This window comes from Microtus pennsylvanicus, chromosome 5 (assembly GCF_037038515.1).
Source record: "Microtus pennsylvanicus isolate mMicPen1 chromosome 5, mMicPen1.hap1, whole genome shotgun sequence".
Taxonomy (NCBI): Eukaryota; Metazoa; Chordata; class Mammalia; order Rodentia; family Cricetidae; genus Microtus; species Microtus pennsylvanicus.
The window spans coordinates 89422926-89560457 of record NC_134583.1 but is presented as its reverse complement, the minus strand read 5'-3'; the positions used below and the strand labels follow the sequence as shown (position 1 = coordinate 89560457).

At 52.1% G+C, this 137532-nt stretch overlaps 7 protein-coding genes across 28 annotated transcripts in view; all 7 read right to left on the bottom strand.

Annotated features, from left to right (window-relative positions):
- Rasgrp2 (RAS guanyl releasing protein 2) overlaps nucleotides 1-7159 on the bottom strand; it is a 17086-nt gene extending 9927 nt beyond the window's left edge. Inside the window, exons 1-8 of one of the 4 annotated variants that reach the window (XM_075973269.1) lie at nucleotides 7047-7159; nucleotides 5101-5238; nucleotides 4400-4502; nucleotides 3912-3974; nucleotides 3431-3562; nucleotides 2494-2644; nucleotides 2128-2301; nucleotides 1911-2027 (exon numbers count right to left, since the gene is read on the bottom strand). In XM_075973269.1, the coding sequence (XP_075829384.1) occupies nucleotides 1911-2027; nucleotides 2128-2301; nucleotides 2494-2644; nucleotides 3431-3562; nucleotides 3912-3974; nucleotides 4400-4502; nucleotides 5101-5173 (813 nt within the window). In that variant the 5' untranslated portion in view covers nucleotides 5174-5238; nucleotides 7047-7159. Of the gene's footprint in view, nucleotides 1-1910; nucleotides 2028-2127; nucleotides 2302-2493; nucleotides 2645-2846; nucleotides 2926-3430; nucleotides 3563-3911; nucleotides 3975-4399; nucleotides 4503-5100; nucleotides 5239-5583; nucleotides 5603-6343; nucleotides 6635-7046 lie in introns of those variants that run through there. The other 3 variants (XM_075973271.1, XM_075973272.1, XM_075973273.1) reach the window with 3 other exon arrangements.
- A 1405-nt stretch (nucleotides 7160-8564) lies between these two features.
- Nucleotides 8565-23521, bottom strand: Pygm (glycogen phosphorylase, muscle associated). Of its 2 annotated transcripts, none has more exons than XM_075973267.1 (20): nucleotides 23040-23521; nucleotides 21954-22055; nucleotides 21792-21870; nucleotides 21609-21712; nucleotides 21239-21370; nucleotides 18561-18672; nucleotides 18386-18468; nucleotides 17845-17988; nucleotides 17545-17637; nucleotides 17217-17363; nucleotides 16910-17073; nucleotides 16404-16518; nucleotides 15819-15920; nucleotides 15399-15546; nucleotides 13785-13843; nucleotides 13539-13680; nucleotides 12433-12640; nucleotides 9308-9442; nucleotides 9101-9167; nucleotides 8565-8971 (listed from the first exon to the last, which is right to left on the bottom strand). In XM_075973267.1, exons 1-20 carry the CDS (start codon nucleotides 23280-23282, stop codon nucleotides 8822-8824), a joined length of 2529 nt encoding a protein of 842 aa, XP_075829382.1. In that variant the 5' UTR covers nucleotides 23283-23521; the 3' UTR covers nucleotides 8565-8821. The 2 variants fall into 2 exon arrangements, with proteins under 2 accessions (XP_075829382.1, XP_075829383.1); XM_075973268.1 differs by lacking the exon at nucleotides 23040-23521 and adding an exon at nucleotides 22376-22442.
- Nucleotides 23522-31129: 7608 nt separating this feature from the next.
- Nucleotides 31130-44794, bottom strand: Sf1 (splicing factor 1). 16 transcript variants are annotated; one of them, XM_075973250.1, is made up of 13 exons: nucleotides 44377-44794; nucleotides 42717-42845; nucleotides 39712-39787; nucleotides 36709-36861; nucleotides 36417-36506; nucleotides 36059-36242; nucleotides 35854-35969; nucleotides 35646-35753; nucleotides 34563-34743; nucleotides 34043-34316; nucleotides 33697-33756; nucleotides 33408-33587; nucleotides 31130-32647 (listed from the first exon to the last, which is right to left on the bottom strand). In XM_075973250.1, the coding sequence occupies exons 1-13, from the start codon at nucleotides 44405-44407 to the stop codon at nucleotides 32310-32312; spliced, it is 1920 nt and encodes a 639-aa protein (XP_075829365.1). In that variant the 5' UTR covers nucleotides 44408-44794; the 3' UTR covers nucleotides 31130-32309. The 16 variants fall into 16 exon arrangements, with proteins under 16 accessions (XP_075829365.1, XP_075829373.1, XP_075829374.1 ...); XM_075973258.1 differs by having other exon boundaries at nucleotides 31130-31998; XM_075973259.1 differs by having other exon boundaries at nucleotides 31130-31998; nucleotides 34043-34295; nucleotides 44377-44571.
- A 5117-nt stretch (nucleotides 44795-49911) lies between these two features.
- On the bottom strand, nucleotides 49912-64761 carry Map4k2 (mitogen-activated protein kinase kinase kinase kinase 2). The gene is made up of 32 exons (XM_075973248.1): nucleotides 64586-64761; nucleotides 64407-64464; nucleotides 64090-64180; nucleotides 63946-64010; nucleotides 63618-63673; nucleotides 63282-63329; nucleotides 63159-63201; nucleotides 62754-62826; nucleotides 62544-62675; nucleotides 62407-62469; nucleotides 62073-62154; nucleotides 61875-61982; nucleotides 61425-61503; nucleotides 61266-61324; nucleotides 60664-60707; nucleotides 60544-60582; nucleotides 60416-60449; nucleotides 60189-60297; nucleotides 60022-60110; nucleotides 59907-59948; nucleotides 59740-59824; nucleotides 59579-59658; nucleotides 59441-59501; nucleotides 59237-59354; nucleotides 55433-55491; nucleotides 55255-55358; nucleotides 55001-55178; nucleotides 53412-53480; nucleotides 52739-52825; nucleotides 52429-52499; nucleotides 52279-52334; nucleotides 49912-52158 (listed from the first exon to the last, which is right to left on the bottom strand). The coding sequence occupies exons 1-32, from the start codon at nucleotides 64679-64681 to the stop codon at nucleotides 52071-52073; spliced, it is 2466 nt and encodes an 821-aa protein (XP_075829363.1). The 5' UTR covers nucleotides 64682-64761; the 3' UTR covers nucleotides 49912-52070.
- Nucleotides 64762-65050: 289 nt separating this feature from the next.
- On the bottom strand, nucleotides 65051-70955 carry Men1 (menin 1). 2 transcript variants are annotated; one of them, XM_075973246.1, is made up of 10 exons: nucleotides 70857-70955; nucleotides 70023-70483; nucleotides 68944-69152; nucleotides 68641-68769; nucleotides 68381-68421; nucleotides 68211-68298; nucleotides 67479-67615; nucleotides 66971-67106; nucleotides 66457-66621; nucleotides 65051-66267 (listed from the first exon to the last, which is right to left on the bottom strand). In XM_075973246.1, coding segments are annotated over exons 1-10 (1851 nt in total). In that variant the 5' UTR covers nucleotides 70859-70955; the 3' UTR covers nucleotides 65051-65784. The 2 variants fall into 2 exon arrangements, with proteins under 2 accessions (XP_075829361.1, XP_075829362.1); XM_075973247.1 differs by having other exon boundaries at nucleotides 70845-70927.
- Nucleotides 70956-77077: 6122 nt separating this feature from the next.
- Cdc42bpg (CDC42 binding protein kinase gamma) lies at nucleotides 77078-98180 on the bottom strand. 2 transcript variants are annotated; one of them, XM_075973244.1, is made up of 37 exons: nucleotides 97902-98180; nucleotides 95519-95610; nucleotides 95353-95436; nucleotides 94906-95001; nucleotides 94458-94606; nucleotides 94013-94106; nucleotides 93693-93893; nucleotides 93343-93591; nucleotides 92872-92951; nucleotides 90430-90527; nucleotides 90251-90331; nucleotides 89949-90055; nucleotides 89680-89859; nucleotides 89355-89447; nucleotides 89113-89234; nucleotides 88953-89028; nucleotides 88620-88726; nucleotides 88429-88543; nucleotides 87976-88124; nucleotides 87812-87900; nucleotides 87469-87521; nucleotides 87281-87379; nucleotides 87136-87195; nucleotides 86780-86885; nucleotides 86402-86535; nucleotides 86181-86320; nucleotides 86005-86086; nucleotides 85136-85352; nucleotides 83144-83206; nucleotides 82452-83051; nucleotides 81485-81582; nucleotides 81327-81411; nucleotides 81087-81207; nucleotides 80881-80986; nucleotides 80558-80675; nucleotides 80354-80442; nucleotides 77078-78213 (listed from the first exon to the last, which is right to left on the bottom strand). In XM_075973244.1, the coding sequence occupies exons 1-37, from the start codon at nucleotides 98059-98061 to the stop codon at nucleotides 78157-78159; spliced, it is 4650 nt and encodes a 1549-aa protein (XP_075829359.1). In that variant the 5' UTR covers nucleotides 98062-98180; the 3' UTR covers nucleotides 77078-78156. The 2 variants fall into 2 exon arrangements, with proteins under 2 accessions (XP_075829359.1, XP_075829360.1); XM_075973245.1 differs by having other exon boundaries at nucleotides 87281-87376.
- A 6365-nt stretch (nucleotides 98181-104545) lies between these two features.
- Nucleotides 104546-127559, bottom strand: Ehd1 (EH domain containing 1). Its single transcript, XM_075973243.1, has 5 exons — nucleotides 126986-127559; nucleotides 123006-123103; nucleotides 109396-109808; nucleotides 106922-107086; nucleotides 104546-106560 (listed from the first exon to the last, which is right to left on the bottom strand). The coding sequence occupies exons 1-5, from the start codon at nucleotides 127387-127389 to the stop codon at nucleotides 106036-106038; spliced, it is 1605 nt and encodes a 534-aa protein (XP_075829358.1). The 5' UTR covers nucleotides 127390-127559; the 3' UTR covers nucleotides 104546-106035.
- Nucleotides 127560-137532: the final 9973 nt, after the last annotated feature.

Genomic DNA, 137532 nt, shown 5'->3' with positions numbered 1-137532 from the left:
GATCTTGCGGGTTCAAGGCCAGTCTGGTTTAGGGATTTCTAGGACAACAAGGACTATACAGTGAAGCCTTGAATCAAAAAAAGAGAGAAAGAGAGAGGGGGGGATAAAAAGAAGAGACAGAAGAAAAGAGAGAAAAGAGGCTGGCAAGATGGCTGAGTGGGTAAAGGCTTGGCACCGAGGACCTGGGTTTAGTCTCCAAGACCTGTGTGGTAAAGGGAGAAAACAGACTGCTGCCACTTGCCCTATGAGCTCCAATTAAGAGCTGTGGCGTGGACACATGTACACACCCACGTATGAGCACACATGCACTGAATGAATTCATCTATAAAAAGAAAACCCTCAACCATACAGCCAATACTAAATTAGGACAGGCTTACAATGACAGGGGACAACGAAAATGAGCAATCGCCCCACACAACAGCATGGAAAGCCTCTCCCATCCAGGTGGAATAAAAGGGTGCAACAAAATGGGATGCACACACACTAAAGCTAGGAAGCAAAGGAAAGCCCTCATCACGGACCTCATCACGGAGGCCCCGTCCCTGACCCGATACTTGGGCAGGGGTCACTGTATCATCCTTTAAGGGGAAGCAATGTTTTCTGGGCTCTTGTTTGTTTAGACTTGGTGCTCGGTCAGAGTCCAGGGTCTTCAAGTGCACACTACCCCTCAGCACACTCCAGCCAACAGTCTTCATTTCTTTATTTTTTAAGATTTATTGCCGGGCGGTGGTGGCACACGCCTTTAATCCCAGCACTTGCGAGGCAGAGGCAGTTGGATCTCTGAGTTCAAGGCTACCCTGGTCTACAGAGTAAGTTCCCCAGTATAGCCAGGGACACACAGAGAAACTCTGCCTTGGAAAAAAGATTTATTTTATTCTATGCATGTGGGCTGTTCTGCATCATGTGCATAGCTGGGCCAGCGAGTGGGTGCTAGGTATTGAACCCGGGTCCTCTGTAAAAGCAAGCACTTTTAACCATGATCTATCTCTCCAGACCCCAGTGTTCTACTTTTTAAACTATAGAGTGATTTTTGCTCTTTTGTAATTTCTGTTTTTTCTGAGACAGGGTCTCATGAGGTGGCCACTGGGGAGATGGCCCCTCGGTAAAGCACGAGGACCCAAGTGTGGATCCCTGGCACCCAGATACAAGTCAGGCTATAACCAAAGCCCTCAGTGGTGGAGAAAAACAGACCATTGGAGCTCACTGGCCAGTTGGTCTAGCCAGCTGGTGAGTTCTGGGTCCAGAAAAAGATTCTATCTCAAGAAAAAATGGGGCTGGAGAAGCGGCTCAGAGGTTAAGGGCACTTGCTGAGCTTCCAGAAAGCCAGAGTTCTGTTTCCAGTACCCAGGTCAGGCAGCTCACACCTGCCTACAACTCCAGCTCTAAAGGATCCACCTGGTCTCCATGGGCACATGAACATACATGACATGCACACACACCCATCAATAAAATAAACTAATAAGAATTTTAAAAAGATAAAATGGAGAGAGGAAGCGACTAAATGTCAACCTTTGTTCTCCTGCATGCACTTGTGCACACGCATACGCGATACATACTCATACATACACACATTAAAAAAAGAAATTAGTGGTGGCGCACGCCTTTAATCCCAGCACTCGGGAGGCAGAGGCAGGCGGATCTCTGTGAGTTCGAGACCAGCCTGGTCTACAGAGCTAGTTCCAGGACAGGCTCCAAAGCCACAGAGAAACCCTGTCTCGAAAAACCAAAAAAAAAAAAAAAAAAAAAAAAGAAATTAGCCTTGGGACCAAGCAGACCTGGGGGCCCGCCACTGACGCTTGTACAGCTTAGAGCTCCCATTTCCTCCTCCAAGCCTCAGTTTCCCCCACTGTAGACAACAGTCGTGCCCAGGCTACAACCCTGGAAGCATAGGCCCCTCCTGAACCAGGTACCTTGATGGTCTCAGGGCTGACGTGGCTGTGGGTCTCCTTGAGGCGTGAGATGGAGCTGTGGCTCAGGCCTCCAACAACAGCCATCAGTGTGTTGAAGTTCTGCAGCTGCAGCAGCTTCTGAGAGGCAAATAGGGAGGGGGAGGCACCGGCGTCACTGGAGAGAAGGGGAAGGGTTTGATGACCACAGGGAGGCTGGGCACATGGGAAAAGTGGGCACCTCTGCCACATGCACGAAGTGTGTGATGACCAGCGCCCGCTGCGTGGCTGTGGGCTTGCTGAGGATCATGAGCTGGACCCACTGTGAGACACTGTTGAAGAGGGAGATGAACCGCTCCAGGACGGGATTGTCTACGGTGCAGCCGTGGGTCACAAAGCTGTGATAGTCCTGGAACTGGGGGCAGGTGGACTTGGCCTGAGTGCCCTGCTGACCTCTCCCATGGCTCTCAGCCTGGCTCACCCTCCCACTGTCATTGATGAAACCACCCAACCATGCTCGAGAGCCAGCCTATTCCCAAGTCTTGGCCCTTTCTGGAACTCCCTTCTCAACCCGCGTGGCACCCAACCACAAGCCTTCAGGCCACACCAGGATTTTGCAGAAGGAGCGATACTCCAAGTAGGTGAGATGCTCTGCCAGCTCCATTGGCTCCAAGTGATCAAACAACAGGGACATCTTGCGCTTTTTCTGTTCCACAGGGTTCCGCTGAGTCACCTGCCGCTTCCACTTGTAGGTGGGGCTGGGGGAGCAGGGGTAGTGAGCCCTGTGCCAGAGATGTCCCCTGCCCCCTATGACCCCACATATACTCAAACATGCCACTCAAACTGAGCTGGGACCTAAACAACAGGGGCCACCATCCTAAGCATTACCATCCCCAAATCCCAGCAATTCCTCCACACATCCCCTTAACCATGCACTCAACACACGGATGGACAACGTACTCTGTGCCAGGCGCTGTGCTAGGCGCTGGGGTACAGAGATGAGCAAGACACGGTTCCTGCCCTCGAGGAGCTCACAATCTACCGGGGGAGACAGACACAGAAACATGCCATCACCAAACAGTGGGACACATGTTCCCAGGGCTCTGGGCAGGAGTCTGCACAAAGCATCTCGGGAAAACACAGGAAAGAATGGCAAATTCTGCCCTGGAAGAGTAGCGTCTATGCCCTCACCAGGCAGGAGCGTCACACTCGTGCTGAGTCTGGTGAGAATGGAGGAGACAGGGCAATAAGAGCGAGTACCGTGGAGAGGAAGGATGCAGGACACAGACAATGGCGAGTGGACCCAAAGAGCCGCAGTATGAAGTGTGTGGGATGCAGGGAAGGCCATGGGAGACAGGACAGGAACGTCAGGCTGGCCTGATGCCACGAAGGGCCTTAATAGCTGGAGGTGTGTTGAAGGTGACAGGGAGCCATGGGGGGTTAAAGCAAGAGTGAACATGACCCTCACTCATTCAGTTGAACAGACATTTATTAAGCACGTATGGTGGAGGCTGCTTAGTGCCCCGAGCTTCCCCCCCACGCACACGTTCTCGATGTCGATGAGGCTGCTGTGCCTTCGGTTCCCTTCTTGGTCTAACAGAGCCTTCAGCTCTTTGATCTGCTCAGCCAGCTCTGGGTTCAAGTCAAACTCTGCTGGGAATGCTGAGATCCAGTACCTGGTGGAGGGGCAGGCAGAGTCAAGTCACCTAGGGCAGCCCCCCTTCCTTCACCATCCCCAGGGGGGCAAGAGAAGGAACTATGAGGATTGTATCGACCCCCAAAGAGCGAGGTAAAGAGTCTCAAAGTATGTTCTATTGGAACACCCGCCCACCCACCCCCATCCTCCAGCGCTTTCCTTCTCATCCCCAACTTCACACACCAGCAGAAAATAGCAAGGCCAGCAGCACCTCTGGACAGCGTCCCCCGGCAAACCCCCATGGTCTATCCCCTGGATGCTGTCCACTCCCGCAGCCCACCTGAAGCTTGAGAAAGGCAGTAAGAGGAGGGGCCAGGGCCCAGACTCACCTGACTAGGTGACACGTTTTCACCTGTAGAGAATTAGAGCTGTCTGTCCGGGATTGCTGATAGGTAAGGGAGAGTTAAGGACAACAGCACGGAACCTAAGGCTAGGAACCAAGCAGACAGCGGGACCTGAGTATCCTGGGTGTGGGGCTCTAGGCAAAGCCTGGGTTCCAAGAGGATTCAGGGAGAGGGGATGAACACTGTAGGAGCAGCCACTTGATGGAGGTAGAGGGCTGGACTCCACCATAGGCAGAGAGGAGGACTTAGCCTTAAAGAAGGGTGAGAGGGGGTCCCTGGACAGAGCAGGGGCAGATCCAAGACCTTAGGGGAAAGTGAGGGCAAGGCCTACTCACAAAAGAGACCAAGACCTCAGCTAGGTACAAGGTAAAGCCCTAGGAGACTAGACAGCCTCCACTAAGGCCCTGAGCAAGCTAAGCAGGATGGGCTCGTGAACCGACAACCCACGCCTCAGCCATTCCCGCCAAGGATATAAGTGGAGCAGTTTGGCAGCCAGCTGAGAGGAAGGTATGTACCAGGGGTGCATCATGAGAAACATGCGCACTAGCTGCGGATCTCGCACCTTTCCAGAGTCATCTGCTCCAAAAGTCAAAGAGAAGGTGGCTGACCCTTGGTCGGGAGACTCAGCTGGCTAAGCCTAGTCTGGTGTCAGGTCCCTGGGTCTGCACTCCTGACCCCGCCCACCTACTGCTTTTCCCAGCACGCCAGAGCCTGGAGGTCGAAGTTGAGAAAGAAGTTTGGGTGGGCAAGGGGTACTACAGGATCCAGGAGCTGGAGGAGGGGAGCTTGGAGCAAGCCCATAGTCCGGAGGGGAACCAGCTGGGGCGGAAGGAGCCTTGGTTCCCCGGGGTCAAGAATCCAGAGGTCATTTCCTGAGTGCTGGGGGAAGGGGCACCCCTTCACCAGATAAACCAACCCCCATCTACCGGAAACAGTTCCCAGGCTAGAGATAGAGTTCCTCCGGATCCCCCAGGGAAACAGATAATGCCCCTCCCGGGTCAGAGTTGGGACTCCCCAGCCCCCCAATTCCCTGCCGTATGAATATTTATTTGGGCACCTCTCTGCAAAGAAGAGGGGCTTTCGTTAAGTGGACTGCAGGATGGGAGGGAGCCTGGGTAGGTCCTGGCCAGGGGTCTGCTTCAGGGTGTGCCCCTTCGTGCTGCAGGCAACTCACCAAAGGCTTCGATGCAGCCTCGGAGCAGCTCCTCTACCGTGCAACCCTTGTCCAAGTCCAGAGTGCTCGCCATGGCCGCCGGTGCCGGTGGGCTGGACCCAAGCTACGCTCCCACGAGGCTCGAACCCTACTCTTGTCCTGGAAGAAGCAGAGTGGGAGTTAGCGGAGGCACCGGGGGAGCGTCCGGGCGCAAAGGAACGGGCGGAGCAGGCACGCCCCCTGCTGGGCAGGGGCGGAGTTGTCTACTGCTGCCACTCCCGGGGTTAAACGGTCCTGCCCCGGGATGGTGCAACCCGCTAGTTGGGAAATGGACTAGCCGAGAGGCTTCCGGCCCACCCGCAGAGTCGCGGGAAGGTAGAAGGACTCTACTAGAATAAGGGACGAGCTAGGACCCCAGGGGTCAGATGCTGCCCCAAGCCTCCTAGCGGGCCCTCCTCTCCTAGTGCTTGCACCCCACAGGCACCTGCAGCACCCCACAGGCACCTGCAGCACCCCGCAGCTTGGTTCTGTGCTCCTCCCGCTTCCCCTCCCTTAACAGCCTCCCTTCCCCCGCAGGGTTATTTTGGGAACCCAGTGCCTGAGGGGACCTCGGAGGAATTTCTCCCTAGGATGGGAGGAGGGAGGAGAGAACCCAGGCGTCCTGCCCACATCGCCCCCTCCTAGGCTCCCCGCGAGTGGGAGGCGGGGCCGTAGCATCCCCCAGGGGCCTGCCCTTGGGGAGGAGGACCGGAGTGGAGAAGAACATTCTTGGGGCGGGGGTGAGGGTAGCCCACTGCGGTTGGGAGGTGTCAGTGGGAAGCCAGAGCCTGGGAACCGCGGGCTCCTAAGCCACATGGACGAAGGTCCCAGGGGTGCCGGCTCAGCCCCTCCAGAATTGTCATGTATCTCCCCAGCCTGGGCTCCTGACCTCCCACCCACCCTGCTGCATAGTTAAATTGTGCATGAGAGCACCAAGTAGAGTGCCCAGAAGGGGCCGCTAGCGCCATGGGGGTGCCATGGCCTGCATGACACCATTAAGTAACCCCGGTCACCAGCGAGGACTATTAGCACCCATACAGGGAGGGACAAACACCCATTCTCTAGACAAGTTATCTGCCGGACGCCGTAACTTACATGACCTACATTAAAAGCAAGAGGGCCCATCTCATACACACCAGTCATTGACACTCACTCCTGTCCTGTCACACACAATGGCACCCACACCCCATGTACACCTGCAATGAAAAGCGTCAACCACACATACCCAGGTCCGTTACTCCAGAATCCAAACCGCATGCAGTTCTTCTCCCAGACCTTCTGTTCACTTGAACCAGCCCAGCCTCTGATCCCTAGGCCACAGTAGCTGTGACATCTGCACACGTGCGCACACACGCAAAACTGTGCATCTCCACCCATGCACACTCCCACACACATGCACATACCCCCGTGGTTGCGCACACACCCATTCCGCCGCCCCTCCCCCTTCTACCATGCTCCAGGACACGCAGCCTCAGCGGCTGGTGTTCCTCACACTCTTGGACCATGCCAGAGCTTTGCCCAAAGGAAAGGGGACCTCGCCCTACACACACAAACTCCCCCCACATTAGGCAGTCCTTCCGAGGAGTTCTCGGAGCCATTCCCTCGTGACTCTGTTGCTTCCTAGCCGGGTGACCTTGAGAATCATTTGGCCTCTCTGAACCTCAATTTTCCCATCTGTCAAATGGGGACTTGCAGGGGAGGGCCTGGTAGAGACGTAGCAGGCTAGCACCGGTGTGCCACGGACTTCCCCCTCCCGCCAGTGGCTCTAAGTGCTTTAGCCCCTCAGTAAGCTCTGTCCTACCTAGGACCCGGCCCGCAGATTCTCCACCCACCCGCAGTCCCCGCCGGCCTGCCTCTAGAGGATCCCAAGGGACCGCGCCCTCTGTGTCCCACGCCTCGCCCGCGCGCGCGCGTGCTCGCTCACTCACTCTTGGGACCCGCAGCGCGGAGCCCGCACCCTGCCCGGCCCGCGCCACCTCCGTGCGCTCCCGCCCGCCGGCCTCGCTGCGGCTGCGGCTCCAGCCCGCTCTCCGCGCCACGGCCCAGCGCCCCGCCGCCCCGCCCCCTCCCCGCCCCTGCGCCCCGCGCCGCGCCTTCTCCACTGGGGACTCCCCCTCTCGGCCCGCGTGCGTTGGGCCTTGCAGCAGCTTAACCCCTCCCCTGCCACCCCAGAGCGCGTAGCTGCGGGCGGGGGGCTGCGCCACTGGTGGAGTGGGGGCATCGTGCGGCAGCCCTCCCCCACCACGACACCCCCAGGCTCTGCGCCCCGCCTGGGTGTCGCACGGAGGAAGCCGGGAGGGGCAGGAAGCGGACTGCGGTGGGGAAGGGGCGCCCCGCCCAGCCCCCCGGGCCGGGTTCCTGTTTTCGAGACAAACCGTTCCCACGGGGTTCACCCTGCCCGGGCCCGGGCGTCTTCCTGCGGGCGGCCGAGGCCCAGGCCTGGTGGAGGTCGCGGGCGTGGGGTTGCGGGTCTTTGCGATGGCCTGGGGGAGGGGCTAGGACAATATACGAGGTTTTTTGGTAGAGTGGAGCCTCATGGGGCGAGGACTGAATGAACACGCGGTTTCCTAGGGACCCAGCTCGATGTCCAGAGGTGGGGCGAGGGGCACCCCACTGGGCCAGAGGGAAAGGGGCATCTGCAAACTGGGTAGGTGTTCTGCAGCTTCGGAACTGGAGACCTGGATGCATGGGTCCAGGAGAGGAGAAACTTGGGAGGGGCAGCCACAAGCAGTTGGGGTCCCTCACAAGCTGGCCTAAGGGATAGGTAACAGTTTCCGGCCGTTTAGACTCACTGTGAAACCCGGGGCCCCAAAACCCCTTCCGAGGATTGCCCCTCCCTGCCTTGGGCGAGAGAGGCAGGACCTTTTTTACACTTCAGTCCTCGTAACGTGAGGCTCAGAACGGGCCTTTATAGATCTGTTTCTCCAGAACCGGGAATATGCCACCGCCCCCGCCTGAAAACTGCGAATGCCCTAAGCCCTAACACTCCCCTGATTTTGGATTTATCATAGCCACCTGCTAAGAGACCCTAAAACGCCGCAGTGGGGCGGAGCTAGGGGCGGAGCCAAGAAGGTGCCGAGCTCCTCAGGACCCTCCCTTAACAGCCTGGATGCTCCTTGTCCCAGAGGCTCCAGCCCAAATCCCGACTCCCTGACCCGGTGGGCCCCACCCAGGCAGACGCCCCGCCCCCGACCAACTAAGCTGGCCGCTGACCTAGTATGGACACAGCGCTGGGAAGAGAGGCGGGGAGCGCAACACCGGAAAAGGGACTGTGTCCCAGGCACCGCCTATGGGCTGCCCCTCTCTCCCCTCCAGAAGATGCACCTGCCTCGGTGGGGGGGGGGGGGGGGAGGATAAAGGGGGAATAGGGAGATGGTTGCGCAGCAGCTGTTAAGCTCTCCAAGAGCTAAAAATAATATTTGTACCAGAGAAGAGAGTAAGGAAGCTCAGGGACAGTCGATTTATTGGGGAGTGGGTGCACTTGGTCAGACCCCATTCATAAATAGGAGGGGTAGGGAGTTGAGGGAAAAGAGGGCAGTGTCCTTAATCACACTGGGCATCGGGACCTAGAGACTGGTAAAAGGGCTCCAAAAAGGGAAGGGCAGAGTAGTAATTCCAGGGCCCACCCTCTGGATGAAAAGTGGGCCTGATCCCAGGAATCGCAGACAGACTCAAGGGCAGATGTGGGGTCTGGTGTGGAAGATCAGATCTTCTCATCCGGGGCTGGCAGGCGCTGGCGAGAAGGTTCCACACCCCAGATCTCCCGGGCATACTGGGCAATGGTGCGGTCACTGGAAAACTTGCCAGAGGTGGCTATGTTCCTAATCACCATTCGTGTCCACTCTCTTGGGTTCTGAAGACAGGAAGGGAATCTCTAGGTTCACTCTGCTGATGGGCTGCCCCCATTCTCTTTCATCCAAGCCAGAATCAAACAAAGCCCTACCAGGCCCTGGCCCCCAGCCCCTGGTCCCCGGCCCCTCACCTTGTACAACTCACTGACTTTGTCCTGGCATTTAATGTATTCCTCATAATCTGCAAAGACTTTAAACCTGGAGGAGAATGGAGAGACCAGAGCTCTGTGAGGTTAAGGGCCAAGTCCTTTCTGCAGCAACTGGAGTGAATGAAGCTGCAACCCTGGGCAACCTCCCCACCCACACGAGCCTCCATGCAGCCTGGCCAGCCAGCTCACCGGTCATGGTGCATGAGCATGTTGACAATGTCCTTGAACAGGTCGGGCTGTTTAGGGGAGAAGAAGCCGCTGCTCAACTGTTCGATGATCTGCCGGAGCTCAGGAATTCGGTCGTAGTACTCCTGGGCATTGTACCTGCCAAAGCACACTTGTGGTCAGCTCCCGCCAAAGGGTGCCCAGCTTCCCAGAGAAAACCTGGGAAGGCCTGAGGCTCAGGCCTCCGCAGCTGCCACACACACTGCGCTCAGTTTTCTTCTCCCACTTTGTAGATGAAGACACTCAGGCCCAAAGGAGTCAGAAAAGACAAATCTGGGGCTGGAGAAATGGCTCAGTGCACCTGTGTACACATAAACACACACCTATAATTTTATTTTATTATTTTTTTGTTTTTGTTTTTCGAGACAGGGTTTCTCTGTAGCTTTGGAGACTGTCCTGGAACTCCCTTGGTAGACCAGGCTGGCCTCGAACTCACAGAGATCCGTCTGTCTCTGCCTCCCAAGTGCTGGGATTACAGGCGTGCGCCACAACTGCCCGGCCTAATTTTAGAAAAGGAAAAAAGAGAGAGGGAGTAGTCTTGGAGCCAGGCAAGGACAGTTCTTCCTAGTGGCAGAATGCTTACCACCTGGCATGTGAGAGGCCCTGGGTTCCATCCCCAGCCCACCTCTGATAGGTGTGGTCCTTAATGGTCAGGAGTGAAACTCAATCAGGCCAAGCTCACTGCAGGCTCTTGACAGCTTTCTCACTTTCAAGGGAAACATCCATCCACCCTGTCTTAAAGCCGCCACGATGGCGGCCTTCCCTCCCTCCCTGGCTCGCTTTCCCCTTATGAACAACAATAGAGTTCCACAGTGATCTCAGGTCCTGGCATTGCCCTGCTTTGAGACTCTCCATGCCTGTGCACAGCCTCCACGCTGCCCCTCTACCCCGTCCTCTGCAGTCAGAATTTTTCTGAAGTCTGAAGTCTGGTCTTGAACATCCCAGACCTCGTTCAATGCATCTTAGGGCCAAGAAAACAAGATCTGGAATTTCTTTCTTTCTTTGGCAGGGTGTCACCATATAATCCTGTCTGGCCTAGAACTCGCTATGTAGACCACAATGGCTTCAAACTCAAGATTTGCCTGCCTTTACCTCCAGTGTGGGGATTAAAGGTGTGTGCCACCATACTCCACTCCAAGTCAGAAATTTCTAGGAAAACGCCCTTTCAGCAGCAAATGCCAGCTCTCTGGAGCTGCTGCTGGAAGTGTAAACTGTGCCAACCTTCCAGGATTTGAAAATCTGTGGCAGAGGTTTAGGAACTCTCACTTTTTTCTTTCTTTCTTTTTTTGGTTTTTCAAGCCAGGGTTTTCAAAGAGAGGAACTCTGTAGACCAGGCCAGCCTCTGCCTCCTGATTGCTGGGATTAAAGGCATGCGCCACCACCGCCCAGCTCTTTAGTTGTTGTTTCTGTATGTTGGGAGTGGTGAGCATGCCTCACCACACATGTGGAGGTCAGAGGGTCATCACCTTTTCGCTTGTGTCTGAAACAGGGTCTCTTTGGTACTGTGTAAGACAGTTAGCTGGATCACCAGCTTCTGAGTCTTTCTCCACCTCCCTTTTCCTTCAGGCTTGTTGGGATTACATATGCTTGTGCTACTCCTTTTACATGGGCTCACCAGACCTACAGCACAAGCACTTTTACCTACCGGGCCATCTGCCTAGCTCAAGAACTTAGTTTTTATTCCCGAGTGTTTACCTTCTAATACGTATCCCCAAATCAACCCCCTCCCCCACAAAGAACAGTTTGTTTTGCAACTACATCCAACAGTGGACTAGGCAGTCATCATAGCCTAACAATTTTTTTTTTGAGATAGGGTCTCACTATATAGTCCTGGATGCTTCAGATCTTATTGTGTAAACCAGGCTGGCCTTGAACTCAACAGAGACCTTCCTGCCTCTGCCTCCCAAATGTTGGAATTAATGCAAGAGCCACAAAGTTTGGCTTTCCTAATAATTCTTGAGGGAATACCAAACATCTGGGTACTGATGGAAAAGGTTGCTCACTGCACTAACATTTACAGCAACAGCAACAGGTCAATTTTAATGTCCTGGGGTTTGGAACTGGTTCTAATATAGCTTGGCTGGGGAGCTGGAGAGATGGCTCAGCCTTTAAAAGTTGCTCTTCCAGAGGACCTGGGTTCAATTCCCAACACCCACATGGCAGCTCACAACCATCTGCAACTCCAATTCTAGGGCACCCAGTGCTCTCTTCTGGATTCTATAGGTACAAGTAGACATGCCATGCAAAGACATACATGCAAGCAGAACATCTATACGCATAAAATATTAAAAATACATATATACATACATATAAATGATAAAACTCTATCTTAGCTAGGGGCATGCCTGTAGTAATCAAGCACTTAAAAGACAGAGACAGGGGGCTGGAGAGATGGCTCAGTGGTTAAGAGCACTGACTGATCTTCCAGAGGTCCTGAGTTCAATTCCCAGCAACCACATGGTGGCTCACAACCATCTGTAACGAGATCTGGTGCCCTCTTCTGACCTGCAGGCATACAAGGAGGCTGAACACTGTGTACACAAAAAATAAACAAATCTTTAAAAAAAAAAAAAGTTTTTTTTGAGCCCGGAATTCCAAAAGCAGATTGAACCTCAAAGTGAGACTCCATTTTAACAATAAATAATTAATTAAAACATTTATGATGCAATGGCAAGCTGGGTAAGCACTGGGGAGGCAGAGGCAGATCTCCGTAAGTTCTGTGAGTTCAAGGCCAGCCTGCTCTACAATTGGAGTTTCAGAACAGCCAGGGTTGTTACACAGAGAAATCCTGCCTTGAAAGATGTAATACCAAGAAAATGTTTTCTTTGAAGGATCAATATAAGCCTATGTCTCTCTCTGCCATGGTGTCCAGACAGAAAGCCAATGATGTAATTTTCTTCTAATTTCAGAACTACATAATTTCTGCTTTCTTTTCCTCCCGTCCTGCTACTTCCTTTTTTAACCTTGTTGGCCACAAACTCCCTCTTTAGTTTTCCAGAATCCCAGCAGGCATCTGTAGTTAAGATGTTGCACAGGCTGGCCAGCCTCTCCCTGCATGCCTCTTGACTCTGGTACTCCAGACCCCATACCCTCTCTGGTCCAGCCTTTCCACGTCCTCCACCCGCATGCCAAAGATGAAGAAGTTCTCCTCCCCGGCCTCCTCTGCCATCTCCACGTTGGCACCGTCCATGGTGCCAATGGTCAGAGCCCCGTTGAGCATGAACTTCATGTTGCCAGTGCCCGAGGCCTCTGTGCCCGCGGTGGAGATCTGCTCTGAGAGGTCGGCAGCAGGAATGACTGCAGAGTGGTGGGAGGAACACAAGGTCAGTCCCAGGGACAGCCCTGCCAGGCTGAATCTGGACAGATTCAGGCACCTCTCTACCCCAACCCACTGTCTTCTGTTGATTCCAGCCTGACCCCTATCCCTCCACTGTTTTGTGGCTCTTTTGACAGTGTTTCACATACAGCCCTGGCTAACCTGGAACCCACAATGTGAGACAGGCTGCACTTAAACTCACCGTGTGATCTTTCTCTGCTATACTTTTTGGGGTTTTAGTTTCTTTGTACATGTATGGTGTATATGTGCATGTGTGTACGTGTGCGTGTATAAGGCCAGAGGTGGATGCCTAGAGTTTTCCTCAATCATTTTCCATTGATAATTTTTTTAATATGTGTTGGCCTGGATTCTTTTTTTTAATATTTATTTATTTATTATGTATACAATATTCTGTCTGTGTGTGTGTCTGCAGGCCAGAAGAGGGCACCAGACCTCATTACAGATGGTTGTGAGCCACCATGTGGTTGCCGGGAATTGAACTAAGGACCTTTGGAAGAGCAGGCAATGCTCTTAACCACTGAGCCATCTCTCCAGCCCCCCATTGATATTTTTTAAATAATTCTTATTTTATGTTATGCGGATGGGCATTTTGCCAGCATGTATTTGTACCACATGCATGCAGTGCCTGTAGAGGCCAGAAGAGGGCATCAGATCCCCTAGGACTGGAATTACAAAAGGTTGTAAGCTATCATATGGGTGATGGAAATTGAACCTAGATCATCTTGAAAAGTAGCCAGTGCTCTTAACCACTGAGCCATTTCTCCAGCCTGCCAATTTCTTTACCGTGACCAGGAAAAGATGGCTAATGGCGCTTCTGGGACTGAGCTCATCCCAGCTCCCGTGCACCTTGGCACCCACCTTTCTCTGCCAGTGAAACTCGGTAGTTCTCCAGGAAGATCACTCGGAGGCGGTCTCCCACTGCAGGGTCGTGGTTGACCACATCCCCAATGGCAGTGATGAGCTTGATGATCATCTTGGCCATGTGGTACCCAGGTGCAGCCTGTGGGGAAGTCTTGGGTCAGCACTTTGGCCCTCCCACACCTTGATCTTGTGACTGTCCAGGCACGTGTTCAAGACCCAGCCAGTCTGCCCTAGGTCTCTCACCTTGCCTCCAATCATCACAGTCCTTGGCACCATGAACCTGTTGGGCTCCCTCTTGATGCCTGTGGAAAAGAGAGGCATCAGGGGCACTTACCAATACAGGCAGCCAGGGCCAGGACACAGACAGACAGTGCTGGCCTGGGCTGGTCACTTGGCTCTGTGTCTGTCAGGTCTCTCTGTCTCTGAACCTCAATTTGTTCTGTGATGCGTGGTGCGATAGTTAATGCTGTCAACTTGAGAAAAATTTAGAATCACCTGGGGGGAGGGGGAAGCAGGCCTCTTGCCACATTGGTGAGGGACTGTCTGGATCACATTAATGGAGGTGGGAAATCCCGCCCATTGTGGGCGGCACTTTTCCCTAAGTAGGGGACTCTATTCTGTATGAGAGTGGAGAACAAGAGCAGCAAGATGGGTTAGCAGGTAAAGGCACTTGCCCCCAAGTCTGATGACCTGAGTTCAATCCCTGCAATGTACAAGGTGAAAGGAGAGAACTAACTTCTGCAAGTTGTCCTCCACAGACACGCTGCATCATGGCGTGCACACATACACATAACATACAATAAATAAATAAACATAAAATTATTTTTTTGGCTTTTTGACACAGGGTTTCTCTGTGTAGCTTTGGAACCGGTCCTGGAACTTGCTCTGTAGACCAGGCTGGCCTCAAACTCACAGAGATCCACCTACTTCTGCCTCCCGAGTGCTGGAATTAAAGGCGTGCGCCGCCACCACCACCGCCCAGCTGTAAAATACAGTTTATAGAAGAATGGAGGCTCTGGCATGATGGTGCATGCCTGCAGCACTAGCACTCAGAAGGCAGAGAAGTCAGATCTCTGTTAGCTCAAGGACAGCCTGGTCTACACAGGAAACTCCAGGTAAGCTGGGGCTACATAGAGAGACCCTGTCTCAGAGAGAGAGAGAGCCACTGGCTCACATACATTAACCCACTGTTCTCACTCTCTACTCCTGACTGTGGATGCAATGTGACTACCTGCTTCAAACCTTGACTTCCCCACAATGATAGACTATCACCTCAAATATTGAGCAAAATAACCCTCTTTTCCCCTTAATTGCTTTTGTCAGGTAATCTTTATTTTTTTAAGATTTATTTATTTATTGTATATTGGGGTTTTGCTTGCATGTATGTGTGTATGAGGGTATCAGACCCCCTGGAACTGGAGTTACAGACCGTTGTGAACTACCATGTGGGTGCTAGGAACGAGCCTGGATCCTTTGGAAGAACAGCCAGTGCAGCCAGGAGGTGGTGGCGCACACCTTTAATCTCAGCATTTGGGAGGTAGAGGCAGGTGGATCTCTATGAGTATGAGGCCAGCCTGGTCTACAGAGCCAGTTCTGGGACAGGCTCCAAAGCTACAGAGAAACCCTGTCTCTAAAAACCAAACAAACAAATAAAAAGCCAGTGCTCTTGGCTGATGAGTCATCTCTCCAGCCCCTTGTCAGGGAATCTTATGACAACAGCAGGAACCTAAGATGTGAGGATAACACCACACCCTAAGGATAGTCACCAGACCCCAGGAGACACTGATCTTGCCATTGATGGTACAAGGGGAGATGCCCAGAGTTGGGGACTCAGTTGGTGGGGTCCCAGCCACTCACGGTTATACAGGGTAATGACGTGAAGGCAATTGAGAAGCTGGCGCTTATATTCATGAATCCTTTTCACCTGGACATCGAAGAGGGAGTTGGGATTGATGTGGACTTTGTATTCTCTCTCGAGGTATGCAGAGAACTTCAACTTGTTTTCCTGAAGATTGAGGAGACAGAGGGCTCACCAACAGGGCTTCAGTTTCAAAAACCACTCTGGAGTCCCATTGTATTGTACTCAGGCCCAGGAAAGCAGATGACAAGAAGCTCGCCCGTTACTGCTTCCCTCAACCCCTGCACCAAGGCAGACACTGTTGATGTATGCAGCATTCTCTCAATCTCACTGCTGGGAGAGATGAGCTCTCACTGCCTCTCCTGTCCTCCCCAGATGCCAGCCCCAGTGCAGGAGTCCCAGGCTGCTGTCCTCCCCACCTGTTTCACTTTGGCGACATCACGGATAAAGGATTCATCATCCACATAGGAGAGCAGTTTGCGCAGCTGGTCCAGGTCTGAGATGTACTCCTCACCAATGCGCTGTGGGAACACAGTTTCAGCTAAGACCACCCCATCCTGGCCTCGCTGCTCCAGGCTAGCTAGACCCTTCCACCTTGACCTTCTCTTCCCACAGCCTCCTAGCCAGAGCACTGTGGATACATCCGTCTTCCTCCTACACTAACAATGAGCCCTCTTACGACTGCTTCATCTAACCCCAGCCGGCCTCCTGACCTCTGACCTTTCTTCCTGTGGGCATGACCTCTAGCCACCCACCAGACGTCTGCCCCTTCACAGTCTCACTTCAGATGTGACAGCATTAAACTGTGAAGTCCAGCAGGTTCGTTAGCCATAGGGCAAGCTTGTTCAAGTAAGAAAGCAGTGCCACTTCCTCCAAGGGGACACCAGTCTTGGGAACACAGTACAGGACTGTGGCCCTCAGCTGGGGCCTTTCTACATGGAGCTACCCAATACTGTCTCATAGTGACCTGCATTGATCTGATCAGCCATAGAGTGACCTCTCACCTCAGCAATGACCTCCGCCAGCCCAGGGTTACACAGAACCAGCCAGCGCCGAGGGGTGATGCCATTGGTCTTATTCTGGAACTTGTGAGGCTCCAGCTCATAAAAGTCCTTGAAGCTGCAGGTTGGGGTTGAGTGAGGGTCACCATTCACCTCTGCAGAGCCCTCCCACCTGGTCCTCTACTCTATTTTTTTTCCTGAAAAGGCTTGGATGCAGATGCAGACCTGGGGCAGGTAGGGGTACTGTGTGTAAGAGGGGGTCATCTAGAACAGGATTGTACTGGAAAGGGACTAGTGTGTTCTAAGGATGGGTCACCCTTGAGGTAGGTGAGCCGGCTCAGCATTAGGGATGCTTGCTGCTAAACTTGCCCTGAGTGACAGAGTGGAAGGCAGAACTGATGCCCTCAGGGGTGGGCTCAGCCCAGAAGACCCTGGTTGGTGCCATGAGGAGGGGCGGGATCCACATGCAAAGGCAGAGTGGTATGGGCGGGGCTTGTGGAGCGGCTCACATGGTTTTCTTGAGGATCTCCGAATGGATGCGAGCCACACCGTTGACTGCGTGCGAGCCAGCAATGCACAGGTGTGCCATGTTGATGCGCTTCACTGAGCCCTCCTCCACGAGTGACATGCGCCGCAGCCTGTCTACGTCCCCAGGGAATGCGGCCGCCACCCGCTGCGCCCCCCAAAAAAGTCCAGAGCTAAGACCAGGCTCCGGACCCAGAAACCTTAGTCTCCAATCCCCTTCTGCCCACAGACTCAGCCCACAGGCCTCCTGACTTCAAGGCTGGGGGCCCACTCCCACACCGCCCAGCTCACGTTAAGGAAGCGCTGGTTGATCTCATAAATGATCTGCAGGTGCCGGGGCAGCAGCGTCTCCATGAGGTGCACTGGCCAGCGCTCCAGGGCTTCCGGCAGCACTGTGTGGTTGGTGTAGGCACAGGTCTTCACTGTCACATCCCAGGCCTGGTATACAAGGCAAGAAGTCGGCTGTGCAGCCGGTGGCCCTGCCAGGGCCCAGCTGGGTTTCAACCAGCCCTCTGGTTCACAGTCCTTGCTCAGCCCCCTGCTGTCCTTCCACTTCACACTGGGAAGGAGACCCTGGAGGCCAAGTGACTCCTGTAAGGGTAAAGCAACTGAAACCTACCTTGTCCCAGTCCAGCCGTTCCACGTCCACCAGAATCCTCATCAGCTCAGGGATCGCCAAAGAGGGGTGGGTATCATTGAGTTGGATGGCCACCTGTGCGTGAGGAGGGGGTGGGAAGTCAGGATGGATTCCAGACCAAGCACTATTGTGAGTGCTCCTTGCGCCTTCAGAGCCCCTAAAAGGCCAAATGTAGTTCTGCATACACTTCCAGCCTCCACTCCTCTATAGAGTAAGGCTGGAAGGAGGAGGCCATGGGACTTGAGATAGGGAGACAGGAGTCTCTTCAGGCCAGCATGCTACCTTATCGGGGAAGGCATCGAAGTTTGTGCGCACAGGATCACGGCTGCCGAACTTGGAGGACTTGAAGCGCCGGATGATGTCCTGGAGGGTGGCAGCCACCACGAAGTACTCCTGCTTCAGCCGAAGCTCCTTCCCTTCGAAGAACTAAGGGAGGTACAAGGCAGAGTGCAGTTGGGGGTGGCAGAGTGTGGGGCCCAAAGTTGCTGTGGGTGTGACCAGGTGAGCCCCTATCACACTACGTCCCAGTGCCCTAAATTGCCCCCACCTTCTGAACCCAGGACTTTTTGCCCCACCAACTAACTGTAGCAGATGGTGTTAGAAAGACATAGATGAATCCGGTGAGACTCCCCAGGGAAATGGCTCCCAGGAAATGTCATACCCCAACCCCCCCTCCCCCGCCTCAGGATTTAAAGGACCTAATAGGACGCACAGGGACAGCAATACAGTGAGCCTAGAACAGTGGCAAAGGTCCCCGCCCCCAGCTCCTCTGTCCCTCTCCAAGGACTTGGGCTTCCAGCCTCCAGGTTGAAGGGCAACGCACGTTATCATTGGGGTACAAGACACGTGAGATGTTCTCAGCCAGGTTTCGGTCCAGTACAGCCTGGATGTAGCCGCCAACGTTGACTAAGGGACAAATTGGATTTGGGTGAGGGTGGGGCTGGGCATGAGCCAGGCAGGGCTAACCAGGGCTGCCAGCTACCAGCAGAGGGACTTACAGTCTTTGAGGTTGAAGTCATTAGGTGCCTTGGCCGACCAGAGACGCATGGTGTTGACAACGTTGTTTCGATAGCCAGGCACAGGTGTGTCATAGGGCATAGCCAACACTACCTACAGGAGGCAGCTGAGTCAGAAACTGAACAGGCTGCTGGGGTCCAGCCCTAAGCAGTGCCTGAGTCTGGTTTGTGGGGCCTCACGACCAAGAGCTGAAGCTCAAGTCAAGAACTCTGCCAGTGCCCAAGGCAGACTGTAGTTCCAGCACAGAGCTTACTAGCCGGGTTACCGGGAGCAAGCTATGGATCCTCTGAGCCTCAGCTACAGAAAGAAGAGAAGTACAAGTCAGGGCTGGAGAGATGGCTCAGTGCTTTAAGAGCACTGGCTGCTCTTCCAGAGGACCTGGGTTCAATTCCCAGCATCCACATGGCAGCTCACAGCTGTCTGTAATCTGTTTGAGGGAATTCAATACCCTTAAAAGGACATACATGTAGGCAAAACACCAATGCTCATTAAAAAATAAAGAAAAAAATATATAAAAGAGCCAGGTGGTGGTGGCACTTGCTTTTAAGTCCAGCACTCAGGCCGGGCGGTGGTGGCACACTCCTTTAATCCCAGCACTTGGGAGGCAGAGGAAGGCGGATCTCTGTGAGTTCGAGACCAGCCTGGTCTACAAGAGCTAGTTCCAGGACAGGCTCCAAAACCACAGAGAAACCCTGTCTCCAAAAACCAAAAGAAAAAAAGAAAAAAAAAGTCCAGCACTCAGGAGGCAAAAGCAGGCAGATCTCTTGTGAGTTCGAGGCCAGCCTGGTCTACAGAGTTGAGTTCCAGGACAGCCAGGGCTACACAGAGAAACCCTATCTTGAAAAATAAAAAATAAAAAGAGAGAAAAAGAGAGGGAGAGAAGATATGTCTGCTAGTGCAGGCCTGGAATCCCAGCCACTGGAGAGGCTGAGGCTGGAGGATCACCAGTCCAACGCCTGCCTAGGCTACAGGGTGAGTTCAAGGACAATCTGGGCAACTTAGTGAGTCCCTGTGTCAAGTAAAAAAAGAGGGCTGAGGATATAGCACTTGTCAAGCAGGTACAAGGACTGTACACCCCACAGCACTGCAGATAAGTAACTAAGACCTCTCCTACATCCCCACTGCACAGCACAAAACCTGCCTCCCTAGACTGTCATGAGGATTATGGGAAGGAAGACAGTGACAAGCACTGAACCCAAAGTGGGTCTCTGCTCTACAACCTGGCCCCACCTAGTGAGAGCACACTGGACTCAGAAGAAAGTTTGGGGAACCTGGGTTCAAGATGAACTACACAGGGGTCAGTTCTATCCAGAGGTCTTTTTTAAAAATATTTATTTATTATGTATACAATATTCTGTCTGTGTATATACCTGCAGGTCAGAAAAGGGCACCAGACCTCATTACAGATGGTTGTGAGCCACCATGTGGTTGCTGGGAATTGAACTCAGGACCTTTAGGAAGAGTAGGCAATGCCCTTAACTGCTGAGCCATCTCTCCAGCCCCTATCCAGAGGTCTTATATCTAGCTTACCACAGGACTACTTAGCAGTAACCAATGCCAGACAGCCCTACCTCCCAAAATCTTTTGTTTATTTTTGTTTTATCAAGACAGGGTTTCTCTGTAGTTTTTGAGCCTGTCCTGGAACTCACTGACTGGTCTTGAACTCACAGAGATCCGCCTGCCTCCTCCCCAGAGTGCTGGGATTAAAGGCATGCACCACCACTGCCTAGGACAAACCTAACCTATAAGCACCAATTTACTACAAAGAACTACCTGCTACCACAATAACAGGGGCACCAAAGGACTGCCTATATGGAGCTTTTGGGGCTTCACCTTCCCTCCCTGACACCCTTGATGGGGTAGAATGGAATATAGGCCCAAGCCCCACTGCCCAACCCTACAGACACTAAATTGAAAACCAAAGGAAGGCACGTCTACAAACTTCCATTCAGAGCTGAATGGGCCAGGCTGTCAGGACACCTGTGTGTGCAGCAGCAGCCCTGACTGGCCCAGGCCTAAATAGAAGAGCAATAAACACCATTTTTGAAGGTCTAGAGGGAGGAGTCACAGGACAGAGTTTGGGATACCCAACAGGTTTTTGGATCCATTCAACTTGCTACCTGGGTTTGAACATACCAGTTCCACTCAAGGGACCTCATTTTCTTCTTCTTCTTTTTTTTTTTTTTTTTCCGAGACAGGGTTTCTCTGTGGTTTTGGAGCCTGTCCTGGAACTAGCCCTTGTAGACCAGGCTGGTCTCGAACTCACAGAGATCCACCTGCTTCTCAAGTGCTGGGATTAAAGGCGTGCGCCACCACCACCTGGCAAGGGGCCTCATTTTCTCTCCTGCCTCAAATGTACAGTCTTCAATGGCTGTGCTAAGGCTTGTGTTGGGGAGAGGAGATGGCCAGGACAGAGTGCTGGTGGAGCAGAGACAGTTCCCTCCTCCTTGCAGGGTTGACACTTTGCCTGGCCTCCCCAATAACCCCGACTAGCACCTCCCAGCTCTGGCTGTGTGGCCTCCAGTAAATCTCTGGACCTCTCTGAACCTTAGTGCCCTCCTTTGTAAGGTGAGAGTGGGCTCAAGAGCCTTCTGCTTGTTTCCTGCACCCTATTTTCTCTAGGAGTCCCCCCAGAACCTGTACCCATCTTTATCTTCACCTGTGTGTCCACCCACTTGGCACCCTGGCTGGTGTGCTCCACGCGGCCATAGAAATGCACAGGAAGTGTGAACTCAGGACGGGCCTTCTCCCAGGGGTTGCCATAGCGAAGCCAGTCGTCGGCCTCTTCCATCTGGAGGGTCAAGGGGAACATTAGAAGGCACGAGCTCCAGGGACTCACGTTCTGTGAGCCGGTGAGCCATCCAGCAGCACAGAGTATGTCCCTGTTCCAGGGGTCACCAGCTGGCTCTGAGGCAAGGGGCAAGGATGTTTGTCTGGGGAGCTGGGATAGGTTCAGAGCCTATCCAGAGACAGATGACCAAGTGAGGGACCTCTCTGAGCACCACAGAGTTGGGGTCGGGGATGCTCACCTGCCAGCCCCCACAGATCTTCTGATTAAAAATCCCAAATTCATAGCGGATCCCGTAGCCATAGGCAGCTAGTCCCAGCGTAGCCATGGAGTCCAAGAAGCAGGCTATGGGTATCAGGGAAGTGAGTATCAGGCATCCAACACTAGGGACTCCTCCACCCCACCCCACAAGCCATGTACTCACCTGCCAGGCGGCCGAGGCCCCCATTACCCAACCCTGCATCCTCCTCGATCTCCTCCAGCTCCTCCATGTCCAAGCCCAACTGAGATAAGGGGTGGTAGTGGAGTGGTCAGGCCCAAGGGCCAGCATGGGAGCCCCGCCCCCAACCTTAAATGCTTCCCCCACCTGGTAAGTAGCCTCATCACAGGCGTTCTCCAAGGCCAGGTTCACCATAGTGTTCTGTAGTGTCCGTCCCATGTAGAATTCCAAAGACAGGTAGTAGATCCTCTACCCAGAGACCGAGAAGAGGGATCAGAGCCACCCACTGACATCCAGCCAGGCACAGCTGCATCTGGACCTCTAACCCTCCTGTCTTACTTGCCAGGCCCCAGCATGTCCCTATCTCAGACACCAATTCTTTTCTCCCTGCTCAGAGGAGCCACTTCAGACTTTGGGGTCCAATAGGTAAGAAAGGCATTGGTCCCTACATTCCTTCGAAATGCCTTTCCGTCTGGCTTTGTTCAGTTTCCCCTTCTAGAGAATAAGGTTGGCCTATCTCTGGGATTAAGGTGTTTATGAGAAGTAGGGACACCTTCTGAGATACATACCCCTCCTAATATAGCCCATCAGGAAGTCAGGACATTGAGAAGCACCTCTGAGTGCTCCCCCAGAAGGCATTGCCAAGGCCCAGAGGAAAAAGTCATTTTCAAGGTCACACGGTGACTCAGGGCTGAACCTGCCCTGTACTGCGGTTCCCCTCAAGCCTCAGTCTGGAGATGAACAGAAGCATGGGAATGCCGAGAGCACCCAGTCTGCCCATTTCCTGGGTCCCTCCCTGGCCCTCCCCCACCCCTGCTGTGGAGTTAGGTTCCTGACATTTACCAGTGACCCTACCAGACACTTGATACCTGCTGCCCCAGCTGCCCTAGCCTTGCCCTGCCTGTGGCACAAGCAGACTGTGCCATGCACACATTTGATGACATGTCTTTCCATGCCAGGTCCAAACTGGGCCACAGGGGGATACATTTCCTGCCCACCAGCAGCCCCTCCAACCTCGTCTGGCACACGGGTAAGCAGCCCGCCTACCCTGAGCACCCCTGGGTCTCCCTCCTCAGTATTCTTTCTGTCCAGGACCCCTAGATCCTCCAACCCCAGGCTCCTATAACAGCAATTTATTTTGCTGTAGAAAATTTGGGCCTCAGGAAGGGCCAGCTCCCTGGCAGGCCTCACTCCCAGCCCATCTCCCACCCAAGGTGTCCCCTCCTGTAGCACCTTGGGGTCCTTTTCGTAGTAGTGCTGTTGTGTGCGGATCCAACGTCCCACGAGGTGGTCCCGCACGGTGTGGGCCAGTGCAAAATAGTAATCTCTTGGCGTGGCCACATTGCGGTCCTTGACCAGGGTGAAATGCAGGTGGCGGTTGAAGTTCTTTTTCAGCTCAGACACATTCTCCACACCGGCCAGGCCGCGAACACTGATTTGCTTCCTCTTATCCTGGTCTGAAAGAGGCCTGGACATGGCTGCGGATAGGCAAGCTGAACTGAACAGACTGAGAGTCTGGTTGCCTCCAGCCAGGGAGTGGAGCTGCTCAGCTGTGAGGGGATTTAAGGCCTGGCTCAAGGCAGTGCGACACGCCTCCCCCGGCCGTGGGAGGGTCTTGGCCTTGGAGCTCAGAGAGCTATTTTGGGGGCAAGTGGAGAGGAGAGAGGAGGGGAGGGAGGGGCATGTTCACAGCTGACCCACTTCTCCCAGGGTTCCTTAGGCCTTCTGGCCCCTGGCTTTTGGAAGACTGGAGACAGGATACTTCAGAAAGAGCTGGGATACTCTGGGAGGCCAGAAGCGTACCTAAAACATTCTGGTTGAGACTTTGTCTAAGACATTATCCAACCTAGGCTCTTTGCTGAGCTATAGATGAACGGTGGGACTGGATTGTGGACCCTCCTTAAAGAAGCAAAGGGATTGTCACAAGTGCAGGACACATTCTCTTTTCCTCAGAGCAGCAGGGCTTGCTTGTGACATTTGTCTAGAGTGCAGCTACTTCTACGGATGAAGTGCCTGTCAAGCTGGTCATAGCCATTCCTCACCTGGCTGGGACACAGTCCATTGCTGCACGCAGATGGGGAAGTGATATGTACACTAGCAAGAGGAACCAGGAGCTGGCAATGAGTGTGCCCTAAACAGAGAGCTGCTGCTAGTTCAAAGAGGCTCGCAGCTGTGAAATGGGAGACCAAGTGTCAGAGGACACTGGCTCACTTCCCAGCACCCACATGGCAGTTCACAACTGTCTTTAACTCCACGATCTGACACCCTCACACAGGCATCTGTGCAGTCAAAACACCAATGCAAGTAGAACAAAAATAAGTAAATTTTAGCCAGACAGTGGTGGCGCATGCCTTTAATCCCAGCACTCGCGAGACAGAGGCAGGTGGATCTCTGTGAGTTCGAGGCCAGCCAGGTCTACAAGTTCCAGGACAGCCAAGATCGTTACACAGAGAAACCCTGTCTCAAAAAATTACATAAACAAAAATAAATAATTCTTTTTAATAAAGAAAATGGAGGCCAAGACCCTGGGTTGCAGAAGTGTCGTGGAGGAAGATGGGTGCCTGAGGTAGAAGGCCACTGCTGTCACCCCACCCCCACCAAAGCATAGCGGCTCTGAGCTCCCTCCTGTTGCTGTCTCTCAAGGAGCTCTTAAGTGACCTTTTCCAGAGAGATAGTCGGGTTACACGACAGCTCTGCATGCAGCCCAAAGCAGGGGCTACTGGGAACTATAGTCCTGTGGGTCTGCGATACTAGTTCATGACAGCACCAGGTGTCAGCAGTCTGGAGTCAGTCACGGTAGGACCCAGAAGTTCAAACCTTTTCCTGTTTTTTATTTTTCTATTATTTATTTTAAGGCAGGGTCTCACTCTGTATCCCTGACCATCCTGTAACTTGCTATGTAAACCATATTAGCCTCAAACTCAGAGATCACCTGCCTTTGCCTCCAGAATGCTTGGGGTTAAAGGCGTGCATCACCACACCTAGCCAGGAGTTCAAGTCTTGCTTGGGCTACAAATAAGTGTTCAGGCCAGCCCGGGCAACTCACTGAGATGCAATCTCAAACTAATACAGAGGGCTGAGATCTGGCTCAGGATCAGAGAACTTGCCTAGGCCCTGCACTCAGTTCCGAGCACCACAAAACCCAACAAACCCTGGACAACAGGACTGAGGTCTCCCCATGACCCACTGCAGGCAAGATGGTGGCTGGAGGCTTTTCCTCCTGTTCCCACCAGGCTATACAGTGGGAAGGGACTGTGTGTGCTAGATCCTAGTTTTGTGACTTCCAAGAGCCTGTTCTGTCCCTTTTCTCCACTTCACCGGTAGAGCCTAGTCCTCAGGCTCTCCCTTTGAGACTTCGGTGGCATTTGCAGCTCACACACTATCTTGCTGTTGTGTGAATCTTGGACTCCTTTATCAAATGCATACATAGTCTTGAACAAAATTCCCCCCTCAGCTGGGTGGTGGTGGCGCATGCCTTTAATCACAGCACTTGTGATGCAGAGGCAGGTGTATCTCTGTGAGTTCAAGACCAGCCTGGTCTACAGAGTGAGTTCTAGGATAGGCTCCAAAGCAACACAGAGAAATCCTGTTTTGAAAAACCAAAAGCAAACAAATTCCTGACTCATCAGCTGTTACCTCCTAACTTAGGTGAGGAGGGTCGGTAAGGACAGCCATTTTCAAGTCGAGCTTCTTTGAAGGAACAGAACCTAGGCCCTCAGGCTATTTCCAAAGCTAGCTGTGCCTCCAGGGTAGCAAGCTGACAGGGAAGAACTGGGTGTTCTACTCTGAGGGCAGAGTTGGATAGCTACAGGTACTACTGCACTGGGTTCTGGGATAGCCATACCGTTTCTGAGAACTTTCTGACTTCCAGCAGGCAGGGTTCTGGAGTGCCCAAACAGCTCAGTGTGTGGCCTAACCTACACGTCTTCAGGATAAGCTGTTTCTGCCCCTATCATGGGCATAATGCCCTGCTTCTATTTCCTGGAGCCAGGTTATCAAATACAGAAGCCAAGAAAACACAGGTGCTTACACAGATGGAGTGGGAATATAGCTCTAACACCTTTTTTTCCAGTGCCAGGCAAGTACTCCACCATGGAGCTACCCCCCACCCTACTTTCATTTTTAGGTTTTGGGTTTTTTTATTATCTTTTCTCTGTAGCTTTGGAGCCTGTCCTGAAACTCGCTCTGTAGACCAGGCTGGCTTGAACTCAGAGACCCGCCTGTCTCTGCCTCCCAAGTGCTGGGATTAAAGGCAAAGGCATCAGCATCACCACCTGGTCATTTTTAGTTTTTAAAAATTGTACTTACCATTGTGAGTGTGGGGCTCACATGGTGCACATAAGAAGGGCAAAGGACAATTTTGGAAGTTGATTCTCTCCTACCTCGGGTTCCAAGACCAAACTCGGATCGTCAGGTTTGTGCTTCTACCCAGTGAGTCCCATTTCAGACGCTCACACTTTTCAGATGTGTATTCCCATGATTTTCATGCATGTGTATAATGTATTTTGACCAGATTCACTCCCCGTACTTCGCTCTTTCTTCCTTTATTGATATTTTGTCTGTGTGTGCGTGTGTTTGGACCCTTGAGTTAACAGCTGTGAGCTTACTAGTGGCTATGCCACTACAGAAAATTTCTCTTCCTCCCCCCGCAACCATTCAACTACCCAGAGATCATCAGGGAGAATAGGGCCTTGCGAATCTTTTCCCTTTCCATGACAGGATGGCAAGACCAGTCTTATGCAGGTAATCACAGCTGCTGGGAGCTCAAGGTTGCCACACCCATGTCATACCCTGAAATGGCACCCCACAACACCCCACTCATTCCCCCGGCTCCTATATTCTGTCCCCTCTTCTGCCATGTTCTCTAAGTCTTGGGGTAATATGAATATAACATTTATAACATTTATGACTAAGCACTCATGCCACTTATCCTCAGCATTCTGACCAGTTAGGAATATCTGCAGTTAGCACTGTGCCCCCTCCCTCCCATGCAAAACGAAGCTATGGGCTAGAGATGGTCAGCAATTAGAGAGCACTGGAAGCTCTTCCTGAGGACTCAAGAGTTGGTCCCCAAACCCTTGTTAGGCAGCTAACCACCTGTACTCCAGCTCCAGAGGATCCAATGCCCTCTTCTGCCATCCCTGTTGTATGTACAATAGTACACTGGCTGGGCATGGTGGCTCACATCTTTAATCCTAGGACTCAAGGGCATGCAGACCTCTGTGAATTAAAGTTGACCTCTAACCTACAGCCACAATTACTTCGAAGTTAGTTTGATGAGACCATCCAGAGCAGTTCACAAAATGATAGCAGTCGCTTCCCCAGTAGGGCCTATAGCCTCCCTAACCATTAACATTTAATTCAGGTTCAATACCACATGTGAATTTCTTCCTGTGGAGGTCTCAAATTTCAAAGTGGTTAATTACCTCCAAGAGACTTGTTCCTATTGCACGAGTCCACAGCTGGGTAAAACTGATGACAATACTGTCCCGTCAGTCTGCATAGTACCTTCCAGCACTACAGGGCTGGCCTCCACACCCACTTCTAGCTTTTGATCTGTCTTCTAGCTTTTGTAACAAGTGGTCCATTGACACATCTTGCCGTCTTGTTCTGGCGAGCAAACAGCAGGTGTGTCAATTTGTACAATTTGTCCCTGATTTTTGTGTGTGCATCCTAGAGGTGACACAGGGTCTCACTGAAACTGGAGCTAGGATAGTGATCGGCATTCCATTCACCCTCCTGTCCCACAGCTAAATTATGGGTGCATGTGCCAATTTCACATGGGTTCCTAGAAAATGAAGTCAGGTCCCTGTGCTTGCATAGCAAGTGCTCTTTACTACTGAACCAAAAAACAATGGTGGCTCTGGTTCATCAGTGGTTCTTAGACAGATTTCACTAGGTAATAATTCGGACTGACCTGCAACTATACACCCCAAGCTGGCTTTGAGCTAAGGGATCCATTTGCCTCTACCTCCCAAGTGTTGGGATCAAAGCACACACCAGACTTGGTCATCAACTTTTAGTTTGAGACAGGATCTCATGAAGCCTAGGATAGCCTTCAACTCTAACAATTGCTTCTCATCTTCCTCTTTCTCCTAAGTGCTACAATTGTAGGCACGTGCCACCATAACATCCAGGTTTAAGTCTTCCACACCACTTTCATTTCTTTTTCTTTTTTGGTTTTTGGAGACAGGGTTTCTCTGTGGCTTTGGAGCCTGTCCTGGAACTAGCTCTTGTAGACCAGGCTGGTCTCGAACTCACAGAGATCCGCCTGCCTCTGCCTCCCGAGTGCTGGGATTAAAGGCGTGCGCCACCACCGCCCGGCCACCACTTTCATTTTTCTAGGGGTAGGGAAAGGGGATGATAAAACACAGGACCCCGGGCATTTTGGGCAAAACAAAAAGGCACTTTTATACTATTTTCAGTGTGTATAGATGTTTATTGTTAGTGTGGGTGCATGTTGAGAACGGAGAAGTCCCAGCACCCACCTCAGAAGGCAGTCTACCCCCTTTGAAACACACCCTCTCACTGGCCTTAGGCTAGAGCAGCTGGCCAGTGAGCTGTAAGAATCCACCATCTCCCATCTTCCAGCACCGTCACCACACCTGGATTTATTAAGATTTTTTTGAGACAGGGTTTCTGTGTAGCTTTAGAGCCTGTCCTGGAACTTGATCCGTAGACCAGGCTGGCCTTGAACTCAGTTCTCTGTGTCTCTGAAGACAGGGATTAAAGGTGTGTGCCACCACCCAGCAATTTATCAGTTCTTGAAATTCTCATATTTTCATCTTATATCCATGCTCACTCACCCAGTTTTGTGGCTCTTTTCTTTTATAAAAACATACTGTGCCCAGTCTACAAAGCAAGTTACAGGGCAGTCACGACTGTTACACAGAGAAACTCTGGTTTTTGTTGTTTTTCGAGACAGGGTTTCTCTGTAGCTTTGGAGCCTGTCCTGGAGAGAAACCCCAAACCTAAAATCCCCCCCCCCCCCGGAAATAACCTACTGTGGTAGTTTGAAATGTAATTGGCCCCCATAATCTCACAGCGAGTGTCCTTATTGATTGGAGAAAGTGTCGCTATGGGGCTTTGAGGTTTCCTAAGCCCAGTGTCCCAGTTCACTTCCTGTAACTCTCAGCACCATGACTGCTGCCATGCTCTCCACCATAATGGACGGAACCTCTGAGCTGTAAGAGTCACCCCAAATAAACGTGTTCCTCTTAAGAGTTGCCAGTCATGGTGTCTCCTAAGGCACCATAGACAATTTATTCAACCCATATACACTTGGTGGGTCTCATTATGTAGCCCTGGCTGGCCTAAAACTCTAAGATGGCCTCCAATTCAAAGACCTTCCTAACAGCCTTCAAAACGCTAGAATTAAAGGGTCTACCTGGCACCTTCACATAGGTTCTGAGAATCAAGCAGGCCCGTAACAGTTGGCAGCATTTGAGCAAGGCACATCACCATTTCTTGATTTCCAGCCTACGTTTCCACTATTCCACCCCCTGGAAGGTTACAGGGGCCAGAGTTCAGCTTCCTTGGCAGAGTCACCCTCAACAGCCATAGCTTGTTATCCATACTACCAACTCACACCTTAATTGTGGCCAACATTCTGGGGCCATAGAAACCTTTGTGTTTTCTCCAAGTCTACTCATAGTTTTGCTGCAAATCACCTCAGCCATCAAGCATAGCCCAGCTGACCTGTTCTGTGGCACAGGTCCTCGGGCCTGAGTCTTCCTCTGCTACCAAGCCAGCCCCTACCCTCACACTCCCTTTCTAACCCAACCCACAGCACAGCACACAGCAACAGCTGTGAAGACAGTCCAACACACTTGCAGACCACACCGTATTATATGGCCAAAAAGTTGAACAGCCCTGCCAAATCTAAAGGCCATGCATGCTTGCCAGACTTCCTCCACGGTCTTTCTGGGATCACCATGGTAGGGCTCCCTCCTTTAATCCTACATCCCATATTTTCAGCATAAGACCTGCAATCTTAAACAGACCTTTTTGTCTCTTTACCTTTTCTGTCTCACCCTTACTCAGGGTCATGGGTAGTTTAATTCCCAGAACCCTGAGAACACATCTACCCCCGACTAACTTGAAGTTGTTTATGCTGGACTAAGTTTCTAACTAGAAACCTGGCCTCCCTCTCTGTACCAATGTTTTATTTCTGCAAAGCACTTGTCTCAGGAATAAAAAGAGACTTCATGTTGAGCTTTTCTGTTACTTCCTAGCCCAACACCAAGATGGCAGAGGTACTGTCTGCCATCATTAGAAACTGGCGTGAGATTTTCCTAAGATGCCATAGACCAAGTGGGTGTTTCCCACCTCCTAAATACTGTCCGCACGGGTAAGTGCTCTCTGAAACTGTAACAAAGGCTGGCAGTAGGGCGAGAAAGGGGAGCCACAGAAGCATACTAACCTCCCCTGGGGGAAGGGGTGGGGAGACGAGAGGATAGCTGAGCCGTGGTTAAGTCATTTATTGATTTTATTTCTAAAACCCACATAGCGCCACTTTTCTGCTTCCAGAGCTTCAAAGAGCTAATTAACCGCCCAACGAGCCCACCAGGGAAACCAAGATTGTGAGGGAAGCAATGAGGTGAAGCCAAGGTCGAAGGGGGTGGCAAGGCCCTGCCCCCACCATGTAAGGTTAAGGACAAAGGGAAAAACCTTTAGTTTAGGGCTGGTTAGGGAACTTCTAAGGGTGGGATGTAACACCTGAGGCGGGATACTGGACAGACCAGCAAGAAAGCTCTGTCCAGTAATAGCTGCAGGAGCTGCCCAAAGACCTGGTTCTCACAAAGGCAGGAAGGGGGAAATTTTTGGGTACCATCTAAATATTATCTACTACCCAAAATAGAACAGACTGCAGAAGACCCTACGCAGAGGTGCCCACTTTGCACAAGGGCATTGCATTTCACCCCCAGCACTCCCCCCAAAGCCTGCAGCACTGGCAGGCTGAGAGTCACCAGCAGGGAAAGAAAAAGGCAACTTGGCGGTTTTAATTTTAGCAGCTCTGTGCCTGACAAGCAGGATTAGTTGGTCTGACCTTTAGTGTTGATGACTCCCCAGGCCCAGGTCCTTAAGTCAGATGGCAGCCAGTAGACACAAATCTTAACTAGAGCTCAAATATGGAGGTTAGAGCCCCAAGAAAAGGCCTTCAAAATGACAGATCACTGAGATATGAAGTGAGCCTGGTTTTCAGTTACATCAAGGAGAAACAGGGTAGGGGGTTGCAGCCATGTGTTAAAACAGGTAGGTAAGGGAAACTTTGGTATCGTTGGTAGGGAAAAGGAAGTTTAGAAAGAAAAGAAACAGACCCGGAAAACCACACTGCTCTTTTATTCAATGGAACATTCCCCCCTTTAAGTGCAGTGTTGAATCAAACACCAAAAAAAAACAAAAAAAAGCCCAGAGAAATTTCTGTAGATAAACCAGTGAAAAGAACGCGCATTACACATTATTGTCAACATAATCACTCCATGAAGAGGGAAGGAGCAAAGAAGCTGAACGAAGAACAAGGGGCACAAGCCCCAGACACTGCAAAACATCTGGACATCTGGGGTCAAAATAAAACATAACAGGAAGCTTTCCAGGAAGAAGAGAAGCAAATGGCATCTGAGGCAGTTTAGGTGATCAGGAGCATGGAAGACTCCAGACTGGCAGGCAGGTCTATAGTGGCTTGGGCTGTCCCACTTACTGCTGGCAGGAGTACAGGAAGATATGAATCCCAGGGCTGGATTAACCCTATCTAGCAACATCTAAATTCTCAAGATGCTTTAAAAGGTGGCAAAGATAAACCACACAGGACCCGCCTTCACAACCAAACTTGACATTAATGGCCAAAGTCTGTGCCTAACCATTTGCTCCTCTCTCCTTGGGGAGAGAGGAATGGAGACAAGGGAAAGGATTCTATCTGCAGCAGAAGACCGGGGAGAGCATCTCCTTGGACGGAGTCTGAAGAAAGGAAAAGATAAGGAAATAACAAAGGAAAAAGATAAAAATTAATAAAAATATCACGATATGGAGCCAGCGTGTTCCGATTCCGTCCACAAAAATAACTCAGGCTGCTTTGCCGAACCATCCTGTCCACCAAGGGCGCTGCTGAGGCTGTCTGCCTGGAAGGGTCACCAATGGGCGCGGAAAGTCCTCACTCTCATGGCTCGGGCCATCGCTGCCGCGGGGAGGGATCCTGGCGGCCCGGTTTGGGGAGAGGCAAAGGGAGTTGGGTGAGGAGAGAAGAAGACAAAGAAGACACTCGATGCTACAGGGCGCCAGGAGAGCCCAAGCTGGCGCCCTTACTACCACCTGCCCATTCCCAAGCGAGTCCACAGTCACTTGGCCCAGCCCAGTGCGTGCACACACACACATGCGTGCACACACAATCACATGCGTGCATCCCAATGTCTGGCTCCATATGGTGAGGTTCGGCGTGTGTTTAAACGAGACCAACTCTCTATGTATATAATATATATTTTCTTAAAAAAAAAAAAAACAACAAGTCTAGTTCTGTGGTGGAGGCGGTGGGGGAGCTGGAGGCATCCCGAAGGGCGGCATGCCCGCCACCCCCATGCCCATCATGGTGACAAAGTTAGAAGGGTCCATGGGAGGCGGAGGAGGAGGGGGTGGGGCATACATCATGCCGGCGGAACCAGGTGGCGGAGGCGGCGGAGGGGGAGGGGCCCCGGGCGGCAGAGGCGGCTGGACCCCGGGGGGCAGGGGCACCATAGTGGGGTTGCCTTGCATCTGAGGGGCTCCTGGAGAAGCTGCGGCAGCCGCCTGCTGCTGTTGCCATGGCGGGATGGACCCTGTGCCAGCGCTCGTGGTGGTAGTCGTCGTATCTGGGGTAGTAAAGAAGCCCAAGGTCACACGCGCTGGGGGTACACCGCGGCTCTCTGCGGCTGCTGCCTTGGGACGGGGGTCGAGGGGCGCCTGCTCCTTCCTTGGCATGCGGTACGGTGGTGGGGGGCGGGCGGGCAGGGCTGTCCTGGTGATGGGAGTGGAGGGGTGGGCAGGACTACCCTGGGGTCAGCCTCATGGTCTCTGGGCTTCACAAAGTAAGCCCTTTGTCACCAATGCCCCTGGAGGGGCTAAGGGGAAAGTACCAGACACAAGAACCGGCTTTGACGTCCCTCCGCCCAGCCGCCGCCACCACCGAACGGCACATTCAGCCTCAAACCCACAGCTGCTCTCTCCCCACTGACCCCTTCCCTTCCTTATCTCTGCAGTCTCTCAGGCCCAATCACAACCCCCTCCAGAACATGCATGCACCATCCCACTCTTGATTCCGTGCACAAGGCACAGCCAAACCAGCAGCTCATTCAGCAGCTTAGCCTGGACTTCTGGTGCTCTGTCTACAATGGGAGGCTCCCCTCCAGACCTCCCAAGTCTCTCCCAAACACAACCACACCAAACATCAGCTCTCCTCCCCAAGACATTCCTTTGGGCCAGACAGCCTGGCTTTCAACCCCACTGCCCTTGCTGAGACCAAAGTCTCCTCACCCAAGGTGTCTCCAGCCCATGTGAGATATGAGGTTCTCTTTCATCTCAGCCCCAGCCCACATCCCACCCACCCCCACAAGCCCAAAATATTCCACTCACTTTGCTGCCATGGCAAGGGGGTGCTGGAAGCCATACTGCTGCTGGGCGGAGGGGGTGGCGGAGGCTGCTGCTGCTGCTGCTGCCATGGAGGAAGAGGACCAGAGGGAGGAGGCGGGGGCTGCCCACTGGGAGGTGGCGGAGGCGGCGGCATCATGCCCATAGGCGGTGGCGGCATCATACCTGCAGGCAAACAAAGAATTAGAATTAGGCTTTTGAGAATGGGAGACCCAGGCTAGTGCTCCCACTAGCTCCCACGGCCCTAGACAGAAATTCCAAGAGAGTATATTACCTTTTCCTTGATGCAGGCGATAGACCCCAGAGCCCACAGGCGTACTTCCCAGGTACTGATCTTGATGGAAGGAAAGAGCAGGGACTTAGCAGGACATTTGAACTGGTCAGGCGAGACATCCCCAATAGCTTTCTCAGTCATACAGCTGTCTGAGTCATTAACCTCCCAAAAGTTCAGCCGTAACAGCAGGTGGACCTCCCCACACAGAAGGTACTCCTTAAGTCTAGGTCTCAGCAAGATTCAGACCACTGGCTAGCCATTCAGTACTGCTTAAAGCTCAGAATCACTTGGTATGAACCTATCCACTCCCACAAACCCCAAGGTTTCTGGTCTGACACTTACTTACCCATTGGAGGAGGGCCATGATGCCCAGGTGGGTGGGGGCCCTGGTTCATTGGTGGGGGTGGTGGCTGCATCCAAGGTGGTGGTGGTCCATTTGGGTTGTGCTGCATGGGATGTCCACCATGCCCACCTGTCAGGCTGGGTAATGGGTGTGGGAAACTGTGGGGGCCACCTCCAGGCCCACCAGGACCACCTCCATGCATGCCATGATAGGGCCGATTCTCTGAAGGGCCAGAATTCATCCAGGGTGGGCGACTCTGCGTTGTAGACATGAGAGACTACATGAGAGCATTTCCTGCTAATGTCCGTGCCTGCTCCCCCTGGTGGCAACATTGTTCTTCTGACTATGTCAGAAGACCAGAACAAGAGGACAGGCAGGCTCCTTCCACAATGGCCAGACATCCCAGAAGAACAATGTTGCCAGCTATATCCACCTCTAAGTTTTATCTTAGCCACACATAGCTCCTGGTCTCTCTATAGAAGAGAATGGGGGAGCTAGACCAAAGAATTGTCCCAGGGCTCACCGGTGGTGGTGGGTTGCTGGCAGGAGCAGCAGGTCTTGGTGCACTGGCCAAGGGTGTGGTGGCAGGTCCAGACGTAGAGCCCACAGATGCAGGGACAGGAGCTTCCCCTAGCTCAGCCATAAGGGACAAGTATTCTTTATCCATCCGTGCTTTATCCTGAGCTGACTGAGGGTCACCAGGCCTAAAGTAGGATTGGAAACACAAAGAAAGGAGAAAATATAGAAAGCTCTAATTCAGTTAAGTGAAACCCTCCCCCCCTTTCTAGCCCTTTAATGGAAATGGTTCTCCAACATCCATTCTGTTATCACTGCCAGCCATAGTAGAGGCCCTGGGTTAGAACTGACCCACCACCATACCAGACCTTCACCCCTCATGCTTTATCAAACCCTACTTCGGGTTCAATTCCCAGCAACCACGTGACAGCTTTCAACTGCCCACCACTTCAGATCTAGGGATCTAAAACCCTCTTCTAATATCTGCAGGCACTAAGGCACACACAGTATAGACATAGATGCAGGAGAAAAACTCAAATCAAAAAAGACAAAAAAATTCTACTTCCATCTTAAGAGAAGGGAATTTATGCAAGATATAGAGAAACTACATGTACGCCTCCCCTAAAAAGGATCATATGGAAATGAAACCCCTTAAGGTATTTTTTTGGAGGGGAGGCAGGATTATTCGCTTTTCAAAACCAAGTTTTTCTGTGTTCTTTGGAACCTATCCTGGAACTCGCTTTGTAGACCAGGCTCACAGAGATCCACCTGCTTCTGCCTCCCTAGTGCTGGGATTAAACTCATGTGCCACCGATGCCCAGCTAAAACCCCTTAAGTCTTAACAAATCTTAAGCAGCGAATGTGAATATTCACCCAATGGAAACATTTATAGCCAGAGTGTAAGTTTCTAGACAACAGTAGGCTCTACACATTTCTAGTCCTCAAGTTTAAAACACACACCACCCAACCACACCCACAGGAAGGATGCCGCTCTAGTACACAAGATGAACCACAAGCCAGTAGCGGAAGGAGGATCCTGAAGACCAGTGGGCTGCAAGGGAGCCAACTTCCAAAAGCAGCCAGGCCTCACCTCTGAAATTTGCAATCGGATGCAATGTGGCCAGCCCCTCCACACTTGGTACACACGGTAGTATTGGTAATGCTGCGTGTCTCTGAGCTCTGCCAGGGTCTTAAGATCCTGTTGAGGTAGAGAAATCAATTCAAAGACCTATAGAAACCACCTTTCCACTTCAAAATGTTCTTTAGGTTCCTTGCAGTCTTCTCAACATTACACTGACCTGTTATCATCTTCCCGTAGAGTGCCATTCAAACGAGCCAACTCCCGAAGCTGCATCTTCCGTAGATCATTCTGGTCCTCTGGGGTCTCAATACCCTGCTTCAGGATGTTTCTGATCTATTAAGACACACCAACAGCTGTCAATAGTGCCTAGGGCCATCACCTAGGTTTCTAGCAAGAAGTTTCCTTCTGGGCTCACCACACACCTGTTCTACTGCCTTTTTGACATTCTCCATTGTATTGGCAGTGACTAGAGCATGAAGAGGTTCATCCTCTCCTGGCAACATTTGACCATCTTTGCGCCCAACTTTCCCCTCTTTCACAGATCCTTTCCCCCGTATCATGATCTTGGCATTGCATTCCTTCTCAATGTTCTTCAGAGTGTTCCCTCTATCAAAAGGCAGAAAAGATTAGGGTGTGTATATATATATATATATATATTTATATTCAATGCAAATTCTTATTTCAGAGTAAAAACACTGAGCTAAATAGTCATTGGTGAGGAACTGCAAAACACATAGCACCAAGACCCCTCTACCAAGGACTACTGAGAATTCTACTCACCTAGGCCCAATTAAGAGACCCACAAAATTGATTTCTGGATACTCATCTTGGGGGATCATTACTTTATCACTCACACGTGTTGCTGGAGGCCTAAAGGAAGAAAAGACCATCAGCATCTCTATTTCTAGGAGATAGTACACATAACCAAAGCTCTTCTACAATCAAGTATATACCACATGAGAATTAAGGACAATTTGGGCCAAAAAGTGAGTAATAAACCAGAATTGTCCAAGCAGGTCACATATGATCTGAATGTGCCCTTGTCCCAAACTACCTGACTCTGCTTGCTTACTTGTAATCTGCAGGTGGTTTAAAGTCCGGGTTGAGAGCAACCATCTCTGTGATAAGTGTGTGTCGCTCCTCTTCAAGCTTTTTGCGGGTACGGAACTCTCGAGTATTAAGCCGCTTCCCCTCACTGTTGTAGATTGGCTCAGGGGAAGGGGACCTGCGGGAGACAGAGCCCCATTACTGCTTGGTCCCTCACTCCCTTTGCTCCCATATGGACTATTTACAAGTCTCCCCCCAGCCCCTCTGCCTCTCAGATCCTAACAAAACTCTTCGGAGGAACCGACCATAACGTGTGCTATTCAAGATCGTGTGGAATGGGGAGTTAAAAATCTGACTTAACATCAAGCAATGTGGGGTATATGTGAGAAAGGGAAAAAGTCTTTAACTTCTAAAAGTGGCTGAGGAAGGGTCCAGTAAAGAGAAACCTTTGGACCGCAAGTGGCAAGAACAGTATCATCCTCTGGAGGCTTCTTGCCAAATGATGCTTTCATTTAAAAAAAATTATAATAACCCAACTTGATAAACCACAGAAACCCGAGTTTAGGTGAACTGTGTCTATTAGAAAGAGCACCTGTACCCCTGCCACACAGTGAACACAAACTTGTTCACCCAAAGCAGCTGGGACTCAAGCTACTATAGCTACTTGGCCCCCACAATGGAGAGAAATGGTGCAAGGAAGGCTTCGTCTCTGCTTTTCCTTCAATGGCCTGGCTGGCTGTTCGATGTGGGGAGTCTGGGTAGAGAAAACCGTTAAATTGCTAATGCAGCTTCTCCAAGAGGCTGCAAATGCAGATTTAGTCAAACACTTGTCTAGGGTCTGAACCTGCCAACAGCAAGGGGGAACTACAATTCTCCGCCAGAGTTTACAAGTCCAGAAAGCAGAAATTTCTCTCATTTTTAAGGAGTAAAATGCTGACGCTACAAGCAAAAAAATAAAAATAAAAAAATATATATAATAATGATAAAGTGGTCACTTTACCACAGCTAGATTTTGCGGTAACAAAAAAAGAGAAGTTATACTCCTAGAATTCTGAGTTAAGATTACAAAAAGGACCATAGCTTGATACTCTGTATGTAAATTTAGTAGTAGCTGCAAGAAGGGAAGAGACCATGTGGATCAGGTTATTTTAAAAAACATCCTGAAAAGTAGTCCCGACTCCTATACCCTTGGTTTAGTTGAGAGAATTGTGCCTAGTTGGAGAGCAAGAACTGAACTCGGCTGCTCCCACTGTCTTCAGCCTAAAGGGAACCATGTCATACCAGGTTACACACACGATGGAATAAAAGGTCAGGTTTGTTCGTGGCTAATGACGGCTAAATGACACCTCCGTTTCTAGCAACTGTATGAACTGTTAGCACAATCCAATCATAGTGAACACAAGCAAACATCCCCAACTCATTAGACTGTCATCTTACACATTTAAGTCTACAACAGGCTTTAAAACATTTTAATTGTGCGAGTTAAGCAACATCAAAATAGCAGAAAGTGGCTTAATTTTGAAATACACCTTCTTAAGAAATCATCTTAGTAAGGTAAGAAACTCATGTATTTCCCTCCAACCTGGGCTTAAAAGCAAAAGCAATCAGGCATTATCGCCTCTTTCAAATTTGAACATATACAAGGAGAAAAAACCCTGCTCTGGTTTTACTCATTGCTAGCATGCCCACCCCATTGCTCTCTATAATTGAATGTTTCTGGCTAAATACCAAATTGTACCAGAACCAAATCGGCCTTTTAAAGGCTTCATAACTCCATACCCATTTAACCTCTTCCCAAACTGTGGAAGTGAAAAGCAAAAGCTAGCAATCTAGAGGTTAGACTGGTCGGACTTCTTCACCTAGAAGAGGCATCAGAGACATCAACTGCACTCTAATCCCAGTTCTCCAGGAAGCAAACAAGGTTTGTTAAAAACTCAACCTTTGGAGGAATTGCCTGGTAACCTGTAGACATACCATTAAAGGGGAAAAGGCCAAAAAGGCACTAAACAGTTGTGGTCTATAACCTACAATGTAAATCTCAAAAAAAATTAAAAAATAAAAATCTTCAAATCAAAAAAGAAATATAAAACATAACTTTCCAATCAAAATCTGTATGTGAAAAAACAACAAACTTGATAAATAAAAGGTCAATATGGAGAAGTCATTAAGTTCATTTGTTTCATGGCAAGGGGCAGCAGAACTGTGTAACTTCTAAAGCCATTACCAGAATAACAAAAGCCAGAAACACATTCCAAGCAAATCTTTTCAACTATACTACATGCACTAAGATTTCAATGGAAGCTTATTGTCAATTAAATGACCAGACTTTAGCTGTTCGAAGATCAGCCAATAAAATACCACTTAGAAAGTTCCTCTCTCACATGAACTTTTAACTTTTCAGAGACGAGAGAAACTGTAAACTGAAATGATATGACCACAGCTGTTTGAGGCCCACGTTCCCTTTAAAAAAGAAAAAGTAATTTAGGGGTTGGTTGTTTGCCTTTCCCTCCCAAAACCCGCAGGCAATGGCCAAGCCTGAAAATTAACTGGCAATGAAGGAAGTTGGTTAGAAATCTCCTGATTTTAAAACAATCCCAAAACCACAAGCAGGTAAGACTTCAACAAGCTTGGCCTGCTCAAATTCAGTGATAGTTAAAAATACTCTCATATCCCTGCACAATTACCATGAGAAAAACTGCCCCCTGTGCTTTCAGCCAAAGCAGCCAGTGAACGGCAGGTTAATGGCTACCCCCCACTGTCCCTAGGGGTGGGTAAATTTTCAGGTTAAAATCTACATGCTTATCAATTAGAAACCAGTTATTCATTTCCTTTAACTCATTCTCTCATTAAATTCCAACTTTTCTAACTGTTGACTGAACATACACATTCTGCTAAATAAACCCTGGTCAGAATACCAGTCGTCTTAACTAGGATTTTATTGAACTGACACAATATGTTGCCACCAGTAAAAACATATTGAGAAAAAGGTAAAAGCGTTACTGTCAGCTGGTTAAAACTGTTTCCCAACCTGTCCTCAGGGTTAGGGGGGATGCCCAGGTCTCCTGTGCGCAGTTTACGAGTCAGGTCTTCTATCTGTAGTTGCACTGGAAGAAACCAGGTTAGGAAAGAAAAAAAAAGGATGGAAAAAAGACAATGTTACCAAAAAACATCTCAAATCTCAATAACAAGCATGAAGAACTCGGAGACTTTGAAAGGGTTGACTGATCAGTGACACACTGAGGCAAAAACCCCCAACCACCTAGCAGCAGGAGTCCATTTACATCTACAGTTAATTTTCACTTCAAAATGGTTATCACTTAGGAAGCAAACAGTTTGTTGGAAGAGGGGTTAGCAGTTAAGACTGTTCACTACAGCTTACAATTGCAATTATCAGGAGGTAGTCACCTCTTCCCTTCCCCATCAACACTTGCTTATTACAATTGGCACCCTGAACCAACACCATTTAAGATCACCAGTACCTGGTACCCACCAAACTCAGGGCAAGACTTAAGTTTCTATTTCTTCAATAAATTTTAAACACAACCCAAAATTACTCAATTAACATGGGATAATAAAATAATAGCAGTTGAGCAAAGACCATTTTCATTAAGACCAGGTTTAAATTCTTTAGGCAAGACATTTAATAATTCAACATCTTACAAATTTGTACATACACTTTCTATACAACCAGACCTGTACTAAGACCTGTAACTTTCACTCAAATATTGAACAAACCATATACCTTTCTTTTTATAAACCAGTGGGTCTAAGTAAGGTTCTGTAAGCTTATTTCTTACTTTGCTTTCAGCTTTTTTGTTTTGTTTGAGACAGGATCTCTGTGTATCCCTGGCTGTCCTGTAACTTGATCTGTAGACCAGGCTAGCCTGGAACTCTGGAGACCCATCTGCCTCTAGACTGCTGGGATTAAAGGTGTGCACCACCACTGCAAGGCTTGTTTTTGTTTTTTTGAAGCAAGGTCTCAAAGGTCATTGGATATCTTGGAACTCACTAGGTAGACCAGGTTGGTTGGTCTAGAACTCAGAGATTATCTGCCCCTGCCTCCCCAGTGATTGGATAAAAGGTATGCACTACTACACCTGTCCATGAGTTTATTTTCAGACCGCTTACTGATGTGGCAGGGGTGTTAAAAGATGGAAAGTGAAGGTAAAGAAGAATGCACGTGGCCCTAAAGTTTGAAATGACAAGAGATGAGGGTTTCACTAAAAGCTTCCAGTAACTCAGGGGAAATGTAACACAGCAGTAGTATAGCAGACCTAGAGCAGCTTCTTCAATATGGTGCAAACTACCTCTCCTATATCTTTATCACGCGCCAGGTTTCTAAGCAGGTTGGAAGGGCATGGCTTACTTATAATGCATAATTAATGCACACCTAAGTACAGATTTTTTGGGGGGTGGGGGGCTAGAGACAGGGTTTCTCTGTGTAGCTTTGGAGCCTGCCCTGGAACTTGCTTTGAAGACCAGGTTGGCCTCAACCTCAGAGATCCGCCTGCCTCTTCCTCCCAAGAGATGGGATTAAAGGCGTCTGCCACCACCACCCACTTTTCAAAACAGGATTTCTCTTTGTAGTTTTGGCTATCCTGGAACTCTCTGCATCCTGAGTGCTGGGATAATTGTAATTGTGCCTGGCTGATAACTGTTAACGTATGTCTCACAGGGTTATACACAACATCTCCACCCTAAACACATGGATTGTTAATTTAACAGTGAGAGGATACTGAGGCCATCTGGACAAAATGTATGCCATGGGACACAGTTGCTATCCAAGCTCCTTTACTCCAACAAGTCCTAGCTTTACAGTCAGACATTAAACTCAAGAACTTCAGATAAAAGTAATTACCATAGGGCAGCCTCTTAATTGTGGGATCTAACTTGAATATCCAGAACTACATAAACCAGAAAAGCTGTTATCTCTCATAAAGCCAAGAACCTATACTAGCCTCTTCTGTTTACCTTGATATAAGATGTAAACAGTCTTTAAGGGCTTAGTGCATTAACTAGGCCCCCAGAGGAAGAGAAAGAGTTGTAAAGTATTAAGTGTTTCTCAGATTCTGTGTTCTTGGGCTATGACACCACTAGGGGGCATTTTACAAGGTTGGAAGGTCCAACACTGGTCTAATGACACCTAAGGGTTGGGTAAACAGCAACAGTGAGAAAAGTAGTGTTAGTAAGTATTGTGAGAAGCAGACAACTCCAACGCCTCAAAACTCTCAGCCATCTAAAAACCAGGAAATGAAGACCTCCAGATTTAGACCACATCGGCCTTGGAGCTGTGCATGTGAAGACCACTAGGTTTCTGCCCAAAGAGGATGTTTATTTGGTTAGTTGAAAATGTTTTATCAAATGCACTTTGAGACAACTGGACAGAAACACACAACTTGTATTAATGACCTTGGTTTCTGAGGAATTTTGAGGTTCAATTTCAACTCAACTGTGGACAGTAACTTAATTTTTTGAAATCCTGCCACCACCTCATTTCAAATCAAACAGTAAACCCTTCCCAGCAGAGTCCTTTAGTGGTAAACTACAAGAGCCTTCATTTTTAAGAAAGCTCTTTAAAAGATCAAACAAGAAAAGATGCTGAAAATGGGTGAACTGTAAATACTTTCAGAGCCACTTTTTGTTTGAACTGTTTTGTAAACCTATAAAAAAAGCAAAATCACATTTTAGGGAAAGGGAACCATATTATGGTGAAAGGCCATACTACAAACCAGGCACCTGATTTACAATACCTGCAGTGTTCTCCACTGGGGCCTGTCCAGAGGCAGACAGCATGCACCTCATCAATGAGCAAGAGCAGCTGAGAAGTGGGCTGCTTAGTAAGGACTATGTGCTGCTGAGAAGCTACAGATGCAGGACTGGTCAAGCAAACCACAGTTTATGCCAAAGCTATAAAAGCACACCTAATCACACCACCTTGTCCCAAGACTAAAATCTCAGACTTTCAACAGATTCGTCACTCAGAATAAGCAGTAACAACCTGAAGATGCACCTGGATGCAGAACGTGTATTTACCTATGTAAGCTCTTTCTTGTTCCCGTGTCAGTCCGGGGGGAATAACTGTGGGCATTCCTGGAATCACTGTCTTCTGTTCCATTGTGTCTTGGTTCCAACGGCTCCTCTTCCTCTTCTTACTTGGGAAGTCTAAAGACAGACAAGAGTCCATCAGGCAGAAATATGAACCATGAGTGACCACCAACAGGGAATACATGATTATTAAGACTGAAATAGAAATCCACCTAAAATTTAAAAGGATAAAACTCTCACAGATCAGAGAAGAAAATTAACAGCTGTTAAAAGGTATCTGGTCCTGGCGGGAAAGTTAAGAACACTTCACGTTTACATTCATTTTTCCTGGATAAACTTGCTAGAGAACATAAATAAATATAAGGACCAAACTTTCTCTTGTGGTGTTGGGAACACCCAGGTCGCTGCTAATGCTAGACTGAAGCACACCCATTCTTTTTCTCTTTTTCTTCTGCTTGGTTTGAGACAGGGTCTCTCTACATAATCCTGGCTACCTTGGAACAATGTGGACCAGGCTGGCCTCAACCTAATTGCCTTCTGTCTCCCACATGCTGGGATTAAAGGCAAGGGCCACTTCATCCTTGCTTCCAACTTTGGTAGGAACCTAGACTGCAAGAGCTAAACAGATGCACATCATCAATTCTGGAAAATCCAGACTATGGAGCAGCAGGAGACTAACTGAAAGAGGTCACAACCAAAGCTCTGGCTCCGTATCACTAAGGGAAACGTCCCATCTGAAGGACTATTCTCACACGTGGGACGTCAACACTCACTTTTCCTGACCAGTGGACACTTGTCATCAGAGCGATCACGTACATTCTTCCCTACATTTACCACAGGTTTTCTACTTCTCAGGATTACAAGCCAGGGGAAAAGCTTTTAAAAACAGCATGGGGAAAGCTGGTCACTGTGAGAACCTTCTAGAAAACCAAAGGAGATAAACAGCCTTGAAAAGAAAAGTACCCAAGCATCACTAGAAGCCTTCCAAACGGGCCTTACTGCAAACAAGGAGATACTCTTATCACGGGACTGGTCCCCCTTTCAGGTTCCTAAAATCGTAAAGGGGGCCAACCACCCTCACATCGTTACGTGCACCTTTCTACACTCTCCTGTCCACACCAGCTCAGGGGGCAACAGGTGGCCTCGTCATGCCCTCACAATTGCGCCACAAAGCCTGAACGCCTCATTGCGTCTGCGCAAAGGACGCTCCCTCCCGCCCTTCTTCCTCTCACGGCGCGCGTGCGCACTCGAAGCCTCTCGAACCAGGCCGCGCGTTCCCGGGGCGCGTCCGCCCGGACCTGCCGTGCACGCGCGCGCGTCCTTGCCGCCTAAAACCGCGATCGCGTGCCCCTCCGCCGGCCGGTCCGGTCCGCCTCTCGCGCTCTCTCGACCCGATTCACCTCCGCCGCCCGGGCCCGGCTGCTGGTCCTGGCGCGGAGGCGACACTCGCTGGAAAAGCGGCCGCGCGGGGGCGGGTGCTGTGGCGGGTTCAAGGCTGGGGGCGGCAGCGGCGCCGCTAAGGAAAAGGCCGCCATCAGGGCCCCCAACAGCGATCCACCGGCGGCGGTGGCCCGAGCGCCAGCAGGCTCGGCTCGAAACCGCCTTTGGGCCCAGGAAGCGGGGGAAAGGCCTGGCAGGCCCAGCTTACCCAGCGGCGTGGCGTTCGCTCCGGTCGCCATGGCGCCCCAGGGGACCGGCACCAGCGGTTTCTCGTCCTCGGCGGCGGCTTCTCCTTCGCGAACCTTCCGGGGGGGAGGGGACCCGACTACGCTGCCGAGGAGCGCGGGGAGCCAGTCCTCTCACGCGGCGGGCGGCTGCGGCGCCAGACGCACAAAGAGGGAGGAGAGAGGATGCGGCGGGGGCGGGCTGGTGGCGGCGGGACCGAAGTCTGGATTGGGCCGGCCGGAGGTGAGCTCGGAGTCAGCGGCCTCCGATTGGTGGAGCGCTAGTCCTTTCCGATACGTGTCGGGATTGGCCGAACCGTTAGGCCAGGCGACGAAATGGCGGCGGGGCCGGGTGAGCTGGGAGGTGTCGCAGCGCGCACTTCATTTGTTCCTGCGCGGACTGAGCTCCCAGGCCGGAGAGGCGGGGGTTGAGACGGGACAAAGTCTATGACGTAGGGCGAACGACTCGCTCATTGGCTGAAGGTGATGGAGTCAAGCGCCTCGGCGTCGTAAAGCCACCGGATTGGCTGAAACGTCTCCCCTCCCCCAGGGACGAGATGCTCGGGAATCGGAAAAGCCCGGAGGAGAAGCCCGAGCGAAGAGCAGGGACAGGAGATGCGCATGCGTAGTGAGGCCCAGAGGCCTCAAGCCGTTCGCTGGCGGGGCCGGAGCGGAAGCCCTAAGTGACGTTGGTCATTGTGCCAGAGGTAACCCAGGAACCGTGGGGAAGGGGCGGGCTCGAGTGAACGAACCGGATGCGTCGACGGCGCAGGTAGAGAAGCGCTTCCTGTTTTCTTCAAAAAAATTAAAGTGTTAGGGAATAGCTCTAAGTAGGGCTGTGGGGTGTTATGTTTTGTTTTTTTAAGATTTCATTTTATGCAGGGCAGTGATGGCGCACACTTTTAATCCCACCACTAGGGAGGCAGAGGCTGGCGGATCTCTGTGAGTTCGAGATCAGCCTGGTCTACAGAGTGAGTTCCAGGGCTGCATAGAGAAACCCTGTCTCGGGAAAAAAAAAAAAATCAAGATTTGAAGTGATGGAATAGCATATAACATCAGATGAAAGACAACAAGGCGGGCGGTGGTGGCTCACGCCTTTAATCTCAGCACTCAGTCAGGCGGATCTCCATGAGTTAGAGGTCTACATGAGCCTGGTCTACAGAATGAGTTCCAGGACAGGCTCCAAAGCTTCACAGAGAAATCTTGTCTCGAAAAACTAAACCAAAACAAACAAAAAGCCTGTCTCAATAAAACAAGTCCAAGTACTATTTAAAAAAAAAAAAAGACAAGGTAACCAAAGTATGGCCTGTCACCTGAGTATTTGAGCAGCTGAGACAGGAGAGCTGCCAAGAGTTTTGATACTAGCCTGAGGTACAGTATATCTGTCGCCAACAAAAATGAAAAAAAAAAATCCATGCCTCTAATCCCAACTCTTGCAAAGGAAAAATCAGGAGCTCACAGGCATTCTTAGGACGAAAAACAACAACAAAAAAAAAACCCACACACAGTCAATTCAAAAGTCAGTTTCCAACTGTGCACTTCCATTGAAATCTCAGTGTGTTGGGAACTTGATTACATTACTGTGAACCATGAAAATGGTGGGGAAATGGTAATGACACTGAGACCAGACATGCCTTCCCATAAAGAAAACATAAGAGCAATAAAACAATTTTCTTGCCAGATAAACAGGTTAACATAACAGAATAGAATCGAGAATAGGATTCTCACAAAGCCAGTTACTTCAACCCAGCAGAGAGAAAGATGTTTAATACATGATGGAGAAGGACTGGAGAGGTGGCTCAGCAGATACAACCACTGGCTGCTCTTTGAGGGACCGCGGCTCAGTTCCCAGCACCCACATGGTGACTCGCAACCATCTGTATCTTCAGTTCTAGGGAACCCAAAGCTCTCTTCTGGCCTCACAGACTGACATGCAGGCAAAGCACCCATATACATAAGACAAATATAATTTAAAAGATAAATGATGTAGAAAAAAATCTGAAAACATGTAGAAGAAAATTTAGAAGATTTAGGGTAATCTAGGAATTCAGAGACTCCCAAGACAAACTCAGATATGCTGGATGGTACACATTCTCCCTGTGTAGTTCTGGAAAGCTTAGAACTTGCTGTATAGACCAGGCTGTGACCACGAACTCATAGAGATCCACCTACATCTGCCTTCCAAGTGTTGGAGTTTGGGGTTTTTTGAGACAGTTTTTCTGTATAGCCAGTCCTCTTTGTCCTAGAACTCAGTCTAGACCAGGATGGCCTCAGACTCAAAGGTTTGTCTGCCTCTGCCTCTTGAGTGCTAGAATTAAAGGCATATGCTATTACACCCAGCTCTCCCCCCAGCCAGACAGGGTCTCTTGTAGTCCAGGCTGGCTTCAAATTACTTTAAATTTTGGATCCTTCTCTCACCACCTCCAAAGTACTGAGATTATTGGCATATTTACTACCACTGCCTGTTTACTGGTGCTGGGAATGGAACCTAGGCCTTCTTGCATGCTAGGCAAGTTCTCTACAAACAAACCAATCCCCAGACCTTTGGTTTTTATTTTTTCAAGATATATTTCATTTTTAAGTGATTATATACCTGGTTGAAACAAATTTTATACAGAATTGCTGTGGGATAATGCTCTTATACACTGTAAAGATTTGTCACTCATATTGGTTTAATAAAACTCTGATTGGTCAGTAGCCAGGCAAGAAGTATAGGCGGGTGACCAGACTAGGAAAATTCTGGGAAGAGGAAATGCAGAGATGCAGTTGTCAGCCAGAAGCAAAGGAAGCACAATGAGAATGCCTTACTGAGAAAAGGTACCAAGCCTTGTGGCTAAAATTAAGAATTATGGGTTGAGCCGGGCGGTGGTCGCGCACGCCTTTAATCCCAGCATTCGGGAGGCAGAGGCAGGCGGATCTCTGAGTTCGGGGCCAGCCTGGTCTACAAGAGCTAGTTCCAGGACAGGCTCCAAAACCACAGAGAAACCCTGTCTCGAAAAAACTAAAAAAAAAAAAAAAAGAAGAATTATGGGTTGATTTAAGTTGTAAGAGCTAGTTACTAATAAGCCTGAGCTAATAGGCCAAACAGTTTTTAATATAATTATATATAAGTGGAATTAATATTAGTGTGTTTCTTTGGGACCGAACAGCCGCAGGACCAGGTGGGATAGAAACTTCCGTTTACACAGAATATGTGATCCATATATGAAGCTATGTAGCACCTTATGCAAGTTTCACTCAGACACTGAACATTATGACCTTACTACCCTAGAGAGCCACATATTGAAGCCAAGTCCTTTGCAAGCTCTTGGGTCCTGCACTGGAATCTGAAGTTGACTGCTAACCACTCTATGAAAATCTAGGGGACAGAAGTTTGGTAGAAAAGAAACAAGTTGGGACCAGGCCTTTGTGACACATGCCTTTAATCCCAGCACTCCAGAGGCAGAGGCAGGTAGATCTCTGAGTTCGAGACCAGCCTGGTTTTCAAAAAGAGTTCTACGACAGTGAGGGCTATACAGAGAAGCCCTGTATCACATACACAAACACATGCACAAGGAAGGAAACAAGTTTACTCAAGGCCTTTCTTGAGGACAATAGAGGATGGCTCCATCTCACATTCCATCTCAGAGGGCTCAGGGCTTCCGGAGACAGGAATAGGGTCTTTCCCTTCCAAGAACTATCTTTTATTTTGAAACAAGGTCTCATGTATCCCAGATTAGCTTCCATTTAATATGTGGCTGAGACAGGCCTTGGAGTGCTAGTCCTCCTGCCTCTGCTTCCCAAGGCCTATACTGTACCACACCCTATTTTAGCTTTTTGTTAAACCCTCTAGACCTTGAACCACCCTGGGAAACCATCTGCTTTCCATTTATTTATTTAGCAACAATGGGGATCAAACCCAAGGCCCTGTGCATGCTAAGCAGGTGTTCTGTTGCTGAGCTGCACCTGTAGCCCTATACTTTCTTTCTGGGTAAGGCATATGAACATGAGTGGGGAGGGATGCTGTAGAGAATTGTGAAAAGAATGGATCATTAACAAGTTAGGAAAAGCAGAGGCAGGCGGATCTCTGTGAGTTAGAGGCAAGCCTGGTCTACAGGGCAAGTTCCAGGATATCTAGGGCTTACCATCCTAGCTGCATTTCCACTGTTGTGATCATGCTCTGACAAGAGTAACTTTAAGGGAAAGGGGGTTTAATCTGAGCCTGGTGGCGCACGCCTTTAATCCCAGCACTTGGGAGGCAGAGGCAGGCGGATCTCTGTGAGTTCAAGACCAGCCTGGTCTACAAGAGCTAGTTCCAGGACAGGCTCCAAAGCCACAGAGAAACCCTGTCTTGAAAAACAAAAAAAAAAAAAAATAAAATAAAATAAAATAAACAGTATCTACAGTCTGCACTGTCAGCCCTCCCTCCACTCCAGGTGAGTCAGGCAACAACCCCCTGTGCAGTCCCTGCTCCTGCTGAGGCCCCGGCTTGAAAGCTGCCTTTTTGTTCGTTTTTTGAAGACATGGTTTTTATGTAGCTTTGGAGCCTGTCCTGCAACTCACTCTGTAGACTGGGCTGGCCCTGAACTCACAGAGATCCGTCTGTCTCTGCCTCCCAAGTGCTAGGATTAAAGCGTGCAGCATCACTGCCCAGTGAAAGCTGCCATTTTCATTTCCTCCTTAAACTGGTCTCTCCTGCCTGTCCCAAGTGCTGGGATTACAGATGTGCACCACTCTGCTCAGCCTCCTATGACTTTGTGTGTAAGCATGCATGGCCAGCTGGTGGTTGTTTTGCTAGTTTCTGAGCTTCCTAACACACTTTCCGGCACACATTCGCCATTTTATGGGACTTACTGTTTTGGTTTAAAACCTGTTGGTGTTGCTGTGTTAAGGACTTAGAGCATCTCATGACTGCCCAACCGCCCTGCTCTAGCTGATGGTGCATCCTGGAGAAAAGCAAGCCCATTGGATACGGCACCTGCCCTGTGCTCCACATCACTTCCCTCTCACACCCCAGAGGCTCCTCTACACTTTCAGGGCGGGCAGCCAGGGCTTTCCCATGTGCCCTTCTGGCACGGGCCTGTTTGTTGAACATGTTAGTAAGCCCACATTCTCTGTTCTGCTTTTTTTTTTTTTGAGATAGGGTTTCTCTGTAGCTTTTGGAGCCTGTCCTAGAACTTGCTTTCGTAGACCAGGCTGGCCTCGAACTCACAGAGATCTATCTGCCTCTGCCTCCCGAGTGCTGGGATTAAAGGCGTGTGCCACCACTGCCCAGCTGTTCTGCTTTTAGCACACAGGGTCTCGGTATGTAGCCCTGGATGGCATTCCTGCCTCAGACTCTAAAGTGCTGGATGACAGGTGTGAGTCACCATAATTGGTGATGTATCTCTATCCACAGAGTGACGAAGAAGCCCCAACCACAGGTAACACCCACAGAGGGCATTTTATGGTACCTCACTGTGGCAAACACAACCGCTCCAACCCAGCGATGCTATTTCCAGGAATTGATCCCCCAGAAACACTTGAGTACACAGAGTGGCTCCGACACAGGGGTTATTTATTGCAGTGTGGTTTGTGATATTAAAGTAGAAATACATTCCTCAATAAGGATCTTTTAGTTAACATTAGTCACCTGAAATGTGTACAATCCGGCACAAACTATACAAAAATAGACCTGGTTGATAATGGAAAGCTCTCCAGAATATACTTCCAGAGAGCCAGCAGGATATATGGACTGGTGCCATATGAATAAAAATATACCAAATTGTTTAAGTATCAGAAATACTTCTAGACAGAGTGGAGGACAAATGAGACACAGTTTTATTAATTTTTGAGGCAGGATCTTGGCTACATAATACCTTGGCTGGCCTGGAACTCACTATGTAGACCAGGCTGGACTACAGTTCACAGACAGTCCTCTGCCTCCTGAGTACTGGATGACAGGCATTCACCACAGCCTAGCTTCATTGAATTCTCTTTTGTATTTGAAAAAGGCTGTCTATGAACAAATATATAAATAAAGTTACATCTTTCAGTGCATAGTCCTGGCTTGCCCCATCTTTGGCTTGTGACACCAAATACTATCAGTGGGCCTTGCTTTTTACAGCCCTCTCACTTTGGCATCTTATACTCCTAAACCACCTTTTCAGATGGACTCTGGGCTGAGCTCCCTGCCACAAGGTGGCACTGTGCGGAGCCCACTACTCTGAGGGCCGTTCTCCCAGGGCACCTGGGTTAAGTGTTCTGGGCTGGATGGAACACACCTCTCACCCCCCCACACACACACACACACCAGCATGCCTCCAAGAAATCCGGGAGCTTAGGAACTAGGACTTTACTGTGTACCCTGTCTCCCTCAACCCTCCAGATGACTTGGGGTCTCGGTATGTAGCCCTGGCTCAGACATATGCTCTGTCCCTTTTCCTGGCCCAGCTCCCTAGTCAGTCAAGCAACCCTCTTGGTCACTAGAAACTGAGCATTAGGGCTCTGAAGAGTGTAGTCAAAGGGACAGTGACAGCCATAAGGGCCACAAATTCCATTCACATGAGCTGTCGCCACCCACCCTCACCCTCCCATTGCCTCACTGAGCTGGCGAGTACTTGCAGCCAGAACACCAGACATAAGACTTTGTTCTGCCAACATTTGCTCTAAATGTCAGGAGGGTGACAATGAGCTGGAACAGAGCACTGGGCTCTGCACCTTTGCTCTACAACCCGCTTAGCCCTCCAGGCTTGGCTGTGTGCCCCATCCTCCCTTCAGTGGTCTTAGTCACTGGCAAGCCAGTCAGTATCTGGGGCCACAGGGCTCGAGGGGTACCGGGCCAAAGAAGGACAGTAAAAAACACAAGCTGAGGCACAAGGGAGATGGGCTCCAACAATTTTCTTGGGTGTTGAGCTGGATTTTGGTAGTGACCCCAGGCCTGACTTGGAGTGAATGAACACTAAAGAGACGCACATCCATCTTCCCCGGCGAAGCCAATGCTTCACAATACTGTTACAGGCCCGTCATGGAACACTGCAGTAGACACAGCCAGGGTGCAGATCCCAGAAACCACAAACAAGATCCTACTTGGGGCAAGGCTGCCCCGGACAGGTCCCTTTGTCCATAATTCCCCTGCATGATCCACAAGATGTCTCAATCTACAAAACTGAATGAGGGCTGCTGTGGGCAGGGACCTGGAAGATCCAGGCCCAAGATGGCTGTTAGACCACTGGCTTGTGTCACCCAAGTCTAGACTCCACCAAGCACCAGCAGCTGCTCTTCCACGGCACACACCTGAGGCCAACTGAGTACTTAGAGAAAAGTGTCCCGCAGGAAAGAGTGAGAGGAGAAGAAAGAGAAGGGGCAGAAGGTGGGGGCTCAGTGCCTCCACTTCAGAGGGACTAACGGGATAAAACCAACCAGCTTTAATACCAATATAATTCTCTCTTAAATACATGTTGCCCAGGATAGAACCTGGGGCAGGCTCTTGGAAGAAAGAATAGAAAGGAAAAGAGAAAATGGAATGGATCTGCCAGGCAGCCCCAGCCCGCCCAGGGCCTCCTGTCCTGGGAGACAACACTGCAGGGAGGGAGGTGGTCGCAGCTTCCTCTGGTCCAGTTATTGCTGAGGGGGGTGGGCTACCTCCCCTCCCTGCCCCCAAACACTTCTCAGAGTCAGGTCTGCCCTCTGGGGCCCTACAGAGGTTGGAGGGGACAGCTCAGTAGCTGCTCTGGTGGCCTGTGAGGATGTAGAGGTTGCTGTGTGCCCCAGGGTTGTCAGTGGGAATGCTCTCCAGGATGATGTCCCTGGTGTAGGAAGAGGCACAGGGTGAGCGGGGCAGGAAAGCCAAGTGAGCCCATCCCCACCTCCAGCCTGGAGGTGGTAACTGTCATGGGAAGTGCAGTTCAGGTACTATCTTCATCTACCTGTGGGCTCCCAGCACTCGGAAGATCCTGGTCTCATCTGTGATCTCCTGGGTCACCTAGAAGACAAGGAACTCTGAGATCATCCTGACAGGTCCTTTCTAAACAGGGCTCTCGGAGCTGGAGGCGGTCAGGTCTCTGAGCCCCACTCACCTCGTTGGTGTCAAGGCTTCGGCCCTGCATGCCATGGCTCCAGAAAGCCAGCACACTGTCCTGCAGACACACTGGAAGAATGGGCTCTGTTGGCCCCGACACTACCCCACACTCCACAGATTCCCCCATCCTTGCCATAAGGCCTGACCCAGTCCAATGCACAAGGGTCTGCACTGACCCTGAGTGACCAGGATGGCTCCCCGATAGGTGTAGGGAATCTACCCTGGTCCCACGGCCAACCCTGAACCCTGAGCCAGTCCCACACCTTCTGAACTGTGGATGCTGCCATGCCCACATCTGCCTTACTCACCCACAGTCTCAATAGGGAAGTCAAAGGTGAGCTGAGGGGCCAGTGCAGCTGTGGGCTCACCCTGCAGGTTAACGATCCTCACACAGCCTGCACAGGGAGAGAACTGGTAGGTGGGGGACCCCCTTCCTCACATTGAAAGGACCTCAAAATCAGCACAAGACACCCCAAGATCAAGTTCTCAGCACAAAGGAGACAAATGGCAGGGTCAAAGGGTAGAGAATAAGAGACAAAGACAAGAGATAGAAGACGAGAGATTAGGGGAAAGGAACAAGGCCAGGGCGGGGTGGTGGTGAGCTATTTCTCCCAGGGAGACAAAGGCCTGCCTCTGGATAGAGAGGAGACAGACTTGGCCTATAGGCAAATGGCAGTTTATAAAGGGAAAGGAGAAACCATGTTAGGAAGAGTTGGTTACTCTTGATTGGACATGTTAATTAGGGCAGTCAAAAGGGGGCTTCTGACTGCTGGACTTCCATGATAGCCGCCCCTTGGTGGTCAGCCTCAGGAGGAAATGGCCCAATAAAGGAACAGACCTCGGTGGCTAGCTTTAGGAACGCAATCTAATGGTTTATCAAAGTAGAGGGAATGGGGGAGAAGGGGAAGGCAAAACTTGTCGCTCCATGTTTGCCATGCTCTGGCCTCCTAGAGCCCCCCAACCCTGATCCCAGGCACTCACGTTCAAAGCTGACCAGTACTGTGTCCCTGTCCACCTGGATCACCTGCTGGGCGGAGCCCGGTATCCCCTCTGTGGGCAGAGAAGAGAGGCAAGGCCTGTCTGGTTGAGCTGCCAAGGACTGAGGGGACACGCAGCAGACAGTCCTAAGCCACCAGTCTTCTTCACACCAGCCCTACAGGGCCATACTCAGAACAAGGGACTTGCCTTTAGGCTTATCAGGAGCGAGGATGGGGTTCCAGGGTCCTAGCAGAGCCTACGAAGGATCAGGGGTCAGACAAACTAGGCTGTCAGACTCCGTAAATATGTGACCTAACACAAGTCACTTCCTCTCTGAACTTCATTTTCCTCTTTGGTAACTCAAACATGACAAAGCCTACTTTCAGCGCTGTTGTTAAGAATTACGACCGAGGGGGCTGGAGAGATGGCTCAGTGGTTAAGGCACTGGCTGCTCTTCCCGAGGATGCAGGTTTGATTCCCATCACCTACATAGTGGCTCACAACCCTCTGAAACTCCAAGTCACCCTCTTCTGACCTCCAAGGCATGTATGTGGTATATATACATACATACATACATACATACATGAACACAAAGAATTCGTATTCATAAGTAAAATAAATTTTTTTTTTTTTTTTTTTTTTGGTTTTTTTTTCGAGACAGGGTTTCTCTGTGGCTTTGGAACCTGTCCTGGAACTAGCTCTGTAGACCAGGCTGGTCTCGAGTAAAATAAATTTTAAAAATATTTTTAAAGCAACAGAAAGGGGCTGGAGAGATGGCTCAGAAGTCAAGAGCACTGATTGCTTGCTCTTCCTGAGGTCCCGAGTTCAATTCCCAGCAACCACAAAGTGGCTCACAACTATCTATAGTGAAATCTGATGCCCTCTTCTGGCATGTAGGCAAACATGCAGACAACAGAACACTATACATAGTAAATAAATCTAAAAAAAAAAAAAAAAAGCAAGCCGGGTGTGGTGGTACACACTTTTAATCCCAGCACTTGGAAGGCAAAGGCAAGCGGATCTCTGTGAGTTCGAGGCCAGCCTGGTCTAGAGAGCAAGTGCCAGGACAGGTTCCAAAGCTACAGAGAAAACTTGTCTCAAAAAACAAAAGCAAAGAAGCAGAAAATTTAGGAATGAATCACCTGAGGGGCCCCTGGCACCAGGAACTTTTCCTTCCCTGCCCATTGCCCCAGATGTCCCTATGCTGAGGTATCATCCTTCCCTGCTCAGAGAGGAAGAGTCCCCACCTGGCCAGAGCCCCTCTTCCTGCTGCTGCTGGCTCAGGTTTAAGCACTGGTAGCCAGCTTTTCCTTGGCTACCAAGCTTTTAATCTAAGGAAACCTTTTGATTTAGTTTGGTCTGTCTTTTTTATTATTAATTAATTTATTTTTATTTTATGTGCATTGGTGTTTTGCCTGCATGTATGCCTGTGTGAGGGTGTCAGATCTTGGGAGTTGTAGACAGTTGTGAGCTGCCACATGGGTGCTGAGAATTGTGCCCAGGCTAGTCTAATGAAATCTTTCACAGAAGCCCAGATCAGAGAGCATGATTATAAGAGTCCCATCCCTGCAACACCCAGCTCTGCTGCTCACCAGGCGGGATGAGGATGTCTGGAGTCAGGCCAGCCTCCAGGGGCAAGACATGGAACAGGACTCGGCAGCCAGGTCCCTCAGGCCCCTCGGCACCCACGCACACCTGTGGCAGCTCCTTCCCGTCTAGCACCAGCGGCTCCAGCATCCCTGCCGGGCTGGGCAAAGGGCTGGAAAAGTTCTGGGGGACAGCAGAGAGGCTAGGCTCTGTTTCTCCTGCAGGCATCCTGCCACCCAAGAGCCCTCTGGTCGCCTACCTTCAGCAGCAGGAATTTCTGCAGGGGCTCATACCACTGCAGCAGAAGCAGGCTGGCAGGCAGGGCAGCCAGCAGGAAAGTGCTGCCTGTATAGGGGTTACGGACTGTGGGAGAAGGAGGCTGATGGGCAAGAGCTCGGACTCACTGCACCCCTCCCAGCCCCGTGGCCAGCTCTTACCCACACGACACTGCAGGCAGCCTTTGGTGTCAGGAATCTTGGTGGACAGGGCAAAGCGCCTATAGAAGTGAAAACCAGCATATGTTCTGGGAGCCAACCATGGGCAAGGCCCCCACTGAGCCCTGTGAGGTAGGTGGTCACTGTCATCGTCCTGCTTCACAGATGAGACGCTAGGCTCAGAAAGGCGCAGCAGTGTGCTTGTAAGAGCTGCAAGGGACTGAGGCTCTGGAAACCTCTTTAGCTACTCTGGGAAGGGTTTTTTTTTTTTTTTTTTTTTTTTTTTTTTTTTTTTGGTTTTTCGAGACAGGGTTTCTCTGTAGCTTTGGAGCCTGTCCTGGAACTCGCTCTGTAGACCAGGCTGGTCTCGAACTCACAGAGATCCACCTGCCTCTGCCTCCCGAGTGCTGGGATTAAAGGCGTGCGCCACCATCGCCCGGCCCGGGTTTTGTTTTTTTTAAAGATTATTTTCTTAGCTGGGCAGAGGCAGAGGCAGGTGGATCTCTGTTCAAGGCCAGCATGGTCTACAGAGCGAGTTCCAGGACAGTCATGGCTGTTACACAAAGAAACCTGTCTTGAAAAACCAAACACACAAAAAACCACCACCAACAACAACAAAAAAAAAATTTGTCACAATTTTTTTTTCTTTTTGGTTTTTGGAGACAGGTTTTTGTATAGCTTTGGCTGTCTTGGAACTCACTCTGTAGTCCAGGCTGGCCTCTGCCTTCTGAGTGCTGGGATTAAAGACATGTGCCACCACTGCCCAGCATGGCTCTGCGTGGTTTTAAACAAGTCACTTTACCTCTCTCTGCACCTGTTTCCTCACGGCCATGTAAAGTGGGAAGCAGGAAGACCCAAAGCTGAGGCAGGTCCCCGCTTGAATATACTCAACCCTTTTCAAAGACTGACGAACAAAAACAGACGGGGAAATGTATACTTCAAACAGCAAATGGCCTGCCTTCTGCACCTGCTGGGGCTGAGGGACCTAGGGGGCCAGTGGGTGGCTGTCTTTGGGGGAATCCCCCATGCCCTCAGGGGACTGACCATCTGAGACTGAGGAACTAAGCTGTTAACAGGGCAATCTCCTCCCAGTGACTCCGGTTCGGTCTGTGCGCCTGCCAGGACAGGCCCCTGGGAGGAAGCAGTGTCGGCCTCTCTGCACTGCCCTCTGCCCTCCTCTTCCTCCCCCTCGCTCACCAGCTAGCATCTGGGTAGGTCAGGGGCATATACTTTTGCGTCCCATGTTTCCTCTAAAGAATTCCATTTCTTCCTTCTTTACGTTCAAAGTAGACACAGGCTCAATGCTGCCCAACTTGCCGGGACTCTGGCAAGTCTGTCGCCTAAGGTTGGGGTCAGAATGGAGGCTCAGGAAGCCCAGAGGCCACAGGGAACCACACATAGGTTTAATGTGAGCTCTGTAGCTAAGGTTCTCCTCTAGGTCTCCCCAAAATGCTGCCCCTGGACTGGCATGGCCTGGTCCTAGTGACACTGGAGCCCCTGCCTGGCCACTCTTGGCATTCCAGTTCTCCCAGATGGACTAGGGAGGTCCCACTCAGAGAATTGGCAAGCGTCTTTTGAAATGCAAGTTTTAAGACCAGGTCTCACACTGTAGCATCAAATCTCAGTAATCCTCCTGACTCAACTTCTTGAATGCTGGGATGACAGGCATATTATTTATTTAATGTGGCAAATGTGAATTCAGGCCAGACTCTTACGTCACTCACAGCCGATGACAGCTCTATCCTTCCGTCAGCCTTGACTCCCTTTCCCTTCCCAACACCACCTAGTACCAGGAAATCCTGCTGACTCCACTTGCAAAACAGAACCAGACCAATTTTTACTTTCTTTACTCCAACTGCAGCCCATGCCTCTGTTGCTAGCCACCTGACCACTGCAATGGGCTTCCCACGGCCTCCAACATCCTCCCTCATCCGTTAGTCCTCCCACCAAGACGCAGTGCCAGGCATACCTTACCAGCGGCCTCCACCCTGCTGTGAGGCAAAGCCCAAGGCTTCCCTGCGGACAGACCCTCAAGCAAGCCATTCTCACTTCTGCACTCGGCCCTCGCACTGAGCATCTTTTCTCCTTGGTAACTTCCCCTGTACACCCATAGCGCTCTAACTCCCCTGGAGACAGCCTTTCTCTGTGTAGCCCTGGCTGGCCTGGGTCTCTGGAGACCAGGCTGGCCTCGAACTCAGATATCTGCCTGCCTGTCTCCTGAGTATTGGAATTAAAGGCATGTACTACCAAGCCCGGCCTTTTTTATCTACTTTTTAAAAATATTTATTTATTATGTATACAATATTCTGTCTGTGTGTATGCCTGCAGGCTAGAAGAGGGCACAAGACCCCTCTCTATGTGGTTGCTGGGACTTGAACTCAGGACCTTTGGAAGAGCAGGCAATGCTCTTAACCTCTGAGCCATCTCTCCAGCCCCTTTTATCTACTTTTTAAAAGTGGTGCTGGCACGTGCCTTTGATCCCAGGACTTTACCAGTGAGCTGCAGCTTCCTCAGTCATGGCTCAAACAGCATTTTCTCACTGAAGGCTCTCAGAACGGCCCTTGAAAGTCGTCTCCTTCATTTTGCTCTTCCCCATGGGAAGAGCCATCACTGCCAAAGAGCCTCATTTTTCTAGATCTACCATCTACCTCCTCTCCACAAAAAACGTGGCATAAAGAGAAGGGGAAAGGGTCTCTTCAGTTCACAGATGTGCCTGAGCCCTGCACAATGTCACAACATATGAGAAGGCACTGGCTCCATAGTTAGTGGCTAAAGGGCTGCACCTCAGGCCGCACATTAATGCTGGGTCACTTATCTTCTGCAGGGGGCTCTGCCGCCTGTTCCCAGACCTGGCCATGCTGCTTCTCAAATACTCTTTCTACTGTAGCCCTCTATACGGCCAGTGATTCTGTTTTCAGAGACAGAAACTCAAATAGCTCAGGCTGGCCTCAAACTCAGTATCCGTAGACAAGGATAACCATGAATTCCTGGTTCTCCTGCCCCTACCAGCCATGTGCTGAAATTACAGCCATGCACCAGCATGCCCAGCTGTGTTTTGTTTTTGAGACAAAGTCTCCCAATGTGCCCTGGCTGGCCTAAAACTTGCTATCTTCCTGTGACCGCTGGGATGTCAGGCATGAGCCACCACACCAGCCCAGCTCTTAAACAGTGGGCTGAACCACCTCCAGCAGGAAGCATACTGACCAGTGCACAATAGGATCCTTTGAAACGCTCAACAGCACTGCCATCCATTGGACAGAGTCCAGATCCTAGGCTTGGCAACAGAGTAAGGGTTCACCACCTGTGCGGGGCCCTCAGCCCTCAGGTCAATTACCACCATGGGGGTTCCCTAGGTCTTGCTTTGTGGTTCCACCTGCATACTCTCCCTTGCCCTCACACACTGGAATGTACTCTCTAATTCCGAGCTGTCTCAGCCTCCTGGCTTCCAGAACACTCTCTCCAACCCTGCCCCTGCCCTGAATCAAGCAGTCTGCCATAAATGCCCATGTCCTTTGTTTCTCCAGAGCAGGGCTTCTCTTGAGTCATGTGCAGGCCTGGCACAGGGCCCACTGAACTGCTGGGTGAAGCCCACTGCCCCACCGACTACAGCGGGCTTTCATGCTCACATTCCTCTGCATTTCAACAAGCCAGGAGGACAGGAGGAGAGGCCATTTACTGACCAGGAGGAAACCGCCTCAGGGACGGAAAGTGCCTAGGTGATTAGCTAAGATCCTGGCAGTCTCAGGAGTGGCCAGAGCCCCACCCAATCGGTACTATTCTGGACCTCCACACGCCACACTTGCTGACCTGGGGATGATGCGCTGAGTGATACGGTTGGTAGGGATAGAAAGGGGTGCCTGGTGCTGCAGTCTCCGCTGCTCAAACAGGCCTGGGAGGTCATGTGCCCAGATGTGCGTGGATTTCCCTGAAACAGAAGGGGAAGATCACGCAGGGCTCAGAGGAAGTTTGGGGGAGGGTGCACTGGCTGCCTCTGCACCCTCCTCCTCCTACCTGAGAGTGACAGCAATACGTTGTTCACACAGTAGAGCCAGGAGCAGCGCTGGGAGATGAGCTGGGGCCAAACAGTAGACAGGTGATCAGCACCCAGCACCCCTGTACCTCTGTGCCCCCAAAGCCAAGAGCCCTCACCTTCTCCAGCGTATCCTCATGCAGTTCATGCAGGTTGAGAGTGTAGATGCCTTCCTCGGCCCCTACTACCAGGAACTGGTCTGCAGACGTGGGTATGGGGTCAGAGGCTGCCACATCCCCTGGCCCAAACCTAAGGGTGTCCTAGGCCCCGGCCCACCCACCTCGAGTCACGGGGTGCACCCAAGTGACAGCAGCATGGATCTGCAGGGGGCAGCCATTGAAGACCTTGGAGAAGCAGGCACCCATCTGGGGAGGAAGCAAGTAGCTGGTGAGGGACCGGTGGGAACGTCAGGACAGCAGGGTCTAGGGACACCCTGTGAACACTTACGTGCACTTTGGGGGTGGGAGGAAGGCCATGACAGGATGATCTCTGTGTAGAAGGGAAGGAGTCAGGGCCCAGGTAACACGCTACAGCCTACCTCTCGCCCCTCTGGTATCCTCACCTCAGGATCCTCCTGTTGCTTCAGGGTGGCCCAGGCAGTGGGCAGCAATGGTGGGCTGCCAGGACCAGGCGGAGGTGCAGATGGGGTTCCTGGGCACACAGACCATAGTGACTCCAAGCCCCAGCCCTACCCAGAATTCCTTCTGGCCTGCCAAGCCTGGGCCTCACCTGGGGAGCGGGACTGGGCATTGTCATCAGGTGTTGGCTCAGTATGGGGCAGCCCCAAAAACGGGGCCCGTTTGATGGTTCCCATGGCGTCATCTGGGGAGTCCAGCTCCTGGCAAGAGGATCAGAAATAGCTTGGCCATCAGCAGGTGCCCTGTGATGCACTCTCTGCCCCAAAGCACCCTATGCACAAGGCTTACTTCCCAGTTCCACCCTCTTCCGATCCACACCTGGGGTTCTAAGGCGGGTCGAATAGTCAGGCTCCTGCAGGGAGACAGCAGATGGTATGACGGGGTGTGAGATGAGACTGACCCCCAGGCCTGGGAGGCCTTCTGCATCCTAGGTACGGGCCTCTCACCTTTCCTCCAAGGCCTCCTGGACCGACTGCAGGAGGCTCCTGGGCCAGAGAAAGGGGTCAATGGTCAGTCTTACATAAGACCCAACCTGCCCCACAGCTTCCCCAGTCCTGCTCACTCACCCACTCAGTTCCTCTTTTCCCAGCAGCGTCCATTCCTCCTCCCACTGGAAGAAACCAAGGCAAAGACATCAGGAGAGAGGGGAAGAAAAAGAGAAGGGTATCACAAGATGGCAGGGAATAGCCAGGAATGATCTGGAATGCAAGGCTTACTTAGACTACAAAGAGAGTTCAAGGCCAGCTAGGGTAAGTTAGATAGAGATCCTGTCTCAACAGTAACAGAGAGAGAGAGATAGCAAGAGAGAGCAGACAGACAGACGGAGAATATTCTGGCAACAGACAAAAGACTTGTAACAGACAAAATGACAAGACAGAGAGGGAGACAGTAAGACAGTGGCGCAGAGAGGAGCACTGTGGGATTGGAGAGGAAGAGTAGAGGAAATGGCATGATCCCCTAACAGGCAGACTGAGCAATATTCTCAGTCCTGGGAAACCTAGGCTTTCGAAGTGGGTGGCCTTCCACTTTCCAGTGCTGTCTTAAGGAAAATGGCCTCCAGTCCAGGCCCCCAGCTTCAGACTGGCCCTGACTTGGGATGTCCCACCTGCATCTGCACACCTGACCCCACCCTACACCACCCCCTCCACATAGCCAGTGAGTGCCTCACCGGTTCATTGAGAGGATCCGTCTCCTTCCGGCGAGGGGCGCCAAATTTCACTTGGTGAACTAGGGATCCAGAGTATTGGGTTAGGAGGGGTAAAATATGGACCCCCAAAATAACACCAGATCCATGGGTGCACTTAGCTAGCCCTGTCAGAAGACTTACACTGGATCTCGGAGGGGGTCCTCTCAGCTGGACCATGATGGCCCCGGGAGTGGATGGTATCTGGAAACATATCCTGGGTCTAAGAAAGAACACACACAGCAGACTTGCACCTAGTACTCAGCCCTGCCAGGAACTCTTTCAGGTCTTGACAACCCTCTAAGGTTACTATGAAATAAAACAGCCCTCATTTTACAGATGGGAGAACTGGCACAGAAACGTCAAGAAACTTGCCAAAGGCCACACAGAGAGGAAGATAGCTTAGTCATAGTCAAGGCTGGCTTGGACCCGAAGGCATGCAGTGAGGCCAGACCCGCTCAAGAGAGTCATGGTATGTGGGCCTGACTAGAGTCTCTGTGCTGGAATCCACAAGTCAGAGAGATTCTGATTTACATCACCTGCAGGCCCCTGCCACCCAGGTGGGGCTGACCCAGCTCCCAGTCCTTGAGTTACCTCCAGTTCACAGTCTTCAGGGGAGAGGGTTCCCAGGTGGGGGTCGCTGGCCTTGTCGAGGAGCTGTGTAAGGAGGGCCCGAGGGAGCTGCTGGGTTGTGAATGGGTGCTGGAGGAGCAAGGGTTGATCAAGTTGGCCCCTGCCTTCTAGGTCTTTCCTTTGAGCCTCAAGCTCCCGGGGCCATCCCCTGCCTCCCACCTGCAGAAGCTTCTCAGCTGTGGGCCTCTTCTTGGGGTTCTTGGTTAGGGCCAGCTTGAGGAAGTGGTGGAAATTCTGGGTCCTAGTGGGCACAAAAGTCCCGCCCACCGAGACCCAGGTTAAGCTCTGCACAGAAGCAGCCTGTGAGTTGCCCCAGCCGGGCAGCTGGGACAGTGATACTGTTGCACCATAGCAATGCCTCCATCACAAGCCACCAGCCCCTCCCTCCACGGAGTTCTGGCCCTAGAGGGGAACCAAGCCCGACCCTTGGCAAGAGCTCCCATCCCTGGGCCTTGGCTGGAAAAGAGTATCTCGGCTGTGGGTGAGCCCTCACCAACGTGTCTTGTCTCTCAGCTTGGGTGGTTGGAAGCTGCTCTTCGACATGAGCATCAAGGCCCTAGGGAGTATGTGAGGTCATGGGTCAAGGGTTGGCAGGGCAGGGGTCAGGTAAGGGGCATGTGCTAGGCTGACCTCATGGGGTGCAGGTGGAACAGCGGTGGCTGTAGCTCGCCCAGCTCAATGGCAGTGATGCCCAGGGCCCAGACGTCACACAGCTCATTGTAGCCACCTTTGCGTTCCACAGCAGCGACCTCTGGTGCCATCCTAGAGTCAGGATCACAGATGGGATGACCAGAGCCCTACTTGTGGCCCCTACCCCTACGGGCCAGGGCACCATCTTACCAGTACGGAGTGCCAATGAAAGACCGCCTCTTAGCCACAGATGCTGTCAGCTCACCTGATACCCCAAAGTCCGCTGCAGGAAGAACAGACTCTTACCAGCCCCAGGGCCGCACTTACCTCCCACCCCAGCGCGCAGGCTATATCAGGCAGGGCTTGGGTCCAGCCACAGCTGTCCCAAGCAAGGCCAGGCCCCTCTTCTGAGAGGAGCCACCAACCTTCCATCTCTGAAAACCTGATCCCATGTCAGGTCCCTCCCAACCTAATCTCGGTCAACTATTGGCAGGCAGGTAATATTGCTACATCTCCTAAGTGGGGAAACTGAGACTCGAGTAGTAAGGTGACTGGGATCCATGGTCTCTGAGTCCCTGCTAAACCCTCACCCACATGGCATCCCCAGGGACTGACCCAGCTTGACATCTCCCTGCAGAGTGAGCAGAAGGTTGGCACCCTAGGAGGACACAGAAAGGATTCCATCAGGTGCCTGGCAGCTTCCTCCTCACTTGAACCATGCCCTAGGCTGACCCCTACCTTGATGTCTCGGTGAATTTTGCCCTGAGAATGCAGGTGGTGGAGCCCCTGGGGACAAAGAGGAGTCTTTAAGGACAGCTACTTAGCACTAATCACCTCCCCTGAACCCCTCCTCAGGACTGGGGCCCCCCACCCAAGCCGCTTCCTCCTCCCCTCTCCCCAAACAGGAAGTGACTGAGCCAAGAGGGAAATAGGCTGCTTCCGGCAAAAGAAGTGGGGGCCCCCTCCCCCTTAGGACCCACAGCCCATTCCAAGTTCCCACTCCCCCACTAGCCAGCTGGGTTAGGCCCACACTCCAGAGGATTCCAACGCGGGTGCTGCCTAAGAGCCCAGTACCTTCAGTGCCTCCCGGCAAACATAGGCTATCTGCCGTTCTTCCAGGGGCCCAGTAGCTGAAATGGACAGTGTGAGGGCTGGAGAGAGAGCCTGAGGGATATGTTGACCCTCCCTAGCCACCCTGCGTAGTGGGAAGCAGCAAGCACCACTACAAAAGTGATGTTAGCCACACCACGCTGGGATACTGAGCCCAGAGAAGGACAGCATCTCTCTCAAGGTCACACAGCCAATCAGAAGCAGAGAAGAGCCCAAATTCAGTCTGGAGGATGCTCTCCTGTCCCTTTGTTGGGATGGGGTAAGGCCATGTCCCACGGAGCCTGACTCTCACCGTGGTAAATCTCCTGCAGCGAACCCCCTCCACAGAACTCCATACAGATCCACAACCGGTCATTCCTGGGGGGACAAAGAGCTAGGTCTGGAACACAGCAGAGCACACGAGGGCAGTCTGGAGTAAGAGGGTAAACAACCTCACCTGAGGTAGCTGCCAATATAGGCCACGACATTAGGGTGGCGGCATTCGCGAAGGATGGTGATTTCCTGCTGAAGAGAGCTGATGTCGTCCCCTGGGGAGCACAAGGCATTATGGGGGGGCACACAGGGGTAGCCCAGACTCTGCCCCTATGTGCAAACTGGGCACAGAGTGTTTCTCTACTCGCCTGGCAGGTGCCAGCTCTTAGTCTCTCCTGGGGTCGGCCTCTCTGGGGTCTCGGAAATGTCAACTCTCCGCCCCCGACAGCTCACGCGCCCGCACCCGCCTCCCAGGAGCAGAGGCCCCACCCGGGCCCACACCTGGGTCTAGCTTGACGATCTTCACCGCGGCCAGTTCGGACGTGACGGTGTCACGGGCCTGCGGGGCGCAGGGCAAGAAGCGGGGTGAGGAGGGGGCGGGGCCGGGGCTCCTGCGGCGGGACGCGCAGATGCACCCTCCTCCTGCGCTCCCGCCCGTCCTGCCGCCCCGCACAGCGCACCTTGTAAACGTCGCCATAGGTCCCGGCCCCCACACGCTGCAGCAGCTCAAAGCGATCTCGCGGATCCTGCAGCGATACGTCCCGCAACAGCGCCATGGCCCGGCGCCGGACCGGCCGGCCGGCGCAAGCTGCGGAGCCGGCGCGGAGCGGCGCGGGGCGGGGCGGGAGAGGCGGTAGGGCAGGCAGGGGCAGCACCGAGGCTCGGAGGCCGGAGGGGCGGGGCCAGGCTAGGGCGGGGCCAGACCGGGGATGCCCCTCCGCCCCGCTTGGCCAGGAGGAGGCGCCCTGGCTGCGTGGGGGAAGTCCCCTAGCTATAGGCGGGGCTTAGATCCCCCCCCCCCCCCCCGTTCTCGACGCGTTACAGGTGCATAAAGTTCAAACTCCAAAGGCAGAGAAAAGCGTACGTCTACTCCCTGCCCCATCCCCGACTTCCAGATGAAACACGGACATGTCTTTTTTTTTTTTAACAAAATGTATTTATCTTCCTTGAACTAAAAAATAAATCTATGTACAAAACAGGAAGAGACTGGCCCTCCCCCACCCCGTGCAGATTTCCTCCAGGGACCTCGGGGAGGTTCCCAGAGGGTTGGAAGAGGGCCTGCTCTGTTCTGGGGCCAGTTTGGTCAGGAAGGGGGCGAGGCTCAGTATTCACAGACAAGAGTCGAAGCTCCGTGTCCTGGACTCTGGGGTTAGGGAGGCGAAGAAGCGAAGATTTCCAAATTCAGGCAGCAATATGAAAGTTCTTTGGGATAGGAAACTAGATTCCCAAAGGATGGAACTCTGAAGTGCGGAAATCTACCCCTAGGGACTGAATGGAGTCCTGGGTCTCGGGTTTCCAGGTAGCATCTGTGTTCCTGGGCTAAGGTCACCCTCAGCTTCCAAGTGGGAGGAATGCCGAACTGCTCGGGCTCAAGTAGGGTTCCCGTCACGGGTCAATGAATTTCGGGGGGGTTGGACCTTTAAAGACTGGTCACATGGACCTACAATGAGGTTCCAATTGGCCGGCTGGTGAGAGATGAAACCTATTCTAGAACCGAGCCACAGCCTGAAGGAGCCAACTCAAGGTTCCCCATCACTACAGGGCAGCTCTGGGCCCCCTGGGACGGTGGGCAGAGTCTGGGCTTGAATTAGGGAACTAGGGTGCAGCCTGCTGGGAGTGAGGGCAGGGCCTGGGGCCGGGTCAGGGAATCCCCAACAGTTCAGAGGCCCTTGCGCTGCCGCTTAAGGAAAGAAAGTGTGTAGTCGCTGGGTGTGGACACTTTCTGTTTCTTCATCTGCACTTGCGACTGTGCGGTGAGCTGCAGCTTGATGGCACTCGAGTTGATCTTGGTGGCCACCAATAGCTCCTTCATGCCTTTCATCTTCTCACTCTGGAAAGTAAGCACTGGGCCCTCCGGTGGTGGCGATGCTGCTGGTGCTGGAGCCTGAGCAGCACTGCTGACTTCGGGGCCACGGGCAGTACCTGGGACAATCCCTGGCGTTTTCCGGGGTGGTCCTGAGCCTGCACTTTGCCCAGAGCCCGGGCCCTTGTCCAACGCAGGCTTCTTGGGTGGAGGTGGCTCCTCGGGTTTGGACTCCCGGCGAGGACCGCGCCGCCGGCCTTCTCGGGATTCATCCCCCCATGGCTCTTCAGCCTCTGCCGCCTCTGCTTCACGGCTAACTATGTGCACCTTCTGCCGCACCTAAGCAAGAGTGCAAGTCAAGGGAAAGGTTGTGGGTCACCAGGGGGAAGTCCAGGCTCAGCCCCTGGCTACCCCTCCAGGAGTCCCCTTTCATGGCTACTCACACAGAGAGGCACATGTAATAGTCTCACTTCCCCATGGCTACTGTCACCACCTGTAGTTCCTAGCCCCTGCACAGGGCCCTCTCACCTGTCCCTCGAAGCGGCCAAGGGACTGCACGAGGAAAGTGGCCCAGCCTACATGCAGTACTGGTGTGGGGCTGCCCTCCTCCCATTTGCAGATACCATCATAGAATCGCAGCAGGTGGGCAAAGCACTCTGGGTCCTGGAGGGCAGAACCTTGGCTCTGAGTGCCCTGGACAAGAGGGACAATAGGGAAGAGTTCAGACAGTGTCCAGCCAGGCTCCATCTGGGCAAAGCCCTGGTTTCAGTTAAGGCAAACGCAGGTCAGGACCTTCTTCCTTTTAACAGCTCTTGGTACGCATGCGGGGAGAAGGAGTATACCTTTCCTTGCCTACAGCCTGGCGCAGGTGAGAACCGGGCCAAAGAGATGGACAGCAACCCATTTACCTGAAGACTTCAGCTCTAAAACACCCTCAAGTCCCTCCTAATACAAGCCCAAGATATGAGCTCCAGCAGAAGAGAATCCCCATGCATTCCAATATGCCCAGGAGAAGGGTGACCAATGAAGTCCTGCCCTGCACCTGGGCTTGCTCCCCTGGCCGCTCCTCCCCTGCTTCTAGCAGGCTGGCTGCCTCCTTCAGCAGATTGGGGATGACGTCATTGGCCACTTCAAAGAATTCCTTGTAGATCTCCTCATCCTCCCGGCAGTAGTTGTAGCTGTGAAAACATGTAGGATTCGGGCTGATGGTACCCTCACAATGGGACATTCCACTGACTGGGTGAGAGGCTGGGGGTCCTTGCTCGTCTAGATGATGGTGACTATGTTAGTTCAAGGTAAGATTAAGGATGGGATGTAGGGCTGGACTAGAAATTGGGCAGAGACAGTGGCACCACAGACAAGGGAACTGACTAGAGAACAGAAGAAACTGAACAGAGGAGGGGGAAGACAGGGCAGACGGCTCTGGCAGCCTTGGTTGTGTAGGGGCTGATCAGAGAGGGGACGGGGCTTCAGACAAGGTGTCACTCCTGGATGACTGACTGGAAAGTGACAGAAAGGACAGGCTGGAGGCCCTGGTGGGGGATCCTCACTCTTGGATAACAGTGGCAGTGTCGGCCCAGGCCTGCAGGGCTTCGCGCACATTGCGGTTGCGACAGTGGTAGCCAGCCAGGTACATGTAGGGGTAAATGTGCTCATCTTGGTAGTAGGTCTTGGCTGAGGCAATCCCCTGGAAGATGGAGCAGAGAAACCTCAGCAAGGCAGCCCCCGCTGCCTGGACTAGCACAAATGCCTCATCAGTAATATGCCACAAAAGGAGGGCCCTAAAGAGTCCTCCCTGGCTCCATTTCCTGCTGACCCCTCTACCTGGTGCTCCCCACTCCCTCCCACCTACCTCCATTCCAGGCCTAACCACTAAGGCAAGGGCAGACAACAGGCGTGGTGACCCCACAGAACAAGGCCCAGGAGGGCAGGGAGCACTCACCCTCAGACCTAGGGCAGGTCTCCTCCCCACGTGTTCCTCTACAAAGACTTCCAAGCCCAGCCACCCTCCTCCCACACTGAGCAGGCTGACATCTCTCCTGCAGCGCTACCACAAGCTACATGGCAGGGCAGCTGAAAAATGAGGGCTGGTGGGACAAAGGCCCTGCCAACCCCAGGCTGGGGAACCCAGGGCACTTCTTAAACACACAATTACCCTCACTATACATGTGCCTGATACAACGTAGGGCAGAAAACACCCTCCAGAGCACAAAGGTCTATGTTTTTCACCTATCTCCTCCCAGGCTCCAGAAAGGAGTTGCTGGTTTTTGAGATGCCCTCACCTTGTGATAGAGCGTGAGTGGGTCTGGCCGACCAGGGGTGGGCTCCAGCTCCTCCAGATCTGCCAAGTTCCCTAGTGCCATGGGGTACCTAGGAACAGATAATAGGCCAGGCTGTCACCCAGTCCTCTGGCTCCCCCCAAGGTCTAATCTGACCATATCCCTCTACTGACCTTTCCAGATGTCCTAGGTCATACAGCAGCCAAAGCAGCTTCTAGAGCCCAAAGGAAAGAGGTGTGAGTGAGGAGAAGGGAGCCGCCTACCAGTAGAGTAGGATCTGGAGGCAGTAGTGTCCTTCCACCAGACAAGGCCAGAGTTCAAGATTCAGACCATTCATGAAGCAAAACCCTTCATGTGCCAACCCTACCCTCCCTGTGCACTGAGAAAGGCCAGCCCACTTTACAGAAGGGGGGTGGGGAGCTAGTCTCCTCACCTGCTGCAGCTGTAGCAACTCCAAGGAATCCGTGTGAAGATCAATAGAAGGGTTGATGGCACACACCATGAATGCCACCTCCATCTTGCGGTCACAACGCATGTATGATCCTTTCAGGTACAGCCAGCTCTGGGGAAGACAAAAAAGAAGACATCTCAGGATGTCTCGCCCTGGGCCTGCTCTTGGGCATGACAACTTAATACATGCACAGAGACTGTCGATGGGGTGACAGGAGATGGCCGGGGGAGCAGAGTCCCTCAGATGACTTGGGCTAACAGAACAGGGAAAGGGAAAATACAATACCCGTTCAGCCACGCCAGCATTGACTGTTTGGCCCCTGCGATCTTCATTGCCTTTGCCATGCCAGGTGACCTCAGCTGTCTGCTCCCCATTGGGCCCAAACACCACCCAAGCATGATCCTCAGACAGGGCCAAATGGACATCTCGGAGACCCAGGGCCTGGCAGGCCCCCACCACTGCAAAGGCCACACCCGAGCTGTCCAGTTTAGTGCCTGTAGAGAAGGGGCAGTAATGAGAGCTTTGACCTGGAAGAAGGGAGCACCCCAACACCTCTCAAGTAGTCTGTGTCCAAACCTCACATGCAGGATCCTACCCATCACACTCCCCCTTCTCTTCCATGCTCACAACCTCTCCCTCCTGTTAACCCAACCCCAGCAGGAGACCTTCCTGGATCTCAGCTCCACCCAGCCAAAGCTGTTCCTCCCTTTTTCTACATGGCTACTTCTGTTAACAACGATTTAACCAGGTGTCTTACTGCATACTTATTAGACTATAACAGGGAGAACAAATCCATGACCTTACAACCCCCCCCCAATACACACCCCGTGCCCACGCCCTGACTTATATCCCTGCACTTTTTTTCTGCTAAGCTCAGAAATGGCCTCAGATTCTTGCTCAATACTGTGCACCAGAAGCTGAAGCATTTTGCAAGTCCTTAGCTTTTTTGGGCTCAAGTCTATAATTTCCTTTCCAAATATTTTCATAGGCATCATCTCATTTAATTGTCTCAAATGTATCCATCCCTTTGTCCTACTTCCCCGCTCTGCTGCCACCCTCTTTCCCCATATGTTGGGCTGCCAGATTCCTGTGGGTAATCAGTGGCTGGGCTGGAGGTGCTGAAGGAGTAGAGGGTAATATCTGGTACCAATCGATCAGGTTCCAGTCCCAGCCCTGGCATTCTGACATTAGAACATCATTTCTCCTCTTTGGGATTCTGATTCCACAGCTGCAAAGGAGAAATAATACCTGCCCCACTATACAAGGCTTACTGGTCTCACATGGGCTGTAAACCATATTGTTCACACACCAGACGAGGTAAGCCAACATACATTTGCTCCCCTGACCACCTGTCTAACTCCAACCTGTGATGAAGCTGAAGAGGGACTGGATGTGGGCACGGTCCTTGAAGTAGGAGCGGCTGAGGCTGTTCCATATGACATCGGAGACCTTTTTTACCAGTTCGCGACTGGAAACGCCCCCCTCTCGAGGGTAGAGGGAGAGGTCGACAGCGCCGCGGATCTGGGCGGTGAACCGGGCATAGAGGGCAGCAATGATGGATAGGTCGGCCACCGGAAAATAGGTGAGGCCGCCAGGAGGGTCGGGTGCAGGGCTGGGCTGGAAGGTGAGCTCGGGCACGTTGGTGGGGATGACACGGTTGACAGCCAGGAAATGCTCAACGAAGCCCAGGACCAAAGAGAGGAGCACCAGGTCAGGCTCCTCTCGGCCCAGCTCCGCAGCGAACAGGCGCACCACGTCGTCGATAGAGCGCAGAGGAAACAGCGTCTTCTGGGCGGCCTTCAGCCCCATGGCGGCGGGCGGTGGCCTGCGGGCGAGCCGAGGGAGGGAGGGTCGGGCTCGGCGGGAGAGCCCCCTCCCAGGCTCAGCTAAGGCTCTACCCTCCGCCACAATTCTGCTTCGCCAGCAGCTTCGTCCTGCGCCTACGGGCGGTGGCTCGGTCGCTGAGACCCTTCAACCAAGGCTGTGGGGCCTTCTTGTTCCCTACAATCCCGGGACCCCCAGCCCCGATGAGGCTGCGTCCCAAAGACTTCTGAGGACCCTCAAAGGTCACCCCTCCCAGTCCCTATGACCTCTTCCCGGCCCTCTGGAGCCTGCCCAAAAGGCTAACCCAAACAAGCCTCCCGCAAGTCCCAAGGAGAGTCCTGGCCGCGGTCCCCCGAGCCCACCTCCGCGCTTACATCCCACACAAGGCACCGCGGCGCCCGCCCCTGCAGCCTGCTGGGAAATGAAGTCCCGCGCCTCCTCTGGCCGCACCGCCTGCCGGGAAAGAGGAGTCCTTAATCGCCCCGCCCTCGCCAAGTCGAAAAAGATAAGGTTGTCAAGACCGCAGTGGCTTATGGGAGAAGTAGTCTCGCTGCTCCGGTGCGGGTAGGCTGAGAAACCTCGCTACCTTCCTGAACTCCTCAGCTATTGGTCATTTTATGGTCACGCAACCCAAAGGTTCCCCGGTGCCATCTGGGAGATTGAAGTCCTGGGACTACACACTCTTAAGGCTGCTGCAGTGTGTATTATGGCCAGTTTGCATGATATGAGGGGAATCGGTGCTTTAAGATACCACAAAGGGACTTGCTTTGAAATACTACAAGGGTTCTGGAGACCCGGCTAGGCTGTTCAGAGCACTTGGATTCAAGTCCCAGCACCCACATTGTGGCTCACCGTAAGTTCCAGAGAATCCATGCCCTCCTCTGACCCCCCCCCCCCAAACGCCGACGTGGTGCACAAACAAAAACGTGCAGACAAAACATTGACACCTAAAAGGACTGCAGGGCTGGACAGAGACGGTAGGCTCTTGGTGAGTTCAAAGCCAGTTTGGTGTTCAGGCTAGCCAAGTGTATGATGCAATACCAGCCCTTGGGAGTTAGAGGCGAGTGGGACGGCTCAGCGTTAAGAGCCTTGGCTGCTCTTGCAGATGACCCTGGGTTCCCAGCAGGAACACATCAGCCCACAACTGGATCTTTAACCCAGTTCCAGGGGATCCAGTGTTTGCTGCTGACCTCCGCAGGCTTCAGGCTGGCGCCTTGTGCACACACATGTGTAAAATAAAATTTAGGAGGTGGGAGGAAAGGAGTTCAAGGTCAGTCTTACTTTAGACAGGACCTTGCTTTTTAGTTTAGACTGGCCACACACAGTGCTCCTGCCTCCGCTTCCACTGCACTGGTAGACCACCAGGACACATGCAGAAATTCCTCACCTCCGGAACGTCATCTTTATTATTATTATTATTGGTTTTGGGGTTTTTTTTTTTGACAGGGTTTCTTTGTATAACAGGCCTAGCGGTCCTGGAGCTAACTATTTATACTAGGCTGGCCTCGAACTCACAGAGATCTGCCTGTGTCTGCTTCCTGAGTACTGAGATTAAAGTCGTGCGCCACCCGCCACCTGCCTCATGACTTCATCTTAACTACTGATGTCTGCAATGACTCTGTTCCAACTCCACATTGCACAAAAGGTCATTTAGCTGTTCTGTCTGACAGAATCGGCAAACCAGTCACATCCGAGTCCTGGAAAGAACAAGGGTTAAACACGGGAACCGGTTTTCCCAGACTGCGTTTTCTGTCTTCTGTGGTCAGAGCCTGTCGTCTCCTCTAAATCTTCAACTAACACTAGGTGGCGCTCTGAACCCAGGTTTGCAATGATTTTGCTGTAGGCTTCATGCCATATAAAATAGGTGCTTGGTGGGCAGGGGGTTGGTAGTTTGGGGGCAGTGTAGCCGCTTGTGAGTGGTCCATGCTCCTGAAAGTTACTTCATACAGCTTTTCTTCGTGATACCTCCTAGGCTGTGGGCTAGGATGAAGCTGAATACCTCCTTCCCAGGCACTAGCCCTCAGAAATTCATTGAAGCAGATGGTGAATACAAAATTTCGTACTTTCTATGAAAAACCAATGGGATCCGAAGTAGCTGCTGATGCTCGGGGTGAAGAGCTTTGGTTCGAATTAGTGGTGAGACTGATAAACAAGGTTTTCCCGTGAAGCAAGATGTCTTAGCTGGGAGGTGGTGGTGCACACCTTTAATCCCAGCACTTAAAGAGGCAGAAGCAAGCAGATCTCTGTGAGTTTGAGGCCACCCTGGACTACAGAGCGAGTTCCAGGACAGCCAGGGATACACAGAGAAAGCTTGTCTTGAAAAACAACAAAAAATAATTAATTAATTAAAAAAGAATAACAAATAATTGGTCAGGAAAGAAGGACAAAGGAAAGTTATCTAGGACACCCACTTTTTCCACCTAGCTGAATTTACCAGAATCTTTTCTCAGTCTCTCAAGATCCTCTTTACTTGGGGTGAACACCCCAACAGCTTCCTTTTGTAAACTAACAATTCAGAGTCACACCGAATTATCTTAATTCCTTCTGAGGGCAGCAGCAGCACCTCAATGACTTAACAACATACCATTAGGTGGGCTCATACCTAAAATAATTAATTTTTATTTTATGTGCATTGATGTTTTGCCTGCATGTATGCCTGTGTGAGGGTGTCAGATCTTGGAGTTACAGTTGTGAGCTGCCACGTGGGTGCTGGGGTCCCCTGGAATAGTAGCCAGTGTTCTCAACTACTGAGCCATCTTTCCAGCCCTATCTTTTTAAAACACTTATTTATTTATTAAAGGGACACATGTCACAGCGCACATGTGCTGAGGTCAGACAACAACTTTCAAGACTCAGTTCTCAGGCTGGAGAGATGGTTCTGTGGACCTTGCAGAGGACCCGGTTTCGATCCCCAGCACATATCTGTGGGTTCAGATCAGCCTATAATTATGGTTCGAGGGGATCCAATGTGCTCTGACCTCAGCAGACACCAGGCATACATGCATGTGGTACACAGACATACACACTGGCAAAACACTCACACATCTAAAATAAATACATCTTAAAAAAATGTCTTGGGGCTGTGGGGATGGCTTTGTAACTAAGACCATTTGTTGCATTCTAAGAGGACCAGGTTCAGTCCCCGGCATCCACAGGACCACTCAGAACCATTTCTAAACCCAGATCCAGGGACTGGAGAGATGGCTCAGAGGTTAAGAGCATTGCCTGCTCTTCCAAAGGTCCTGAGTTCAATTCCCAGCAACGACATGGTGGCTCACAACCATCTGTAATGGGGGTCTGGTGCCCTCTCCTGGCCTGCAGGCATACACACAGACAGAATATTGTATACATAATATACATACAATACAGAATATTGTATACATAATAAATAAATATTTAAAATAAATAAATAAATAAACCCAGATCCAGGAGATCCAATGCAACCTCTGGCCTCCAAGAGCACTGAATGTATAAGATATCCATGCAAGCCGGGCGGTGATGGTGCACGCCTTTAATCCCAGCACTTGGAAGGCAGAGGCAGGCGGATCTCTGTGAGTTGGAAACCCTGTCTCGAAAAAGCAAAAAAAAAAAAAAAATATATCCATGTATACACACAGACAAAACATTCATACACATAAAATCAAAAACAATAAATCTTGGGGGCTGGAGAGATGGCTCAGCAGTTAAGAGCACTGGCTGTTCTTCCAGAGGACCCAGGTTCAATTCTCAGCACCCACATGACAGCCAACAACTATCTGTAACTCCACTTCTAGGATCTGATACCTTCACACCAATGCACATAAAATAAAGTTAAGTAAATTATTTTTAAAAAAACAATAATTTTTTTGTAATGAATTGGGGGAAATTGCCAGGCAATGGTGGCGCACACCTTTAATCCCAGCACTTGGGAGGCAGAGGCAGGCGAATCTCTGTGAGTTCAAAGCCAGCCCAGCCTGGTTCACAGAGTTCCAGGACAGCCAGGACAAGCCTCAGGACCTGTGATCCCTGGAACTCATGAAAGGTTGCAGAGGCCTGACTCCAGAGAGTTATCATCTGACTTCCACACCTGCAGTCACATACAAATTGATACACACAGCAAATGCAATTTTTAAAATGTAATTAATTAAGAAAATATTTTAAAATGTAAAAACTTGGAAATGAGATTGCATTTCCAAGGATTTGGCCAGGACAGCAGCCATTTCTCCAATTTGATGAGGGGTGGTTTTAAGTCTGAACTTGCTAGAGGTCTGGACTTCCCTTTGATCTGCCCCACATCTCCACTTGGACCCTCTGTTCCCCAGTGAACAGAAGAAACATTTCCCAGTCCGACAGCATCTGTCATTATCATGTCACCCAAGTCTTACTGGAACCTCTGTGAGGGGGTTTTGTTTTTGTGAGACTGTTGATTTTGTGTGTGTTGCCTGTGTGTCTATGTGTGCACTACATGTGCACACCTGGTGCCCACAGAAATCAGATGAAGGCAACGGATCCCCTGGAACTGGAGTTATGGATGGTCAAGTCACCATTTGACTGTGAAGGACAGGATCTGGGTCTGACTCTCCAGCCCAAACTGCTCAAGCTCTATAATTCTACCGCGCACCTGCAATCTCCTCCCAACCAGATGGTGGGACCCCACCTTCTCCACCCACTTCCCTCCAGCTCCAGCGTTCAGACCTTACCTCCTCTGCCCAGCCCAGTCATGGAAACCCTGGCTAAGAACAAGATACCTGTGAGGCCTTCCCACTTCCACAGAGGATTCCGTGTGAGAACACTGGGCTGCAGAGGCCTTGAGTAGGCCTTAGATCCACTCCTACAGTCTCCGCAGATTCTGCCTTCAAGGTTGCCTTCTGCCAACTGCAAACCTGAACTGTTGGGGCCACTGATGCTGGGATGCCTCCCAGGAGGTGGGAGGGGGAAGGGTGGGTACACAGTAAAAAGAGAATTACCTCTAGGCCTCCATTCCAGCTCGGCAGACCACAGCTGTCAGGTAGCACCACTATGTCTTTTTGGTTTTCAAGACAGAGTTTCTCTGTAGCTTTGGTGCCTGTCCCAGAACTAGCTCTTGTATACCAGGCTGGGCTCAAACTCAAACAGATCCGCCTGCCTCTGCCTCCCGAGTGCTGGGATTAAAGGCGTGCGCCACCACTGCTCAGTCCACTGTGTCTTCCAACGGACAGTCTGGAGCCCTAACCCCGTCTGCTAGGATCTTGGGGTGGTTGCTGGGAACTGAACTCAGAACCTCTAGAAGAGCAGCCAGTGCTCTTAACTGCTGAGTCATCTCTCCAGCTCTAAAAGGTTTATTTTTATGTGTATGGGTGTTTTGCCTGCATGTATGTAAGTGCAGCATGTGCGTTTCTGGTTCCTGGAGGTCAAAAGAGGGTAACAGATCTCTAGAAACTGGAGTTATGGATGTTTGTGAGCCACCATTGAGGTACTTGGAATTGAACCCAGATCTCCTGGAAGGGCAGCCAGTGTTCTTAACCGATGAACCATTTCCTCAGCCCCACTCATCTGACGGGGCTTCAAGGCACAGGCAAGGGGTATGGGAAGACAGCTCAGTTGGTAAAATGCTTCTGTGCAAGCCTGAGAACCTGCCTCATTTCCAGAACACAGATGAGACAGCTGGGCATGGTGGCACATCTCACAATCCCACCTCTTCAGGTTCCCGGGGCACTTTGGCAGACCAGTCACAACTCCAGGACAGGGAGAGATCCCACCTTGAAACCTAACATGGCTAGGTGTTTTGCACACATGTTTAATCCCAACACTTGGGAGTCAGAGGCAGGTGTAGCTCAGTCTTTTTAAGGTGACCCTGTTCTACATAGTGAGTTCCAGGGTAGCCACTAAAGATACATAGTTAAGACCCTGTCTCAAAAATAAAGACATGCAGCCAGGCGCTGGTGGCACAGGTCTTCAATCCCAGTATTTAGGAGGCAGGAGCAGGTGGATCACTGTGAGTTCAAAGCCAGCTTGGTCTTTAGAGCCAAGGCTACACAAAGAAACCCTGTCTTGAAAAACAAACAAAAAATATAAACAGGGGCTGGAGAAATGGCTCAGTGCTTAAGAGTACTGACTGCTCTTCCAGAGGACCCAGGTTCAATTCCCAGCACCCACATGGCAGCTCACAACTGTCTGAAGATCCAGTTGCAGGGGATCTGACACCTTCACATAAAATAAAGTTAAATAAACCATAAAAAATATTTTAAAAAAAATATATAAACAGGGGGCTGGAGAGATGGCTCAGAGGTTAAGAGCACTGACTGCTCTTCCAGAGGTCCTGAGTTCAATTCCCAGCAACCACATGGTGGCTCACAACCATCTGTAATGAGGTCTGGTGCCCTCTTCTGGCCTGCAGACGTACACACAGACAGAATATTGTATGCATAATAAATAAATATTTAAAAAAATATATAAACAACCAAACAACAACAAAAACCGACACACCACCCAAGCTTCACAGCTCCTGAAGAACCGCCCACGTTGTCCCAGTCTTCTTGAGAGCATGCACACACACACAGGCCAGCTTTTAATTGTTCATGGTCCCCGTCTCCTCCTACCTCCCACTCCCATGTTTACACAGCAAGACAAACCCAGATGGGGAGGCCAGCGCTTACAAAGTCGGGTTTATTGGTTTCTTGCTGCATCTCAGAGCATCAGGGTCCATCCCTCCCAGGAATGTGCCATTTAAGGAGATAAATACTTATTTTATTTCCCACACTGTAGCAGGGTGAGGTTTAATAAAAATAGCAATATAATAACAATAATAATGACTGTAATCAATAATAAAATGCCCCCATGTTCCCCTAATACACTTGGTTGAAGCTTCCAAAACAGGACCCTCCTTGCTGGGAGGGACCTAAGTGTGCCTGGAGATATTCAGTGGCCCCCGAAGGGTGTCCATCTCCCACCGAGAAGCCCTTATAAATACCCTCCCATCCCCTCCCTGCCTAGGAACCATTCTTCCCTGGACAGATTAGCTGGCAATACTCCTGCTCAGTCCTAAGCCCCTCCCCAGAGAAAAGTTTCTGGGTCTGGTTTTCCCCTTGCTCGCTTGCCCTCCTAGCACCTCCTGTCTCTCCACCATCCTCCTCTTCATCACCATTTTGTCCTCCTCCCTCCTTAGCTGAGTATGGCTCTCCTGATGGCATCCCTTCCTCTTCTGCTTCCTTTCCTCACCTGTCTCTCACCTCTTTCACCTGCACCATCCCTTCTTCTTTTCTATCCTTTCCCTCTTATCAGAGCTGTATTCCCAGCGCGACCCTGAGCAGAGACCTTGACATGCTCCATCCTGGTCTCAGCTGGGGCCAGGCTACGTAGACAAGACACCAAGGACCTGTCCCTCCCCACTCCTCATACTGACTCCTACCAGCTTCCCAGGGCTTGGCCCTTTGAAGCACAGCTTTGGCACAATCATTCCTGGGCATCAGAGCCATGGCACTCGAAGAAGCCAATGTAGGCCTGTGTGGGAAGCCCAGGAAAAGGGCAGGATGAGGGCAAGGAGTCAGACCCTATTCCTGGGGACCCAGGCACCTCTTACTCTTAGCCCTCTACCCAGGCTCTCCCAGAGTCTGAATTTCAACATGTCCCGGGACCAGCCGGAGTATGGCATCCCACAAGCTCTTGGCTTCCTCACTCCTTCTGTCTTGGGACTGGGGTGGGCACTGCCAGAGGGCATCAGGGGGTGCTCTCTGACTTGGGGTCTGGAGGGAGACTTCGGGGCCGCTCTGAGACCTGGAGGGAATAACAGAAAGTCAGACAGGAAGAAGAACAGGGGACTCTTTGCCAGTGCCTCCCAGAGGTCTCGAAGGACCCTACACTTGGTGTGGTGTTCATCCACTCCACTCCACACTCACTCAGAAACATGCTTTACTCCAGGCAGAACAGGAAACTACCCAGCCACCAGGGCTCCCACAGCTGAACGAGTAAGTAGAGCATGGAAGAAAAATCACAGCGCAAACTCTCCTATAATCCTACACTCAGAAGGGGGAGGCAGGAGAATCATGAGTTCAATGCTAGCCTGAGCTACATGAGACCCTTTTTAAAAGGGGAGAGAAGGCAGGCAGTCTGCTGGCCACAGCATAGGAGTCAAATGGGTAGAGGGGATGCTGGTGGCAGTGCCACCTGACCATGTGGCCAAGACAGTAAGGGTGACAGTGGTGGACAGCCTGGGCACTGAAGGCAGGAAAAGCATTAAAAGGAGTGGAACAGCAGCGATTAAAAACTGAATGCATGAAGAAATGCAGGTTGGGGTTAAGAGGCTTTGTATGACTGGAGCATGGGGGAACAGGGGCAGTTAGGAGGTGTGTGGGGGGGCAATGGGGCCTGGGGGGACAGGGGCAGTTAGGAGGTGTGGGTGGGGGGCCAGTGGGGCTTGGGGGGACAGGGGCAGTTAGGAGGTGTGGGTGGGGGGCCAGTGGGGCCTGGGGGGACAGGGGCAGTTGGGAGGTGTGGATGGGGGGGCCAGTGGGGCCTGGGGGGGACAGGGGCAGTTAGGAGGTGTGGGTGGGGGGCCAGTGGGGCCTGGGGGGACAGGGGCAGTTAGGAGGTGTGGATGGGGGGGGAATGGGGCCTAGGGGGATAGGGGCAGTTAGGAGGTATGGACGGGGGGGGCAGTGGGGCCTGGGGGTACAGGGGCAGTTAGGAGGTGTGGATGGGGGGGCAGTGGGGCCTGGGGGGACAGGGGCAGTTAGGAGGTGTGGATGGGGGAGCCAGTGGGGCCTCCCCAGGTCCTCTCAGCCTTTTCTGACCCCACACAAAACAGAGAGTTCCCATATGAGTTCTTCCCCATCTTTTGGCTGGGTCTCTGTTAAGAATGTAGCTCAGGATAGGCGTGGCAGTTAGGAGTGCCTTTAATTCCAGCAGAAACAGGAGGATCTTTTTTAATTCAAAGCCAGCCTGGTCTACATAGCCAGTTCTAAATAGAGAGGACAGCCAGAACTAAATAGAGAGACCCTGTCTCAAACCGGCCCCCCAAAACAATATAGTCCAATGTCAAAGTATTTGCTTAGCAGATATGTACAGAGCAGATATGTACAGAGCAGATATGTACAAGAGCAGGTATGTACAGAGCAGATATGTACAAGAGCAGGTATGTACAAGAACAGATATGTACAAGAACAGATATGTACAAGAACAGATATGTACAAGAGCAGATATGTACAAGATTCTATTTTGACCTCTAGCACTGACAAAAAATTAAAAAAAAAAAAAAAATATATATATATATTTATCCATCCCCAGGGCTTTAGAAATGGCTCAGTAGGTAGGAATGGTCGAGCAGATAAAAATGACTGCCGCGCAACCTGATGACCTAAGTTTGCACTCCAGAACCAAGGTAAAAAGCCAGATAGAGGCATACACCTGTAATCCCAGCCCGCCCACAATGAGATGGGAAACAGACAGGGTATCAGCTGGAAGCTTTGCACCAACCGGCCTGGAGTACACAGGGCAGAAACAGGCGGAAGACAGACCCAGCTCTTGGAAGCTGCCCTGACTCCATGTGTGGTGTTGCATGTATACATCCGCACTCTCACACACACGTTACACACACCATCTCAAGAGCTGCTGCTATGGGGCCCTCCTCCCATGCATCTGGCACTATGCAGACACCATCACCTCACACAGGGGCCACAGTGACATCTTCATTTTGCAGATGGGACAAGCTCAGAGGGATTGGCCCTGATTGGGAGCACACAGCTAGGGCTTGGAGAGCCAGAGTTGCAGATGGGTCCATGAGTCTCCAGGGGCTGAGGTAAGAATTCTGCAGGCCTTATGTGCTCAGGTGGGTCTCTGCTTTCCTGTCCCAATGCAGAGCTTGGCCAAAGTGTCAGAATTTTGAGTGGGGGTGGGAAAGTTCTACCCACTGGCTCACCTGTATCAGGGATGCTGTAGGACTCAGGGACCCCTGGGGGCAGGACACTGATTCGCTGGACAGAGATGTCCAAGGTTTCCTCTTCACTACTGGAAGGGGTAAGGGGATGGGAGGATAAAAAGCCTGGGTTAGATTTAAGGGCTCTGAAGGAGTGATAACCTGGAGAAGGCATGCAAGCACTGGACGCTGTAAGGATGCCCTTACTGGGGTCTGTCTCTCCAGCGAGGCCATCACCACCCATGGATGCTGGGCGTCGCAATGCCTCTGAGAAGCTGTGCGGCCGCTGCGGTCCAGAGCTGCGAGCACCTCTGCTCTTTTGTTCCTGGAAGAGAACAGTGTCAGGGGAGAGTGCTGAGGGGCTGGGACCAGGAAGCACAGGCCATGGGAACTCAGCTTCTGGCACAGATGCATTGAGGTCCGGGTATCAGAGGGATGAGTCACCTGCCTCAGCAGCCAAGCAATCAACAGAAGTCTGTGATTGGCTCAACCACTACGGGAAGGTTTGTGATTGGCTCTGGAGGACTCACCCTGGCTCTAGGCCTCCCGTCTGTAGGGCCCACGTGTACCAGGTGGTTGAAGTTGGTGGGTGGTGAGATGAACTTGGAGCGCACAAAAGGGTCCTTCAGCATCTCCCTGAAGGCAGAGGGGGTGTAAAGAGCAGGGCAGCAAGTCTCGCCCCGCCCCTATGGGCAGAAAGCTCCGCCCAGCAGCCACAGCACCCACACATGCGCACCTGCGCTGCTGCTGTCGCAGCTCGTCAGACACTCGGAAGAAGAAGCGACGCTTGCTCTTGGTGCGGAACAGCTGGCGCCGGCTGTTGTCAGTGAGGTCGGGAATGTCAAACTCGTCCTTCTCTGTGGAAAATCAGGGAGCTGGGGAGCGGTTCACAAGTCCCAGCCAAGTGGTGGTGCACGAGCTCACACTTGTGCACAGGTGAATGCACCCAGATGTAAACAAGCACACACTTCCTCACCTGCCAACGGGTTCCTGAGGTAGGTCAGGCGGACCTTCTCGGTACCATAGAGGAATAAGGAGCCTTCTGGATTCAGGGGTCTTACCTGAGGCAGAAAGCACAGAGGTCAGGCCACGGTACGCACCCCCATGCCACCCGTGTTGAGGGGACACCTTCACCTTCTTGAGCGGCACAGTCTGTACCCATTCCGCTCTCCTCACATCGAACACATCAACGGAGTTTTCACTGAACACTGTTAGGTAGGGCGCTGTGTAACCTGCAGGTGAGAAACAGCCTGTGTGTACTGTGCAGCCACAGGCAAGCCAGGCACCTCTCAGAGCCTGTCCCCTCTGTCCCACAGGGAGGCCGGCCTCACCCAGCCCTACAGATGAGATAATAGCCAGCACTCACTACATGCCCACACAGCTCAAGGCGCTTGGCATGTCTGTCCTTTAAGTCTCCAGCAGCTCCAAGCAGGAGCAGGTACTACAATCACCTGGATCTGGGACACTACAGATGAGGTCATTGAAATCTCAGAGCAGAGCAATGATCAAGGTCGTACAGCCTGTGAGGAAGGCAGGCCATGGCCAGTGGCAGTCTGGGGCACTCAAGCCCAGGCCTCACACAACAGCCTTTGCTCATAAAGGACAGTCTCCCTCTCTCGCCTCCACCCAGTGAGCGCCGAGTGACCACACCAGGCACGCTCTGCTCCAGTCATCTGTTCGTTCTTCTCAACAAGCACAGCCCCCAGGGCGTGCCTGCCCAGGCTGGCGCTGGGTGAAGGAGCCAACCCTAGCCTGTTCTACAGGCCGCAGTGCACAGAAGCAGTCACGAAGGAAGACAAGACCCAGAACAGAGGTCTGAACCCAGCCGAGAGGTGGCATGAGAAGAGAAGCCAGGGAGCAGTAATGGGAGAGGGGAGGAAAGCAAAGGCATCCTGACGATGGCAGCAATCACGTCACTCATGGAATGGCAGAACTGCTCCAGGCCCGGGCTGTTGAAGTTGGCCAGGTAGAAAATGAAGCCAGAAAGAATAAAGGCAAAAGCTAAAAAGAGGGAGGTCCCTAGGCAAGCCGCTCAGGACAGAAGGGGTGGCAGGACCTCCAGTGCCTGGCCCCACCCTGCTGGGTTCTCTACCGGCCTTACCCCAGCCAGTAGGTGCTGCTGGCCACAGGAGCTCGTGACTTCGTGACTTGCGACCAGCACCATCCACGTAGACACCAGCGGTGGCAAAGAGCAGCAGGAGTTCGCTGAGGCTGAGCTCCACAGCACCCAGCGCCTCACCCAGGCCCCCGCGGGATGCGGGCAGCTCCTCGGGCACCAGGCCAGTCCCCAGCGCTAAAGGTGCAGCCTCATTGAGCAGTGGGTAAAGAGCGAAGGTGCCAGCGGCACCCACACAGAGCCGATCACCCAGCAACCCCAGGCTCTGCACTGGGGCTGGCACTTGTAACTCTCGAATTCGGCGCTGCCAGGGCCCCGGGCCTGGGCCGAGCTGGTAACAGAGCACTTGGCGTTTGACTGCCACACAGAGCACTGGGGTCCGGGCCTGCAGGATGCGCCCAGCTGCCAAAGCCTGGCAACCTCGGGATTCAGGGATTTTGGCACCTGCCACCTCCGCGTTCTCCAGTTCAGCCAGGGCAAAGAGGCGCACACTGGGCCCACGGCCACAGAGCACGACCAGCAGGCCAGCAGCAGAGCTCACGGTCAACCGCTGCACCTTGCGGCAGTCCCCCACCTGGAAGATGTCTGTGAAGTTGGTGGAAGAGAGGAGCATGGGGGTGAGAAGCAGCAGGTGCCCATGGCCAGGCCCACACCCACCCTAGTTCTGCCAGTCCTACCATTGCTATGAAGATGAATCACAAACAGCCCCTCCTCAGTGCCCAGGGCAAGTCGTTCTTTGTCTGAAGAGAGGTCAGAGGTCAGAGTTTGTCCAGTGACACCTTGAGGCAATAGAGCTGGGGACCCCGCACACCGTCCACCCACCCCCACCCTTGTGCCCTTCTTGCTCACAGTTCACACTGGCTGTAATGAGGAAGGGCCTTGGTAACAGGTCAGGGTGAGGCCCTCTACCATGACTGTGGGATCTGGGTAAACCTTACTCTCCCCTTTATAAAGTCAGGACAGCACCTTTCTTACAGAGCTGCTGTGAGGAGAAATGACAGAGGGGAGGGCAAGTGCCAGCAAGCACCCAGCTCTACCAACACCCCCATCTCTGGTTACTGACTGGCCCAGGGAACCCACAGTCTCTGCTACAGCTCCTGATGGGAGAACCTGCAAGCTGGAGCTGGCTCAGGGCCTCAGTAGCAGGAGGAAGCCAGGGACCTCTACTTCCTGCCTCTTTCCCAATCATCAGTTATGGAGGGAGGACCCTTATTGAGGCCCACGCTCCAAACTCAGTGAACCCTATAACAAGCACCCACCCTCTTCCTTGTTCACCCAGCTGCCAGGAAGAAAGTCGAGACAAGGAGCTTCATTTGTGTTTCTGTGGAGCTGGTGTCTTACTTCACGAGCCAGCCCTACAACTCCCTAGGTCACTGGCCCAAGTCGGCATGAATTGGGGGCAATCTTCCTACTTGGTTGCTGGTTTGGTTTTATTGAAACAAGGCCTTACATAGTTCAGGCTACACTCAACCCACTAGATGAGGCTGGCTCTGAACTTCTCATCCTCCTGCTACCGCTTCACTCCCAAGTGCTGCATTTACAGGGGTGTGAGGCACTACTACTGACCTGGGCTGTTTTGTGTATGTGTACATGTGTGTAGACATATGTATGTATGCATGTATGTGCATATACAAATATACATATATAATTTGTAAAGAATTACTTTATTTCGTGTGTGTGTGTGTTTGGCCTGCATGCATGTCTGTGCATCATTTGTGGGCCTGGTGCCAGTGGAGAGCAGAAGGTGGTGCTGGATGCTCTGGAACTGGAGTTATGAACGGCTGTGAACTCCCAAATGGGTGCTGGGAATTGAACCCAGGTCCTCTGGAGGAGCAGCCAGTGCTTTTAACCACTGGGATAGCTCTCCAACCCAGCTTTTTTCTTCTTGTTATTTGTTTATTTTTTTTAAGCTACTTATTAGCTAAGGATGACCCTGAGCTCCTGATCCTTCCACTTTGATCTTACATGTGCTGGGATTATATACACACACCAAGCCATGCCTGGTGTTTTTTTTGTTTTTGTTTGTTTGTTTGTTTTTTTTTGGTTTTTCGAGACAGGGTTTCTCTGTGGTTTTGGAGCCTGTCCTGGAACTAGCTCTTGTAGACCAGGCTGGTCTCGAACTCACAGAGATCCACCTGCCTCTGCCTCCCGAGTGCTGGGATTAAAGGCGTGCGCCATGATCGCCCGGCCCATGCCTGGTGTTTTTGATTTTTTAAGATCTCCATATGTAGCTCAGCTCAAGCTGACTTTGAACTCTGGAGCCTTCTGCCTCAGCCTCCCAGGTCGTCTCTGTTTCTCCCTAAAACTTCTGTTCCTTCCACTTATTTGAGATTCTCTTAGAAAAAGGAGAACCAGCTGGGCATGGTGGTCCTCACCTTTAATCTTAACTCCAGCACCTGGAGGCAAAGGCAAGCAAATCTCTGTGAGTTCAAGGCCAGCTAGGGCTGTGTCGGGAGACCCTGTCTCAACAAAACAATATCAACAAAAGAGAGAACCAGAACCTACAGAAATGAAGTGGCGAGAAGCCAGGCTGTGTAGCCCATGACCCATGGCTCATCACACAAAAACACGGAGGGCTGAACAGCTCTGCATCTGGGACAGGCCTAGGCTTGTGCCTCCCTACTAGCCTGAACTTTTCCGAAGTGACAGTCCTTCATTGCAAGACTTACCAATGACAGCAGCGCAGAGCGTATGAGGCAGCAGTGGCAATCCGTTGTCATAGGCCTCCTTGAGGGTGTACACTGGCCGGGGCCTTGGGCGTGCATCCAGTAGCAACCGCTGCAGCTCACCCAGCACCTGAAGCCAGCGCTCCCTCTCGCCCTCATTCTCTGCCAGCAGCAGCACAGTACACGTGGTTGGTGGCACTGTCAGCTGGGAGGCTGTCACCTGCAGAGAGGGAGTCAGGCTGGAGGGCTATGACCAAGACCCATCCATCTATCCTTCCCTCCTTCCCCTACTGATGTTTGTTAGCTGGTTGTAGTGCTCGGCAGGGAGTAAGCCAGACAGAGTACCAGACAAGCGCACTGATAATTTCAGAACCCAGTGACAGGCACATTAACGGGAAAGATAAGCACTGTGGGGATGCAGAGCAGAATCCTAAAGCAGGCTAAGAGATGAAGGATAACTGCCCAGGGTGTTAGAGAACCTGGCTCCAGGGGACTGGGCATGGAAGGTGCTGGCAACTCTGTGCAGAGGAAGGAGACCAAGGAGGAGTTATACATGAATGCAAGGCACTCTGGGAACTGGAAAGAACAGGTATGACTAGGGCAGGTCGGGACTCAGGGGTGAGGACTGAGTCTGCAGGCTCAGATGTGCGGTAGCTCAAAGGATTGCTTGAGAGTCTCCTGAAGGTACCAGACAGCCATTCAAGGGCCTTAAACCAAGCCGGACGTAGCCTGATTGCTGTGTGGCAAGCTCATGGTGGCATGTGGAGGTGAGGTGGCTGGCAGAGGGACAGTGTTGAGATGCAGCAGTGACCAAGACAGGGCCAGCACGGGAAAGAGGTGGAGGTTGGGCCTATCCTGTCCTGAACACTCACCCTAAAGATGCGTGGCAGGTCCTTGGATTGGGCATGAATGACATCTGAGGCCAAGACAGGGGTAGCTGAGAACTGGGGATCCCTGGGAGGAACAAAGAATACAGGTAAGATTGTACTGTCCCTGAATGAGTCCCTCACCACCTGTGACGTGTCCTGTGTTCCTGCCTGGCACCGACCTCAGATCTAAGGCCTGCAGGAGGACCCCACTGGCCAGGCTTCCCCGAGGGTCAGGAACATCAAACAGCAGCAGGCGGGAGTCACTGAGAGCAGCGTACACGCGCTGCCAGCCCCGGCGAACACCTGACGGTCGCGGCACCTAGTGGGGAGACAGGCATGGAGGGCTGCACAGGTCCTTGGCTCCCATGCCCATCCTCCTCAGCCCTCAGCCACAGCTCACCGAAAGGAAGCCCTCATAGGCAGTGCCTGTGCCTGTTTCGGGGTGCACTCCCAGGGCTGTGCGGAGGAGTTCAGGGGGCACAGGGCAGGGTGGGGCCTGTGGAGCACAGGCTGAATGACAGAAGTAGCCACAGGCTGTGGGGAAATGGAGAGTTGTGGCAGGATAAAGCAGGTCAGGCAGCCCAGAACAAGGCCCTGAGCCTTCTAGACAGTTCCCTCAGGGACAATGACACCTGAATTGTCACCCATTGCCATCAAGTGAGAAAGGAGTAGGGGACAGGTGACTCAGAGGTGTGGGTGCTGCTGGGTCGAGGAACAGTCTGGGTGTGTCACTGGGGGCTGTGGTATAAAAGAGATCCTGAAGGAGAAGGGTTCTTACAGTCACAGCTGAGGCCCTGGCGGCCCAGGCCCAGCATCAGCGAGGTACAGCGGAGACACTTGGTAGGGGATGGGAAACTCCGGGGACGCAGCATGTGTGAGCCGGGCTGTGAAGGGGTACATGCTGTCACCATTCCTGCCAGGGCCTCTGAGCACCTATGCTCCATCCCAAAAGGTAGTTAGCCAAGAGGCTGAGCCAGGTGGCCATGCCAACTCTGAGCCCTATGCACCTTGTCAGAAAACCAGCACCATCACCCTAGACATGGCCTGCAGGGGCAGTGGAAGGGTGAGGGTATCCCAGAGGGATTTTGGGGAAGGGCTGAATGCCCCACCCTCTCCTGCTCCCTGGCCACTGACCTTAGCAGGGGGACCTTCTGCAGGGGTCGTGGTGGCAGCAGGCACTCTGGGGAACACAGTCTGAAGGAAGTGAGTTGGGTAAGTGAGCGACTGAGAAGGGAATGGGCCAGAGCCCACCCCACCGGGATCTCCTGCCTGTTCTCACCCCCATGCGCAGACTGCGGCGGCCCTCTGGCCTCAGCTCTGCTTCTGCTCCAGACCTTGGGGCCTCCCCTAAATTGCCGGGGTCCTTGGCAGAATCCTTCTGAGGATGAGCGAGGATGGAAGGATGTCAGGGCCACCATGCTCCTCACCAGGACTCCTCACTCATGTGCCCCTCTACATGGTTCTTACCTCCGTGTTCCAGAAGGACAGGAGAGGGATGAGAGAGGTGGAGGACTTGGCATCTGTAGACAAGAGTACAAATAACTGAGGTTGTTGTCCTAAGCTTAGGAACCAGGGGTGGGGGTGGACCTCAGTTTCCATCTCAGGGAGATACATAAATGTCCACAGGTGGGGCTTGGGGGAGTCTGGCACACACAGTGCTCATTACGTACTGAGTGACAGATACTGGTGTCGACAGCGATGTGTGGGAAGGACAGATTTCCCTCATATGGGCACCACTGTCATGAATGTCCCTGGCATTCATGAGACTGGTGGGGACTGGCTCCAGAGTAGGCAGGCAATGGGCACTCACCCCCTGTCCCACGAGCTCGAAGTTCTTCCCGTAGCTCAGCCACCTCTTGCTGCAGGGCCTGGCTTTGCTTCTCAGCCTCCTGTAGGCGGCTGGGAGAGGAGGGCAATGCTCACCATAGGCCCCTGCATGGAGCCCGCTCCTCTAGGATCTGCCCATGACCTCACCGTTCCGCCTGCAGCTGGGCTTCCTGCACCTGTGTCAGCCGCTCCTGCAGACCCTGCTTGGCCCGGATCTCAGCTTCCAGTGCTGACTGAAGCTCCAGCCGGGCTGAGGCCTCCATCTTCTGCAGCCTCCGTGCCTTCCACTGGTGGTCCTGACAGTAGCCAAGGACATCTCCATATGATGTTCTCTGGGACTAGCAGCTCGAGACTCCCTCCCTTCCACTAGAGCATACGGCTGTCCAGGCCACTTGGCCAGACCCAAAGACCCCACCCACTCTTCCCGTCCTCAACCGTCAGCATAAACCTTGAACTTGGGGGCTGACAAGGTGGCTCAGCAGGCAAAAGGGTGCTTCCAAGACTGACAACTTAAGTTCAATCCCTGGGGCCGACACGGTAGGAAGAGAGAACCAACCGCACAATCTGTCTTATGCTACGGCTCTTGTGCATCGGGCTCACCAGAGGCCGGGTAGGGAGTGTTTGGGTGCCCACATTTCGCAAGGACTCCAGCTCCTCAGCCATCTTAGTAGCCAGGGCCTGTAGGTAGCCTCTTGAGACTTTCTCATCATTCACCCTGAATGGGAACGGACTGTATGTCACGGTCTGGGTCCGCAGCCATGCCCAGTCCCACCCAGCCCCACAGCACCCACCAGCTAAGGATGTCAGCGATCTGGGCCTCCCAATTGCTCTCAGTCTCCCGCCGTTCACCCTCCAACCGCTGTTTGCTCTGCAGCTCCAGCTCCAGCTCTTCTGCCAGCTGAGGCCGCAGAGGGAAGTGGGCTCAGTCCCCAGGGGCCCTTGCCGGCCCGGCTGTAGACCAACTGCCCAGCCCCTGCCAGTCTCCCCACACATCACCCACCAGTCTAAGCCACATTTCCCTACATGCTTCCCATGAGCCACAATGTGCCCAGCAGCTGGGACCCTGGAGCTCTTCCCTGATCCTCTGGCACCCAGCCTGCCCCTGGCCTGTCCACCCTGCTCACCCGTGCCTGCTCCCGGCTCAGCCGCTGGTTTTCTTCCTGCAGTTGGCACAAAGCCTCCTCTTTCCCAACACTGATCCTGGGGAGAAGGCCAAAGAGATGGAGTTGACGCCCAGCCCAGTGCTGCCCTGTCCTCTCCTGGCTGCTCCTGCCATGTGCTCACCCCTGGCTGCAGGCATGCTCCAGCTGCGCCCTGAGAGCAGCCACCTCCTTCCTGAGTTGGGCCTCTTGAGACTGACGCTCAGCTGATCCCATGCCATTGGTCTCAGGGGCTGCATGGATGGTCTTGACAATGTGGAGAGGGGACAAGGTAGGGGTTTAAGAAGCCATGGCCCACCCCTGGGACTCCAAGAAGAGTCAGGCTAAGAGAGAGTCTCTCTTGCCAAGGGGGAGAAACCTCCATACCTTGGCCTGGGAAGAATCCTTGTCATGGCTTTGTTTATGTTGTCCCTGGAGCCTTGTCACCTCCTGAGTCAGGGTGGCCACCTGGCCTTCCAGCTGTAATGGAGTAACAGCAAGGTAATGCTAACCCTGTCCCTTTAATTCCCTCTGTGTCATTTTGACAAAGACTTACAGTCTCACTCAACAATGGACACAAGTGCCCCAGGTACCCATCTCACCACTAGGCCCTGCTCAGCATACATCAGCCACACAGGGGTGCAAAGGGACTTGGGGTTCCCAATATTTTAAACCCAAATCCTTACTCTCCCTTCCCACTATGGTTACTAACCTCTCTCCGGACCACCCAGGCTTCCTCCAGCTGAGAGTTCAGGGCCTGGATCTGGCTGGTTGTGGCTGCCTCTTTCTCCTGGGCCTCCCACAGCCTCTGTAGGAATTCTTCCTGCCGGTCCTGGGCCTGGCACAGTTCTGCAGCCTGCACCTGCAATGCCGCCTGGACTTCAGTCAGCTCCTGAGGACCAGGGCAAGAAGGACAAGGTCAAGCCAGGGCACTAGAGGCGTGAAGCCCTGAGTCATACCCCCACCTCCTCTGGTGCTCACCTGCTGGAGGCGGTCCTTCTCCCTCTGTAGTTGGGTAGCAGTGCCTGAGCTCCCAGCAGGGAGGCCATCAGTCTGTGAGAAGGAGGCCTTGCTGTCCCTCAGTGTCTCTGTGAGGAACAGTCATTGAGATTTGCACACAGGGCCACCCCCACCTCAGTCAGGCATTCCATTCACAGGATCTCACAGAAGTTTCCCCACAGCCAGCGGGAAGGTCTACTTCCCCCATCACACAGCATACACAGAACAGGAGGCAGCGCTGGGACCCAGAAAGGCCCAGGCTGTTATAAGAACAGGAAAGATACCTGCCAGTCTCTCCTGGTGAATCTGTACTTCCTTCTGCAGCTGCACCAGCTCCTGGGGCTGTAAGGAGCCATTCAGCGCCTCTGGCAGGAGAAGGGCCGCAGGGTGAGTAGCCAGGCCTGCAGCAGGCTACCCCTCACCTTGGCCTGACAGTCTCAGCCTTGCCCAGATGCCTCTCTACCTTGACACTTCTGGCTGAGCTCCACCTTCTCCTGCTCCACATGATGGAGCTTCCACTCTGGGGCAGCCACTAGCTCAGCACGCTTTTCCTCACTGGGGCTGAGAGGAAACAGGGATGGTTAGCAGAAGACCAGCCTCACGGACCAATCACCTATCCATCCAAGAAACAACACCTCACTCCAGACCCAAGCCTGGGCTCTGTGCTGGGGAGAGAAGCACTAGATCACACCCCGCCTTTGGGAGACCTGAACAAGGTAGGTGACCTTGGGTAAGGGACAACACCTGAGCCTGTTTTCTCACCACAGGGAAATGGAAAACCACAAGGCCGGAGCCAGGCAGTAGTGACACCTTTAATCCCAGCAGTCAGGAGGCAGAGGCAGGCATAACTCTGAGTTTGAGGTCATCCTGGTCTACAGAGTGAGTTCCAGAACAGCCCGGACTACACAGAAAAATCCTGTCTCAAAAAAAGGGGCTCTTCAGGGGCCAGCGAGCTGTCTCAGCTGATAAGGGTGCCTGTTGCCAAGCCTGACCACCTGATCCATCCTTGGGAACCGCAAGGTGGAGGGAGAGGCCTGACTTCTGAAAGTCTGCCCTCTACAGCTGCATTGCAGTGCATCATGTCCACACGCGTGCATCATGTCCACACGCCTGCATCATGTCCACACACGTGCATCATGTCCACACAGTGCAACATGTCCACACGCCTGCATCATGTCCACACGCGTGCATCATGTCCACACACGTGCATCATGTCCACACACGTGCATCATGTCCACACACATGCATCATGTCCACACACATGCATCATGTCCACACGCGTGCATCATGTCCACACACATGCATCATGTCCACACACATGCATCATGTCCACACATGTGCATCATGTCCACACGCGTGCATCATGTCCACACGCGTGCATCATGTCCACACACGTGCATCATGTCCACACACATGCATCATGTCCACACACGTGCATCATGTCCACACGCGTGCATCATGTCCACACACATGCATCATGTCCACACGCGTGCATCATGTCCACACACGTGCATCATGTCCACACGCGTGCATCATGTCCACACACATGCATCATGTCCACACACATGCATCATGTCCACACGCGTGCATCATGTCCACACACATGCATCATGTCCACACACGTGCATCATGTCCACACACGTGCATCATGTCCACACACGTGCATCATGTCCACACACATGCATCATGTCCACACACATGCATCATGTCCACACGCGTGCATCATGTCCACACGCGTGCATCATGTCCACACACATGCATCATGTCCACACGCGTGCATCATGTCCACACACGTGCATCATGTCCACACACGTGCATCATGTCCACACACATGCATCATGTCCACACACATGCATCATGTCCACACGCGTGCATCATGTCCACACACATGCATCATGTCCACACACGTGCATCATGTCCACACACGTGCATCATGTCCACACAGTGCAACATGTCCACACGCGTGCATCATGTCCACACGCGTGCATCATGTCCACACACGTGCATCATGTCCACACACGTGCATCATGTCCACACACGTGCATCATGTCCACACGCGTGCATCATGTCCACACGCGTGCATCATGTCCACACGCGTGCATCATGTCCACACACGTGCATCATGTCCACACGCGTGCATCATGTCCACACACATGCATCATGTCCACACGCGTGCATCATGTCCACGCGCGTGCATCATGTCCACAGGCGTGCATCATGTCCACACAGTGCAACATGTCCACACGCGTGCATCATGTCCACACGCGTGCATCATGTCCACACGCGTGCATCATGTCCACACAGTGCAACATGTCCACACGCGTGCATCATGTCCACACGCGTGCATCATGTCCACACGCGTGCATCATGTCCACACGCGTGCATCATGTCCACACAGTGCAACATGTCCACACGCGTGCATCATGTCCACACGCGTGCATCATGTCCACACGCGTGCATCATGTCCACACGCGTGCATCATGTCCACAGGCATACACGAATATCAATCAAACAAACAAATATTAACAAGGGCTCTCAAAAGCAGCTACTAGTGAGCTGAGTCCTTGGTCCACACCCAGTACCCAGCGGCCTGGGGAACTCTGCTGAGGGCATTCCTTCTACCTGTGCCCCTCTTGGCTCTCAGGCCAACCTAAGATATGAGAGTGGGTACTGCTCCCACCCATTTTACAGAGGCCGATGAGGCTGGACAGTAGGGCCCTTCCTAGCCTCGGCAGGGAATCTAGTCCATTTTAACAGTCTGTCCCAGGGGCATAGCCCTGACTTTGATTGACCCCGAGACTAAGCAGTGCCAGTTGCGAGCTGAAGCCAGTTTGTCCCTTCCCTCAGGGCTCTGATAAGCTACAGGCGCTCCCAGCCTCCCAGCAGGTGTGAGGACCAGACTCACCTGCCTAAGGTATAGGTGAAGCCTACAAAGGGCAGGTGGTGGCCTGAGAAGGCCCCATGGGAGGGTGGTGGCAGCGTCTCCTACAGGAGAGGGAAGGAGAGTCAGAGTCACAGACAAGTGAGAACCAGAAGAGCCTCCCGAACTGGGCATTTACTCGGGTGTGTACCTGGGGATTAACACGGCCTGCTCCCCCTCCCCGGCCCCCCAAAAAGGGGCCACAATCCCCATCAGGTTTTGCAAAACAAGGTCTCCTAGAGGCTGCAAGGAGTTTTCTTCCAAACAGCTAGGGCAAAGAGCTTTCAGTTGCTACCATCCACCACGCAGATGAGCCAGCTAAAGTGAGCTACAACTTTCAAGAGCCCCAGGGGTTCAAAGGCCTCACCCCAGCCCTTCCACTGTTGCAGGGAACATATGGAATAGGTTCTCATAGGTCAGGTCAAGCCAAAGCTCTGATGGAGACATGGCACTCACTGGATGGTTGAGGGTATCATCATCGACATCAAAGTTAGAGGTGTCCACAGGCCCACGAAGCTCGGGGATGTAGGGAGCTGTGCTGGTGGCAAGCCTCTCCCAATCCACACCTTCAAAGAAAGGGTGGTTCCGGAAGTCATCCAGTCCACCACGTCCAAGCCGCTCCTCCTGGCGGCACAGCAGCTGTCGGATCAGGTCCTGGGCACTGGCAGGCACATCAGGTACGTCAGAGGGGAACTGGAGGTGGTCCTGCGGGTCACAGAAGAGGGCAGGTCAGGCTGGAAGTCCACCTTGGTCTAACGTTACCTACAATCATACAGTGTGGAGGTACCAGGGCCAGGCAGTCTAACCTCGTGGTTCATGATCTTGCCGTAGGTCTCTACCAGAGATTCAGCATAAAACGGTGTTTCCCCAAAGAGCAGCTCATAGGCACAGACTCCCAGTGACCACCAGTCACACTGTGGGCCATAGTGGCCCTTGCCCTCCTCCATGGCCTGTAGGATCTCAGGAGAGATGTAGTCTGGGGTCCCCACTGCAATTGATGAGTCTACCTGTGGTGAGGGTATTGGTGCCATGAGGCCACGGGACTGGGCCAGGCGCCCCACTCTCCATGTACCCCCTATTGGAACCCAATGCCCCTGCACTTGGCCCGCTGTCCTCAGCTCCTTACCATGCCGTTGTTGTTGAGACGCAGGCAGGAGCCAAAGTCTGCCAAGCGTATGTGGCCATTCATGTCAAGCAGGACGTTGTCAGGCTTGACATCCCTGGGAGGTGGGAGGGTGAAGGGCTTAATGTGTGTGCATATGTTTAGACGTGTGCTCAGGTGCACACCTGCCTATATGCATGCTCACACCTGTGTGTGCACGTGTGCATGTGGGAGTTCCTGAAGGCAGGTGCCAAGGAAGAAAAGGGCAGCCAGACTGAAGGAAAAGGTCCATGGTGCTGATTCTAGGGGCTGTAAAGTGCACTGTAGGGAATGCTGGAGTCAGATGTCCCCACTCCTCTGCCACCATGAACTGGGAGGGACTTGCTCAACTGTAAGATAGGGATGCTGGCAAGCCCTACCGACAGCTTTTGGGAGGAAGACTGGGAGGTGACAGAGGTTGGGGTCCCACCTGTGGACATAGCCCAGCTGGTGCAGTGAGTGGATAGCCAGCACCATCTCAGCCAGATAGAACTGGGCCAGCTCAGGTGGGAGGCGGTCCTCAAAGCGGCTCAGCAGTGTGAGGAGGTCCCCGCCAGCGTAGTAGTCCATCACCAGGTACTGGAAGGCAGTGGGTAGAGCCAAGAGTCAGACTCAGAATGGGGACACCTGTCGACCTCACGGTGTGTCTTAGGGGTTCTGGGAAGACAAGGCTGAGCAATGTCTCTAGCTCTGGCTGTCCTGAAATTCACTGTGTAAACCAGGCTGGCCTTGAACTCACAGAGATTGGCCTGCCTCTTCCTTCCAAGTGCTGGGATTAAAGTACTTCTCAAGGCGGCCAGTGGCCATTTTGCTAAGGAAGGAGGCTCTAGGCACGGAACGGTGAGACAGGCAGGTCTCCACTTCTCAGGGATCCTCACCAGGTACTCCTCATCTTGGAAGGCATAGTGCAGAGCGGTCACCCAGCGGCTGTCCCCCTTCACCAGAACATCTCGCTCCTCCCGGAAACAGGCCGTCTGAAGCAGGTTTGGAAAGCAGCGGTAGAATGGGATCAGCTCCCGGGAACTCACCCTTCTCCAGCCCAGGGAATGGTCTCAAAAGCCCAGAGGCTCTGATCAAAGGAACAGCTCTGCTCAACCCAGGCTGGGCTGGCTCTGAATGAATCCAAGCCCTGGCTTTCTGGTGGTGGGCCTCAGTGTTTCCATAAAAAGATGAGAACTCATCCCACTTCATCTTAAGTAAAGTTTACTGTGACGGGTAGGAGACAGGTGACTATTTATAGTGGCATCCTGTGCCCCGTCCCTTCTTCTGGCAGCACAAACACCTTCCCCTACCCATTTGCAGGGTGCACCTGACCCCAAACTGACCTCAGCCCTCTTCAGCATCTCCCACTTATGCAGCATCTTCATGGCGAAAATCTGGCCACTATCCCTCTGTCTAACCACAGCCACCTGAGGTACCAAGCACGGACAGGATTAGACCACTCCAAGTGCAAGGCCCCTCGTCCCCACCCACCCCAAGACATTCACTTACCTCCCCAAAGGCCCCTCTGCCAATCACCTTCAAGATCTCAAAGTCATCTCTCTGTAGGCGCAGCTCTTTCACTCTTTTTACAAAGGGGCTGGCTGAGGGGACAGAGTGGACTCAGAGCCTCCTCCTTGGGATCTCCCATGAGACTAGGACAGGAATTACTTTCCCAGAGACAGCCCGGCCAAGAGGCAGACCAGAGCCAGGTTTCTTTGGTCATGATCAACAAGCATGGCAAGGGTCCTGCCTCAGAGGATTGCCTCCCTCCAGGCTCTAGGTGACCCCTATCTGAGGCACAGAGGGACTTTGTGGTCCTCCCTAGCCAAGGTCTTGATCCTGGCTGGCCCTAGAGACAATGAGAATACTGCTCCTGTCCCTAGTTCACAGCCTTTGGTCCCTCAAGGCCGGCACAGAGCCTATCTGGGAAACTGGATAGGTGGCATTCTTTGTCCCCAGAAAGGCTTCTCTGCCATTCAGGAGCTGTGGGCCTGGGTCTGGGGGACTCTGTAGGCTCAGAGCAATCTGGTTGGATGGAGGAAAGGGCTGGGGCAGCCTCTGAGGGCAGGGAGGACAGTCTTTGCAGTGCTCCAGAAAGACAGGCTTTGTGTTCCCCAAGTGGGGCCCCTGGGTCAGGAACAGAGGCCAGTGTGCTCAGGTACTCACAAGACGTGAAAACAGGGCCAAAACCTTCACCTGGTGCCCAGTGCCAGCACCTGAGGGCGTGAGCACACAGGATTCCTTCCAGGCTTGACAACTCTGCCACTTGGAGCCCTGCCTCCCTCTCTGGATGGGGCTTTTGCCCAGCCAGGAACCTCCTACTGCATCACAGTCCCCCCTCCCCCGACACTCCACAAGGGCCATGTCCAGCCACTCCCAGGCTCTCCCCAGAACTGGAGTGGCCTTAGGCCAGGGGGGAGGGTGCTGAGTCTTGGGAACTGAGAAAGACAGGGGTGTTCAGGGAGGACTGGTGGTCAGCTATGGTCCAGTGTTTGCCTCAGTTTCCCCCTGCCAGGAGGTAAACTCCCTGGCAGCTGGGCGGGCCTGTGGGTGGGACAGAGAGCTGCTCCACAGGTTTATCAGGCAGAACCCCACAGCGGAGGCGGTTTGGAAACCTCACTACAGAAATTGTCTCTTCCCAGGTTTCCGCACAGAACTGGAGGAGCAGCTACCAGCCTTTTAGGGCTGTCAGAGGTGACCACCAGCCACACAGGCCAAACCTGGTGCCCAGAACCAAGCCTATCCAACCCTCTGGACAAGATGCCTGGTACCTTTTGTCATGCCAGAGGGGGTGGGGGCTCTGGGCAGGAGCAGGGACAAGTTGGGGCAGGAGAGGCATGAGTCACGCCTGGCCTTGGAGTTACCTCGGGAGATGTCAACAGACGTCCCCTATGTTGGGGTCCCAGGGAGAGGTGCCAGAGGCAGGCAGGGAGAAACACACATACACACACACACACAGAGGGGTACGGGTGTCATGGTGGGGTGATGCCAACTCAAACACATACATAACACACAAAAGTCACAGAGAAACAGGGGAAGAGTGCAGAAATGGCAAGTCTGGATGGTAGACCCCTAACCATACCAGGTCCAGCTTTGTGCCTGCCCACAGCTCAGGAGTGCTAGGAACGCTAATCACCTACTAGGCAAACACCCCACCCTCCAGGTTTAATTCCTATGCCTTCCCCCTCAAAGCCTGACCAGGTGTGACCAGGGAACCCCTGTAATGGCACCAGTATCCACACTGGGTTTAGGGTCACCCTAGTCATCCGTTCCCAAGGATTCAGATGAGTCAAATAGAAAAGGGTGCAGATCCACTTCCAATGAGGAAGGCCCCGAATCCCACAAAGGTTGGACTGAGGGTCGTCAGTCCGGGACTGGGGGGAGGAGCCTTGTCTGTAAGGTGAAGTATGATGATTTGTGAGTGTGTGGCAGAGCCAGACAGGTGAGAGGGGTCCCAGAGCAAAGTGCCAATCTCTCGAAGAACGAAGGAGATTGAGAAAGTCTGTGTTTATGTGACACAAAACGGGCGTCCACCTGAATGTGTGTTCTGGGTGGGGCATGAAGTGTGACGTGTGACCAAGGAATCCTGTAGGCGACCGTTGTGGAGGATATGTATTGGCAACATATGTCTGGGGTCTGCAGCTGGGAATGAGTGTGTGTGTGTGTAGTGTACATTGTGTACCTGTCCCTGTGTCTGGGAGTTTGATGTAAGGTGCAGGTGAGTGAGCAGGCTATGGAGTCCGACGGCACGCGTTACAGACAGTGCAAGGAGTTAGTGTGTCTTCAGGAGGAAGTTTCTGGAGGGGGCCATCCCTGGGGAAGAGTCTGGAGAGGTGGAGCTCCAGCTGGCAACCCCCAGCCTCCCTTCCCAGGTGCTCCCCAGACCACTCACCCCAGCTCAGAAACTGCGCCACGTTGCGCTCCCGCCGCAGGGAGGCGCTGCTGAGCTCGTGGTGCAGCCCCAGCAGCAGATCCAGGAGGCCGTCGAGACCCGGGCTGCCACCGGCCTCACCCCGTACCAGCTGCTCCAGCGCACGCAACCGCTGCTCCATAGCTGCGGCTGGAGCCCCGCAACCCGGGCTAGAGCCAAGCCGCCTGCATGCCCCGGCGGTCCGTCCGTCCGGCGGTCCGTCCGTGGTACCGCGGCTCGCTCTGCGCGGCTTCCCCCCACCCTCCCGCCCTCCCCGCTGTCACCTTCCTCCGTCACCACCCGCTTTCCCTCACCTGGCCGCCCGCCCCGCCCTCCAAGCCCGCCCCCGACGGACGGGCAGGTGCGCACCGGCCAATGGGAGCCGTGACTGAAGGTGAAGGTGGGAAGGCGGAGGCGCGCGGGGGCGGGGCCGACCCTCAGCCAGGAAGTGGGAGGGCGGGTCACGAAAAGTAACTCCTGGGCGGAGTTGGAGGGGGTCCGTTGGGGTCGCAAAAGTCCCATCTGATCCCAGTGCCGCCCCAGTCCCAGCCCCATCTACACCCTCATGGGGTCCTAAACTAGACGGGGCATTCCCAGGGCACCGCAACATCCCTCGCGCCCCGGCCAGCGGCCAGTTTCTTAGCCGGGCCAGAGGGGCTAGGGACGGCTGTGGCCCTGGAGCCGGATGGGAGTTGTAGTCCGCTCTCGCCCGGGTTTGCAAGCCGCGCTAAGGCAACACACCCACCTCCCCGCCAGAACTTTCTGATCTTAAATCGTTAAAGCAGAGACGTGTAGTTGAGGTAGGGATGGGCACACTCATTTAGCCTTGGAAGAAAGAAGGCTGAGAGTGAGGGTCTCTGAAACTAGACCCTCGTGTGGACCTAGGTGGTAGGGCTTTTTAAGGCTTTGGCGGGAACAAGGCCAGCGGCCTGACCTGGAATGTGGAGGGCGCGAGAAGACGGAGATGGGCTGAAGGAAGCAAACAGGGAGGAGGTGCTGGCTGTGTCTAGCGAGGGTTCTGATTTCTGGCCAGCTGTGTCCAGCTGTGCTGGTCTCGACCCTACGAGACCGTGGTTCTCTCCAGAATTAGATACCAAACAAAAGGGTGCATGACAGGATCGGGTTCCCAGGGTTGAGGGAGGAAGCCTTCTGAATGTTTGAGGGGCAAATTTAATGGGACACCCCACTCTTATCAAACAGGGGTTGCAGGTCTCTCATTTGATCTCTACAGGGCCCCTTCTCCGTGGGGTCCATAGTTCGAAATGGGGAAAACACGGGCATGTATTTCTTTCCCCAATCAGTCAGGCTGGGAAGGAGACTCAGGGTTCAAACTCAAATCTGGGCAGCCTCGGCACTGCTGCCAAGGGAGGGGGAAGGGCAGGCAAGAGTTTGGATTTATGTTGTTTGTGTTTGTTTTTTATAGGGTCCCAGCTAACCCAAGCCGGTCTGGAACACACTGCGTCGCCAAGAGCTTCTGAGATTGCTGGGTCTCACCTGAGGGATTCTGGGCCTTCCTTTGTGCCGGGCAGCAGTGGAACCCACAGAAGGTATGAAGCCACAAGGCGGCGCCAGAGACCAGGAGAGGCGCGGATGTCTGGTGTAAGCGAGTTCTTATTGGAGAAGTAGGAGGCTGGGACCCGTGCTGGAATGCTGATTCCCTAGCTACAGGGGTCAGTCAAGGCCTCAGGTCTTGGCACACTCTCTGAAGCACTTCCACAAGGCCTTTAACCTCTCTGAAAGCTGAATTATAAGAAAAGCCCATCCCTGAACAGCCTTAAACGCCACACCAGAGAGAAGGGGAAACTGAGTCCAAAACTTAGTGTTGCACTGGTACAAAACTGGGACTCCTATTTGTATTGGATACTTCGACTGGACATGGTGGCTCAGTGCTCCAAAGACAGAGGCAGGCAGATCTCCGAGTTCGAGACCAGCCTGGTCTACATAGGGAGTTCTAGGATAGCCAGGGCTATATAGAAAGACCAGGTGGTAGAAGTGCACATCTTTAATCCCAGCACTCACGAGGCAGAGGCGAGTGGATATTTGTGAGTTCGGGGCCAGCCTGGTCTACAGAGTAAGTAGCAAGTTCCAGGACAGCCTGTGTATGTGATGTTACATACACAGAGAAACCCTGTCTCAAAAAACAACAACAAAACAAAAAATAGAAGAGCCTGTCTCAATAATAATAATAAATAAATAAATAACTGAGCACTCCAGACCTCTCAGGCACTCAGTTCTTTTGGGGTCTGTATTGATATCTTGTTTGATTGTTTTAAAACTCAGTTGCATGTTTCCTGGGTTGGCCTTCAATTCTCCACACTATAAAGCAAAGATTGACTTTGAACTCATTCTTCTGCCTCCACCTCCTCCTATGCACCTGTTTCATAAAGTTTCAGGGAAACAAATCCATCCTAGGGAAGCCCTCAGCCCCCCTGCATTGTTTTTGGTTTTTTGTTTTTTTTTTTGGTTTTTCGAGACAGGGTTTCTCTGTGGCTTTGGAACCTGTCCTGGAACTAGCTCTTGTAGACCAGGCTGGTCTCGAACTCACAGAGATCCGCCTGCCTCTGCCTCCCGAGTGCTGGGATTAAAGGCGTGCGCCACCATCACCCGGCTCTGTATTAAGTTTTGTCTCATCATTTTGGCAAGCTGCTGCTTTCTTGTCTAAGTGGTCCCTACTGCGCATGTCATTGTATCCTCACTGTCAGAAAGCCCTTCAAGGCTCCCTCTCTGCCGGACCCTGCTCTGGCTTCAACAGATGCTCAGACTTGTAGCCCCAACACTCACAAAAGCGCCTAGACCTGGCACCTTTATCCTACTGGTTCTGTTCTCGGATCTCCAGTGAACGAGGCTCCCTGGACCAGAGGCCTGGCTTTGCTCATGGGCAGAGCACTACCCTTGACTCATGGTCCAGCCCAGGAGGATCTGTCAGCCTCAGCCCTAGCAAGTCTGAGCAGTCACGCCATTGTCATTCTGTCTTACTCTGTGGTCACTGCCTCCCAGGAGGCTCAACCAGGTCTGCAGGAGGGACCTGCTATCCTGCAGCTCTCCCTTGCTTCCCAAGCTTCCTTGGTGTGGAGGTGTTGGCACCAGCTCTTGGGAGAGGCCCTGGCAGTAGATAACACCTTAGTCTCTTAAGGAGCTTCTTGGTATTTTAAAGTGGTCACAGATCTCTTATCTCCACCAGACACAGGCATATTATTATCCACCCCCTTCACAGATCAACACAGGGAGGCCAGGAGGCAGTGACAGAGTCCACACCCTGAGTGCCCGGCTTTCCCATTGCCAGCAGCAGCAGAGTACCGTGGGCTCTGGGGCATAAAGAACAATGCAAGCCCTTACCTACCTAGATGGATTTGGTAAATGCTCCTGTAAAAGACCTTGGATGAAGAAAAGGAAGTTATAGCTAGGCAGTGGGGGTGCACGCCTTTAATCCCAGCACTCAGCACTCGGGAGGCAGAGTGGATCTCTGTGAGTTTGAAGCCAGTCTGGTCTACAGGAAGTTGTAAGTTGTCAACATAGAGCTCCAGGCCCAGAGAAACTTCCTTGGAGAGACCCAGAAGGGGAAGGTACTCGGAGCAGGAAGCCTAGGTGTTTCTGCCACCCTCTGAGTCTAGAAAGAACCAGATTCGGAAGAGTGCCTGTGATTTTTGTGGCCACATTTCGGGCTTCTTGAACTTAGGCGTGCAGTTCCCCCTTCTAAAACCCAGACTCACCCTGTGGGAGTGACTGCGTCTCCCAGCCGTGGTTCCAGAAGTTCCCAAAAACTCGGCTTCTGCATTCCAAGAATGGCTGCCTACCCCTCTCTACCCCAGGGCTGGGAACAAGAGGCTGGAGGTCGCATAGATCTGCTTGCTGTGGCTCAGGTATAGCACCTTGGGTGTGGCCTTACCCTCTCTCTGAGCACTTTTTATGTATAAGTGAAGAGGCATCTGCTTGGATACAAAGGAAAATGGGGTGGACTGGGGCTCCTGTTGACCTAACATTTCCGTCTAGGAATAGCTATGGTGCAAGGAAGTCAATATCCCCATCCTCTGCTGTTGAGGGATTGTTTGAAGGCTTCTGTTGGGCCAATGGAGACCCCTCAGATTTTAACCCGCCAGCTCCTACACCGCTTTCCTGCCTGTTACACTGTGGTTATTTCCTGTGTAATGTCCAGTGTTCCAAATGGGTGGACAGATGGTGGTTTCATCATCCAGGGTTTTCTTCCCAAATCCTTCCCTGTGCTGCTCCAGCTCACCACAGGGGCTCCCACGCTCTGCTCAGCAGCAGCCCATGTGGTTTTGCAATTACCAGTCTCTCTGGGTGCACAGGAAGCCAGGCCTGAGCCCCCTTACCTTGCACCCCTGCAGCTCAAGGGCGCCACCCTGTCTAAGCTGCTTCAGGGAAGGGTGGGTCTCCCTGTTTTATTCTGAGTGTTGGGTGGGGTACCATGCTCCCCACATTCCCCACCCTCCTGAATAGCCCTACCCAAGATGCTCAGGGAAGGAAGCTGAGCACAGGTCTCTTTGGAGTCCAAACAGGCTTCCTAGGCACAAGCCAGGCTCAACTCCAGCAAGGAGCAGAGCTGGAATTTAGACAGGCAGCTGTTTGATCAAGACTGCTGTTCCAACGCGGATCGCTGTCGCTGACAACTGATTCATTTACTGCAGTGCTGGGGGATTAAACCCAGTGTCTCATAAGTGCTATGCATACAAACTTTAAAGCGTGTATTGGGCAGATTATTTGTATGTATAGGTGCATGTGTCCTTCCTCAATACCATTCACCTTACATTTTCAGACAGGGTCTCTCATGGGCTTGGCTGGCTGGATATCCCAGCGGTCTGCCTGTCTCCCTAGTACAGGGGTCCCGAGCATCACCACCACACTGGTTTTATGACGGTTCTGGGGATTGAACTCAGATCTTTGTACTTGCCATTAACCCAGCCCAAGCATTGGAGCTTTAATTTTGACAGCAGAGGACAGGAATGGTGGTTGGTTGTCCTTTTACTATTTTAGGTGTATGGGTGTTTTGCCTCCATGTCTATATACCAACTCGAGCAGTGTCCTTGGAAGCCTGAAGACAGTGTTAGATCTGCCAGAACTGGAGTTAGAGTTGTGAGCCCCCACGTGTCAGATCTGGAGCCTCTGGAAGAGCAGCCAGTGCTCTAAATTGCTGAATCCTCTCTCCAACCCCCTTGCCCATTGTCCCCTTACCAGCCCACTGGCCTTGGGCAAGCCCTTTGACCAGGTAGGAAGGATCCTGCAAGAGACCTCAGCAGCACATTGAAGCCCTGGCATGTGCCGCACAGAAGTGGGCCCTGTACCTCTTTGGTCTCGGGTTTGTGTGGTGCTGTGGGTTAGGATGACAGACTGTCCTGAAGGCCTCTTATCCTAGGGTTTGGAAGCAGGGTGGAGAGAATTTGCTTCCTGATAGAGCTTAGCATCTAGGAAACTAGAAAGGAGGCAAGGGCGCAAGGGCCAGCCCTCCGGGTGGACATCTCTCCTTCATTCCTACATGGCCCAGAGTTGTGGAAGCCAAACTTGCTCTCAAGTTCATGGGCAGCAGGTGATGCCTGCCCTTGTTCTGCCTCAACCTTCTATTTCAGTGGGCACCATTTGGGTATCCTCTGGGGAAATCCCTCAGAGGGATGGGCCTGAGTGGACAGAATACCACTAGTCCCCCAGGCAAGGGGAAGGCCTTGTGCCCGTTTTCTTTGGTCCTGACAACTTGAGCAAGCGCAGGGCATCTATCTCTGCAAAGCTGACAGATGGTCGCAAGCTTCTAAAACCTCAGGCGGAGTGACAGCTTTGACTCTCTTGGAGCCTGAGAATAGTGGCAATTAAGGGTGAGGTGGGCTCGGATGCACAAACTGTCTATGCTTTCAAAAGTGTTTCCCTGAGAACCTCCTCAAGAACAGGACCAGAGTTGGTAGGCTTGAGTTTGAATCCTTTTGGCTACCATTGCTACATGTGTTGCCCTGTCCTGGGCCCTTACTGTGTGAAGTAGCAAACCTAGCACAAGGTAGGACCACACTGAGTGTCAAGTCTATGGCGCCTCCCTTGGCCACAGCAGAACCCTGGAGGCAGCTCTGCATCAGAGATAAACACCTGTTTGTCCCAACTGCTGAGCCAACTGCCTGGAGCAGTCTCTCCCCAGCCCTGCTTCCCATCTGCACCCTTCCGGACATGTCACTCCCAATTTGTCATCCTTTCCTCTCTTGTCATAAACAGGTCCCCTATCTGTGACATCAGCTGGCTCGAACCAACCCCACCCAGAACTGTGAATTTGGTCTGCTGTCTTCAGAGCAGGCTGCCACTGTCTCCAAACCTGCCTTAGGGCAAGTCTTTGTTTGAAAGACCCCTCCCAAATCCCAAGCACACTACAGATGATCCCATTAACCAGTCTGTGGCTACAAGGTGGTGGTCAGTGGGTCTCCTGTAATTCTGCTGTCAATCTCTGTTGGTGTTTGAACTCTTGGCCCTCCCTCCAAATCCCAAGTGCCGGGACTATGGATGGGCACCATCAAGTTCAGCTTCCAGAGAGTCTTGTCAGTTTCAACACTGCACAGGTGGGTGGGTGGTCATGGGCTTCTTGCAAAGACTTCCAGGGCGCCTCCATGACCAGGAAAAGACAACGGAGCATGAGAAGCTTTGGCACAATTAAACTTTCTTTAATGCAAGGAACAAAGTCTTTGCTCAGGCAACCCCCCCTCCACACACACACAGGTGAGGACTGAGCCGGCTGGACTTTAGTGAACCTGTGAGGTCATCTCACCTAACTCTCAGCTGAGGCAGGGAGCTAACAGGCTGGAGCTCAGCATCAACAAGGCCCAGAGCAGTGCTGGGGGGTGGTAGGCAGCTCCCTGAAGCCCACCTGCGGTGTGGGATGAGCAGGCTGCAACTGCCCCACCCACCTCAGTAGAAAGCCCACCCTGACAGCCAACCACTGGCCATAGGGTGTGCCCCGTCCCAGAGGCTGCAGTGGGGTGGTTAAAGTGGTCATTTGCTAGCTCTGGCTTCTTACTGATCGGTCTGGGGATCTCAGGACACCCAGACCTCCTTGGCTCAGCAGGGGAGGAGGGAGGAAGGAAACGAGAGGGAAGGGGTTGGGTTTTCCCCTGTCCTGCTACTCAACCACAACACCCAGGCCAGAGCCACAGGCTTCCTCTTACCAGCACCAGACCACCCCAGGTCACAGGGCCCACTGCCCGCCCCGGGCAGCCAGGGGCTCCAGGAAGCTGCCGTGAAGACTGATGAAGTGAGGACATTTCAGAGCACTCAAGAGCAGGAGCTAGGATGGCCTTCCCTCAGCTAGACTACAGAGCCAAGGCCAAGGGGTCTGCTCTGTGCTGGAACTGATGGACGCTAGGGTACAGGAAAGGGAAGACAAAGATCACAGCTTTGAACAAGTGTTGTGGAGTTACTGGAAACCTGGTCAAGTATAAAGAGTCGCTTACAGAACGATGCCTAGCTTATGTGTTTTCCTGGAGGACACCGTCTCTCACCCCTCCAGTCCCCACAAAAGTTAACAGTGGCTGGGTCTTAACCTGTGGCTGCTGTGCTGGCTGGGGTGTCAGAGACGGGGTGTGGAAGCAACAGGAGGGTATGCACCCCAACCACAGCAGAGACCTGAAGCAGCTTCCCCGAGTGCTAGCAGGAAGCGAGTCACTGCCCCATGAATAAACCTCAGGTTGAAAACAAACTGAGGGAGCTGGGGGTCCCCTGTCTACACATGGGTGTGCCAGGGTGGGCTGTGAGGGGTGGATCCCCAGTCACTATGGCTGCCTGGGCAAGGCAGGGCAAAAGGAAAGGCTGAGTGTGGGGCTGCCAGACAGAGGAGGAGGCAAGAAAGAAGGCTGCCTCTAACATTATATATTAAAAATATTCATGGTTCTTGTGCACATCCAAGCATCACCCATGCCTCCCCGCTGAACCCCCAACAGCTTTAAAAGAAAGATGGTGGTTTTCCTATTCAAGAGCTGAGGAAACGCTGCTCAGTCTTTATGGACCTTGAAAGATGGTGACCCTTTCCCTCCCCAAATCTCTGCCCCTCCGGGCTCAGGCCCACATGGGCAGGCAAGGCGCTGGCAGGTAGAAAGTGCCAGGGCCCTGGGGCTTGGGGGGTGTATCAGCACAGCTGTCACTCATGCCTCCGTTTGGAGGGTGGGATGAGATGTGGAGGAAGGTCAGCGGGTAGCTCATGGCCTTCTAACTTGACCTTGATAAGGTGGTTGGCCAGGGCAAACTCCTCATCATCCAGCAGGCCATCCTTGTCCACGTCAGCCAGCTTCCAGATCTTCCCCAGCACGGTGTTCGGCAGCTTGGACTTCACCATCTCCTTCTTGGCGTTGGCACCGGTGATCTTGCCATTGACAGGAGACAGCGTATAGAAGATCTCGTCGTAGGTAGGCTTGTCCTTGCCAACCACCCACTCAACATCATCGATGCCCTCGCCAGCCCCCTCTCCGTAGCCATGCCCAAAGGGCCCATTCATGGTGCCATCAAAAGCCCCTCCCTTCACAGCCTGTGAGGGCATCAGGGACTCCTCTTGGCGCACCATCACCATCAGCCGGGCTATGTCGTTGGCCAGCATATCATCCACTGTATCTAGCAGCTTGGGCTTCAAGGCCTGGAACTTGCTGAAGTCCTGAGTCTGAAGGAGTTCCTGTGAGTGGAGAAGGAGAAAGGAAAGCTTGGACGGGACAGCCTCCCAGACTCCAGCCCACTGGACTGAGTCAGGCTACCTAAGCATGGAGAGTAGGGATCCACTTACTGGCTCAGGCAACTAAGCTAGTGCTGCAGGCCTGGGCTCCACACAGTGAGGATTCCCCAACAGGCATGCCGCACCCCCACGCTGAGTCACCACATTCCCCTCTTCAGTGTCAGTGTCTCGACCTAGGTCAACTCTGACTCGGGTGGGGAACTGGTGACTAACCCAGCTGCTTCCTTTTGTGGTTCCCTCCAGAACCACTGCCCAGCCCCACACAGAGCACTCGGAATGGTCCAGGCTGGCCTGGTGACTGTACCTGCATCTTGCGCAGGCTCGGGAAGTCGCCAGGGGAGATCTGGTGCTCCCGCTCGATTTTCTGGTAGATTTCTCCCAGGTTATTCACCAGCTCTTTCTTCTTGCTCTCTTTCCCAAAGACATTGGGCATCTCCTTCTTGAGGGAGCTGATGATGTAGGCATGGACCTGAGGGGATAGGAAACAGGGGGCATCAGGGACTTGCTTGACACATTGCCCTCTGTGTCTTTGAGGCCTCTCTAGTGCCTGAGGTTCACTCTTTGGGTAGAGGAAAGCAAAAAGGTCAAAGTCAAGCTGAAAGTTGAAGCCACCATCATAAGAATCCAAAGGCCCAGGAATGACACACGATTTTGACAAGGACCATGACAGCTCACTGCCACGGGAATGGAAGCAAGGAAAGGGCACTCCGAACAGAGGACAGATGATGACCTTACAGAGAACTACAATTCAGTTCTGCCTGGTTTTCTCCCTGTGCTGCCCTCCCAATAATACAACATAGTGCAGAGCCACAGAGAGCTGTGTGGGAGCCACTGTCCACCACGCATCTACGCAGTGCTCAGGATTCCCGAGCTGAATCCACTTGAGCAATAAGGCACATGTCACCAGAACAGGTCTGGATGACTCAGGACTAGAAAATTCCATGAAAGCTTTCCTCAGCTCCACTGCTCCCTACGCAGCACAGGGGACAGCCTGGCCAAACCATCCAAACCATCCAAGAGGCGTAGCCTTTCCTGGATCCTGGGGCTTGTGTCTGGGCCTTCCCAGGAAAGCAGGGGTAGGTAGGTCACGCAAAGTCAGTCACAGGTCTGCCTGCACAAGCCAAGAAGTCGCTGTCACTCGAGGGAAAGCAAGCGGCAGGACAGACCTGTGTGGAGCAGCGCTGGAGACTGCAGCCCAAGGAGTTGTACACTGCCGGGAAGCTCCTTTAGGACCCTAGGCAGTCAAGGTGTTTGCATGAGTTCCTTTCTCAGACCTGCTCAGCTCATGAGGAGCTCCTACACACCGAAACATTTGGAGTTCCGGGGATGGGGGGTGGGAGTGGAACCACCTCTGTACCCTCCTGTAGAGAGGATGGGAAATGCCTGTCACTTTGCCAGTCAGGGGACTTGAGTGACAATGGTGGACACTTGACAGTAGTGAGGATAAAGTGTCAGTTCTGGTTGCCCTCGCCAGAAAACCCCCCAAATATTTCACGACTGGCCCTGAGTAGGGTGAATGCCTGGTTTCTAGGGTACAGACACCAGTCTCAGGAGCAAACAGCAACAGGCAGGGCTGGCCGGGAAGCACTTCTCAGGCCCTGGGGTGGCTGCGCCCATGGCCACAGGCACTTGGTGCCTGCCTCTCCTTCTCCATTGACCCCGGTCAGCTGTAAACACCCTACCCTGCGAGATGTCTCCCTGGAGACCGGGTGGCTCACAGAACTGGTCTCTTGAGCCGAGAAGCAACTCCTTTCAAAGGAGGGGTAGGCAAGAACCTACTTTTGCGTTTGAGACAGTGTCTTGTTGTATTATTCAGGCTAATTTTAAACTAAGTGTTCAAGGTATCCTCCTGCCTCAGCCTCCAGATTAGCCTGATAATGGGCTCATCACAGCATCTGCTCAGAGTCCATTTTTGAAAAACTGAACTGTGTGCTGAGAGTCTGAAAGGGACAACGGGAATCCCGCTAACTGTCTGGATAGAGTTGCCATCCCGCCATCTACTCGACACATCAAGTCTTCCTGTTCAAAGGGCTCACTGGAGCTGGAGCCGTCCCTGAACAGCCCTTCCCAGTGACTTATCTAAGGCAACTCAGGAGGCAGAGACTCCTAAGGACTCAAACACCTCAGAAGCTGCTGCTGAGCCTGGGTGTGGCCCACATTCCCACCAAGTGACTGGACTGTAGCATCCAGCACAGTCTGGGCCCCAGATTGGCATCCACCTTTTTTCTAGTTACTTCTAGCTTACACAGCAGTCCCACGGAGTCCTCCTAAGTCCCCTTATCCTACCAGATGGCTCCCCATTCCTCTACTCCACAGAATCCTTTACCTCCCCAACATCACCAGATAACCAAGCTTTCCCTTCAGATGTGCACTGCTCTCCACGAAGTCCCCATCCCTGACAGTCCCCACTGTCCAATGCCGAGCTGGCATACTAGTGCGCAACCAACCCCCAGGGGTTTGCTGGCGTCCACAGGCCAGCACATCCCACTTCCCGTGGCCTCCTTTCTTCTGTAGTAACTTCCTATTTGACATTTCTACTGCGAATGCTTGTTGTTTGCGTTTCTGATCTGGGTGGGGCATACGCCTCAGAAAGAAAGGCTGAGGTGACACAGGTTACAGGCCTTAGGCAAGAGTAGGCCGCACAGCAGGTATGTAGGACACTACTTTCCACACAGGGAATGTGACCCATGTTTGGTAAGCTGAGCCCCAAGTGCCAGTCCCAGAGCCCCTGGGCCTATCTGGTAGCAGCCAATCCCCTCACCCAGCCACAGGGTCTACCTTGGCCAGCCTGGCCCGCTTGATCAGGTCATTGAGCTTCCTAAGGGCAGCATTTCTGGGTAGAGACTGGATGTCTTTGAAGAGGTCCTGCTCCTCTGCCTCGAAGAGCTTCCGGTTGTCAGGGATAAGCAATGGGTGTGACCAGAAGGAGCCAATGTAGACCCGGACCACCTCGGGGGTGTTGATGATCTTCCCCAGCGACCACATGAGAGCCCCGTACACTCTCATCAGCTGCTGGGTCTCAATCTGGTCCGCCTTGTTCAGCACCACACGGATCTTGTCCTCGTGATTTTTGAGGGCCTTGATAACTTCTGAGAACTCGTCTGAGATGTCCAGCTTGTGGGCGTCAAAGAGTAGGATGATGCGGTCCACGCGCTCAGCAAACCACTCGAGGACAGCCGCAAAGTCATAACCTGAGGGAGGAGAGGACTGGCATGGCCCCAAGGTCCAGGCTTCCCTAGCCTTTCTGAGCACTAAGGGGGCCTGGAATTTCTAGGACGGAGGTTATTTTGTAAATTCCTAAATTGCTCTGATCTGAACAGCACAGAAGCCCAAAGGCAGACTCATGGATCTCTCTGCCTCAAAGGGTATTTTTGCCCATATGACATACACAGATGCTCAGGCAAAGCAGGCCACTAAGCTCATGTGACAGCTCAGCACAGAAACACTCAGAGAAAGACTCGCCAGCTGTGCACCTTGAACAGCCATGACACCTGCACCTGCCATCTATCCAGTGTCTAAACACCAGATTCTTGTGCAAGCCACACTTGTTTTTTACAGTGGGGACTGGCAAGCTCAGGTTCCAAACTGGCCCATCACTTGCTTGTATGAATAAAGTTTTATAGAAACAAAGGCACTCATTAACATGTCTATGCCAACTTTTGTCTGTAATAACTCAGTTCAATTGTTGTAACAGAAACCAAAAGGTCTACATAGCTGACAATACCAACTCCCAACCCTCCCAGAAGGTCTACTGACCTGTTTCCAACAAGCCCTCAAAAGTACCACAGACCACTTCCTTTTTCTGTAGGTCTTAAATGCTTCTCTAAACCAAGTTGCTGACCTGGGCAGACTTGGCCTGTATCTTACTCCATGCTGTTTCCCACCCCAATTAAAGTGACCTGAAGCAGGGCAGTGGCGCTGTACAACTTTAATCCCAGCACTATGGCAGAGGCAGGCAGATCTCTGTGAGCTGGGGGGCGGGGGAGTGACCAAGTCATCTATGACCGAGACATAACTGGAATTCCCCTTAATAACAGCACTATTAGCCAGGCATGGTGGTTAGTGCTGGCTATCCGAGAAGGCAGAAGCAGAAAGAGCAAGGTCACGACCCTTAGCTACAGAACAAATTTAAGGTCAGCCTGGGAGAGATGCAACTGTTTCAAACAAAACAAAACAACAAAAAAATGTATGACCTGGGGCCAACAAGATGGTTGAGTGTAAGGCACTGGGCTTGCAAGCCTGCTGATGTGACCCCCTGGGCCCACAGATGGAGGAAGACCAACAGCTCCGAAAGCCGTCCCTCTGCCTCCACAACTGCACTGTGCCATGTGTTCGTGTACACATAAATAAATAAAATTTAGAAATGAAAAAGAATGACTAAGAAACAGTGCATGAGCCTCCTGTGGTTTCCTTCTGTGGACTGGGATGCAGGTGTAGGGGTTAGGTCTGGGCATCACTGTCTGACCTGGCCCAAGGCTGCCACTCTCCACGTAAACTTAGGCCAGTGGCTTCTGGGCTCAGCATTCCATCCTGCCTGACAACTATGTTCCTTCAAATGTCACTCTGCTGCTCCCGGAAGTGAGGACCCCTCAGCTTTCATGGACACTAAAGCAGAGCTGGGAAGACTGGAAACACCTGAGAGCCTATGGGACAGCCTGACCTCTCCAGTGGACCCTGCACACTCTCCTTGGCCCTGGGTTCAGTCTGCCTAATACCCACAGGTTTTCCAGGTCACCCCAGATGTAGGCCAGCCCTCTAAGAACCACTAAGTATTGCCAAGAGCCCGAAAGATAAGCCAGAGAAGCCCCTCATGACAGAAGAGGACACTGACTGCCTGGCTCGGGGGCAAGCTCTCTGGGAAACCACTCCAGCAGCCACACCTTGGGAGGTCTGACGTAAGGCCCCCAGATATGTAGAAGGCATGAAGACAACAGGAGAAGGGCTGTGTTAAGGCACACAACACCCCACCGCCCCATCACAAAGGCCTGTAGACACTGCACCATACAGCTAGGGAGAGAGCATGGGGCCCTGCTCCCTATCCTGTGTGCAAAGCTCCTGGGCTCTGGGGTGATGGCATTTTGGAGGTGCTAGCCTAGACAGGCCAAGCAGAAACAAAGCTCCGCGAAGTCAAATGAACACTCCTGCCACCAGTCCCTTCGGGGCCAGGGAGCCCCTCCCACAATGGGCTATCCAGAAAGAACACAGGCTTTGAAACTGGCAGCATGTTTGCATAGTATGAGGATGGCTCTGGGTTCAATCCCAGGCAATGCCAGAAAACAACTAACAAAAACTAAGCCAGCCCAATGAGACAGCTTGGCCAATAAAGGCACCTGCCACGGGAGCCTGAAGTCTGAGTTTGACCCCTGGGACTCAGATGACAGTAGAGAGAAACTTCTCTACAAGGTTGTCTTCTGGCCTCCACAAGCCCAGCACACAGGAATTTGGAGCAGACTGGTCAGCAGCTTGGGGCTTCCTCACAGGTGGAGGTACCCTGAGCTGCAGTCTGGGCATGGGGAAGGGCTTCTCCTGTGGGTGTCTGGTTGGGTGTCAGAGTTTCAGGTTTCTGTGTACGGCAAGTGCCAGGTCACTTCATGTCAGCGGTCAGCTACTAGTACAGACAGTCAGTTCCAAAGTACAAAGCCCAGGGCACCGTTGCTCCCTGCAGCTGGCTCTCAGAGCAGGGAGGGGACACCTAAGGAGTGAACTGTCAGCAGAAAGCCGGAAGGGAAGGTCTAGAGCAGCAGAACAGTGGAGAAGCAGAGGCCAGGAGAGGTGGCTACTGCCCAGGGCTCTCTGGGCTGTACCCCAGCTGACCCCCGGGGCCTGTGTGAGTTCTAGGAACACAGCACAGCGCTGAAGACACGCTGACTCTGGAACTCTGACTCTCCTGTGACAAAGTCAGGCCTCTGCTCCTTCCTTCCCACTCACTCACTCGGCTTCATCCAAAATTGAAGCTAATTCACACAGTTGGGGCAGCAGCGAGGCCAAATCCCAGTTCCTGGGAACAGGGGCACTATTGGCTTTGGCAAGGCGGCCAGAACCACAGCAGGGATGCTGAGGTCACCTTCCCAAGCCCTACCCAGTATGGTCTCAATCCCTTTCCCCTCCGAGAGGGAACCTAGAAATGGGAGAAATGGGAGGAGCCTCTTTGCCTGCTCCTCTTGCTTGGCCATCACTTCAAGTTGGTTGTGTTTTTGGCTTTTTTTCTTCATTTTCTAGGAGGACAGGGTCTCACTAGGTAGCCCTGGTTGGCCTGGAACTCACTATAAGACCAGGCTAGTCTTCAAATTCAGAGATCCACCTGCCTCTGTCTCTCAAGTACAGGAATTAAGGGCATGAGTCACCATGTCCAGTGCCATTTAAGTCTTTTTCTTTTCTTCTTTTTTTCCAGGTAAAGGGAATTTTTCATTTATTTAATTATTTCTGGAGTTTTAAAACAGAATGTCCTCAAACTAGTAACAATTCTCCTGTCTCAACCCCCTGAGGGTTATGATCATAGGTAAGAGCTACCATGCTTGATTTCCTGTTCACTGTGGAAAAACCACTTCTGGTGGGAGGAGACACTAGGGCTGAGCAAACCTAAAGGGCAGCAGTCACATATCACAGGCAGGTGACTATGCTAGTGCGGGCCACCTGCAGGCTGCTCTGGCATTCTCGAACCCTTAGAGGAGACACCAGTGCAGTGTCAGTGTGAGTTTTTATAACCAACAGTGCCCAGGCCTCACAGCACACTGCCTGGCATGGAGCTCAGGCAGGTGACAAGGGCTGGCAAAGCAATAGGCCTCAGACCCTTTTGATATACCAGGTAGGGTTGCATGTCCCGCCACACACACAGCAGCAAGCCCACAGCATAAAGGGCGCTGTATGCCACTAAGAGAAAAGAAGATCCTACAGGAATTGGGTAGTGGTGGAGCACACCTTTAATCCCAACACTCAAGGAGGCAGAGGCAGGCGGATCTCTGTGAGTTCCAGGACAGCCAAAGATATACAGAGAAACCCTATTTCGAAAAGCCAAATTAATTTTTAAAAAATGCCTTACAAGGAGGGATACACTGCACTGGCTGGAGAGAGTGGACATAGTTTCTACCAGAGACACAGAGCCACAGTCAGAGAGAATGAGCTAGACAGATAAGCAGAGGGACGAGCTTCAGTGGAAACCAGAGCCACCTCAGATAAGGGACAAGTAGCCATGTCAATAAATGAAATAAACCAGCCTAAGAGGACAAGCCCCAACAACCATGGACCCCTCAGAGAGGACGGTGGAACCTGTGCTGGGATGGAGGGCAGTTCTACGGTAGACAGCAATGTGAAGAACCAAACCCACTCAACTGTACCCTGAGAATGTATAAAACAGTACACCTTACATATAGTAGGGACATTTACGAGAGTCAAAAAATAAAGGAAACTGCCCAGCAGTGGCGGTGGCAGCGCAAACCTATAATCCCAGCACTGGGAGGCAGAGGCAGGTGGATCTCCAGGAGTTCAAGGCCAACCAGGTCTACAAAGTGAGTTTCAGGAGGCGCTCCAAAGAGAAACCCTATCTTGAAAAACCAAAAGATAAAAATAAAGAAAATTCAGGTGTGATAAATGCATGCCTATAATCCCAGCACTTGGAAGGTAGAAGCAGGAGAATTAGACATTCAAGGTCATCCTTGGAAAAATATGATATATCCCAGGCTATGTGATATTCTTTTTGTTTTTTTTTGTTTGTTTGTTTTGTTTTGTTTTTTTAAGACAGGGTCTTACTATGTAGTCACCCTAGAATTCATAATGTAGACCAGAGTGGTCTCGAACAGAGATCCTCCTGCCTCTGCCTGCTGAGTGTTGGATTAAGGGCCTGGGCAACACACCTGGCTGACATTCTTCCTTTAAAAACAAAAACAAGGGCTGGAGAGATGGTTCAATGGTTAAGAACACTGACTGTTCTTCCATAGGACCCGGGTTCAAGTCCCAGCATTCACATGGCAGCTAACAACTGACTATAACTCCAGTTCCAGGAGACTGATGCCCTCACACAGACATACATGCAGGCAAAAAAAAAAAAAAAACAAACACAAGATAAGACAGGCATGGTGGTCCACATTATACAATCCTAGCACTCAAGAGGCTGAGTAGGAACATGGCAAGTTTGATGCCATCTAGGGGTGTCTCAAAAAACTAAGACCCAGAGGGGCTGGAGAGATGGCTCACAGGTTAAGAGCACTGGCTGCTCTTCCAAAGGTCCTGAGTTCAATTCCCAGCAACCACATGGTGGCTCACAGCCATCCAAGATGAAATCTGGCGCCCTCTTCCAGCCTGCAGGCATATAGAACACTGTATACATAATACATAAATCTTAAAAAAAAAATAAAACCCAGGGCTAGAGAGATGTTTCAGCAGCTAAGAGCACTAGTTGCTCTTCCAAGGTTCAATTCCCAGAACCCACGTAGCAACTCACAACCATTTGTAACTCTAGTTCAACAGATCCATCAGCTTCTTTAAGAGCACCAGACAGGCATGTGCTGCACAGATATGCATACCGATAACTCACACACAAAGTAATTCTGAGGAAGTGGAGGGAATAGAGCGGAGCAGAGCTGACCTGGAGTAAGTATTGGGGCTGCTGAGGGTGACCCCAAGGCCAGAAAAAGTGCTGTTCCCAATGCCTCCGTAGGTCCTCTGTGTGCAGGGAGCCCAGGTCGCCCCAGGTGCTGCTGGCCCATCTACAAGTCAGCTGACCTTCCTGACAAGAGGGGTCAGAGGTGGGACCCGGGCTGTGATGGAGCACCCCACCCTACAACAGCACTCCCAAACACAGGTAGTTCCACAGCCAGGGAAAGTTGTTTTACACATTCCAAAAACTTGCAGAACATAAAACAATGGAGTGTTTGTCTCCATACACTCTTACTTCCTGTCATTCAAGCTGCATGGGCCTCATGATTTCTCACCACAGAGCTACCTCACAGTTTCCAGCTGCACTGACCCTGGAGACAGGAGCCCAGAGCTGGGGACAAGTGGCACAAAGAGGACTCCTTCTCACGCTCAACTTCTTAAGGAAGGACCACTCCAAATAGCACAGAGGTTAAGCAAGGGGCCCCCACCCCTAAGCATTTGCCGCAGGAAAACAAACGCTCAGGTCCACGTCAAGTCCTGTACACAGATGTTTCTAGTAGCTTGATTCAACTCTGCCTCAAAGCCGGGTGGCCCAGACCTCCTCTAGAGTGAAAGAATAGTGATGAAGAGGGATGCCACCACCCCTCTACAGCAAGGAGCAGCCCAAGGGCTGGGAACATGAGGCTCTAGGATGATTCCATCTCTAGAAACAGTAATTTTTTAACGGCACAAACCCTTGACCTTTGACCTTCTCAAACACATGAATAAATCTCCAAAAGGGCCAGGTTTCATTACAGAAAATGACCACTCTGCCTGATTCCACTTAAGAGACATTTTGGACTGGGCAGTGGTGGCGCACACTTTTAATCCCAGCACTTGGAAGGCAGAGGCAGGCAGATCTCTGTGAATTCGAGGCCAGCCTGGTCTACAAGAGCTAGTTCTAGGACAGGCTCCAAAGCTACAGAGAAACCCTGTCTCAGAGAGAGAGAGAGAGAGAGAGAGAGAGAGAGATTTTGGAAAAGGCAAGCTTAAGCTTAAGCTTACCTAACTCAGAAGAGACGGACTGCACGGGAAGTTTTCCAGTTCAGGAGATGCTCTATATCCTGGTAGCAGGGGGTATGGCTTTGCAAAAAGGGTTAATCTAACACATGCAATGTGGCTCTAAATGCATCTTAAGTGAAAATAATGACAGCACAGCGATGGAGGAAGGGCAGACAGACTCTGTTGAACCCACATTTCAACCCTGAACCTCTTAGACTCAGGAGGCAGTTGTTGGGCCACTGGAGCGGCCACTTGCCCTCTCTGAACCCGCAGCCCCTTCTCTGTAACATGACAGTAAGTTCCCAGCTCCGAGACCACTGGTAAGGCTGGGTGCCGTGCATGCCTGACAGACACCAGCGCTCTGTAAATGTTTGCTCCTATTTATTTCAGGCATTTGCACTGGGCCCAAGAAACGCAGGTCTGATGGATGAGTAGGCAAGGGTAACTTCTAAGGCGTGAAGAATGCTGCGTACCCCAAATATAAACCCAACATTTGCAGGCACTTGGGCCAGCTGCTCCATAGCCCGCCGCCGACTGGCAGCCTGGGAAACAGGTGCCAAGGCCAGCACAGCCTGGTACGACGCCTCCACAGGCAGAGCCGGCGCACCCACACCAGAAGGCGAGGCCAAAGCAGCATGCTTGCCTAGAGAGGGGGAGACAGGAAGGGATGGGGGTTGAAGGCTTTGGGCCCAGTCAGTCCTCAGGGGGCTGTGGAGTTCTGAGGAGAAATCCAGCTGAAGCAGAATTGCCTAAGCTTCCTCTCTGAGACATTACTCAGAAAACAGCAAAGTCTGGGAAACCCTGGGGTTTTTCAGTCTCATTATTAACTGGCTGACATTTGCACACTTAATTGTGTCAGGCATTAGGTAAAAGCCCAGCATACAGAAGTCCCTATCACGGTTACCAACAACCTAAATGACCACGTGTTACAGACACTTGGGTTCCTGCAGTACTAACCTGGGAGCTAAATCTGTGTCGTCCTGTGCGGTAGGCTCTGAAACCAAGAGGGGTTCAGCACTGAGCCTGGCACCAGGCTTCTGGGCAATCCCTGAAAACAGTCTACAAAACATCCTGAGACCAGGCTGGAGAGTGTCTATGGCAAGCATCTCAAGGGATGGTCAACAGGGCAGAACTACCATGGCATAGCCCCACTTCTGGGTCACTGGGCTCCAGGATACATGGATGGGAGTCTGGGCCAAAGGTCCTACCCAATCTCTAGGAACAGAATAGCTTAGGCTGAGCCTGGGAACCACGACAGTGGTAGAAAGGCAAATGAAAACACAGAGAATAATCAGATTGGCCTTGAGGTCTTCCGAGGAGAAGATGAGGTGCTTTTTGGTTTTTGTTTTAAGATTTATTTATTTATTTATGCAGTGTTCTGTCTGCATGCCAGAAAAGGGTACCAGATCATGGTTGTGAGCCACCATGTGGTTGCTGGAAATTGAACTCAGAACCTCTGGAAGAGCTGCCTGTGTTCTTAACCTCTGAGCCGTCTCCCCAGCCCCGCATGAGGAGGTTTCTGGCTGGAGGCAGGGCTCAGAGAGAAGACAGAAGACAGTATAGCTATTCAAAGTCCTCTGTTTCCTGGACTAAGGTCTGGCCATGGTGGCCTATGATTCCAGGAAGCCCAGCCCAGCAATAGCCTCAGAGGGTCTGACCCCACACAGGTACCCCTGCTGACAGATTCTCTGGGCTACTCTGCAGGTGCACAGAGCCCCTCCCAGGTCTGAGTCTGCAGACACTAGCCAGCTGTGTGCCCCTCAGGCTCATCTCTCAGTGCTCCTCAGACAGAGTTCCTCATCAGAAAAACAGTGGCTTCCTCCTCTACACAGTTACAGAGATAACACAGAGGGGCACATAGATAAGACAAGATAGCAAGAAGGCAGACGCCAGGCCAGATGGGACGCCATTTCTATAACCCTAGCTGAAGCCACACTCCCTCTGCTGATAGAATTTTCCTGGGGTCAAGCGAGGTACCAAAGTTACAGCAAAGCTCACAGTCATACAGTGACAATGGCAGGGAGGGCCCTGGCATGCTCCCTGCCACTGCCCACAAAGGACTGACACGGAAAGATCACAGTCCTAGGTACAGTGATTATGTAGTGGTAATGACCCTGGAAGCCAAGGGCATCAGCCCCACTCAGCCCTGGATGCCCTTTGAATCCCTTTATCAGTCACACAAGTGGCACTCAGGAATAAATGGTGCTCCCAAAGGCCACCTTACCCTGCTGACACAAGAGAATGTTATCTCTCAAGCTGCAGCAGATAGGCAATGTCAGGAAGCTGACCCTGAGACCCCAATTATCAGGGGTCCCTAGCAGAGCCAGGGCACCTTGACCCCTTTGGTCTATGCCAGCAATATTTATCATTCTAGATTGAATTTCCTGCACATATGAGGGACCGTGAGGGAAAAGGCAAAAAGTTATGAGGGGCTAGCCGACAGGGTAGGAATGGACCCAAAGGGAGCAGGCAGGGATGATGTGTTTCCCAAGGAACAACTCTGAGGAGAAACACCTGCTTTCCACGGGAACACACTCCCCGGTTCTGATCTCCCCTGCGTACAAGGAGGACTGCTGGGTGGGGTCTCTGAGATATGGCCTCCCTCATCCATAAGCTATGACCACCTTGGAGCCCACACTGACCGCCTCTAAAAAGGGCCACATGATCATCTTGATAATCACCATGAAATGTTCACCTCCAAATATTAACTGGGTAACACTTAAATGGGGACTGCTAGGACTATGGAGGGGGAAAAGGGTTAAAAAAAATTGGTTCCATCTTGGTATTGCACTGCAGAACCCACCTTCAATGGGAGCCTTCTGCAAACAGAGAAGAAACTGGTTGCAGGGACGCATTAGCCACCCGAAGGGCACAGAAAGAACTAGTGTGCCGTGTCACCTACACAGTGTCCTGTCTGTGTACACTAATAGTCTCTTTAGCCCTAACCAAAACGCTGCTGGGGGTGTGGTGTGGCTCAGTGGTAAGAGCAGTGATCTAGCACGCTGGAGACTCTAGATTCAGTCTGCAGCACAGACACAGAGAAAAGCCACATCTCAAAGCATCACTCCGGTGGTTCTCCCCAGACACAGGCAGTTCAGGTCCAGCCGTGTTGCTCTCCTAGCAGGAAAGCAACAGGAAAAGTCGTGTCCCTGTGGCCTCAGTGGCAGGCTGGGGATCCTAGGGCATGATGTCCACGCTGGTCTGCCTGGAGAGTAGGAGGAGGACACTATGCTGAGTGCTGGCTGCCTCTGAGCTCCTTTGAAGGAGCTACTGGGCTACAGGAACCTCTGGCCCTTCCCATTCCGTCCCTCCCTCCAGCCCTGAAGGCCTCACCTCCGCCTAACCAGCAGTGGCATTCTGGCAAGATAAGCCTCTGAGAGTGAGCTATTGTCCCCTATCTGAGGCTGTGTTCTCACCACACAGCAGCCTGCAGGAGTCTGGCTCAGCCGAAAGATAAGCCTGTGGGCCTCAAACAATGGCCACATACCTCCGCCTAAGTGCCGGCTGGACCAGGCTCCTACTGGAGTTTTTCTCTTATTTAAAAGAAGCTTACTTGGATTTTCCAGCTTTACTCTGGCTTTGGGGAAAGAGTTACTTCTGGGTTCCCTTTATGAGCCTACAAGGACAACAAGAACCCCAAATCCTCTCCCCGACTCCTACCACTTTCACCCTGAAGGTCCATGAGCAATGGTGTTCCAGCAAGGAAAGCGCAATGCCAAACATGGTAGGCAATGCCAAACATGGCGGTATACACCTTTAATTCCAGCACTGCAGAAGTAGACACAGGTGCATCTGAGTTCAAGGTCAGCCTGATCTACAGAGTAAGTTCCAGGGCAGCCAGGGCTACTTGTGAGATCCTGTCTCAACATCCCTACCACCCAAAAAAGAAAGAAAAGAGTATTGCTTACCAAGCTTTATCTCTTTGCTCTTTGGTGATGAGAACTGAACCTGGGCCTCATGCATGCAAGGCAAAGGCTCTACCACTGAGCTATATTTTCAGGGGTGTTCATGTGGGGGGACCAGAGGTCACTGCCAGACATCTTCCTTTGTCCATTTTCAGCCTTTTTTTTTTTTTTTTAATGACAGGGTCTCTCACTGAACCTGAAACTTCACTAATTCAGACAGACTACTAGCTGGTCTCTGTTCTCCAGTACTGGGATTACAGGCATCTAAATCATACCAGCTGCACAGACACAAGTCTGTGTGGCGGGCACTTTCCCAACTGAGCTTTCTCCCCACCCCCCGTCTTTTTATTTTGGAACAAGATCTCAATAACTTGCCCTGAGCTCACTCTGCCAGGCAGGCCTGACGCATGTATGTTTTGTCCCATCCCTGAGGAGTTGGGGTCACAGGCTTGTGTCACTTGTTCAGAAGGTGTTCTCCTAAAACAGGTCGACTAGTAATAGCGGTAAGAAAGAAGAAATGTGGCCCCTGCTTTTTTGCAAAGGGTCTCAAAAATCTGTTCCCTTGACCTTCCAAAAGAGTCACTCTCATAAGAATGGATAAGGCTGAAAACTTAACCAGTGTCAGGTATGAGGGTCCACTTGGAATCCTGGCATCTGGGATGCTGAGACAGAGGGATAAAGAATTGAAGGTCAGCCTGTCTCAAAAAAAAAAAAGAAAGAAAGAAAGAAAGAAAGAAAGAAAGAAAGAAAGAAAGAAAGAAAGGGAAATTCAGCTCAACTGGCTGCTTCTAACCCGATCAGAGACAGCCAGCTCACTGCATTGTGGTCTATGCACAGCTCCCACCATGCTGGCTGGGGTCCCTACAACCACAGAAAAGAGGAGGGAACACCACAGCTGCAAGGACAGACAGGCTTGGTTGCAGTGCAGGCTGCTAGCTTCGACGTGCCCCACCTCACGTGCCCCACCTCAGGGCAAGGGCCAAAGGACAGACAAGTAAGTTAATGAAAACAAACTTAACCACAGGTGCTTGTTTGAGCCTGAGAATGGAAGTGACCTCCTGCCTAAGCCTCCCGAATGCTGGGATTAGAGCTGCTACCCAGGCTCTTGTATGTCTTCCAGAGGGTGTGTGTGTGTGTGTGTGTGTGTGTGTGTGTGTGTGTGTGTGTCACGGCATGAATAGACAGGTGAGAGGTGTGTGTGTGTGTGTGTGTGTGTGTGTGTGTGTGTGTGTGTGCGCGCGTGCGCGCGCCACGGCATGAACAGACAGGTCAGAGGATAACTTGTGGGAACTGTATCATGCTTTCCATGATATGGATTCCAGGGATCAAACTCAGGTGGCCTTTACACACTGGGCCATTTTACTGTTTCCTCTTTTTTCCCCCTTTCTCTTTTTCCAGCACTGCTCTTTGACACATACCTTGACTTTTTTTTTCTTTTTTTGCAGTGCTGGGGATTGAGCCCAGGGCCCTGTGCATTCTAGCCCAGTGCTGCCCACTGAGCTACATCTCCTGGGAGGGTATTACATTTCCTCCTTTGTAGCGGCTAACTCTACTTCTGGCCAGCCCTTAATGGCTTCCTGGAAGGTATTCCAACCCAATGGCTGGTGCCTAGCCCTCTGCTAAAGAGCCAGGGTTAAAACAAAGTCAGGCTTGTCCTGAACCAGGACCTCAAGGCAATGTGATAGACAGATCAGAGGATCCCCTAGCCTTGTGATCAGTGTTGGAATACAGCCTGTGAGACAGTTGTCCCCGATGCTCCAGCCCCTCTTTGAGATGGGGGGTCTGCTTTTGTTTTTGAGACAGCCTCAGACTTGCTCTGTAGCCGAGAAGAACCCTTCTTCATGAATTACTGATCTTCTTGCCTCTCTTTCACTCCAAGTGCTGGGAGTCAGACACGTGCCACCACGCTCTGTCTGTGCTGTACTGGGGACTGAACCCAGGGCTTCTGCATGCTAAGCAGGCACTCTACTAACTGAACCCCACCCCCAGCCTCCCAGCCCCTTTCAACCACTCTGGAAAACGTTGTTATCTTTATGTATTATGGAAATAAAGTTTTTTTTTAAAGATTTATTTATTATGTACACAACAGTCTGCCTCCATGTATGCCCGCACGCCAGAGGAGGGCACCAGATCTCATTACAGATGGTTGTGAGCCACCATGTGGTTGCTGGGAATTGAACTCAGGACCTCTGGAAGAGCAGTGGGTGCTCTTAACCACTGAGCCATCTCTCCAGCCCCAGAAATAAAGTTTTATTTCATAAAATAAACAAGCCTAAAAATTTTTAAAAAGCATGGCAAAAGCTGGCCAGAGCTGACACAATGAGACTGACCGAGCACCAGGACCTAGCAGGGAACCTCTGCCCTGGCCCTGGGAGGCCGCTGACCAGCCAGGGCTAAGCAAGTGTAAGCAAATTTCCACCAGCACTCAGGCAGGCCACACACAGTTTCTCCTTCTGCCGAGCTGGCTGAACTAACTAGGAACTGACATGACACCGAGAGGCACAGTGTCCCTATGCAAAAGGGGCAAGGAGGCCAGGGGTCAGCCAACGCTGGCTGGACACGTGGGCACAGGTATCAGGCAATTTCCTGCCACTTTGCTTCACAGCCCAAGGCCCAAGCCTCAACGGGTTCAAAAACACCTGGCCATCCAGCATGGACTGGACTGTGATCTCAGCTGGGCCATTCTCGGCACCTGAGCACAGGAGGCAGCTGTGGCCCCTCGGGTCACCAATGTATAGATGAGGTATGAGGTAAGAAGCCTGTCACCTGAATACATTTTTTTAGAGCCTGGGGCTGGAAGAAACCTGGAAGGCAGCAGGGGCGTGGCTCTCCAGCACAGAGCTGGTTTACCTCGGCTGATGCGCTGCTTCTCGCCAGACAGGATCCCGGGAGTGTCGATGATACTGATGCTGTCCAGGACCGGGTTGGGCAGCTGTGCACACATGAACCTGCAGGGCAGTAAAGCCAGGGAGTCAGAGTGGGGCTGACACTGACTGATCCAGGTCATGGGAGGCTTTTCAGCCTCCCTCCCCCTGCAGAAACTAACTGAGAATGCTAGCAGAAAGGTCTAACTGGAGAACAGCAGGGCTTCCCTCCTTGCCATCTCTTCCCCCCAGGGTTTACGAGTTTAGCTTCTCAGTTGCTGACTTGTTAGCAAAGCTGTATGAGCCCAGACCATGCTTCAGTTCTGAAGGGAAACAGAAGCGTGATACTGAGACTTTGCAATTCCATCCTAAAATTTTCACCCAGGTATGATGGTATACACCTACAATCCCAGCACCTAGGGAACAGAGGCAGGAGGATTGGTGCTAATTAAATTCTAGGCCAGCATGGTCTACATAGGAAGACCAAGGCTCAGTGGGTAGAACACTTGCCACCAAGCCTGACAACCTTAGTTTAGTCCTCAGAACCTACACAGTGGAAGGAGAAGGCTGACCCGCACTACCCACTGATCTTCACAGTGCTGTGACATACAATGCTAACACAGAATAAATAAGTGGAAAGAAATAACACAGCTGGGCATGGTGGCGCACACCGTTAATCTGAGCATGCAGGAGGGAGAGGCAGGCAATCTCTGTAAATTCAAGGCCAGCCTGGTCTAAAAAGAGAGTTTCAGGACAGCCAGGGCTACACAGAGAAACCCTGACTCAAAAAATAAAATAAAATAAAAAATAATAACAACAACAACAACAAAAAACCCAACAGCTTAGCTGAATTCCCAAACACTAAAGAGGAATGGTCTCTTTCTGTGTATGTGTGTGTACATGTGTGTGCAAACACACATGACGGCTAGACTGACCTCAACTGTCTTCCTTTATCATCCTTCTAATTACTGAGACAGAACCTGTTACTGAGCCTGTAGCTCACAGATTCAGCTAGGCTGTCTGGACAGGGGGTCCCCAAAATCCACCCTGGTGTCTACGTGCTCCCCTAACCCCAACCTGGGCTGGATTGCAGGCCTGCAATACGATCTTGTACCCAATGTTTACAGGGGTGCTGGAGCTCTGAGCTCGCCGAGCCATCCCCATCAGCCCCTGGAATGGTCATTTTCTACTGCTGCTGGGGCCAGCTGCTTGTGAAGGGACTGTGATAGGCCACCAGTAGTCAAATGGTGTGGAAGGAGCACAGATACACCATTCTCTCAAAGTCAAAACCAGCCTCAGGAGAGAGGAAGCCACAACAGAGGGAAAACCCTTGATGGGGGCTGAGCTATGGACCTGCGTCCCACGCTGAACTAAGAGTTTAGCAGAGCCGCTATCAGCTGCCTCTAAGGGCTGGGTTCTTTAGTGGACAGAGAAAAGCCTCCTTTAAAAACCTCTCTATAACCCTGTCTCGAAAAACCAAAAAAATAAAAAATAAAAACCTCTCTATTGTCAGCAAAGAAAATAGAGATCCATTAGACCCATTCATTGTCTGCCAGACACAGACTCCAAGCTGCTCCTCCATCAGTGGGGAGCACTGAGGCAGATCAAGTGTCTCCTGTGACCCCACCCCAATGATGATCAGTGTCCCCACAGGCTGGAGGGACAAAGTGAAAGGTACAGTCTCCAAGTGCAGAGACTCTACTGCTGTAAGCCACTGCAGGCCAGACCTAAGTTTCTTCTTGCTTGGGAAGAAACTCCTAGACTCAATGGAGAGTGATGGAGAAAAAAGGGAGTAGAAGTGGAGCTGGCTCTGGGAAGTAGCACACACAAAAGGGCCTAAAAGGAGCCTCTGCAGGTCCAGGAGAACCCGCTACTCTGCAAGGCCTGATAAGTGTATGGCAAGAAAGGCGGGGGCAGTAAAAATGCTTCTCTTGGCAACAAGGATGGAGACTCCAGTTCGTAGGACAAGTGGGTGGGCCCAGTTATGCAAGGAGGAGTCATGACAAACCACTCTTGGGTTTCCTTCACGTCTGCCTCCATCTGTTCTTCTCACTATCTCTGCGGAGCACTCAAGAGAAAGAGGCTAGCAAGTCAAGTTCATGGCTCAATGGGTCCCTTTGAGAGTACCAGGAAAAGCTGTATCAGCCAGAGAAAAGCCCCCTTTGTTGTACCCTCCCTGGCCAGAGGCACCGTGGTCTGAACATCCTGACACAGCTCCTCCGGTCTTGGACTACACCAGCATCTTAGAGACCCTCTGGAATTGGGGTGATGTCAAGAAGGAATTGTAAGTATAGCTCTTGGATCCCCTGGACCCCATGCTATCAAAGCGCCCGTCCTTTGCCAAGGGTTCCTCAGTTGTTCCTTTTTTGGAGACAGTAGTAGTGAGCGCACTAAGCACAAAGAACAAGCCATCAGCATGGCCTTAACTGTGACAATTCACTGGGGCCTGGGCTTCCTGAGTTAATGAACTGGGAGTGGATGGTGTATGAGATCCTACCAGCTCTTCAGCCATGCATTTCCAAGGTGCCAAGTTCCTTGTTTCAAAAGGTCTGCCCTCAAAATGAGGGGAAGACAGGGTGCAGCGGCTGAAATAGGAGTGAAGGCTTCTCTCTTGCACTCCTGAAGAGGAGACCTAAGGCGTAAATGAACTCCTCGCCCAACAGCCAAACTTCTCAACAGAGTCTGAGCCAATGGCCTACCTACATGTGCAGTAAAGTTCAGAAAACCTTAGGGAAATACTCCAAGCTATGATGACCACAGCACTGTATTCATCCAGGCCTGACAAACAAACACCATCACCAGAAAACAAGACAGGCTGAAATTGCCTAGAAGGGACACACGACAACATTAAAGGTCAGGTCCCTGCAGGAGGCAGGCCTGGCAGTGAGCTCGCTCTAGAACAAGCTGGCCCGCCCTGGACGGCTGGACAGTGTCTGTAGAGGAATGTGTTCATACAGGGCGGAGACCTGGAAAGCACGCTCAGATTCTTTCCTAGGCTGTTCCCCCAGGCTGAATGCAGACTTCGAAAGGCACGTAGAGTTACTCCTTGAAAGAGGGAGCACAGAGGGGAGGGTCTCTGAGTCCTGTCGTGCCTTTCATGGGCGGAGGCCAGGATCCCCAGTTGCCTGTACAGAAGTGACCCTGGGTGTTAATGCTCCTCAGACAGGCAGGCCACTGTGACTCATTCATAGCACCTTGAGGAGCTGATTCTCGCCTCACCCCTTAAACCGGTGACACTGAGACTCCTATCAACTCTATAGTGAAATGGAGGAACCTGGTCATTTCATGGGTCTCACTGTTACTGCTCCCTGAAGTCTCTTGAGACAGCACTGACTCATTAAGTTTTTTTGAGACAGGGTAGTCTCAGGGACTCCTGGCTGGCCTAGAATTTACTTAAGTGCTACTTTTAGGAGGGCTATTGAGACTTCCTTATCCCCTGCTTTCAATGGGGGCTGCCCCTCCTACACAGAACCACTGGTCCCTGGGGATATGAAGCAGACACAGCAGCAAAGGGAACATTTAAGTCCTGGGGTTCCACACGACAATTAAAAAACAGACTCAAGTGGACATGGAGGGAGATTAATGAGAATGAACTGGGGGCCTCCAGAATGAGAAATAAGGAGGACAGCAAAGGCTCATCTTCCTACAGTAGCCCCTGGCTCTGGGGTCTGCGGGGGTGGGATGGGGGGCAGTGAGAGTTAAATTGATAACTTGGAAGATTCTGGGGGTGACACAAGCCAGAAGAGTGGCTGATGCCTATTGAGAGTTAAATTGATAACCTGGAAGATTCTGGGGGTGACGAGAGCCAGAAGAGTGGCCGACGCCTATTCCCCGACTCCTGGGTAGTCAATGTCCTTGGGAGTGGTCGCCTCGGGTCCGGCTGGGGCTCTTGGAGACAAAGGCCAGCGGGGCAATGGCTGCGGGGGGCCATGGCGGTCCTCGCGCCCGGAGAGAAGGGGTAGGTACCTGTTGAGGAAGGCGTTGCCGAAGGCGTTGAGCTTGCGAAAGGGGCGCCGCGGGTCGACGACGAGCGCGTTGCCCGGCACCACGCCCTCGGTGGGGCCGTGCATGACCGCGATGAAGGAGTCGGTGGTGGGCTCCGGCCCGATGCGCATCCCCGGGAAGTCCTGCTCGATCAAGTGGCGGATGAAGGTGGTCTTGCCGGTGCTGTACTGGCCGACTAGGAGCACCATGGGTTTGTTGTCGAAGTCAGCGTCCTCCAGCGCGGGCGAGTGGAACTCGTGGAAGCGATAGTGCTCCTCCAGCGGCAGCAGCTTCTGCGCGTACAGCAGCCGCAACCCCTCGGCCACCGTCTGGAAGAGCTCCGGCTCCTTCTTGCGGCGGGCATCCTTGCTCACCCAGCTGAACATGCTGCCGGACACTGAGCAGGCTGCTGCGGGACGGAGCGGCGGCTGAGCGGGACGAGGGCTCGCGGCCGAGGAGGGGCCGGCCGGCCGGCGGAGGGCAGCGGGGCAGGGGGCGGGGCGCGGCCCACAGTGCGCAGGCGCAGGTCGGCGGACACCAATTACGAGAGCGCCCTCTGCAGACAGCCGCGCGAGCCTCGCCCAGCTGCCCCTTTATAGGCGGGAGCCCGGCGCAGCGGGGCCGCCGCCTCGCGGCCGGCCGGAGCGGGGCGGGGAAAGAGGCCTCCAGGCCCTGCCCCACTCGCGTGCCACGTCTTCCCCTGCTTCCCATTGGCTGATTTCAAATCTCGCGAGCCCGTGGCTGCGGTGCCCTGGCAACCGCACCTGTTTTGCTCCGCCCCTCGAGGGGAGGCTCTCGGAAATGCTGCAGTTGGCCGTACCAGAGTCTGGTGCCAAGATGTAGTTAGCCTGAGCATCCTCCAGCGCCGGTGGACTGTGCTCCTCAACCACAGTGCTTCCAACCGGCTCGGAACCCCAAAAGCACCGGGAGCCCGGGCGCTGTCTCTTCCCGCTTCCCTACGCCTCACCCTTTTGTCTTTTAGTGGCTCTGGGGACAGGATAGCGAAAATAGGAAAAGCTGAGAGTAGAGGACAACGGGAAGAGAAAAATCGGCAAGGAAGGAGGAGTGCGGCAGGACTCCGTTCAGGCAGACGAGAGAGGGACACAGCAATGGACACCCGTGACGTGAGCTGGAGGGGAAAGGTCAAGGTCTCACCGAAGAGTTTTGTCCCTGTATTTGGGCTAAAGAAGTTGAGGCTTTCTGGTTACTTGAGTTTTGAGGAAGTGAAATCGGAAATTCCCCTTGTGAGGAAGAGGGGAAATGTTGGGCAACAATGAGATGTGGTGGGAACTTAGGGGAAATCAAAAGCCCAAGAACTTCCGCTTTCCTGTCAGGGACACCACCAGTACCATCTTTTGTTTTGCTCTGTGTCCCAGCCTGCTCACCAGTTGGTGGCTGTTCGACGGGGCTCATACCCCCGCCATCATCCCTGGCCACACCTAGCTCCCCTAGCTGTCTCTGCTGGTGAGACTTTCCAGTGGGTGACATCAGAGATTTGGGGGTTGTGATTGTTAGGTAACCAATATCAGATCACCTAAGGAGGAGCTGAGTGCTGTTGGAGAAGTCTAAAATGAACCTGGAGAGTTGACACACACCCGTGGTCTCAGCTATTTGAAAAGCTGGGGTTTGGAGGATCACTTGAACCCAACAATATGAGGCCAGCCTGGGCAACAGACTCTGTCTTCAAAAAAAAAAAGACAAAATATTATTGATAGGACTAGTCTTCATGGTAAAGCTTTGCTAGCGTACACAAGTCCATGGGGCCCAACTCCAGCACCACTCCAACAAGCAAAAGTCCTGGGAACTTGAAAGCCTTGAGTCCATCATAGCTTTGAGAGACTTGGAAGCCTGAGGGCTGGACAGGGAAGAAATCAGGACGGGAGGAAGAGAGAGAAATGTGTACTGGGGATGGGTCAGGTGGGATCCAGAGAAGGCAAGGTGGAGAGGTTTGGTCGTCCGAGATCATTGCCAGAGGAACAAATTCCAACCTGCTTGCAGGCACAGGGCCCTGACTTCCAGCTTTGGAAGTTTCTGGAGTTTCTCTTTGTGGGGTTGGGGTGGGGGTTGTGAGTGTGCCCTGAGCAAGTCAGAAGACAATTTTCAGAAGTTCTCGCTCTCCGCCATGTGGAGCCTGGGAACCGAACTCAGATCATCACGCTCCTTGACAAGTGGTTTTTTTCCCACTGAGCCGTTACCAACCCTCATTTCGTGAGCATTCTTTTCAGCCATCACTGTAAAGCAAAGAAGCTCTTGGGCACAGACGGGCAGGGCTGTCACCATGGCTGTGTGTCAGCTGGTGACCAGGAGCCTCAGGCAATCCCAGTCCAGACTCTCTCAGCAAGCCTTAGAAGCTCAATGATTTTGACTCCTACACAGCCTAGACGAGGGGTCCACCCCGGAGATGTAATTTCAGGGCTGGTCCAGAGGAGAGCCGGAGGCTGGGGATTCTAAATGAGGTGGTTGTTTAGACATCTGAATAACTTGGCGGTGCTGTCTCCAGCAACACTCACACTGACCGGCCATGGTTTCCATGTCTCCCAAGAGCCCTGTGTACTGAGAAAACCCAGCCCCAGAAAAGTGAAAACACAATGTTCCTGGATTATTTATAACTGAAACGAGATGTTGTGTGTGCTTGCTCGACTTTGTCCCAGGAGCTGAGGGCAGGGGAAGGGGTCCTCACCCTTCCTCTTTCTTTCCTTCCCTTGTTGAGGCTTCCCCAAGGTACTGGCTGCCTTCCTATCCGGAATGTCCCAGATTGTGAAGCTCCCGATTTCCCTCCCAGTTTTGAGAAGAGCACTTTCTGTTTGGTGGGAAGGTATAGAAAGTGAACAAGCAAATTGTGCTTTTGGTTTCTCTGCTATTTGGCCTTCTGCTGTTTGCCTGCGTCTCGGACAGATGGGCAAGATTCAAATATTTTCCTTCTGCCTTACAAACTCTGCCCACTGCCGGTGATAGTGATGCACTTGTGCACACACACACACACACACACACAACACCCTATAAACTGGAAGAGCAGGCATTGCCCCAGCATGCATCTCCCACTTCCTTGCCCTCAGTCTTTTTGGTCCTCTATTGCCTGGTCTAAGAAAGTGATTGCAATATCCCCAAAGACAGATTTTTAAAAGAATTTGTGTATGTGTGTTTTGTCTATATGTATGTCTGCACAAAACATGCATGCCTAGTGTCACTGGGGGCCAGAAGAGGGTATCACATCCCCTGAGACTGGAGTTAAAGGTACTTGTAGGTGCTGGGAATCAAACCCAGGTCCTCTTCAGGAGAAGTCAGTGTTCAACGGCTGAGCTCTCTCTTAAGATCCAACCTCCCCCTTTTTAAAGATGTATTTATTTTTAGCGCATTGGTGTTTTGTCTGCACATATATTTGTGAGGGCACCAGATGCCCCAGAACTGGAACTACAGACCATGGTGAGCTGCCATGTGGGTGCTGGGAATTGAACCCAGGTCCTCTGGAAGAGCAGCCAGTGCTCTTAACTGCAGAGCCATCTCTTCAGCCCCTGCTTCCCCTCTTTTTTGAGGCATGGTCTCACCATGTAGTCCTGGCTGGCCTGGCATTCATCATAGAGATCAGGTTGGCCCCCAGCTCAGAGATTAGTCTATCTCCGCCTCCAGAATGTTGAGATTGAAGGCTTCCTAAAGACAACTTTTGAAGGGGGAGCTTTTCTCCAAATATGGTAAAAGAATTGGACTGGGAAAAGCCCAAAACCCAGGTTTCTCCCTGGCTGGGCAATGGCTCACTCTTTCCACTGAGGAAGTCTGCACAGAAGCACAGACTTTTGCTCCCACAGCTAGGAGGAGATTTGGCAGCGGACCAGTTCTATGAAACTGTAAACAGGCTGGAGAAATGGCTCAGCGGCCAAGAGCACTTGCTGTACACGCATGAGGACCTGAGTTCAAATCCCTAGGCCCACATAAAAAGCCTAAGAGACAGCTCTTGCAGAGGCCCACATTCAATTCCCAACACCTACATGGCAACTCACACCCATCTGTAACTCCAGTTCCAGGGCTTCTGACACCCTCACATAGACAAATACATACAGGCAAAACATCAATGAACATAAAATAATGAAAATAGCTGGGTAGTGGTGATGCAAGCCTTTAATCCCTTAATTTAGGAGGCAGAGACACTACCTAGTGAGTTCCAGGACAGCTAGAGCTACATAGTGAGACCCTGGGGCAGATGTAGGGGGAGGCTGGAGCCCCAGTGCTGTGATGGCAAACACAGGTGGATCTCTGGGGCTTAATGCCTACTGAGCCTAGCTCCAAGGGCAATGAGAGTTCCTGCCTCAAAGGAATAAAATGTTGAGTAGGACATCTGTCCTCTCCAGCTGTTCAGGGACTCGTGTGCCCATATACACTACAAAATCCAACCGATAATCAGGAAGCAGAGGCAGGCGGATCTCTGTGAGTTTGAAGCCAGTTAGAGTTACAAGTCAAAAAAAAAAAAGGGAAGGGGAGGAGTCTGCTCCTCTGCATTCCAGGTTTTTCAGTACTGGCTGGAATCTTGGTTGTTCTTATAGACCAGTAAGGATAAAGTCTGAGGACCAGGGTATGAGGTGACTTGCCTGAAGAAACACAGGCTGACAGAGGCTAGACCTTTGGAATCTGAACTGTTCACTCTGACCCATTCCACCTGCAAGTCCTGCAGTCCAGAGACTCTCGGTAAAGTCCAGGCTGGTGGGGACTCCACCCTGGAGCTCGCCTGCCCCTGCTCCTCAGCATCTTCCACACCAGGCCTGCCCCTGCACCAGTTGACGCCGGAACCAGACATGTGCACATGCAGCCAGCCACGGTGCTTCACAGAGCTGAAGTCTGGACACATCTGAATGCTTTCGCTCAAGTGACAGTTGAGGCTGGGGTAGCTTGGTGGAGCGCTTGCTGCATAGAGCACAGGGTCCTGTACCCAGCAAGGTGTAAACCAGGCAGAAGGTGAAGGTAGGAAGATCAGAAATCAAGGTCACCCTGGCTACACAGGGAATTAAAAGCCAGAATTCATTAGTTAGGATCGTGAAATCCTCTTTTTTTTAAAAAAAAAAAAAATTTATTATGTGTACAGCATTCCTTCCATGTGTGCCCACAAGCCAGAAGGGGGCGCCAGGTCTCATTACAGATGGCTATGAGCCACCATGTGGTTGCTGGGAATTGAACTCAGGACCTCTGGAAGAGCAGTCAGTGCTCTTAACCACTGAGCCATCTCTCCAGCCTGTGAAATCCTCTCTTAAAAAAGGAAAGAAAAACAAAACTAACCCCCCTAAAAACCCTCTGGTAACTGCCAGGCTAAAGAAGACACCTGCTACTGGCTCCAATTATTAGGCCTCTGGCCACTGAAGCAGGAGCAACAGCTGAACCGCCGCAGGATGCAATATGCATTGCCTCAAGGGCACTGGCCAGCCTGGCTACCCTCCTAGCCCTTACGGCAGGACCCCAGGAAGTGGCTTATCATTTGAAATAGGAGGGTCTGGAGAGATGGCTCAGAGGTTAAGAGCACTGACTGCTGTTCCTGAGGTCCTGAGTTCAATTCCCAGAAACCACATGGTGGCTCACAACCATCTATAATGAGATCTGGTGCCTTCTTCTGGTATGCAAACATACATGAAAGGAATGTTGTATACATAATAAATAAATCTAAAAAAAACAGGAGATACTGCCTCATTTGAAATAGGAATATTCTACCATCTACAAAAGAGTGGGGTCAGATAACATAGGAGGATCCCTTTCAGGATCCTGGGGTTCCTTTTAATATGGGTGTCATGGTCCACACCTATGAAGTCGGCCTATAGGAGGCAGAGATTGGAAGATTGTTAAAGACCAGCCTGGGCTATATAGCAAGATTTTGTCTCAAAAAGCAAGCTATACATATGAATTGCAGAGATAGATAGCTTCCCAGCCTGGTGTCAAGTTAGTCCCTCATATGTGAGCATGGCCACTGCCTTCTGAATGTCTCCTCCAGGCACTTTTGAAGGTGGGTCTGGCCTGTGTCTTGAGGGGCTCACAAAGTCAGTCTGTCTTCCTCCTGCATCCCATTGGCTAGTCTTCCTGCAGGAGAGGTGAGATGGTCCCTGAGTGGTCCTTGCGGCTGTCCAGCATGTCTGTGACAGGACAGCTGGCTTACTGTCCCCGTGGTCCAGCAGAGCCTTCCTCTGACGGCATCTTACCCTGAAGTACAGGCAGGGGTGACATTTGAAAGGGACTGAAGGGACATCCTCTCACCAAGGCCATCCCAAAGATGGGTGTAGTGGGACCCTCCCCAGAGTGGAACCCAAGCCGAGGTCTGCTGCTTATCCCTCCCGGTCCTGTCTCCTCCATTCACAGCCGTTCCCAGCAACACTTTCTTGCCCTCTTGATCATCGTGGAAGGCAGAATTGCTACATATCCGCAAGATCCCTTGGCCCTGGGGTGTGCACCCCACCCAAGATTAAACATAGTGTGGATTCTTCCTGGTAGATTGTGTTAGAAGGCCTTCCTTTCCATAAGGCCATTGTCCCTGCAGGCTGATGGACTTACATTAGGGCTTTTCTTTATCTAAAGCATTTCTTTTGTGACAGGATCTCACTGTGCAACCCTGGCTTGTCTGAAACTCACGCTGTAGACCAGGCTGACCTCAAACTCACAGATCCCCTTGCTTCTGCCTCCCCAGTGCTGGGAGTAAAGGCGTGTGTCGCCACCATCAAGTTGTTTTTATATTTTATGTTCATTGGTGTTTTGCCCGCATGTATGTTTGTGTGAGAGTGTCAGAACCCCTGGAACTGGAGTTACAGACAGGTGTGAACTGCCATGTGGGTGCTGGGAATTGAACCTGAGTCCTCTGAAAGTCCTCTCTTTTTTCTTTTTGAAAGAGGACCAATGTCGGATGGTGGCATATGCCTTTCACCCAGCACTTGGGAGGCAGAGGCAGGCAGATCTCAGAGTTCGAGGCCAGACATGGTCAAGTTCCATGACAGCCAGGGCTACATAGTGAGACCCTGTCTCAAAAAACAAACAAAAACCCCAAAAGAACAACAAATTTTACTATGTAGCTAAACTGGCCTAGAATTCATAGTGATTCTGTCTCCGTCTCTGTAATTATGGAATTACAACTATGTATCACCACACCCAACTTTTTGTTTGTTTGTTTGCCGAAGCTTTTGGAGCCTGTCCTGGAAGTAGCTCTACTAGACCAGGCTGGCCTTGAACTCACAGAGGTCCGCCAGCCTCTGCCTCCCGGTTTAACACAGTTTTACAAATTAGCCCAAATTTACCTTGAAACTGCCTAGGCCTCAAGGTGCTTGGATTACACATAGGAGTCTCCATGGATGGCTACCACGAACTTCCAGAGTCTTCCCTCTGGACAGTTGCAGAAAAGAAAGGCACAGACTCAAAACACAAGAACATGTCAGTGTGTATCTGGGAGCAGTGGCTCAGGCCTGTGAACCCAGGTACTTGGGAGGCTGAAGCAGAGAAATCACAAATTCAAGGCTGCCCAGCCTGGGCATCCTGACTCAAAAGTAAGGTCAGTTCAGTGGGCAAAGGCATTTGCTGCACAGACCTGAGGACTTAGGTTCAATCCTAGATCCCATGGTGGAAGGAGAGGATTGACTTCCGAGAGCCATTCTGACTGCCCCGTGAGTGTACACAGTCACACGCGTGTGAGCACACACACGCAGCAAGTAATAGTAATTCCTGAATAAAAACCAAAATTAGGGCTGCAGAGACGATGGCTCAGCAGTTAAGAGCACTTGTTATGTGAGAGCCAAAGTTACATTTGAAGTTTTAGTTACTGTGCCTAAGAGACCCGTGAAGCAAAAACACTTCTGGTCTGCAAGCCCCTTGCCTGAGGACAGCCAGTTTCTGAACTGCTGGAGACAGTTGTCTACGGACGATAACAAGCCATGTGTTTTTCATTTCCCTAAACAAGTTTGACCCGTCGGCTCTGGACGTATTTGATCACAGGGGTGGGAGGTTCACAGACTGGAGGTATGCTTGCCTGCTCTGGCAGAGGGGCTGGATCGATTCCCAGCACCCACATGGCAGCTAAGACCCCTCAGTCACTCCATTTTCCAGGGTATCAGGCACCCTTTCTTGGTTCCTGGGGCATACACACACACACACACACACACACACACACGATATACAGACATACATGCAAGCAAAACATACATATAAATTGATTTTTTTTTTAAAAGTAAATAGGGGGCTGGAGAGATGGCTCAGAGGTTAAGAGCACTGGCTGCTCTTCCAGAGGTCATGAGTTCAATTCCCAGCAACCACATGGTGGCTCACAACCATCTGTACTGAGATCTGGCGCCCTCCTCTGGCGTGCGGGCATACATCAAGGCAGAATGTTGTATACATAATAAATAAATAAATCTTAAAAAAAAAAGTAAATAAAAGGTAAAAAGTAGCGGGCTGGAGAGATGGCTCAGAGGTTAAGGGCACTGCCTGCTCTTCCAAAGGTCCTGAGTTCAATTCCCAGCAACCACATGGTGGCTCACAACCATCTGTAATGGGGTCTGGTCTGCAGGCATACACACAGACAGAATAGTGTGTACGTAATAAATAAATAAATATTTTTTTTAAAAAGGCAAAAAGTAGGCCAGGAATGTTGCTTCATGGCTGGATGCTCATCTAGTACGCAGGAGGCCTTAGGTTCAATGCCTAGTACTGCAAAATTCATAAGGCAGTTGTTTCTTATTGATTTAAAGATAGAGAAGCCTAGAAGAAAAAGAAGTTTCGAGGCTGAGAGGAGCGCCCAGCAGCCATCAGACAAGGAGATGGAGCTGTCCTATCACCACTGCAGTGGCAGGGATGGTGGCTCCCAAGGAGAGTTCTTGTTTCTACTCTCAGCACCATTGAAAAAAAATCAAAGTCCAGGATGTTGAAAAACCAGCATTAAAGATCAGAGAAAGGCCAGTGGGCCGCAGCTGGCCAGGGCGCTCTGCGACATCTGGACGACGGGGACTGTGACTTGAAGAACAGGGTTGCATCAGTGGGGCGGACCTAAATTTGGCAACTTTGTGGTTGTGTAAGGGTATCATTTTTTCTTAGGAGATACATGTTGAAAGATTTCATGGTGAAGGGTCAGGCCCTGTATGCTGGTCTCTGGTAGTTCAGGAAAAAACTGAGAGATCAAGAGGGGAAGCAGATGTTACTTTAGAATACCAGCTGTCCGTGAATCCAAACAAAGGGTCCGTGGGTGTTGATTGTTCTGTTCTTGCAACATTTCGGAAGGTTTCACAATTGCTGAAAAGAAAAACAAAGTGGCCTGAACCCAGGTATCCCCTTCTCCCTACCATGGAGACCCAATTCTGAAGCCCCACTGCTCAGAGCCCTAAGGAGGACAGGTGCCAAATCTGTTTATACTAAAAATGAAAAAGCAATCAATTGGGGGAGGTTGGCACATGCCTCTAATTCCAGCACTTGGGAGGCAGAGACAGGTGGATTTCTGTGAGTTTGAGTTCAGCAGAGTCTACATAGGGAGTTCCAGGACACGCACTAAAGCTACAGAGAAGCCTGTCACAAACCCAATTATTTTTTATTTCATATAACAGAATACTGTTGAGCCCCTAAAAGAGTAAACTAGGGTTCCAGAAACCTCAGGGGAACTTAGCCAGACCCAGTCCTGCCAACTCCCTGTATGTAAACAGTGGTGACCCATTATGTGGTTGTTACATGAGGACCCATTTTCTTTTTTTTTTTTGGTTTTTCGAGACAGGGTTTCTCTGTAGCTTTGGAGCCCATCCTGGAACTCCCTTGGTAGACCAGGCTGGCCTCGAACTCACAGAGATCCGCCTGCCTCTGCCTCATGAGGGCCCATTTTCAAACCCACTCAGTGGAGGACAACATTGTGGCTGGGCACAGTTCAGAGGCGCCAGGAGGGACCCTGGGGAGATGCTGTGCTTGGATTAAGAAATAGCAGCCCCAGAAGAGGCAGATTGCCTTGGGGTACCAAACAGGTCCAGCTCCGTAGCGGTGTCCCTGGCGCCCCCTGGTGGTGGGTCTGAGACGTGAGACCTGCAGAAGAGCACGCTGCCTCCTCCCGGGCTGCCCAGCGTTCTCAGAGCTTTCTGAATGTTTCTGCTCCTGGCCAATTGCCACCTTCAGAGCAGCAAAAGCTGAACTCAAATTCACCGCTCAGGAATCTTTGTTGGTCACATTCGCCCAACTCCTTTCCCACTGGCCCGTTCTTTGCCGTGAGAATGTGAGTTACTTGCGCATGCTCCCAGGATCCTTGGTTAGCTTTGTGGTTCCATGTGTGCCACGATGGCAGTGATGGGGAAGACAACGGCTGGCACCTAAGGATCTCCTGTCCCCAGGCACTATGTCAACCCCACCTTATGATGTCTCTCCCTAAGAATTTCTATTTACGCAGCGGTGAGTCCTCAATAAGCATTTATTAAGCAATTCTTGTGTTAATCTCTGAGTCTATAGGAAGCAAAGACAGTGACTGTCACTCCCAGGGGTTCCCGGATTGTAAAGGAAATAGATGCTGGTGATGAAGTATGCAGAACAGGGTCACTAACAAGTCACCTGGAGTA

Excerpts from the sequence above, each read along its gene's own strand:
- Pygm (XM_075973267.1), bottom strand. The coding sequence starts at position 23,282 with ATGTCCAGGCCTCTTTCAGACCAGGATAAGAGGAAGCAAATCAGTGTT. Across the intron at positions 22,056-23,039 it reads ACTACGAAAAGGACCCCAAG|AGGATCTACTACCTGTCTTT; the intron begins GTGCTACAGGAG and ends GTCTCTGGGTAG. Across the intron at positions 15,547-15,818 it reads ATGTCGCCAAAGTGAAACAG|GAAAACAAGTTGAAGTTCTC; the intron begins GTGGGGAGGACA and ends CTCAATCTTCAG.
- Sf1 (XM_075973250.1), bottom strand. The coding sequence starts at position 44,407 with ATGGCGACCGGAGCGAACGCCACGCCGCTGG. Across the intron at positions 34,317-34,562 it reads CCAGCAACCCACCACCACCG|TCTCTCATGTCTACAACGCA; the intron begins GTGAGCCCTGGG and ends GCTCTCATGTAG. Across the intron at positions 33,588-33,696 it reads TCGCCTGCATCAAGGAAAAG|GTATGATGCCGCCACCGCCT; the intron begins GTAATATACTCT and ends GTTTGCCTGCAG.
- Map4k2 (XM_075973248.1), bottom strand. The coding sequence starts at position 64,681 with ATGGCGCTGTTGCGGGACGTATCGCTGCAGGATCCGCGAGATCGCTTT. Across the intron at positions 64,181-64,406 it reads GATCGTCAAGCTAGACCCAG|GGGACGACATCAGCTCTCTT; the intron begins GTGTGGGCCCGG and ends TGTGCTCCCCAG. Across the intron at positions 60,708-61,265 it reads CGGATCCTCTCAATGAACCG|TGGGAGGAGGAATGGACGCT; the intron begins GTGAGGCACTCA and ends GGTTTCTTCCAG.
- Men1 (XM_075973246.1), bottom strand. Across the intron at positions 66,622-66,970 it reads GGCCAGGGGAGCAAGCCCAG|GGCACTCAGAGCCAAGGTTC; the intron begins GTGCAGGGCAGG and ends CCTCTTGTCCAG. Across the intron at positions 66,268-66,456 it reads TTGGCCGCTTCGAGGGACAG|GTGCGGCAGAAGGTGCACAT; the intron begins GTGAGAGGGCCC and ends ACTCTTGCTTAG.
- Cdc42bpg (XM_075973244.1), bottom strand. The coding sequence starts at position 98,061 with ATGGAGCAGCGGTTGCGTGCGCTGGAGCAGCTGGTACGGGGTGAGGCC. Across the intron at positions 92,952-93,342 it reads ATGATACCCTCAACCATCCA|GAGACGCTGCCACCACCCTC; the intron begins GTGAGTGCCATG and ends CCTCTCCTGTAG. Across the intron at positions 80,676-80,880 it reads ACGGGAGGCCTAGAGCCAGG|GAACAAAAGAGCAGAGGTGC; the intron begins GTGAGTCCTCCA and ends GTTCTCTTCCAG.
- Ehd1 (XM_075973243.1), bottom strand. The coding sequence starts at position 127,389 with ATGTTCAGCTGGGTGAGCAAGGATGCCCGCCGCAAGAAGGAGCCGGAG. Across the intron at positions 123,104-126,985 it reads GGCAACGCCTTCCTCAACAG|GTTCATGTGTGCACAGCTGC; the intron begins GTACCTACCCCT and ends ACTGCCCTGCAG. Across the intron at positions 106,561-106,921 it reads CGAGCCTGCGCAAGATGCAG|GAACTCCTTCAGACTCAGGA; the intron begins GTACAGTCACCA and ends CTCCACTCACAG.